The following is a 144,179-nucleotide window of genomic DNA, read 5'->3' as shown; positions in this document are numbered from 1 at the left end:
GGGAAAACTGAAGGAGACCATCTTTCTCTTTAATGATACAGCACGGTAAAAGTGGATTCCAGCTATTGAAACCCATGTCGACTAAATTCACTCAACTAGCCTACTACCCCATACGTTTTGGAGGGTGGGAGGAAAATGGAGGATGTGGGGAGAACCCATGCAGGTTAAGGGAAAAATTTCCAAATTCCTTACTGGATTGGAACCTGGGCCGCCGGCGCTGAAATAGCTAACCATGCCACCCCTGCGTCCGTCCTGAATCTGCGCATTCTCTCATCCTGTTTAAATAACAAGCGCTTCTCTTCACTTTCCTCAGGATTCAGCTTCTAACACAACTTGGTGTCATCTGCAAACTCGGATGCATTACATTCAATTCTCTTGACCAGGTCGTGAATATAAATCATGAATAACTGAGGTCCCAGAAATAATTCCTGCCTTGCTGGACCTGTTATTGCCTCCCCCTCAGAGAAAGTTTATTCCTGGTTTGTTGTTGCTCTGTACATTTCAGTGTCTCCTCCTCGATCCCACATGCTTTAATTCTGCACGCTAATTCTTTATGTGGAACCTGTCAAAAGCCTTCCTGAGGTCCAAATGCACCTCAGCCACTGGGTCTTTTAAAAGGATTTGGCAAGCATAATTTTCCTCTTTGCAAATCCATGTTGACTTATTCGATCATGTCAGACTTTCCCAAGTGATCTGCCGTTGTTCCTTTTATAACAGGCTCCACCACTTGCCTCACCAGTAGGATCAAGACAACTGATTTAACATTCCTTGTTTTCTCCCTCTCTTTTTTTTGTTTTACAACTAAATCAAGAGTTGAAAGAATGCTGGAAAATGTTCACCAACTCATCGAGCATTTTTAGGGACACTTGCTTATGTACTCTGCAATACATAATTTCAAATCCTTGGAAATGATTAGCAGTCAGGAAGAGGATGCCTTTTGCTTTGTGTATTGGGAAGCAATAACTCCCAGCACCGTCCAGAGGAGGGAAATGTTTCCGCACATCAGCTGTGGTCTGGCCTCAGCTCCAGAGGATGTCTAGCGCCTAGCAACAGCGATGTCACCAATCACCCAATCACATGGAGGAACTTTCCACAGACAGCAAAAAACATCAAAGGGCAAGCACAATTTTTATTTAAGGTTAAATCAAGAAAGGATGGGCTGGGTCTGACTGACCCAGAAGATACCCGCCTCATGTGGGAGGCCAGCCTCCAGAGGTTAGAATAAGTAGGCACAGCCCATACAGTTCACTGGTCTTTGAACTGCTAAGCCACTAAATCAAAGGACCATGTTGAGTCTTGCAGGGTTCTGGAGCAACTGCTTTACTGATTTCAAATCACATGCTTAAAAGGCCCATCTGGTCCCAAAGTCCTTAGCGCCCCAGAGGAACAGAAGTGACGTTAACTTCTGGGCCGCGACTTTGCCCCATTCTGAGCATCTCCACAGATGCAGCTGGCTGTGGACTTACCCGCCGGTTTGCTTGTCATGTGGGACAGCCGTGACATCTATAACCCCAAAAGACTGGAAGTTATATAAAACTGACAGGCTTTTATTAGCAATAGAATGGAGGCAAGTCCATGCTGGTTGACTGTCCCTGAACTGGGGAGGGGGCTGTGGGACAGTCACCTTTATTCAGGAGTCTGTGGGAGGAGCCACAGGTACAGTCGGCCAAAGGGCGTGTCTTTTCTTTGGCTTGGCTTCGCGGTCGAAGATTTATGGAGGGGTAATGCCCACGTCAGCTACAGGCTCGTTTGTGGCTGACAAGCCTGATGCGGGACAGGCAGCCATGGTTGCAGCGGTTGCAAGGGAAAATTGGTTGGTTGGGGTTGGGTGTTGGGTTTTTCCTCCTTTGTCTTTTGTCAGTGAGGTGGGCTCTGCGGTCTTCTTCAAAGGAGGTTGCTGCCCGCCGAACTGTGAGGCTCCAAGATGCACGGTTTGAGGCGAGATCAGCCCACTGGCGGTGGTCAATGTGGCAGGCACCAAGAGATTTCTTTAGGCAGTCCTTGTACCTCTTCTTTGGTGCACCTCTGTCTCGGTGGCCAGTGGAGAGCTCGCCATATAACACGATCTTGGGAAGGCGATGGTCCTCCATTCTGGAGACGTGACCTACCCAGTGCAGTTGGATCTTCAGCAGCGTGGATTCGATGCTGTCGGCCTCTGCCATCTCGAGTACTTCGATGTTGGAGATGAAGTCACTCCAATGAATGTTGTGTACAGACAGTTAAAAATACCACAGTCATGAATATCCCAGACCAGATGCAACTTCGCCAGCAAGAAGTTAAGGTGATGTTCCGACTTGTGGGTCATTGAGGTCCTGAGCAATGGATGGGACTCATACAGAGGGACCAAGTTCGGTCAGACAAAGACCTCCCCAACAACTTTTGAGAAGCATCTAGGCCAGCCATTCTCAACGGGGGCCACAGCACATTTAAGTAAAAGCCTCATTTTCTTTTCTCATCACGTAACATAAATATTTCAAATTTTTTAAAATGTAGTCGGTAGAAGAAACTGAAAGGTGACCGCTTCATCAGGAATGGGGTCCATATACTTTGAGCAAAGTCAAAAAAAATGTTTGGGAGTGGCTGATCTTGGCAAGCATTTGAATGGTCAGTGCATCAGAGGTTTCCTGAGACCAGGTCTACCCTATCAATACCTCTCATAACATTTTAAACCATTCAACCCTCAGCCTCTGATGCTGGCTGTCCCTTCCTAAAGTCCTTGGTTTAGGTGACATTGATTGTGAGATTGTTAGTTCACCTTTACTCATCGTCCCTTTTTATACAGCCAGCTACGGTGGAATCGTGAACAAATTTGTAAATGCTGTTGTACCAAGCCATGCAATCATAGGTGTATAGTGAGTAAATCAGGCAGCTATGTATTCAGCCCTGTGGTGTTCTCATGCTGATGGAGATTGTAGAGGAGATGTTCTTACCAATCCACACCGATTGGGGTCTAGTCATGATAAAATCCAGGCTCCGATAACACAAGGGGGTGTTGAGGCCCAAGTCTTTAAGTTTGCTGATCAGTTTTGAGGAAATGGTTGTGGTGGCTGTCGAACTGGAATCAATAAAGAGCACGTGTCTTTGCTGTCCAGATGTTCCAGAGCCAGTGTAGAGCCAGTGAGATGACATTCGTTATAGATCTGTTGCTGGGATAGGCAAATTGGAACAGATCCATGTCACTGCTCAGGCAGGAGCTGATTTGCTTCATCACTAGGCTCTCAAAACATTGAATCACTGTAAATTGTGGATCACAATACTTCAAGTGTGATCTCACCAATGACTTGTGCAGTTGCAGCATGAGATATTGACCTTTACAACTTTGACAGTGTAGCTTGGTACGACTATAACACCATCTACAAATTCACCTATGTTACCACGGTCGTGGGTTGTAGAAAGGAGGGGGATGGAGATTGGAAACTTGGCTGAATGGTGAACCAACGGCAACCTTGTCACCAAAACTAAGGCACTGATTGTTGACATCAGGAAGGGAAAGAATCCAACTCATCATTAGTGTGAGGTTGCGCACATTTAGATTATTGGGATCTTTCCTGGACCCAACACCCCAATGGCATCGTGAAGAAAGCATGTCAGTACCTCTACTTCCTCAGGAGTTGGCAGAGGTTTGGTAATGATACCAGAAACCCTGGTAAATTTTTAGAAGTGACATGAAAAGTGTGCTTGGCATCAGAGTGTAAAGCCAAGGACGTTACAGGCAAAACCCTCCCCACTACTGAGTATTGAATTTCATGACTTGTTCATGACAATAAATTCTGATTCTGCTACCCCTCCACGATCAGAGGACAAACTCAATCAATTAAGGACTCTAACGTGTTCTTCATTGATTTTCTTTTGTTCTCTCTTTATTGCATAGTCTTTGTTTGTTTACATGTTCATGCTGTGTACAGTTTATTTTTTTGCACTACCAATTAGTGGTAATTCTGCCATGCCCACAGGAAAAAGGAATTTCAGGGTTGTATGTGATGCCGTGTATGTACTCTGAACATAAATCTGATATTGTGCTCAGTTCTGGTCACCTCATAATAAGGATTCAGAAGGTTTAGAGAGGATACAGATGAGATTAACCAGGATGTTTCCTGGATTGGAGAGCGTGTGTCATGGTGCAAGGTTGATAAAGCTGAGAGTTTTCTCTTTAGAGTGACAGAGAATGAGAGGTGATTTAATGGAAGTATATAAGATAATGAGAGGCATAGATGGGGTGGGCAGCCAATACCTTTTACCAAGGCAACAATGGCCCATAACAGAGGACACCTGCTTCAGGTAAGTAAAGTTCAGGGGGGACATCAGAGGTATGTTTTTTACACAAAATGTAGTGGATACTATGCCAGGGATGGTGGTGGAGGCTGGTACAATCGGGACATTAAAAAGAGTTGGATAGGTCCAAGGATGTAAGAAAAATGGAGGGTTTATGGTTGTGAGGTTGGGAAGGTTTAGATTGATGTTGAAATATGTAGTAAAATCAAGGGATATGAGGAATATGAAGCTGAGGTCGATCAGATGAATGGTGATCGATGAATACTGATGAATGGAGAGCTGGCTTGAAGGCTGCAGGGAGAGCCCTTCCCGAGCTTTACCTAGCTCAGTGTCTCTGTTCCAATAGCATCTCATGCTAGCTGCCTGAAACTACAGCTTTCGTACATCTCGTGCCAACCGCGCTGCCTGGATATTGATTGCTACCCTGTAGTGCAGTCAGTCCAGTTGTGGTGTCGGAGCAATCTCCGATTAGTGTATCAAGGGAAAGTTCAAGAGCATGATAAGCTGCTGGAAACCGTTTTTGAACCTGGAGGTGCTGATTTTCAGGCTGCCTTATCTTCTACACAAAAGTACGAAAGGCATCTTCTACCATGAAGTAACTGAATGGTGCAGTAGGCCTGGGGGTTAGCAGGAGGTGGGGGGTGGTGTGTTAGTTCGTGATAATACAACTTCAGCTCATTGCAAGGAGGATTCCCTTCCACAACTGCACTTTTACCCTGGGAAATAGCTACAGTTTCCAGGCTTATGACACAAACGTGCAATCAACAATCAGTTGGAATCAGTCATTAATGGCAGGGAAGGGATGCGATTTGACCATTGTGGAAGGGAGACGTGGAGTACCATGTAGCTCATTATCAGGGATATGTGGTTGATCAACCAGTGGGGGGAGAATGATGAAGACAGCACAATGCACCTTTAGGCAGGGAACTCTTCCATTCCACATGACCCCTGGAACATGAGGCAGAGAACCTTGATCGAAGCCCCACTGGGGCCACTCTATTTGGGCTGGTCTTGTCCCAGGATGTGTTGACCTGGGGCTTCATGTTGCTGATTCACTGGGATTCCAAGGGACAGGAAATCAGCTTTTTCCTCAGGCTTGTGTTTGCTCTGACTGACTGGGCTTCATTCATTGGGTGTTTGAGTTCAGGAGTCATGAGGTAATGTTGCAACTCTATAAATCTCTGGTGAGAGATCACACCTAGAATATTATGTTCAGTTCTCATTCAGATGTCTTTCCGTTCAGTATGGGTGATCATGTCTCTTCATCCATCACGATCTCCAACCCTTTGAACTCTAGTTGTTGCCTCCCCTGTTCTCCTTCGGTGAAGGCTCCATCTTTGAGCTGAGACTTGAGTTGACATTGAGTTCATGATTATACAAGGGAAAAATTCTGAACTGGTTTCCTGTTGCCTTCTTCAGTTACAGTGTCCATACTGGATGGGCAACCCTGGCCATTGACCAGCAGATTCATCTGCCCAGCGTTTTTAGATTTACAACCATAAATTTCAATTTGTAGAATCTGCTTGCAAAAACCATCCACCACCTGCAATGCATGGTTTCATGTGACTCTGACTGGGAGGCTAAACAGGTACTGCACCTTGCCCAAGGGTGACCTGTAGGCTATCAGATGGAAGGAGTGCCTCACACCTCCTTTTGCTGAGCAATTGTACAGCATTGACATCAACATTCAGTTCTGATCACCTCTTTATAGGAAGGATGTGGAAGCCATGGAGAGGGTGTAGAGGGGATTTACCAAGATGTTGCCTGGATTGGAAAATCGACTTAAGAGTCAAGATTACCAGAGCTGGGAGTTTTCTCTTTGGAGTAAAGAAGGATGAGGGTGTCTTAATAGAGGTCTACAAGATTATGAGAGGTGTAAGGTGGACAGCCAGTGCCTGTTTTCCAAGGTGGGAGTAGCAAACACCAGAGGACACCTGTGCAAAGTGAAGGGAGGAAGGTTTAGGAAAGACATCAGGGACAAGTCTTTTTACACAGAGAGGTATGGGTTATATTGCCAGGGATGGTGGTGGAGCTGGAACAATAGTGGTTTTTACACAGCAATGTGGGAAAAATCTGGGAAAAATTTAACAAAAATTAACGTAGTTACTACCATGTGGTCGTTTACACTGTATGCCTTAAGTTCCTGTGCACGCTTGTCCTGGTGCTTTAACATGGAGTGACATAGCCAGACGTCAAATTCATGAAGTGGGTTTTGTGGTGTGATGTAGACTGCAGGCTTCCCCCGAGAAGTAGTAGGGGTCCTGCAGGATAAGTTGTGGTGCAGGAATTGATGAAAAATTCCTGCACTTTCCTTTTTAGACTGCCCATGTAGCGGCAAATTTCATTGCTTGTGCCGCTACATGCCTGGAGTCTCAAAGCCATAATTAGGGACATTTAAGAGATCCTTAGACAGGCACATGGGTGAAAGAAAAATAGAGGGTTTGAGGGTTTAGTTTTTTGTTGGTAGGTTGTGCTGTAATGTTCTTCGTTCAAAGAGAGTCAGTAACTTGCTCCAAAACAGAACACAGCAAATCAGTGCAAGTGCACTCAGCTTTGGAATCGATCAATACTAGAACATTTACCCCACAATATTTACTGTTCTCACAACCCTACCTACCAAAATCCATCAGACAAATTCTTGCATTCATGTCTCTGTAGTTTTGATTGTGAATTATTCACCTAAATTATCCTTCAATATTAATCTGGGTGGGGGGGTTGTCGAACATCAGCAATTATATTAGCACTTCTGCCACCTTGTGGCGATATTGAATCTTTGCAGCACCGATGTCACCGCACAGACCCAATTTTAACTGCAGACCATGAGCTTGCCATCGCATACATAGGCATCAAAATTCTTAGAGTGCAGTGAACAGGTACTTAAAAAAAGACTGCAATGCTCTGCATAATTTGAATGAAAAATGGTCAATATATACAAAAGATATAGATAATAAATATTTACAGTAATCCCAGTGTAAAAAAAATGACGGCAATTCCTTTGTGCTATCAGAGCAGTTCATGATCAATGTTAATTCAAATTTTAAATTAAATTTAGAGATATAGCATGGTAATAGGGCCCTTCCAGTCTTCGGGCCCATGCTACTCAAATATCCCAATTAACCTACATATCCCTCCCTACGTTTTTGGAGGGGTGGATGGGGCCTGGAGCACCCAGAGGATGACATGCAGCTGCCTTACAGACAGCGCTGGCTGTTTCCTTTTGTAACCAGAGGAGCGTCAAGGTCCTGATTGTTCTTGAACCTAGTTTGCTGGTCTTCAGGCCTCTGGGACCTTCTGCCCCAAGGTAAGAGCGAGAAGCTGTTGTGATTAGGGTGGCGGAAATCCTTTATGATTTTGGCTGCCTTCTGGAGGCAGCGCTTCACATAGATGTCATTAGTGGATGGGAGGTCAGTGCCTGTGATGGACTTGGCTATGTTTGCTACCTTCTACAGCCTTCTATGTTCCTGGTCACTGAAATGACCAAACCAGGCTGTGATGCAACCCTACTTTCCACAGTGCACCTGTAGAATTGGATAGAGTATTCGACAACACATTAAATCTCTATGGACGCCTTAGTGTTTTCTTTATAGTTGCCTCAGTGTTCTGGCTCCATGAAAAGTCTTCTGAAATATGGATGCCCAGGAACCTTGTTCTCATCTCTCCCTCTCTGTCCCGTCTGTGTAGTAAGGTGTGCGGTTCCTGAGCATCTCCTTCCTCAAATCAATAATGGGTTCTTTATTCCTGGTGATGTTGAGAGCAAGATTGCTGCTCTGGCACATCCAATTGATCTCTATTCTATGTGTTCAAATTTCAGATTTATTGTCAGAGTACATCATATACAACCCTAAGATTCATACCCTGTCTTTAGTTCTTAATTTGACTGCAAATTCTTTTATTGCTCTCTTTGGAATAAGTGGGCCATCTGGTTTAATTCTGAGTGCTTCACAATCCCCATAGTTGCCCCTGCCTCTCCTATCACCAGATGGGCTATCTTAATGAGATGGAAAGATGCTGTCCCTCCCACTCATACTCAATGGTTGTCCAATGTATAGCATGTCTGTCTTTGGACAAAATTAAATGTTCCACTACTGATATGAATCTTAATTTTTGTTTCCTTATGGGGTTCTTTGCTCAATTACTTTCAAAATTTGTAAGATTAACTATTTTTTGGTTTATGTCCCCATTGATTACATTTTTTTTATTTTCAATAGTGGTGTGTCCGTGTTAAGCCAGGGTCAGGGTAGACAAATAAAATAGTAGTGTAGTGTTTTTTAAAACTTCTTTTTAATGTTACATAGGCTACAATATTATCTGTATTATTCTATAAGATTTGTTAAGATTCTAATAAATTCTCATGTACATATGTAACATTTTTATCAGTGGTTCTCAACCTTTTCCTTTCCACTCACATACCACTTTAAGTATTCCCTATGCAATAGGTGCTCGGGATTGCTTAAGGTCATATGTGGGTAGGAAAAAAATGGTTTGAAAACCACTGTTTTAATCGTACCTAATTGACTCGTTATGTGCACAGTTTCATAACTCCAAAGGAAATGGCCCAATGAAAATTTTTTCCTAGCAAAATGTTTCAATAACAATTGGGTCTAGAGCAGTGATTCTCAACATTCCTTTCCCACTCACATAGCACCTTACTAGCAGAGAAGGGATCAGAAGGAGTCAACATGGATTTACAAAAGGTAAATCGTGCTTGACAAATCTATTGGAATTCTTTGAGATGGTGACAGGTAAAATAGATGGGGGAGAGCCAGTGGATGTGGTGCACCTGGACTTCCAAAAGGTCCCGCATAAACGACTGGCTTCCAAAATCAAGGCTCATGGGATTGGGGGCAAAGTATTGATGTGGATTGAGAACTGGCTGGCAGGTAGAAAACAGAGAGTTGGGATAAATGGCTCGTTTTCTGAGTGGCAGGTGGTGACCAGTGGGGTACCACAGGGATCTGTACTGGGACCCCAGCTGTTCACAATTTACATTAATGATCTGGATGAGGGGATTGGATGTAATATCTCCAAATTTGCAGATGACACTAAGCTAGGAGGGTTTGTGTGCACGGAAGAGGGGGTCAGGAAGCTCCAGTGTGATTTAGATAAATTGAAGGACTGGGCAGATACATGGCAAATGCACTACAATGTGGATAAATGTGAGGTTATCCACTTTGGTAATACAAACCGGAGGGCAGATTACTATTTGAATGGCAATAGATTAAGAGATGGGGAAGTGCAGAGAGACCTAGGGGTACTTGTACATCAGTCTCTGAAGGCGAGCATGCACGTACAGCAGGCAGTTAAAAAGGCAAATGGTATGTTGGCCTTCATATCAAGAGGGTTTGAGTATAGGAACAAGGATACCTTACTGCAGCTGTACAGGGCCTTGGTGAGACCCCACCTGGAGTATTGTGTGCAGTTTTGGTCACCTTATCTAAGGAAGGATGTTCTTGTAATGGAGGGAGTGCAGAGGCGATTCACCAGGCTGATACCTGGAATGGCAGGAATGACTTATGAGGAAAGATTGCGCAAATTGGGATTGTACTCGCTGGAGTTTAGAAGATTGAAAGGGGATCTCATAGAGACCTATAAAATTCTGGCAGGACTGGACAGAGTGGATGCAGATGGGACGTTTCCAATGATGGGAAAATCCAGAACCCGGGACTATGGTTTGAGGATAATAGGTAAACCATTTAGGACCGAGATGAGGAGGAATTTCTTGACCCAGAGGGTGGTGAATCTGTGGAATTCATTGCCACAGAGGGCAGTAGAGGCAGGTTCATTAAATCTATTTAAGAGGGAATTAGATCTATTTCTTCAGTATAAGGGTATTAAAGGTTACAGAGAGAAGGCGGGGACAGGGTACTGAACTTTAAGATCAGCCATGATCTCGTTGAATGGCGGAGCAGGCTCGAAGTGTCGAATGACCTACTCCTGCTCCTATTTTCTATGTTTCTATGTTTCTATGTTTAACAATCCCTTACTAATTGCAGAGCACTGATGGCAGAGGGATTACTTAAAGTGGGATGTGAGTGAAAAGAGGACCACTGATTTATATAAACAAATAAAAACATTGAAAAGAAGATTTCAGATTTATTGTCAAAGTATATACATGACATCACATAGAACGCTGAGGTTCTTTCTCCTGTTGCCGTGGCAGAATTACCACTAATTGGCATTGCAAAAAAATTAATTCTACACAGCATAAAAATGTTAACAAATAAAGATGTGTAAATCGATAACTAATGTAAACAAACTGACTGTACAATACAGAGAAAATAAAAAGAAAATCAATAAAGTGCACAAGTAAATGTCCTTAATGAGTCCCTGATTGAATTTGTTATTAAGGAGTCTGATGGTGGAGGGGCAGCAGCTGTTCCTGAACCTGGGGGTGTGAGTCTTGTGGTACCTACACCTCTTTTCTGATGGCAGCAGGAAGAACAAAGTGTGTGCTGGGTGGTAACAGTCTTTGATGATTGTTGCTGCTCTCTGATGGTAATGTTCCCTGTAGATGTACTCAATGGTAGCGAGGGTTTTGCCTGTGGTGTGCCGGGCTGTGTCCACTACCCTTTAGAGGGCTTTACACTCACGGGTATTGGTATTTCCACACCAGACCATGATGCAGCCGGTCAGCCCACTTTTCACAACATCTCTGTAGACATTTTCCAGGGTTTCTGGTGTCATACCAAACCTCTGCAAACTCCTGAGGGAGTAGAGGAGCTGACGTGCTTTCTTCACGATGCCATTGGTGTTTTGAGTCCAGGAAAGATCCACGAGAGAGTAACTCCCTAGAACCTAAATTTGCTCACCCTCTCCACCTCTGATCCCCCAATGATCACTGGATTTTATACCTCTGGCTTTCCTTACCTGAAGTCAACAATCAGCTTCTTAGCTTTGGTGACATTGAGTGCGAGGCTGTTGTAGGTTCACCATTCAGCCAGGTTTTCAATCTCCATTCTGTAAAATGACTCATCCCCATCCTTCTATAAAAATATTTTATTTTTGGTTTTTTTTTCCCATAAATATATATAGAAAACCCGCCGATGTTAAATATATTAATATATAAAACGTTGTCTTACCAAAAAAAAACCAAAGGAGTGATTTTGGTTTATGATGAAGTTTTAATGGGTTTTAATGGGTTCTACTTTTCTTCAGTAGCCCTTTAATTATAGAATGTGGTGTCTGCTGCAGCGGTGCCATTAAATCAATGCACCAGATACAGTAGTTAGTCAGCATAACTGTTTATTCAAACTTGCCTCTCTTTTTAAGTTACTTCCAGCCCAGACTCTTAGGACCAGAGGTGACGTTATCACATATGTGCGACTCACACGAAGACCGTGGGGCCTAAAGTGGAGATGATGGGAACCCTGCACCACCTTATGGATAAATTCCTAACAGCCCTATGTGCTGAGATTTGACTCGCAGCGTTGCATGGCCGTTCGGCCAGCTGCACCAGCAGCGATCAGGCCCATGATGTTGCATGGCCATTTGGCCAGCTGCACAGGGGGCAGTTCGACCTGCCAGGTTACATGCCACTCAGCCCGCTACACCATCAGCCCCCCAAGAATCATTGCCCAAAGGACATGAACTGGCTGTGTGCGCCTTAGGAGGATGCCCTCGTCTCCTGAGCTGTGGGTGGTCGGGTCCAAATGTGCTGGTTTGGGTTGGTCCATGGTAAACAGTTCAGAATGTCCCCCAATGTCTAAAGTGTACACAACCCCACCCCTTTATGTCAGAAAGGGCCATCTTATGGCCATTGCAATGGTGTTCATGGGGCTTGTCTATGCATGAAGACAAAACCAGTGTTGAGGAGGGCTGGAGGCACATGCTGTTTGGAGGGTCCATGACACTTGGCTAGAATCATCTTTCTCTTTGCCATTTCTCGTCATCCACAGAAATGATTTATGGTTCAGTTCTCTTGGTTCCAGGTGATGTTCACTTCTTGTCTGACTACTGCCCTTCCAACCTGGACATGCTTCCTTCGGGGCAGTAGACACTCCCAGCAGAACCCATGGCAATTCGTCTAGTTGGGCCCTGTGAGTCGGGCTTTGAGTGCGATCTTGAGTTGCCGGTGGAAACATTCCACAAGACCATTGAACTGCAGGTGGTATGCTGTGGTGTGATGCGGTTGTGTGCCACAAAAACATGCAAGGGAAGTCTATAACATGGAGATGTTTTCTACTGAGTAGGGCAAATTGTGGAACTTGACAAAATGAGCCATGCAGGTGACCCCTGAATGGCAGAGTTCATTATGTATGGCCTGCAGTTGGCTGGTGTGTGCAGAGCCACAGCATCCCCTGGACAAGGGATCTGCAGAGTCATTAAGGGCTCCTGGCCAGTAGGCGATGTTATAATTGTAGGTGGAGAGTTCGATCCTCCACCTAGCAATCTTGTCATTCTTGATTTTTCCCCTCTTGATATTGCTGAACATGAATGCAACCAAGCACTGGTCAGTGAGGAGCATAAATCTTCTACCAGCCAGGTAGTGCCACCAATGCTTCTATAATGGCCTGAGCTTATTTTTCCACTGACGGGTTCCAGAGCTTGTGGCCTTGTGATGTCCGTGAAAAAAAGGCCACTGCCCCGCCTGCCTGATTGAGGGTAGCGGCCAGTGCTATGTCCGAAGCATCACTTTCCACTTGGAAAGGTACATTCTCGTCCACAGTGTGCATAGCAGCTTTTGCAATGTAACTTCAAAGCTGCCTGGGCTTCAGCTGAAAGGGGGAAAGTGGTGGCCTTTAAGAGGGAACAAACTTTGTCAGTGCATTGATGGACCCACTGGATGTAATATGAGAAAAAACCCGAGGCATCTCCTCAAAGCCTTTGTGGTCCCAGAGAGGGGGAGCTGTAACAGGGGAGCATCCTATCGGGATTGGGGCCAATTATGCCATTCTCCACCATGTAGCCAAGGATAGCCAGTCGTGTAGTCCTGAATACACACTTGTCGGAATTATGTGAAATTCAAGGCTCTGGAGATTGACGTCATGGTCTTCCACAGATGACAACATTACCAAGGTAGGGGAAGGTAGCCTTCAACCCATACTCATCCACGATTCTGTCCACCTGCCGCTGGAAGATAGACACCCATTGGTAATGCCAAAAGGGACCCTCTGGAACTGATAGAGTCAACCGTTAGCCTCAAATGCCGTGTATGGGCAGTTCTCAGAATGGATTGGCAGCTGGTGATAGACAGCTTTAAGATTTTTTTTTTATTTTTAGTTTTCACACTATGAACCATATTAACCAAAATACACACAAACATTTTCCTCTTGAATATACACAATATAATTTTCTCCACTTTTTCTCCCTCTCTTCCCTCCCTCCTTCCCACCCCCCTCCCTACCCATTAAACGTTCAACATATACAATACAATAAACCCATTAAACAATGTCATCACACAATGAAAATAAAGAAGAAAATTGTGTCATCTACTTTTACACACTGGGTCAGTTCATTTCGTCTTCTCATTCTATCATTTTAGGGGGTGGAGGTCTGCGGTAGGCCCTCTCTGTTATATTTCATGTACAGTTCCCAAATTTGTTTGAATACTGTGACTTTATTTTTTAAATTATATGTTTTTTTTCCCAATGGAATACATTTATTCATTTCTATGAACCATTGCTGTACTCTCAGGCTCTCTTCTGATTTCCAGGTTGACATTATACATTTTTTTGCTACAGCTAAGGCTATCATAATAAATATTTTTTGTGCTTCATCCAATTTGAGGCTGAGTTTTTTACTTCTTATATTACTTAGAAGAACGATCTCTGGATTTTTTGGTATGTTGCTTTTTGTGAATTTATTTAATACCTGATTTAGATCTTCCCAAATCTTTTCCACTTTCTCACATGCCCAAATTGCATGTACAGTTGTTCCCATGTCCTTCTTAGAGCGAAAACATCTATCTGATAATGTTGGATCCCATTTATTTAACTTTTGGGGCGTGATATATAGCCTGTGTAACCAATTATATTCTATCATGCGTAACCTCATGTTTATTGTATTTCTCATAGTTCCGGAGCATAGCTTTTCCCATTTTTCATTTTTATCTTTATGTTTAGATCTTGTTCCCACTTTTGTTTGGGTTTACAGCTTATTTCATTGTTCTCTTTCACTTGCAGCTTGACGTACATGTTTGTTATAAATCTTTTAATTATCATTGTGTCTGTAATCACATATTCAAAGCTGGTTCCTTCTGGTAACCTCAGCCTGCTTCCCAATTTGTCCTTTTAGTAGGTTTTCAGTTGGTGGTATGCAAACATTGTACCATGAGTTATTCCATATTAGTACTTCATTTGTTCAAAAGATAATAAATTATTTTCCAAAAAACAATTTTCTATTCTTTTGATCCCTTTTCTCTCCCATTCTCTAAAGGAAAGGTTATCTATTGTGAAAGGGATTAGTTGATTTTGCGTCAATAATAATTTTGGAAGTTGGTAATTTGTTTTTTTTCCTTTCTACGTGAATCTTCTTCCAAATGTTGAGCAGATGGTGCAGTACTGGTGAACTTCTATATTGCACCATTTTTTCATCCCACTTATAAAATAAAGTTGATGCATTGGTGGTCATATACAAAAAATACTTTGGATTCTGGGCAGGTCCTGGCAGACTGGAAGACAGCAAATGTCATGCCACTTTTTAAGAAGGGATGTAGGCAGAAGACTGGAAATTATCAGCCAATTAGCTTGACGTCTGTAGTTGGAAAAATGCTTGAAGCTGTCATTAAAGATGAAATAGTGAAACTTTTGGAACGTAAGGGTTCAATCAGTCAGTGAGAGGCCCACAACTGTTCATCATTTACATTGATGACTTGGAGGAGGGGACAAAATGTGGTGTAGCCAAGTTTACAGATGACACCAAATTGAGTGGAAGAGCAAATTGTAATGAGGATGTGGAGAGTCTGCAGAGGGATATAGTTAAGCTGGATGAGTGGGTAAAGGTCTGGCAGATGGAGTACAATGTTTGTAAGTGTGAGGTTATCCACTTTGGAAAGAAAAATAAAAGAGCTGAATATTATTTAAAGGGTGAAAAACTACAGCATGCTGTTGTGCAGAGGGAATTGGGAGTGCTTGTGCATGAATCGCAAAAAGTTAGGTGGTAGGTGCAGCAGGTTATTAAGAAGGCAAATGGAATGTTGGCCTTCATCGCTAGAGGAATTGAATTCAGGAGTAGGGAGGTAATGTTGCAACTATATAAGGTACTGGTGAGACCGCACCTTGAGTACTGTGTCCAGTTCTGGTCTCCATATTTGAGGAAGGATATACTGGCTTTGGAGACGGTCCAGAGGAGGTTTACTAGGTTGATCCATGAGATGAAGGGGTTGACTTATGATGAAAGATTAAATCGTCTAAGATTGTATTCGCTCGAGTTCAGAAGAATGAGAGGAGATCTTATAGAAACTTATAGGATTATGAAGGGTATGGATAGGATAGATGTAGGAAGGTTTTTTGAGCTGGCCGGGGAAACTAAAACGAGAGGACACAGTCTCAAGATTTGGGGGAGTAGATTTAGGTCAGAGATGAGGAAAAATAGTTTTTCCCAGAGAGTAGTGAATGTTTGGAATTCTCTAAGCAGGGAAGTGGTTGAGGCTGCCTCATTAAACATATTTAAAATTTGGTTAGATAAATTTTTACATGATAGAGGAATTAGGGGATATGGGGAGAAGGCAGGTAGGTGGAGTTAGGTCATAAATTAGATTAGCCATGATCGTACTGAATGGCGGAGCAGGCTCGATGGGCCATTTTTGGCCTACTCCTGTTCCTACTTCCTATGTTCCTATATTCCTATATCACCCAGCCCTTCCATATTCAAGAGCTGCATGCCACGTTAATTCCAGGGAGTACTGGAGGAACTGCCAGAACCTGGTGTACTGGTTTTCTGCCAGGGGTGGCCCATAAATTCGCTCACCTTAACTTCTGTAACAGCATCCAGGGCCCCAATGATGTGCCAAAACTTTGTGTCTCCCATAGTTATGCCACAGAGGTGGAAATGGGTTTCACCGTGGTTGAGCCATACCCAAGGCTGGTGAGCCCAGAAAGGAGGCAGGTGAATGCCCACTGTGTTAACTGCAGCTGTGGGAGCAGCAGCAGCTGCTGGTGTTGAATCCATGTTAACTGTGGATTCAAGCTTCAACTGAATGTTACAGTTGGTGTCACCAAATGTGGTGTCTGCTGCAGCAGACACCACTAAATCAATGCACCAGGCACAATAATTAATCAGCAAAAACTGTTCATTCAATCTTGCCTCCCTTATCAAGTCACTTCTGGCCCAGACACTCGGGCCTTATGGGTAAGTACCCAAATGCCCTGTGCACTGCAATTCAGCTTGTAGCATCACATGGTCATTCAACTAGCTGCATGGGTGGCATTCAGGCCCACAGCGTTGCGCGGCTGTTCAGCCAGCTGCACGGGTGGCAGTTCGACTCACTAAGTTACGTGGCCACTTGGCCCGCTATAAGCAGTTGAAAGAGATTTTGGGAGGGTCTGGGTCTCCCCTGCTCTGTCCAATGCATCCATCATAAGAGACATCAATAAATCTTTAAATTGCATATAGAACTCTGGAGGAAACACATCCTCCTCTGGAGATTTGTTAGCTTGTAAAGTACCCAAAGCTTTCTCAATTTCTTCTCTTATAAAAGGGGAATCTAAATCAATTCATTGTCTATTTTCTAATTTTAAGTTCAACATTTGTTAAAAATACATCAATCTCATTTTCTGATTTTTATAGTTTCATATAAAATTGTCTAAAAATATTATTTATTTCACTTTGATTATATGTTATAATATCAGCCTCTGTTTATTTTGCATTTATCATTCTAGACAACTGTTCTGCCTTTAACTGCCAAGATAAAACTTTATGTGCCTGTTCTCCTAATTCATAATATTTTTGTTTAGTTTTTAATATAGATTTTTTTATTCTACACATTTGTAATGTGTTATATTTCAATTTTTTTTATTCTCGAACAGTCTATTTTTTTCTGTTCTCTGATATGCTTTCTCCAATTTCATTGTATCTTTCTCTAGACCATCCAGTTCTATAACATATTCTTGCTTAAGATTTTTGGTATACAAAATGATTTGTCCTCTTAGATAAGCTTTAAGTGTATCCCAAATTAAAAAGCTATTATAAGTAGAAAGAAGGTTAGTTTCACAAAATAGTTCTTTCTGTCTCTTAATAAACTCACAGATGTCCATCCTTTCCAACAGTGTGGGATTGAGACACCATCTATATACAGTTTCTTGTTTTTCCATTATTGCAATAGTTAAAGTTAATAGTGAATGATCTGATAGAAGTCTCACCAAACATTCCATTTTTACCACTCTACTTTTTAACTGGGCAGACATTAAAAACAAACCAATCCTTGTATGTGAATCATGTACCCTTGAGTAGAAGGAACAGTCTCCTTTGACAGGGTTAAGCTGCATCCATATGTCAATCAAATTTAAATCCTTCATAATGATAATGTCATTTTTTGCAGTTTTTGCCCTTGTCTCTGTTCTGGCTGATTGATCCAATATTGGATCTAGACAGAAATTGAAGTCTCCTCCAACCAGTATATTTTATCTTCCCTCTGCTGCTTTTAAAAAGATATCCTTCATAAAGGATTCATCATCATAATTTGGTGCATAGATGTTCATAAACATCCATGATTCTGCGTAACTTCTACAATGTGCCATTACAAATCTTCCAGCTTGTTCAGTCAGTGTCCCTTCTATTATTATTGGTTAATTGTTTTGTTAATTTTTATCGCTGCTTCCCTTACTTTTGTGCCAAATGAAGATGATATTAGTTGTCCCACCATCCTCTTTTTAATTTTGCATGTTCTGATTTGATAAGATGTGTTTTTTGAAGGAAGACCATTGTTACAGAGTCCAGAGGACCCCAAAAACTAGCAGCCATAGATATGAACTACAACACAGGGTTATTTAAACAAAAGTAGTTTATAATTATAATTGAACAAGAAAACAGAATTAAACTTTAACTTATTACTTAACCTACCTAACTACTTAATCTCCCCTCTAATACTAAGCACAGGTGTGTGTAATATACATTTAAGATTATTAAAGTTCTTTGGATTACAGTCCAATCTCATTGGTTGCAGGCAATTCTTGTTCTCTGCACAGAAGATAGCATTAACAAAGTTCACCAGTCTTTGATGCTTAACAGACAAATGGTTACCTCTCAGGAGGGTTCTTGCTGGTTTTCAGAGAGAGAAATTCCCTTTCCAGGACACCCATAACTGATTCCTTCTCAATCAGTCTTGCTAACGAAACTTGCCCCCTTCAGGATTCTCCAGATGATCCTCTTTCTTTCTGGTCACCTTTCAGACCACCAATCTCCTCCTTTGACCAGGTAGCCTTCAAAAGTTTGCCAGCTTGTCCTTCTGGAACTGATTTCTGTCTCCTCCCTCTCTCTGTTTCACACCCTCCCTCTCTGAGAGCAAAACTCTTCTCCTCTCTGAGAGCAAAGATCACATGCTCTCCCGGGCAAGCTGCTGTCGATACACAGTTGTCTCCTGCAAAAAGCATTCTGCAAAAGACCTGTAAATATTCTGTGTTTTAAAATGTGTGTATGTGTGCAAGCTGCTGTAACAATTCCTCCCAAACTACCTCTAAACATTCTGTCACACCATATCTACCTGTAATTATTTAAGGTGTGCTAAGACCCTCCTCCTCTTCACCACCCCATTTATCCCATTAATATTAAGACTAATAAATTTTAACATTCTGTTGTAATGATTATAACATTTTGGGACAATTTGGTAATATTTCTGGGAGAATTTGTATGATTTAGAGTAGTTCACATACATATACACATTTTAAAACAGATCATATTTGAAAGACTGAAGAAATACTGAAGATCTCTGGAAAATTTAAGCACCATGATGTCATAAAATGAATGGACTGGAGAGACACTCTGGCTGTTGGAAGCTCTTTTCAAGGGTTTTGACAGAGTGCATAGAAAGGTCACACCTGGGTTTTGTTGATCTAATAGATGGGAGCAGAAGAAAGAACAGTTGTTTGCTGGAAAGGGGGGGGGAGGGTTTACAAGTGAGTTACATGGGCTTTCTGGAAGCCAATTGGAGAGAGTTGGAGAGAGAGGGAGGGAGAGAAGAGAAGCTCTCTCAGTCTGTATGTGTGGGACGCTGAACAGTGCAATCCAGGAAGAACTGATGAAAAGTTCCAAAAGCAGTGGATGGCTGGAAGTGCTATCTGTCTGATGTTTCTCTTGGAATAAAGGAAAGAAAGAGGTTATCATCTAGAGAAGCCTAATGGGGCAAGTTTTATCAGCAAGACATTGAGGTGACTAATGGTGGTACCTCAGTTGTGGAAATCCTGGAACAACAAATCTCTCTCTGCAAACCCTACAAGAATCTTCCTGAGCGGTAAATATTTACCTTTCAAGCACCAAAACCTGTTGAACTTTATACATGTTAAATTCTGTGCACAGTATAAGAATTGTCTGCATCCAGAGAACTTGGAAGAAGAAGTGAGATTGAATTAGGAACCAAAGAACTTTTGTTAAATTTACACATATGTAAATATGTAAATACGTGTTCTTAGAATTAGAAGGGGGTTATTTTGGGTTAGTATTTGCCCTCAGACAGCTCCAAGAAAAGTGCAGAGAACAAAACAAAGGACTCTACATCACCTTTGTTGACCTCACCAAAGCCTTCGACACCGTGAGCAGGAAAGGGCTTTGGCAAATACTAGAGCGTATCGGATGTCCCCCAAAGTTCCTCAACATGATTATCCAACTGCACGAAAACCAACAAGGTCGGGTCAGATACAGCAATGAGCTCTCTGAACCCTTCTCCATTAACAATGGCGTGAAGCAAGGCTGTGATCTCGCACCAACCCTCTTTTCAATCTTCTTCAGCATGATGCTGAACCAAGCCATGAAAGAACCCAACAATGAAGACGCTGTTTACATCCGGTACCGCACGGATGGCAGTCTCTTCAATCTGAGGCGCCTGCAAGCTCACACCAAGACACAAGAGAAACTTGTCCGTGAACTACTCTTTGCAGATGATGCCGCTTTAGTTGCCCATTCAGAGCCAGCTCTTCAGCGCTTGACGTCCTGCTTTGCGGAAACTGCCAAAATGTTTGGCCTGGAAGTCAGCCTGAAGAAAACTGAGGTCCTCCATCAGCCAGCTCCCCACCATGACTACCAGCCCCCCCACATCTCCATCGGGCACACAAAACTCAAAACGGTCAACCAGTTTACCTATCTCGGCTGCACCATTTCATCAGATGCAAGGATCGACAATGAGATAGACAACAGACTCGCCAAGGCAAATAGCGCCTTTGGAAGACTACACAAAAGAGTCTGGAAAAACAACCAACTGAAAAACCTCACAAAGATAAGCGTATACAGAGCCGTTGTCATACCCACACTCCTGTTCGGCTCCGAATCATGTGTCCTCTACCGGCATCACCTACGGCTCCTAGAATGCTTCCACCAGCGTTGTCTCCGCTCCATCCTCAACATCCATTGGAGCGCTTTCATCCCTAATGTTGAAGTACTCGAGATGGCAGAGGTCGACAGCATCGAGTCCACGCTGCTGAAGATCCAGCTGCGCTGGATGGGTCACGTCTCCAGAATGGAGGACCATCGCCTTCCCAAGATCGTGTTATATGGCGAGCTCTCCACTGGCCACCGTGACAGAGGTGCACCAAAGAAAAGGTACAAGAACTGCCTAAAGAAATCTCTTGGTGCCTGCCACATTGACCACCGCCAGTGGGCTGATATCGCCTCAAACCGTGCATCTTGGCGCCTCACAGTTTGGCGGGCAGCAACCTCCTTTGAAGAAGACCACAGAGCCCACCTCACTGACAAAAGGCAAAGGAGGAAAAACCCAACACCCAACCCCAACCAACCAATTTTCCCTTGCAGCCGCTGCAACCGTGTCTGCCTGTCCCGCATCGGACTTGTCAGCCACAAACGAGCCTGCAGCTGATGTGGACTTTTACCCCCTCCATAAATCTTCGTCCGCGAAGCCAAGCCAAAGAAAAAAGAAAAGAATATACTTAAGTATAAAATTAAGTTAAAGTTGATTAAAAATAACTTTTGTTTTAAAAACCACTTGTCTTGGTGAATGTATTTTGCTGCTGGGTCCTTTGGGCTCGCAACACTGTCCAAATATTGTTTAACAATAAATCCTTTTCCCTGCCCTGAAGGTGATGTAAACAGGAAACCCCACAGGTCCATAATAATAGCCCACAGATCGCTTGAGGAAGAAGAACCCCTTCCTTTAGCACCATATTTTATAGATACTCCTCTCCAGGTGCCATTGTCCGCCTTGGAACAGAGTCTCCATCCTGCTACTACTTTTCCCAAGTTTTCTCTCTTTTCTGAGCTCTCCGTGAACATTTCAATAAAATTTACTTTTCAACAATAAATATGATAGTTTAAAAAAATACAACTTTTACTTAGTCCCGTTGTCAACATTCTTCACGATCTTCCTCTTTGGAAACCTTAGGCTTTTCCTAAAACTCGCAGGAAGTCTTCCATCTCGTTCTTAGTTTTGAAAAATCATCAATTACCTTCTGCTACTTCGACCCTCAGAATGACGGGGCGTATCATCGAATATTTCAAGTTTTTGGAACCCAGTTGTCTTTTTCTATCATCAAACTCCTTCCTTTGCTAATCAAAGTAAGACCAAAATCTTGGAAAAATAACTCATTTTCGTGGCCAACCTTGAGCGGACCTATTATTTTAATTTATTCATAAGCTGCTCCCAGAATTGTCTCCAGTTCCTGGAACTCAAAAGTCTTACCAAGAGCAGTTGTGGTCGCTGATCGCAGCTCTCCTGGGTCCAAGGGTACAGTTATCCCTTTCAAGATGCAATTTTTCTGTGAATTTGTCTTCTCTCAGCACTCGCGGGATCCATGTCTCGAAGAAGTTCACTGGATCTCTTCCATCGATTCCTTTTTTCAGTCCAATAATTTGGACATTATTTCGTCTGCTAAAATTCTCCATGTAGTCGATCTTGTTCAGCAGACCTTGTCTGTCCAACTCCCATTGCTTCATATCTTTCTCCAAAGCTTTTAACTTATCTTGTGTTTTTACTAAATCTACTTCTGTTTGGGTTATCCTTTCAATTAGGTCTTCACAATTTCTTTAATTTCAGTCATGTCCCTCATTACATTTTTGATGCCAGAAAATTGGTTGCTCATGTTTTCCATTTTTTACAGGATGATATTTAGTTCTTGTCCCGACTCCCCAGATCTGCAGGGGTCCACCAGTCCCGAGGCCACTCTTGTGCCGCTCCCTTTCAGGCTATCGCTTGATGTAGAAACTTCTTCAATTTTGGTTCACGGCTGCCTTGGACTTCTTAGTACTTATTTTGTCCATTTCTTAGTGAAAGGTATTCTTAATTTTAAAATTTTAACCATCTTTTCGACATTCTTCAGGGAGAGCTCGATAAGAAAATGTCCTTCGCATGAATTTGCCCCTCCCCCACTCAACACCTTCCTTTATATAACCCACTACTCTGGTTTCATTGGCAAATTTGTAGATGGTGTTATTGTCATTCTCTATCTCCGCTGTTGGGCTGGAACAGTTATTGGTTGGTCAAGGTCAAGGTTGCCAGTTTGAGGTGGTTGACCGTGAATACTTTCTGCCTACCTCCAATGTCCAAAAGCCACATAGTCTCATTGTGTTGTAACACCTCTTATGGACCCTCATATGGGCACTGAAGGGGCACCTAGTGCTCTCCTCTCCTTATGAAGACATATTCGCAGTCTTCAAGATCCTTTGGGACATAGGATGGAGCTGGACCATGGCATGACTTTCGTACGATGGCCAAGGTTCCAATCTTCTTGCGAAGTCGTGTTAGCAGGGCTGTAGGTGTTCCCTCCTGCCCATGAGCCACTGGCACAAACTCTCCTGGGACTGTTAGTGGGGCCCCATAGATGAACTCAATGAAGAACATGGCCAAATCCTCCTTTGACACTGTGAAGATGCCAATGGCATATGGTGAGGTAGAAGTAGAATGTACTGAACTTCTGCTCCAGGGGCCACAGGTTTCTGCTGAAGAAAGTGAGTCATCTCCAATGCCCATCAATCAGCTGCTCCAGGTTGCCGCTGACGGCCGTGTTGGATGCATCGACTGTGAGGGAGATGGGCACATCGACATGCGGATGCACTGGAAGGGTGGTGTTGGTCAGAGCGTCTTTGGCCTTGTCAAAAGCTTCTGTAGACTCTGCATCGCAGTTGAGTTCTATGGTCTGACTGGACGGCAGCTTAAAAAGAGATTACATGATCCTGGCAGCTGATGGTAGGAACCCATGGTAGAAGTTGACCATTCTAACAAACTCCTGTGAACCTTTGATCTTAGTTGGCTTGGCGAACTTACAAATGGCTTCAACCTTTTTTTTTTGAACTTTATTTAAAGATTTTATCACATGAATAAAACAGAAAAAATTGCATTTAAAGAAAAATGAAAAATAAAGTAATTATTACAACACCACATTAATAACCTAACTTAGATTAATCTAACCCCCTCCCCCCCATATATACGGCCACTAAAAAAAAATTAGATATAAAAAATAACATCCCTCCCCCCAAAATAAAGAGTGAAGAATTAATGAAGTTAATAATATTATGTATATAAAAAAAAACTCACAGACAAACAAAAAGAAAAATAACAAGTAAAAATACTAATAAAAAAAGTTATCAAATCTAAAATATCACACATAAAACATATTTAAGTCAAACTTAATTACATATACTTAACAAATAGAGTCCACTTCAGCTAAAAGACATCCTATCTTAAATTGAAAATAATATTTTTTCCATAATTAAACAAGACTTCATCTCTAAATACCACCTATCTAAGATTAGTATATTTCTATCTTTCCAAGTCAGCACTATACATTTCTTGGCCACCATTAAGGCTAAATAAATACAAGAAATCTAATAATCAATTAAACCTAAATCAATTAATGATTGCATTTTCCCTAATAAAAATATATCAGGATCTAATACAACATAAATATTATATAAACTATTAAAAATAGATTGAATACCTTTCCAAAACTGTTGCAATCAATCGCAAATCCAAACAGTATATATAAAAAAAAAGCAAGTTGATTATTATATAATGGCTTAATTACTCTTGAATACTTGTCCAATAGAGGTTCCAATGCCACATTTAAATCTCCCCCAACATCACATTAGAGTTCGATTGTCCAAATAACAAAGACATATCCACAACAAAAGCTGTATCCTCAACATTTGGAGCATAAACATCAAGCAAAGTCCAAGCCTCGTTAAAGATTCTACAATTCAGTTTTAATAATCTTCCACCATCTTTCTCTTCATTCTGTAACTGAAATAGTAGATTCTTGTACATCAAAATTGCCACTCCTTTTGCCTTTGAATTAAATGAAAAAATGGCTTCAGTCTTTGATGGAAGAGGGACCACCCCGTCTTGATAAATGCATCGATGGAAATCGATGGCCATCAGGCCGAACTGAAATTTCGCTGGGTTGACGTCTAGACCTTAGTCAGTCAATTGCTGTCAGAGCAGATGCAACTGTGTTAGGTGATCCTGTCACGAACGATTGGCGATGAGGGTGTCATCTAGGTTGATAAAAACAAAATCCAGGCCATGCCCTATCGAGTCCACGAGTCTCTCTGATAAATCTGCGCTGAGATTTTGAGGCTGAATGGCATGCGGAAGAACTCGAAAAGGCCAAACGGAGTGATAAGGGCTGTCTTAGGGTCATCACTGGGGTATACAGGGATCTAGTGGTACCTCCAGACCAGGTCAATTTTTTTAGTAGATCCTCACTTCGTGTAGATTTGCTGTGAAGTCCTGGATGTGGGGAACCAGGTACTAGTTGGCTGTCATGTCGTCGTTGAGCCAGCAGTGGTCCCCTCAAGGTCTCCATCCCCCAGAAGACTTTGGCACCATGGGTAGAGGAGAGGCCCATGGGCTGTCTGAGTGCCAAATGATTCCCATCTCTCCGTCTTCTGGAATTCTTCCTTAGTGAGCTGCAGCTTGTTGGGAGGAAGCCTATGCCCAGACATGTGGCAGCAGTGCCTGCGTAGAGATGTATTGCTGGATGTCATGTTTCGGTCTCATCATAGAGAATTGTGGCATCATAATGGCCAGGACTTGTTGCCCAATAAGGTTACAGAGTCGAGGTGAAAGGCTGGGAACATGGCTTCTCAAAGGGTGAAGGTCTGGAAGGTCCTGGAATTGATCAGATAATGCTCTTTCAGGTCCACCAAGAGGTAGTGGGCTTGAAGGAGGGCCTGAGACACATCAGCCAAAGTGAAGGTCCAGGTAAAATGGCAGGAGCCGAACATGAGCGGGATGGTATTGTTAGCGGAGGTGAGGGATGGTCCTGACTTCCCAGCACGGGTGTCTCAGTTCAGGGTTATGGGGGGAAGATGCTGACATCTGCCACTGTGTTCATAAGGAAACACTGCCCTGAGTGCCAGTCCCATAGATAAGGGAGGCTGTCTCGGTGGCCAACCGTAGTAGCCTTCAGTGATAGCCGGCCCTGACGTTTCCCGGTTGGGAGCAAGGAGGGGTCTAGACCCACATTTCTGATGGTAGGAACACTACCACTCCAAATTTGAGTCTCCACCTGCTGCAGCTGTCACCAGCCTCCTCGGTGGAGTGGGAGAGAGGTGAATCACAGGGCGTGACACAGAAAATTGGTCAATGGACACACTGCCACATTGCTTGGACATCCGCATGAGCTGCTAACCTGAGTGGGTCACTGAAGTCGTAGTCCGCGAGGAGTAAGTGGATGTCTTCTGGCATCTGTTCAAGAAATATCTGCTTGAACAATAAGCAGGGCCTGTGCGCATTCATTAATACCAGCATATCATTCATAAGGGCGGATGGCGTGCAGTCGCCCAGGCCATCCACAAGGACCGGCCGTGCTGTTCGTTCATGGTGGGAAAGACCGAAGGTGCTGATAAGGAGCACCTTAATTGTCTCATACCTGTTGGTGGTTGACAGCTGATGATTTGTCCGGCAGGCTCCTGGTCCAGTGAACTGACCATGTAGTAATATCTTGTGGAGTCTGCGGTGATCTGCCTGACCTGAAACTTGGCCTCAGCCTGTTCGAATCAGACTTGCGGCTGTGAGGTCCAAATGGTCAACAGCTTCAGCAAGACTGCGTTCTGCACTCATGTCATTCATCGTGGAGTCCAAAATGCCATTTTGGACCATTGGGGTCACCACTATGGTCGATGTGCTTTGCAGCAAAGAAAAGAAAAAAACCACACAGAAGCTGTGAGTGAGTTGAACCAACCAACTGACTTTACTGGAACTCTCCGAGAGCTTATCAGCACCACTCCCATGATCCTTCTTAACCCCTCCCACTAGGACCATTGTGATGTCAGCCCAGTGTGAGTCTGCACCTCCGTGACCCAGTTCGCTTGTGGATCAGTGCAGACGCCACCTTAATACCAATGGTTTATGCTTCCCAAATTCCCATCAGCTCCTCCCAGATTCTACCCATCTCCTATAAACAAGGGATAATTTACAGTGTTCAATTACCTTACCAACATGCTCGTCTTCGGGAAATTGGGAGAACCAGGATACCCAGAGGAAATCCATGTGGTCTGAGTGAAAATGTGCAAACTCAACATAGTTAGCCCTCGATGGTTGGCATTGAATCCGATATGGTCACAGGGACTGTGATGCAGTAAGTCTACCAAATGTGGTGTGCAAAAGCAACCTGCAGGTTCATACGATGTTGGCAGGTGAATATATTGGCCAGATTGTAGGCATATTCATCTACTGCTCTTTCAGGTAGTGTCATGAGTTATTTTATATTGTTGTGAGATTGAAAATAGGCTTTGATTTAATACTTTCTTTGAAAATATGTCATAGCAGCAGACCTTTGATTTTGTGGCAGAAAGCTAACCTGACTCAGTTTGGGGCTGTTACCACTTCTGGGACATTGTGAGGATGTGATGGAGTGTGGTGTTTATCATCTGGCAGAAATATATGCATCACTGACCAAGAATTTCCTGTTTTAATTTTAAGTTCCAGTCCTTGTAATTTTCCTGCAGTTTAAATGATGGGCAATCACATGATCTCCCAACAAAGCCGCAAATACCCTAGTATAGAAACTGTTACTTACTTCACAGTCATGTGATGATAATGAATGCAAAGAGTGGATGATTAAACACATCTGATCGGGCAGGGACGTTGCTTACTTTCACAAAGTGGCTTACTTTCACAACCCAAGTGTTCAGTGGCCAGGATATAAAGTGGGAGTATGTTGTCTTGCTTATTAATGGACTGCTTTTTCATTTGGAAAGACAGCTTCACTGAGTGTAATATTCATTGCATGTTCCCACTGGAACTGAAACAATCTTCATAGGCTTTTATCCTTCCAGATGTCAATCTAGTGCAGTAAACCTCTCAACACCAGACACCACAGGTGTAGGGATAGGGAAAAGGGAGTTCAATCTGGGGCCCCAGTGTTGAGTATCATGAACTCCCGTTTTAGTAAAATGTGATTATCACTGTAAGGGAGAGTATAGGCAGGAGGGACTGAATGGTACACAAGTACAACACTAGTCACAGCCCAGCGATAATTCATTACATTGGAAGAACTGAAGGAAGGTTTGTCACAGTCTGTACCAGATTGTGATTTTGCGAGGGAGAACCATTCTGACTGTTAAACAGGAAACAGCTCTTTGAAGCAGCTCTTGTGACCAGTCATTTCTGTGGAATTCAGAGCAAAACATTCTCTGTGAAGGACTGGGTCTTTTCGATGGATTGACCTGTGCCAGGAGACTCTTTTGGGAAGCAAAGTGCTTCATTTTGATGTGTGACTAACAGTGAAGTCATTTGGAGAGACCGGTGCCAGAGTCTTGGAAACTTTGTGGAGGCCACCCAGTTCGAGTCTTGCCTACCAAAGGACCAGGAGTGTTGTGGCCACAGCTCGTGTGGATGGACATTTCTTCAAAGGGCAACGCAAGAAGAATTTGAGTCTGGAGCAGCCACAATTCCAGTCTTTCCCATCAGTTCCACATTAATTCTGGGCACCAAATTTCGGAGGCCTATGCTTCAACACGGAATTTGAAAAACTGAACTTTGAGGTAACTTTCTAGATTTTGCCCTGGACTGTAATGGTCTGGGTATATCATACACACACATGCACACATACACTGGACACCTACTCATAGCTGGGGATAGATTTAGTGTTAAGGATAGTTTAAAAGTTAAGACTATAGTTTAAGAGTTAGAAATAAAATTAGTGTTTTAAAATTAAACCCTGTCTGGTACATTGTCTACTGCTGTTCGTTACAGGGTGGACTTCCAATACCTTCTTCCCATGATGACAATAACAAATGCCCAAGGCCATCTATTTAAGATGAGTGGAAGAAAGTTTCTTGCATCGAGTGCAATAGGTGTCAGGGTGACGATGGAGTCTGGTATAACAGGGATGTTTAAAAGACTCTTAGTTAGGCACATAGATGCAAGAAAAAAATGAGAAGGCTGTAGGTGTGTGGTTAGATTCCTATGGAGTAGGTTTACATTGGTCAGCATATTGTGGTCGAAAGGATGTCAAACCAAAACTCTGCTCTTGCATTAGTTCGGATGTTCCCCCATCACATTCATATTCTTGTTTCTATGTTGAAATTTCGTAAGCGCTATTATGGTGTCTGTTTCCACCACTCTCCTGGCTGCCCGTTCCAGGCATAGACCACTCTCTGTGTAAACTATTTGCCCTGTGCATATCCCTTAAACTTCCTCATCCTCACTTAAATGTACATCCTCTAGTGTGTGGCACTTTTATCCTGTGGAAAAGATTCAGACTGTCTACCCTTTCAATGACTCTCACGATTTTTGATGCCTCCGTCAGGCCACCCCTTCAACCTCCTGTGCTGAAGAGGAATCAACTCATTGCTTGAATTGAGGAAAACATAGAACAGTTCATGTCTGGTGGGGTAGGTGGCATTTGTGGGAGAGAAATGGAGTGAATGGGCTGAATCAATCAGGTCAGACTCACGACCCAGAATTAGCAACCCTTGTCTCTCTGATGCTGCAATGCCTATTGTCTCCCTACCTTTGGTCTCTCTAGATATGGAGACCTGTTTGCATTGGCCTGAATTATCCATGACACCATCAGTGCGGCCAGTGTAACAACACTTTCCCGGCACATTAAAAATGGCCGGCCCTTGAAAACTAATTTCAGGCAGTTCTTGGGAGTCACTATCTCGAAGGATCTTTCCTGGATCCCACACACTAATGGCACCGTGAAGAAAGCTCATTAGCACCTCTACTTCCTCAGGAGTTGGCAGAGGTTTGGTATGACATTAGAAACCCTGGCAAATTTCTACAGATGTGTGGTGGAAAATGTGCTGACTGGCTGCATCATGGTCTGGTATGGGGACACCAATACCCATGAGTGTAAAGCCCTGTAAAAGGTAGTGGACACAGCCCAGGACATTACAGGAAAAACCCTCCCCATCATTGGAGAACGTTTTCAGGGAACACTCCCATCGGATAGCAGCAGCAATCATCAATGATCTACACCAGTGGTTCTCAGCCTTTTTCTTTCCACTCACATCTCTTTGGCTTGGCTTCGCGGATGAAGATTTATGGAGAGGTAAATGTCCACGTCAGCTGTAGGCTCGTTTGTGGCTGACAAGTCCGATGCAGGACAGGCAGACACGGTTGCAGCGGTTGCAAGGGAAAATTGGTTGGGTGTTGGGTTTTTCCTCCTTTGTCTTTTGTCAATGAGGTGGGCTCTGTGGTCTTCTTCAAAGGAGGTTGCTGCCCGCCGAACTGTGAGGCGCCAAGATGCACGGTTTGAGGCGATATCAGCCCACTGGCGGTGGTCAATGTAGCAGGCACCAAGATATTTCTTTAGGCAGTCCTTATACCTCTTCTTTGGTGCACCTCTATTTCGGTGGCCAGTGGAGAGCTCGCCATATAACACGATCTTGGGAAGGCAATGGTCCTTCATTCTGGAGACGTGACCTACCCAGCGCAGTTGGATCTTCAGCAGCGTGGATTCGATGCTGTCGGCCTCTGCCATCTCGAGTACTTTGATGTTGGTGATGAAGTCGCTCCAATGAATGTTGAGGATGGAGCGGAGACAATGCTGGTGGAAGCGTTCTAGGAGCCGTAGGTGATGTGTGCACAAAAATAAGCCATACCTAATGGAAACTTACCCCTCATAACTGGGATAAGTGGCTTAAAAAGGGGAAGAAATATTGCTGCCGATCCATCCAGAGTTAAATCAAACAAAATGCTGGAAACACTCAGCAGTTCAGGCACCATACCTGCAAAGTCCATTCTAGGTCTGAGACCATGAGGATTGACACTAATTTTTCATTTCAAATTTGCAGCATCTGCCTATTTTTCATTGTGATCTGTCATGGGAATAAAGAGTTACTGTGGCACGAATAAAAGCTATCACGACTGGAGGGAGAACAAACGCTTTTATTAGCTTATAACTATGGGTAGGGTCTCACTGTGGTCTTCGGAAGGGTTCTGGGTTTAGGCGGGGAACAAGGGTTATATGTGAGGAGATGGGGGTGGAGCTGGGAGGAGGAGGCAGCCTTCAGCACAACTCACTACCAGTGAATCCCAGTTCACTGTAGTTACATAAGAACCTAAGAAATAAGAGCCGGAGTCGACCATCAACCCTGCTCTGCCATTCAATGTGATCATGGCTGATCTGATGATCGGCTCATCTCTATCTTCCTGCCTTTTCCCCATATCCCTTAATTCTCCTACTATATAAAAATCTGTCCAATCCTCTCTTAAATACTGCTTCTACTGCTTCAATGGTCAGCAAATTCCATAGATTTAACATCCTCTGGGAAAAAAAAAATATTCATCTCTGTGCTAAATCTACTGCCCTGCATCTTGAGGTTTTGTCCCCAAGTTCTAGTCTCTCCCATCAATGGAAAAAACTTACGTACCTACATCTATCTTATCCATGGGCTTCATGATTTTCTGCCTTTCTCTAAGATCCTCTCTTATTCTTCTAAATGCCAGTAAGTACAATCCCAGACAACTCAATCTCTGCTAATCCCCTCATCTCTGGGATTGACCTGGTGAGCTTCCTGTGCTCCGTTTCCCAAGCCAGTTCATCCTTCCTCAAGTCATATGACCAGAATTGTACGCATTATACCAGATGCGGCCTCACCAGCACAGTTGCAGCATAATCTCTGTGTTCCTAAATTCAATCCCTCTTGATAGCCTGCACCCTGCTGCACCTGCAAACCAACCTTCTGCGGTTCATGCACAAGCACTCCCAAGTCCTTCTGCACAGCAACATACTGCACTCACTCACCATTTAAATAATAATCTGATCTTCAATTTTTCTTTACAGTGGATAACCTCACAATTACCAACATTGTACTCCATCTGTCTGACCCTTGCCCATTCACTGATCCTATCTATATCTCTCTGCAGACTCTCCATATCCACTAAATTTAGTTGGATATTATCTGATTGATAGATGAAAGAGGAAATGAAGAGAGAGAGAGAGAGAGAGAAAAAGAGAGAGAGAGAGAGAGAGAGAGAGAGAGAGAGAGAGAGAGAGAGAGAGAGAGAGAGAGAGAGAGAGAATAAGCAAAGAATGGATTGCATTGAGTTGAGCTTCGGGCATTGGCTATCCTGATTTTTCTTGAGAGGGAGGTATGGGTTGCTTTCCTAAACTCCTCCAGTCTGTGTGACATTGGTACGCCAACAGTGATGTGATGTTGGCTGCTTTCAACCCAGCTGCAAGGATCGATAATATGGTTCCATGTCAGGGTGAAGAATGTGTGGAATGCTTTTGTTATGCCTTTCTCAACTATAATCACTTTTAGAATATCAAACATAGAACAGTACAGCAAAGTAGAAGCTCTGTTGAGCAGACCTATGTCATTAGTCTAACCCTTCCCAACTTTACAGCCCATAACCCTCTATTCCTTCTTTCATCCATGTGCCCATCTCAGAGTCATTTAAAGGTCCCTACCCTACCAGCGTCCACTGCCATCCCCAGTAATGCATTTCAGGCACCCACCACTCACTGTGTAAAAAAACACCTTTGATGTCTCACCTGAACTTTCCTCCACTCATCTTAAAATGGATATCCTCTGGTATTCGCCTGCCAGTAAGGTTAAGGATCATTTTAAATTTCTCTGACATTCAAAAGCAAGTAAAAATGATTAAAATGAAGAGATTTACTGAAATAGTTTAAGAGGTTGCTGCTCTGGGTAAATGTGCTGGCTTTCCATCATAACTATCCCCCTCATAGTCTCGCTCATCTCTGTAAGTTGCCTCTCATCTTCCCGTTGGTTCAAAGAGAAAAGTCATCACTTGGTCAACCTTTCAAAATGTCTGAACATCCGTAATTCTCCTGAAAGAGAATTCCAAAAGAAGATATGTCTCCTTTTCTCAATCTTGAATTGACTACCTTTTATCTTGAGACTAAGAACATAAAGAGCATAATTTCGGGACAGTCACTGAAAGAGGACGAATGAAAGACTCAGAAGAGCTGTGAATGTCAGGACCCAGTTGGAGGTGAGTGCAGTTTAAAAGGGAGAGGAGGGCAAGTTAAGGGTTAAACAGAATGGTGATTGGTGGGAGATGTCATAAAAAAAGGGGCAGAGACAAAAAGAGGGGTAGCTCAAGCGGAGCGGCCACTGGATTAGTGGCCCAGTGCAGGAGTGGGACTTTGGCTCACAAGCAGTAGCCTGTCTAGGGAAAATAGTGCCAATGGCAAACAAAGAAATTGTGCCCCCCGTTAAAACTTACTTACTTCAACCCTTCATCCCACAGCCATTCCTCACCACCGCCAAGCCATCTGCTTTGCCTTCCCTACCTGTCCTTGCTGCCTCAGCTCTCTGCGATGTGCTCCTCATCCTCTCGTTCCACCAATCCCACGTCTCGGGGGGTAGGGAGGGATACACAGTTTTGTAAAGTGATCTGCTCCATAGGCTATCATTGCAATAATCCTGTCACTTTGATGAACTCTGCAGCTGGGTCGTAACAGTTATCACCTGAAATTATTTTTATGCATCAGTTTTTCTCTCTATTCCTGACCTGTATTTCCAGTATCAACTTGATTATGATCCTTCAACTAACTTAGTTAAGGGTATCTATAAAGTAGTGACTTACTACAAATAAAAATATTAGCGGCGATATTAAACGAGCAGTACTGGTGTATACTGTACAACTCTTGGTTGTGCCATCTTCTATTTGCCCCGTTCAGATGTCCGCTGGCATTATTGAACCCAAATTGTTTTAAAAGTATTTCCTTTCGTTAGTCTGTACCTAGTAAGAATATCGGTGACTTCCTGCAGGAGCGGTTCTTTTCTCTGCTGTTAGAAGCACAATTCACAGTCGACACCTTTTCCCAAGTTATCTCCGAACATCATTATATGAATAAACACGCTTTATTTGGTGAAGTACACACTAAAATCCTCACCACGATTCCTGTGTATTTAATTTATTTAGACGGGGTGAATGTACCAACTCCCTACAGACAGCGCGGGATTCGAACCCAAGTCCCAATCACTGGCACTGATGTTAACCCTAGACCAACTGTGCTGCTTGACATACCCCTTTAAATTTCACAGGTTGAGTTGTAATTTATTGGAACTCACATTTTTATTTATAATTTTATTTATTTATTTATTATTTTTATTTAATATTTTATTTATTTTGATTTTTTACTGATCTGCTAAAATACAAAAAGTGACATGAGTTTACAAACCAGTTTGCATCTCCTTTTACATTCAACAATTCAAGTGTACTTTAGGCCTTGAATGATGGGGGAGGGGGTGGATGTAATGGACAGCCAGGGCTAGGATTGGTGGGTGAGGTGAGGACAGTGGCATCCCTCTTCAAGTAGTTCAACTCGTCAAGGTTGTCCTTTGTCGCCAGCCCTATTTGCATTGGTCATTGAGCAGTTAGCTCAGGCTATCAGGCAGAATGAGAATATTACAGGTGTAAGGATTGGACAGGATGAATAAAAGATTAATTTATTTGCTGATGATGTTTTGATTATATTTAACTAATCCGGATCAATCTTTAATTTATTTGCAAAATTGTTTCAAATTATATGGTAAATTATCTGGATGTAAAGTTAATTGAGATAAAAGTGAAATACTACCAATTTCTGAAGGAAATTACGATCAATCTAGATAAATTAGTAAATTTTGATGGACTGATAAAATTAAATACTTAGGGATAATGATTGATGTAAATTTTCATTCTTGTATAATTTAAATTATGTACCATTAATGAGAAAGATTAAAGTGGATTTGATTAAATGGAAAGATTTACCTTTAACTTTAAAAGTCAAGTAAATTGTATAAAGATGAATATTTTTCTGCGAATTCAGTATTGGTTTTAATCAATTCCTTGTTCTCTTCCAAAATCCTTTTTTCAAGATTTAAATAAAGTAGTTTGAGAATTTTTATGGAAAGGAAAATTAGCAACGGTAGTGATGCATAAATGGACCTGGCAGTATGCTTTGGGAGGTTTGTAATTACCGAATTTTTAAAATTATTATGAAGCAGCTCAATTAAGATTTATTAATCATATGTTAGATATTTCGAATCCTCCTAGTTGGGCTAGGGTGGAATTGGCTGCGATATTGGAACCCTGTCCCCATCAATTTGTATTTAAATGGAATACTGTCTTACTACAGAAATATAATGTACCCATTTTGAAACATTTATTAGAAATTTGGACTAAAAGGAATTTATTAATAGGATCAAAAGGTAGTATATCAATTCAAACCCCAATATATCAAAATAAATTGATTCCTTTTTCATTGAATAATAATTTTAGAAGATTGGTGGATTAAAGGAATAAAAAGATTGCAGGATTGTTTTGAAGAAGGAAATTTTTTATCATTCAATCAGCTTAAAGAGAAATTTGGGATTTTAAAGAATTCTCTGTTTATTATCAAATTAGGGCATTAGTGAAAGTTAATTTTGGAAGAGAAAGGAAAATTTCTAAGTTAACTAAATTTGAATTTATGGTTTCATATTTTTCAGAAAAAGGTTTCATATCAGAAATGTTTGCATTATTACAAGATACAATGGTTAAAAATTTAGGATTAAATGGGAGCATGATTTAAGTTGTGAGATTAGTTAGGTGGATTGGGAAAATATGTGTTATGATGGGTTGACTAAATTAATTAATGTAAGATAATAGTATGGTTAATATAATTTTTTGCACCAGTTATATTTAACCCCTGAAAAATTGTAAAACTATGGATTTAGTAATTCAGATTTGTGTTTTAGGTGTGGATTATGTGTTGGAACATTTATACATTCTGTTTGGTTTTGTGATAAAGTTCATCCTTTCTGGTTTAAAATTAGGGAATTTCTTCAAAATTTGTTTAAAATTCAATTTCCTTTAGATCCAAAAATTTTTGTTAGGTTATTTTACTCCGTTAGTGGACTTGGGATTGGATAAGTTTCAGAGAGTGTTTATTCGTCTAACACTGACAGTTGCTTGTAAATGTATTGATATGTCTTGGAAAGATGAAGCGGAGTTAAATGTAGTTCTGTGGCATAATGAGTTGAAGTCGTGTATCTCTATGGAGAAAATAACATATTATTTACATAATAATTATGATTTTTTTTGTTAAGATGTGGACACCATATATGAAGAATATGAATTTAGTAATATTGTAAATGACTGAATGTTTTTGTTTATTTTTAATGCTTCCCTTCAGGGATCTGTTGTGGGAGGGGGGAGGGGATGGGTTTGTTTTACTGTTTTATTATTAGACTACTTATTCTGTAAAATTCTGTTTATTTTCATTGAAAAAAATCTAAATAAAGTTAAAAAAATTAGGAAGAGTTCATGGAGACAGCTAGGGCAGTGGAATGCTCCAATTGCAGGATGTGGGATAGCACAATTGTTCCTGATGACTACTCTTGCAAGAGGTGCATCCAGTTGCAGCTCCTGGGAGACTGAGTTAGGGAACTGGAGATGGAGCTGGATGAACTCCAGATCACTGGGGAGGCAGAGGGTGTTAGAGAAGAGCTTCAGGAAGACAATTATCCCCAAACGTCAGGAGGCAGGTAACTGGGTGACTGTTAAGAGAGGGAAGTGGAATAAGTAGACAGTGTAGAGCACCCTTGTGCTGTTCTTCTCAATAATAAGTATACTGCTTTGGATACTGTTGATGCCTCGGCTCAGAAAGGAAGGGGAGGGGGGGAGAAGAGTGATGGTGATTGGGGACTCGTTGGTTAGACGAGTGGATAGGAGGTTCTGTGAATGGGATCAAGGCTCCTGGATAGTATGTTGCCTCCCAAATGCCAGGGTAAGAGATGTCTATGAATGAGTTCACAGCGTTTTAGAAGGGAGGGTGAGCAACCGGATCACATAATTAGGAATAGGGATGAGGTCCTGAAGAGGGAATATAGGGAGTTAGGTAAGAAGTTAAAAAGGAGGACCTCAGGGGTGGTAATCTCAGGATTGGTGCCTGTGCCACATGCCAGAGAGGGTAGGAACAGGAAGTTGTGGAAGATGAATATGTGGCTGAAGAGTTGGTGCAGGGGGCAGGGGTTCAGATTTGTGAATCATTGGGATCTCTTCTGGGGAAGGTCGGACCTGTACAAAAAGGACAGGTTGCACATGAACTGGAAAGGGATCAATGTCCTGGCTGCCAGGTCTGTTGGGGAGGGTTTAAATTAGTTTGGCAGGGGGTGGGAGGTTGGGAACCAGGATGTGAGTGCAGAGAATAGGGCACAAGGTCAAAAACATGATGTTCTGAATTTGTGATGAAGGACAGGCAGGGGACTAAACATAAATGTAGTGAGATAGAGGGGTTGAAATGTGTCTTTTTCAATTCGAGGAGTATTGGGAATAAAGGGGATGAACTTAGATCATGGGTCAGAACGTGGAACTATGATGTTGTGCCCATTACAGAGACTTGGCCGGAGGAAGAGCAGGATTGGCTGATGCAAGTTCAGAGGTTGAGGTGTTTTAAAAACAATAGGATGGGAAGTAAGAGAGTGCAGAGAGTAGAAGTATTACTGGTCAGAGATAGTATCATGGCTACAGAAAGGGAGGACACTGTAGAGGGAGTGTCCACTGAGTTAGTGTGGGTGGAAGTCAGAAATGGGAAGGAAGCTAACACTCTGCTGGGTGTAGTCTATAGGCCCCCAAATAGCCCTCGGGACACCGAGGAGCAGATAAGCAGGCAGATTTTGGAATGGTGCAGGAAATTCAGGTTTGTAGTTATGGGTGATTTTAACTGCCCTAACATTGACTGGCACTTCCTGACTGCATGAGGATAGATGGGACTGAATTTGTCAGGTGTGTTCATGAAGGATTCTTGACATAGTATATGGACCAGGTTATGAGAGAAGAGGCCATACTGGATCTAGATCTGGGGAATGAACCTGGTCAGGTGTCAGACCTCTCAGTGGGGGAACATTTTGGTGAGAGTGACCATATCTCCCTGGTCTTTAGCATAGATAGGGATAAGGTTAAAAGCAGACAAAATGGGAAACTGTTTAATTGGGGAAGTGCCAATTAGGATGGGATGAGGCTGAAACTAGCCAGAGTAAATTGGAAACAGATGTTCAAGGGAGAAAGCACAGAACTAATATGGAGGAAATTTAGGGACCACTTGTGCTGGGTTCAGGATTGATTTGTCCCACTGGGACACAGATAAAAATGGTAGGTAAAGGGAACCGTGGATGATGAAACAGGTGAGGCAGCTGGTCTAGAGGAAGAAGGATGCATATATTAGATATAGGAAACAGGAAACAGGAAGGGCTCATGAGAAATAAATGGTTGCCAGGAAGAAGCTTGAAAAAGGACATAGGAGAGGTCAAAGGGGGCATGAGAAGGCCTTGGCATGAGGGATTAAGGAGAATCCCAAAGCCCTCCATGTGTTTGTGAAGAACAGAAGGATGATGAGAATGAAAGTGGGGCTACTAAAGGATAAAGGAGACAATGTGCGCCTGGAGAAAGAAGAGGTTGAGGAGGTCCTAAATGAATACTTAACTTCAGTATTCACAAGAGAAAAGGACCTTGATCAGGGTGAGGGTCGGTATAGAACAGGATTGTATGCTGGACAGTGTTGAGATTAAGAAAGAGAAAGTGTTGAATCTTCTTAAAGCATCAAGATTGATGTCCCTGAGGCTGGTCGTGATATACCACAGGTTGCTGTGGGAAGTGAGGGAAGAGATAGCTGGGGCAACAGCTATGATCTTTGAATCTTCTTTGGTCGCAGGGGAGGTGTCAGAGGATTGGAGAACGGCAAATGTAGTCCCCTTGTTTAAAAAAGGTAATAGGGAGAACCCTGTGAATTATAGACCAGTAAGTCTTATGTCAGTGGTGTGCAAACTATTGGACAGGATTCTTAAGGATGGGATCTATAAGCATTTGGAGAAGTACAGTCTACTCAAGGATAGTCAGCGTGGCTTTGTGAAGGGAAGGTCATTGAGATTTTTGAGGAGGTAACAAAAGAAATTGATGAGGGTAGGGATGATACACGGATTTTCTTATGGCATTTGACAAGGTCCCCTACAAGCGACTCGTTCAGAAAGTCATGAGATATGGGATCCATTGGACCTTGGCTGTGTGGATAAAAATTGGCTTGCAGGAGGAAAGCAGAGAGTAGTCGTGGATGGAAAGTATTCTGCCTGGAAGTCAGTAACTAGTGGAATATCACAAGGGTCTGTTCTGGACCCCTGCCCTTTGTGATTTTAAAAATTACCTGGATGAAGAGGCAGAAGGATGGGTCAGTAAGATTGCAGATGATATGAAGGTTGGAGGAGTTGTGGATGAAGCTGAAGGTTGTTGATGGTTACAAGAGAATATAGACAGGATGCAGAGTTGGGGGGAAAAGTAGCAGATCGAGTTCAATCTTGATAAATGTTACATGATGCATTTTAGAAGGAATAACTAGAAGACTGTTAATGTTCAATTACTTAAGAGTGTGGTTGAACAGAGGGAACTTGGGGTCCAAATCTATACATGATAGGCTAGTTAAGAAGGCCTATGGGATGCTGGGCTTCATTAATGGGGGATTGAGTTCAAGAGTAGAGAGGTCATGCTGCAAATTTCTGTTGAGACCACACAGAGTATTGTGTTCATTTCTGGTCACCTCATTATAGGAAGGATGTGGGCGCAGAGGAGATTTACCAGGATGTTAACTGGATTGGGAAATAAGTCTTATGAGGCAAGGTTAGCAGAGCTGGGACATTTTTCTTTGGAATGTAGAAGGATAAATGGAGACTTAGTAGAGGTCTACAAAATTATGAGAGGAGTAGATAGGGTGGACAGCCAGTGCTAGTTTCCCAGGGCAGGAATAGCAAACACCAGAGGATATTTGTACAAAGTTAAGTTTAGGGGAGACATCAGGCATAAGTTTATTTATGCAGAGTTGTGGGTGCCTGGAATGCCTTGCCAGGGATGGTGGTGGAGCCTGAAATATTGGGGGCATTTAAGAGACTTTTAGACAGACATACGGATGAAAGAAAAATAGAGGGTTATGAGGTAGTGTGGGTTTAGTACATATTTTAAGGAATATATAGGTGGGCATACCATTGAGGGGCAAAGGGCCCATACTGTGCTGTAGTGTTCTATATTCTATGCTCTATCAGAAATAGGAATGGAAGTAGGTCATCTGGTCTATTGAGAGAGCTCTGCTATTCAATAAGATCATTCCAGATATGGCCTTGGACTCAACTTGACCAACCTGCCTTTTTCCCCAAAACTATTAATTGGCCTACTATGCAAAAATCTATATCACTCAGTCTCAAATGTATTTGATGAGGTAGTCTCTACTACTTCCTTGGGCAGAGAATACTGTAGATTCATTCATCTCTACAAAAAGCAGATCCTCCTCATCACAGTTTAAAATCTAGTCCCTTAGTTCTAGTCTCACTGACTAGTGGCAACAATTTTCCTCCCCTTTTCATAATTTTAAATCAGTTTTATAGATTCCAGATGAGGCATCTTATCATTTTCCCTATCAATACCCTTGAGAATCTTGGTCAGTTCGTTTGTCGCCTCACTTTCTTCTGAACTCTCAGCAATACACCAGCTTCCATTGAGATCTAGTCACCGTGGTTGAGTGCAGCAGTTGATTTACAATTGGCTCTCGTCATCTCGGCTGTGGAGGCATAGAGTCATCCAGTCATCCACAGAAAAATAAACACCCTTTGGCCCTCTTACTCTGTTCAGCAGGATATCAGAGTGATTACGTGGTTGACACAAAGTTCATGTGAGTGAAACCTTGGGTGTGTAAAGAGCAAAATATTTACCTACAGAGATGCATTAAACAGATCCTTTAATCAAATGCATCAGAGAGGAATTTCATTCAAAATCATTACTATGTCCTTAAACCAATATTGGACATTATCAATGGATTAATTCCAATCCATCAGCATTAACCTTGCCTCAGTGGTAGCATTCATGTCTGAATAAAAAAAGGTTTCAAAGCACAAAGGTGTTGGAGAAACTCAGCAGGTCATGCAACATCCATAGGAACCAAAGTTCAAAGGGTAACTAAAGCTCCCCTACCCTTTTACTCAGGTGCCTGCCTATTTTGGAGAGCTCAGGCCCAAAAAGTTTAGTTTTTTTACTTCCTTTGGATGCTGACCTTCTCCAGCATGTTTGCGTAAGGAACTTAACCCCAGCTTTTGCAGACTTTCCTTTTTAACCCTTGAATCAAAAACTTATTGGTTCAAAGAGCAAGAAGACCAAACCGCAGGTGCTGAAGGAGAGCTGCCTGATAGAGGTGCCATCTTTCTGACGAGTGGATGATCTGAGATCCCTCCTGCTCTTTCAGACAAATACACGCATTGGGGTTAGTGCAGGAAAGTGGCAGTGAGGTGAAAGATTGATCGCCCACAACCTGATTGAGCAAGTATGAGGCACAGATGGTGACTGCTGCTCCTACGTCTTGTATTCTTTTTGGCAGGGCAGAGGAAATGGTCTTGCTCCCTCACCTAATCCTTATCCCAACACCACTGGTATTAAAACAAGTGACAAGAGCAATGTCACAATCCTTTATACATTCAGTGTGGTCTTATAACCATATAACAATGACAGGATCGAAACAGGTCATCTCAGCCCTTCTAGTCCACACGGATTTAAGTGAACTCCACTAGTCCCACCTACCTGCTCCCTGTCCATAACCCTCCAATCCCCTCAGATCCGTCCACTCATCCAACCTTCTCTTAAATATCCTAATGTGAGGCCCTTCGGCCAGCTTTACGTCATTTTTTTTTGGAACAAATTACAGGAAATGCTTTTCTGCAAAGTCCTGACTTATTCTTATTCAGAAATATTGAAGGTACAAGAAGTAAATTAAAACTATAAATTTACCAATTAGAATTTGTTAAATTAGCATTAGCGGTAGCAAGGAAATGTATTGCAATCACTTGGAAATCAGATACATCTTTACCTCTGCCAAAGTGGCATGCTGAAATTCAAAGTTGTATCCCTTTAGAAAAAAAATCACATAATTTAAGGATATGTACCCTATGTTTTTACAAATTTGGCACCCAAAGAATGGAATTAAATTTGTAATGATATCATTCTTATGCCTCTAGACCTGCAGGATCCTCCCCTGCATGTTTATGTTAGATCTGGTAATTTGTACTGGACTGACATATTTCTCTGTAACCCAAAGATTTCCTTTTTCTCTTTCTTTCTATTTTTATACCTATTAAGTTATACTTTTCCATCTTGTGCATTGTTTCTTTGGGGGAGGGAGGGGCTTTTTGGGCTAGGGTGAAAACCATCATGCATGTAATCAATTTTTTGATATCTGTATTATTATGAAAATTATATTTACTGCATACATGGAATTTTAAATAAAATATTCAAAACAACAATGATGTCACAGTTGCGTGGCACAATTCGTGCAGTGGTTAGCGCAATGCTATTACAGCGCCAGTGACCCAGGTTCGAACCCGGCACTATCTATAAAGAGCTTCTATGTTCTCCCCTTGTCTGCATGGGTTTTCTTCCACCTGTCAGGGGTTGTATCAATGTTCCCTCTAATTTTTAGCAGTAGGTGTGAGCAAAAATCTGATGTGTAATTTTTTTTCCTGTGACAAACGTGTGTGCGCACTGAATGCTTGTGCAAATGTAAACTTGAAATTGTTTCAAGATCATTTTTGCACAGCCCATTTCTCATGGCTAATAAAACTATATTGGCAAGTTTTCAAAGAATACAAGTATTGTTTAACCGACTAACTAGTTAACAAACTCTTAGCTAAGAGATTTTTTTCAATAAATAAACAGGTAGTCCCTGACTTATGATGGTAATGGGGATTGAAGAATCAGTCATATCTCGGCATGGATGTAAGTCAGAATTGTACCCGTGTGCAAAGAGTACTGAAGTCTTAAAGCAATCTTTTTAATTAAATCTTTTTTTCATCGTACATTTGACAATAATAACTTAAAGCTTCCTGAATTTGTTGATCTAACTTGGTGAATCTTTCCACATTCTAGTCCATGTTTATCTTGTTACTCAAGGTTCAAGGGTCCCAGGTCTGGGTGCAGCCATCTTGATTCCTGTGTGCATGCGCGAGTCTTCGGTTGGTGCATTGCGAGCCTTCGGTGGGTTCATGTATTGGAGTTTGTTTGGTGCATGCACGAGAGTTAAGCACCCTGTGGATATTGAAATCCGTAACTCTTGTGCAACTGAACTCCAATACACGAACCCACTGCGCCTGCGTAGTAGGTTCCCATATTGGAGTTGGGTCAGTGCAGGCACGAGAGTTAAGTGCACTTACAATATTGAACTTCCGTCCCTAACTCTCGCGCATATGCCAACCCAACTCCAATACATGAACCCACCTCACATCATGTGCCTACCAAAGACTCACGCATTCACACAGGAATCAAGATGGCTGCGCCCATCCCCCTGGGACACCGCCTAATAAGGTAAGTTTGCACATTTTGGCTCTTACATGCCCTGTATCCCTGTTGTAGTGTGTTAAATACAAAATAAACAGTGTAAATTTTATCTATCTATCTCTCTCTCTCTCCCTCTCTCTCTGGATTTAAAAAAAAATTGGTAATCTATGTGGATGGTCGTAAGTTGCACAGGTTACAAGTCAGGGACTACCTGTAATTATTAATTATAGGTATGAGATTATTTTAGGGTAACTAACCTTTTGTGTGCACATTAATTTGTGCGCTGGTTGCAAAATGTACGCAAGCGCACGGGCACAGCTTAGCGGAAAGAGTGGTTGTAAGTTCATTGGTATATTTGGGTGGCACGGGGTTGTGCACCAGAAGGGCCTGTTACCCTGTTGTATGTCTAAATGAAAAACAAACAATGTTGCAAAGAAACAGGTCCTTTGGCCCATCTCATCCATGCTAACCAAGAAAATTTTCTAAACAAGTTCCATTTGCCTGCATTTGGCCCACATTCCTCTAAATATTTCTTATCCATGTACCTGACAAATAACTTTTAAACATTGGTAATTTCACTCACCTTTACCAGTTCCTCTGCTGAGTGGTCCTCATATCCACCATGCTCTGTGTGGAAAAACTGCCTCTCAGGTTCCCTGTTTTGTTTCTCCTTTCCCCTCAAACCTGTTTTTATTTAGACACTCCTTCACTGGGAATAAAGTTAGTGACAATCCATCTCATCTGTGCCCCTCAGCCTTCTATGGTTCAGGGAAAATTCCTGGCTGATTCAGGTTCTATATCTCAAACCCTCCAGTCCGGGCGATGTTCTTGTGAAACTTTTCTTCACTCCCATAGCTTAATTTCATTATCGTTATGTCAGCCAGAACTACACACAGCATCTCAGATGCAGTCCCACCAACACATTGTGAAGCCATAACGACCATCCCAATGCTTGTTATTCAATGCCCTGATCGATACAATCTTCACCATCTTGTCTACCTGTGCTGCCATTTTCACAGAACCATGCTCTTGTACCCCAAGGTCTGTTCCACACACTCCAGGGGCCTATCTTTCACTGTGTATGTGCTGTCTTGGTTTAATTTCCCAAAATATGTCCTGTCCAGATTTAACTTTCCAAATTCTGCACAAATTGTTTTCTGTGGTTCTGAGAACACACTTCATTGGCTGAACCGTCCTGAGGTGTGAGAGGTTCTCCAGAAGTGGACGGTATTACAAACCTAAATATTTAGCCACATGCTAACGTGCTGGAGAAACTTAGCTGTGCATTCCTGACGAAGGGCCCAGTGCCGAAACCTTAGTTACCCTTTACTTCCCAAGGATGCTGCGCCACCTGCTGAGTTTCTCCAGCACATTTATGGAGTGGACTTGACCCCAGCATCTGTAGACTTTCTTGCTGAAATCAGAGTTCACCATGGCCAGCCGTTATTTTCAAGCAGTTCTGACTTATTTGATGCCGCTCCCAGATTTCAGTAGCTGAAGCCACTGGTTCATCAGGAATTCCATCCGTTTTCCAGGATAAACCAGCAGAGGGAGACAGACTTCAGAAAGTGCACCGCAGCTTCCAATGTTTACATTATACAGGATGGCCCTCTGACGTAACTGTGGTTAGGGGTCATAGCTATGTTAACCAACAGATCTCTTTCCCACGTTTTGTATACGTAAACGCACATTTATAAATTGTCCTTCCACACATTTCTCACATCACCCAAAAGTGTTGATGACAATACTTTCTCCCAAAAGCCTTCCCTCCACATATGAATTTTGGGGCACGGGAGCCTGTAGGCAACATATCCATAGCAACGTCACCTCTGAAAGCTTCTACAGGATGACTGCTATCTCAATGAGAAAGCATGGGTTCGCACAAACACGTGGGTTATGCAGAAACTCCAGCGCTGTGCTAACCTCTCGGAGATGTCATCTTTCTGATTAACCATCTTCCCTCATCTCACAGGGCAATGGGGAAAATCCCTTCCCGCATCTCCTTTATTGAGGATGGATAAGGGAGAGGTGTGGATGTTGTTGATTTGGATTTTCAAAAGGCCTTTGAAAGGTGCTGCATCAGATGCTCCTTTAATAAGGTCAGAGCCCATGGAATTTCGGGAAAGATACTAGATTGGATGGAGCATTGGCTGATAAGCAGGAAGCAAAGGGAGGGAATATTGTGTTCTGGATGGTTGCTGGTAATTAGTGGTGTTCCGCAGGGGTCGGTGTTGGGGGCGCTTCTTTTTATAATGTATATCAATGATTTAGATTATGGATTAAATGGTTTTGTGGCTAAGTTTGCAGATGACACCAAGATAGGTGGTGAAGTAGGTCGCAGAGAGACTTGGACAGCTGAGGAAAGTGGGTAAAGAAATGACGATGAGATATAATGTTGATAAATGTACAGTTATACATTTTTGAAGAGGAAATAAACAGGAACATTATTACTTGGATGGGGAGAAAATTCAATATTCGGGACTTGGTGTGGGGGAGGCTCCCTCATGCAGGATAACCTGAAGGTTAACCACCAGGTTGGATCAGCAGTGAAGAAAGGAATGCTATGTTGGCATTCATTTCAAAAGGAATAGTGTATTAGAGTAAAGAGGTGTTGATGAGGCTCTATGGGACACTGGTGAGACCTCATTTGGAGAACTGTGTGCAGTTCTGGGCCCCTTATCTTAGAAGGGATGTAATGATGTTGGAGAGAGTACAGAGAAAATTTACTAGGATGATTCCTGGAATGCAAGGGCTAACATATGAGGAACATTTATCGGCTCTTGTGTGTCGACTGGTCAGAGATGGAGAATCAGGGCTTTATGTAACAGGGGAGAGGAGTGCTGCAAAGCACAGTGATACATTCACCTTACAAAGGAAAGCTCATTGGGTGATGGCCTCAGTCTCGATGGATGATCCGCATGGTCTTCCTGTTGTTTCCACATATGGCAAAGGTGCTGACTGAATGGTTGATGGCAGAGAGCTGTGTTCTGTATTATTTTCCTTTTGGCACAAAGGCTACACTTTGCAGCAATAGTTCTCCCACCTTAGGCTTCTTTTCCCTGGAGCATCAGTGGCTGAAGTATTTATAAAGGTATATAAAGGTCTATAAAGGGGTAAAGGTCTATAAAGTCAGTGGGGGGGGGGGGGTGGGTAAAGATAAGGAGAACACTCAGAGTTCAATTTCCCCTAGGAAGGGAGTCGAAACCAGAAGGCATAGGTTTAAGGTGAGAGGAGAACATTTTCAGGGACAACTATTTCTACACAGAGAATGCATTTATATGGAACAAGCTGGTAGAGGAAGTGATGTGGGGGGGGGGGGGGTGCAATTATAATGGTTAAAAGATACTTAGACAGTTACACAGATCAGAAAAGTTCAGAAGGAGATGGGCCAAAATCTGGTGAGGGTGACTAGCTTTGGCAGATAACTTGCTGGGCTTGGACAAGTTGGGCAGGAGGTTCATTTCCATTCTGCAAGCTTCATGACACTATCTCCACTTCAAAAAGTTAAAATCTTCCAAATCTAGAATGCCGAAGGTGATGTGAATCTGAAATAGAAAAACACAAAATGTTGAAATACCTAGCCTCTGCAGAGAAAGGAACAGATTTAATGTTTTGGTTCATTGGTCTGTCAACAGGTTGTTGACACGAAATGTTTACTCATCTCCGTGTCCTATAGCTGGAGTGATGCACGTTTGGTTTTAAATGACATTAAAAAAGATTAGATATGCAGCTCAGTAAAAGGCCCTTCTCACGCATGAGCCCATGCCACCCAATTACACCATTTAATCTTTAATCCTTGTAGGTTTTGAAGGGTGGGAAGAAATCGGGCACCCGGAGGAAACTCACTCAGACATGGGGCAAACGTACCAACTCCTTACAAAGAGCGCTGGATTCAAAGCTGGGTCGCTGGCGCTGTAATAGCGTTGTGCTAACCACTGGCACTGTTGGTGTGGAGTTTGCATGTCCTCCATGTATCTGTGTGATTCACCCAGGTCATCAAGTTAAAGGGACATACATTATATAAGCAAGACCCCCAGTCCACCATGTCTATATTGACGATTCTTTTTATCCTTTTATACTATTCCCACTTGCCTGGATTAGGACCATTCCTTGCCAAGTTATGTGGCTATCTATCTCCAAAACATAGTCATTATTTCTGACTCCACCACCTCGTGCAGTGGGTTTCAGATAGGGGGCATTCTACCCCTTAAATCCCATTTAAAAATCTTCCCTCTCACTCCCAAACCTGTGCCTCTTTGAGGATGATGCCTCTACCATTGGAAAAATCATTCTATCTACACTTTGTATAATTTTGTACAGCTCTGTAAGGTCTCCCTCCACACCAAGGAAAACAAACGCAGCCTCAAAACTGAAGTCCTCCAATGTAGGCAACATCTTGGTTAATTTCCTCTCCACTCTCTCCAGTGCAACTTATTCATTCTATAGCATGACCATCAGAATTGCACACAGAACTTCAAGTATGGACGAGCTAGTGGTATCTAAAGTAGCAACATGCTATCCCAACTCTTACCCTCTGTGCCCCAATCTATGAAAGCAAGCCTGCTATAGGCCTTCTTCATCGCCCTACCTACCTGTGTTGTGACTTTTGAACTAAAGGCATGGTCCCTCAAGGTCCTTCTGTTCATCAATACCTCATATATATGCCCTGTATAGGTTATCTGAGTTCCTCCCTCATGCAGGCTTGGAGGCTAAATGACCACCATATTTCGACTGAAGTGTTCATGGCCAGAGGAAGAACTGCGAGGTACTAATGGATATTTGTGAAAAAAATGTGGGAAAATGTGATTTATGGGATTCTTCTAAGAGCTTGCTTTATCCTATTTGGTGAGATTGGTTTGGGGGTGGGGGCACATGGATAGGTGTGGGTGGGGGGGGGGAGAGCTGGCAGTGGGGATAGTCTCCAAAGTTTCTCCTTTCATGGATGCTACCCAACCTCACATTTTGATGCTTGATACTGCACAGCGCCTTGAGGAATGGAAGTACTCAATTACAGAATGTTGCTGGAATGGTTTCAGCTTTATGGGCTGAATGGTCTTCTTCTGTTTTGTAACCATCCTGTAATCTTGTCAGAATTTAAAATTCTGCTTAAGATCAATGGGAAGAATGAAATTCAGAAAGCTGGAAAACACAGTCAGAAGTGACAAAATAAATGCAGTTCCACCTGACCTCGAACTCCTACTTCAGCCCCAATAATTAATCTTGCTTTCCCTGAGATCTGCGCTGTAAAAGCTGGGGATTTCCCTTCTCCTTCTGCCATAAGTGACGGGTTATATGAGATAGTGGCTGTTCAATTTAAGCCTAGAGCAAGAATCATTCTGATTTACAGAGATGGATGGTCTTACACCTGGTTCATCGCTGTTGCTCTCTTCGGCCTTCCAAGAAGAGGGTGTTGGGAAGGATTTCATGTCATGACTCAGCTGTTCCAAAAGTTTCCAAAAGTATTTTTCTCCTCCCTCATATCTTCTGTCCAGAATCAGAATCAGAATTTATTGCCATGAATATGTCACAAGATTCATTGTTTTGCAGCAGGCTTTCAGTGCAAAAATTGCTACAAATTACATTTTAAAATAAATAAATTAATGAAAAAATAGGTGAGAGTGAGTTAATATCTGTGCTTTATTGTCTATTCAGAAATCTAATGGCAGGGGCGTGGTGCATTGAGGTAGCAGCAAGCAGGCACAAACTCAAAAGATTGTACAACAGGCTTTATTCCAGTAAAAGTCTGAACACCAGTTCATGTCCGTGTGACTGGCTCAGGAGGTGCTGGCTATCAGGTGGAGTCAGTCCCGTAGGTGGTCTATTCAGGCTGGCTGATTGACAGCCAGCCAGGTGGAGTCAGCCTACAGGTATAGAGATCACCCCCTGCAGGAGTCTAGTGGTCATATCACCACAAGAGGGGAAGAAGCTGTCCTCGTGCCGCTGGGTGTTCGTCTTCAGGCTCTTGTACCTCTTTCCCGATGGTAGCAGAATGAAAAGGGCATGGCCTGGATAGAGAGGATCCTTGGAGGATAGACGTTTAATTGAATAAATGGAGGATGGTAGCACGTTACTGGATGACTAATCCAGATTTGGATTAATGATTCAGAGACAGTTTAGTTCTTAAATTAATATTAGTATCAATGAGAATGATTGTAAAAGGACCATATTGTTTTGGAATCTCATGTGGGTTTGCTTCCTTTACCTAAGACAAGGTACATGTGACTATAGATCCAGGCAATGTTTGATCTTTAGTTGTTTTCCAAATTAGGTTTGGTAAGCTTCTAACTTTAAGGGTAATTGGAGTCAGGTAAAGCAGGCTAACCCAGCCAGAGGAACATGCATAAATTGGCCATATTTACAATTGTATGCAATTAAAGAATCTAAATGGAAATGTATTTTGTTTTTAATTATTAACAATACAGCAGAATATAAGGCCCGTCCGGCCCATGAAACCCACGTTGCCCAATTACATCCATTTAATTTACCAACCCCATACATTTTAGAGGGTTGGAGGAAACAGGAACACCTGGATAAAAAAAAAACCATGCAGGTTATAGGGAGAATGTACTAACTTCTTTCAGAGAAGCCTTAGTCACTGGCCCTGTAATAGCATTACGCTAACCGCGTCGGCCTGCTGCCACACTAACCTTTATCACTCCTTTGTGAAGCATTCCAATATATCTCACAAATAAAGAAATGCTTTGAGAATAATTGGACCATTGTCAAGTTCATTTGGAATTTTTTTCTGGTAGTGTAATTGAAGGAAGGGCCTTGACCCAGAGCACCAGATCATGGAAGTGATGGGCATGGCCTCAGTTTGGTGTCTCCTCTAAGCAATGGTGTGTCTATTGATGCAGCGCATTCTTAGCTGAAGCGTTAACTTTTGATTTGAGCCTTGTTCACTGAACTGAGGCTTGTTGAAAACATGCCCTGGTAATTGAAATTTGAAGATGATTATTGGCAATGTATTACTCAATCAGGGAAAAAGCTGGTCAATATTTTAATGGTAATATTTGGACTTGTTGATTTCCTCAAGGCAGAAGCAGCAACTCAAATTGAAAATCAACAGCAGCATTTTATTCTGATTGGTTTTGTAAGTCCGGACCACACAAATATGAGCTTGGTTTTTAATTTCCTGTTAATCCCTGAAATTTCTGAAGAGCTTGTATGGGAAAGGTCATCTTATATCGTGATCTGTCTATAGCTGTAAGACATGTGTAAGTGGCTGGAATATATCCAACCAGGCTGTCACAGTAAATAACATCTTCGAACTGGCACACTGTGTGACACAGCAAACATCAGTTAATAGATGAAAGGGGATGGATAGACTAACAATTTATCACAGTTGGTGGCATGATGTACTCAGTACACCTTAGAGGAATGCCACTTTCACTGGACAACAAAGATTTTTCTTCCTGAACACTTTTTATTTTATGGATTTTTGGGCTGCTGGTTACAAAAATCACCTTAAGATTTTTCAAGCACATATTGTTTTTAGAAACAACGTTTTGGTGATTTCCTGTCATATTTCAAGTCTGCTTCAAGCATACAAAACCACGAAGAGCACCGTATCATAAAAAAATTCATTTTCTGCATTCGCATTTGGACTTCCTCCCTGCTGATCTTGGTGCAGTCAGTGACGAACTGGGTAAAGGGTTTGACCAGGACAATGCGACTTTGGAAAAGTGGTATCGGGCAATTGGAATCCATCATTGCTGGCCGACTGTTGTTGGACCCTGACACGATGCTGAGTGCAAATGACAACCGGCACCGAAACATTTTTAGATCAGTTGAACTGACACATTATTGTGATTAAACAGGCTAAGTTCAATAAAAGTTAATGTTTCTCCAACGTACTAATTGACACAGAAAATCTGAAATTATCTTTGTGTCATCTCAAAGTTGTAGATCACAATCCCCATTTTTTTTTCAGGGAATATACCTATTGAAAAAAATTGCTATCGCACAAAAAGGGTCTCTGACCTTCTCAAGATGGAGACCACCAGGCACTCAAACACAAAAGCCCACCTCGTTTTGAAGGGAAATCTACTGTCATTACCTTCTCTGGCCTGTATGTGACATCAGATCCAAAACAAACAGCAAATCTAGAATGAAAATATAAAGGGATAGATATTGGCAACCAGTAGCCAACATCAACTTGAGGCCAATATCAATAATGGCCAACTTGGAGCCAGCATGAATCCTCTTCAAACTCATGGTGATGCCACTTGCGCAGGTCTTGACTGAAGATGAATGCTGACATTCCTTTTCAAGAGTGGGAGGTGGAAAAGCAGACAGCATTCCTCTGGAAGTTTAAGCATTGCTATTCCAAACAGTCTTTTAACATGCTGGTATTAAGATAAATGTGCGGGGGTTGTAAGTCAATTGGGTGTAATTAAGCGGCAAGGTCTCGTGGGCTGGAAGGGCCTGAAATCATGCTTGATGTCTTAATTAAAAAAAAAACAACCTCTCAGCAAGACCACTCTGGCAGCAGTTTCTAAATCCTCAATCTCCTCCCCAGTGAGTTGAACTTGTACGCTCCCATCGACCACGGAGCCGGCTTGGATACAACGTGCGTGTGAATTAGTACAAATGATGTCGCACCCATGTGCACTGCGGCTGAGGGCAGGGTGGCCTTCTGCCAGAGGAAGCCACAGAAAGTGATCCTCCAGTCCTCTAGGATTCTTCTGTCACTAGTAAAGGTGCAAAAAAAATCTGCATCTCTTAATTTCCCTCTTTCAACCACCAGGGATGTATTCCATCAGCCCCAGGAGGCCGCCATAATAATGCTCTTCCAAAGATACACTGTAGAGCTCGTCGAAAGAACCAAAGACTTGTTGATCCAAACCAAGGCTTTTATTAGCAAAAGACAGGAGCTCTTCACAGGTGGCTGACCAGTCCGGAATGATCCGACCTGGCTAGAGACACAACCCTTTAAGGCCCAGACAGTAGGCGTGGCTAAGCTCTCAGCCAATCGCTGTAAGCACAGTCTAGATACTGTAAATATATACACTATATACATTGGTGATATGTCTGTACTATCACATACACCACCACCTGTTTCTTGATCGCAAGATGCCCAAACATATGAGCATTCTCCACATCATGTTCCTTATCACTATCTACGTCCATCTCCTTGGTAAATACCAATGCAACCACTAATTTAGTGCCTCGCACGTTTCTTCTCTCATTTCCCTTGCCATTTTCTTGTTTGGAATTTTCTTCAGTCCTGCTCACAAAAGAGCTTGAGCTCTTTCCTAAAATCTTTATATTCCTCTGGGGTCCCATCTGATCTTCCTGCGACTGAAGGTTCTGGGCTGAAAATTGCAGCTGCGCCCTCGAAGGGTAGAAGACGCCGGCGAAGCAGTGGACTGGGGCAGGGTACCAGTAACAGGGAGAACACACCCCACCCCCAGTTGAGAAGGAGAAGCAAAGGAAGCGGCCCCACAAGACAGTGACCAGCGAGGGAGCTCTTCAGCTGAAAAACACCACACAGGCAGTGGGCTGCTGGTGACTGATGGACGAGGAACCCACACAAGCTGCAGGTGCTAGCGACTTGAGGTCAAAGGATTCACAGTAGGCTGAGGGCTGCTGGACGCTGGCTCACGAGCACCATGTACCATAAACAGGATTGAAGAGGATGCTGAGACTAAGAGGGTTCCTGAAAGTCCCTATGCACCGAAGGTTTCCTCATTGTGCTGGAGGTTCGGATATGGGCTCGGGTTGCCGATGGTTTGAACTAAACTGGAGTCTTGTGCGACTGCAAAGACTGTTGGAGTGCTGGAGGCTTTTGGTTTGCTTCTGACTGTAAGAACCACTGTGCAATACTAATGCTAATGGTGAATCTTTCTTTCCCTTATGGCAGATGAAAGGCAATTTTGTGTAATATTACATTTCTGTTTTATTACATGACAACATAATAGAGATAATGAGAGGCAGACAGCCGGGACCTTTATCCTGGTCTGTCAATAGCAAGGAGCAGAGGATATCTGTTTAAGGAGAGTGAAGGAAGGTTTAGGGGAGATAGGTTTTCTACACTGAGAGTGGTGGATGCCTGGAATGCATTGCTAGGGGTGGTGGTGGAGGCTGGTGCGATAGGGACTTTAAAAAGACTTTTAGATAGGCAGATGGATGAAAGAAAAGGGTTGAATTGTCAATGAGTAGATTTATAATAGGTTGACACCACATCATGGGCTGAAGGACTTGCTCTGTGCTGTAATGCTCCATGCCCAATGTATTCTGTCTGCATCCAAATATCCATTGATGACTTTCCCACTAAGCACACCCTTATCTTTTAGAATATTTTATTTTTGATTTTCCAAGGCTCACACAAATCCAAAAGAACAGTACAACCTTCTCAACAATGAACTTTTACATTAAATTCAGGGCCTTTCCCCCTCCTTTCCCTAATACCACCAGGGAAAGATTATGTGATTTAAACAAACTCAAATAACCAAAAATCTCTCTGACCCTTAAAGGAACCAAATATAAACCCAGAGTAACAAAATAAAATGAAAAAGAGAATGTCACCTGTGCCATAACCGGAGCACCCAGAGGAAACCCATGGGGTCACGGGAGAACATACAAATGCCTTACAGCCAGCTGCGGGTTTGCTGGTGCTGGAATAGCTTTGTGCTAAATGTGCCACCATCTTGGGGGGGGATTGGGCAGAGAAGTACTTTCCTGAAGGAGAAAAATGTGAGGCAGAAAGATTTAATTGTGGGGGTCGGGGGGGGGGGGGGGGGTGGAGGAGGAATTCTGAAGCTCCAGCCCCCAGCAGTTGAAGTTAAAGATGCAGAAGTTGAAATTCAGAAAGCCCAGGAAATTGGATCTGATGGTGTCATATACATCACAGAAAGGGGTCATAGGCCCACAATGTCCATTCTGACCTTTTTGCTGTCAGCACCAATCTCACAGCTCTGCATCCTTCTTCACTTTTCCCATTTAAGTGCCTTTCTGTATGTCTTTTGAACAAAGCCCCCTTATTTGACTCCACCACCACCTCTGGCAGCAAGCCTCAGATATCAACCTCTCTCTGTGGGAAGATCTTTCCACTAAAATCCCCTTAAAAACTCCTTCCTCTCACTCTAAACCCATGCCCTTTAGTTTTTGATAGACCAACAATGAAAAAAAAATCCTGATTGGTTATCATACCTGTGCCCCGAACTTCAAAGCATTCCAGGGATACAGGAAGCTCCCGTGTTAAGGTGGGTAGAGCAGTAGAACGATTTAAGGTGTGAAGTGTTGATAGGTTCGGATCCAAAGTAAGCCAGCAAACTCATGCAATGATTATCATATTAGAAGCGTGAATAGACCATGTGGCCTCTTGCGACTGCCCTACCATTCAGTGAGATCATGTTTGACCTTTAATGGCAGAATCGCTATTCTGAATTTATCCCCGATTCCCTTAATATCTAAAAATCTATCAACTTGTCCTTAATTTCTGAATGACTGACTCGGTAACTTATCCTCTACTGATGTTAAGCTTATCCTCACAGCCTTTTATAACTAAAATGACCCATCATTAGCTGCTATCCACTCTTCCAGTACCTCACCCATGCCTAATGAGGCATCTACCTCTACCAGGGTTCCTGCAACTTCTTCCCCAGTTTACCACAAATACTAGGATGCACTCAGACGGCTTGGGGATTTAAAATTTTACATTTAGACATACAGCACGGTATCAGGCCATTTCAGCCCATGAGTCCATATTGCACAATTTACACACAATTAACCTACACCCCTGGTATGTTTCGAACGATGGAAGGAAACCGGAACCATCAGGAAAACCCACGCAGATGCGGGGAGAATGTACGGACTTCTTATGGACAGCGCGAGATTTGAACCCCAATCCTGATCGCTGGTGCCGTAACGGCATTGCGCTAACCACTACCTTACTGTGTTTTAAGACCCCGAAATGTGGACTCAATATTCACTTCCCCTCGTTCTCTAGTCTCCAAGGTAAATACAGATGAGAAATATTTATTAAGGACCTGGCTCCCCACATAGACAAGTTTGGTGATTTTTAAGGGACCCTTATTGTTTTTTTACTAATTATTCTTTTTCCTTTAATATTCTTGTGGAATCTCTTGGGATTCTCCTTAACTGCCTGAGCCATCTCATCCCCTCCTTGTGGTCCTTATTTCTATCTTAAGTGAACTCGTTCATCATCTATACCACTCAAATCGTTGACTTGATTTCAACTTCCCATAACTGACATATGTCTCCTTTTTCTTAACCAGGTCCTCAATATCTCTAATAAAACAAGAATTCTGGAGGAACTCAGCCAATCTCGCAGAGGTAAAGATATATAACCGACTTTTCAGGCCTGAGGGCTTCCTTAATATCTCTGCTCACCTACAGTTGCTGAATTGTTCAAGTTCAAGTGACAGCAATACATATACACAGAACCCATATACATATATTAAAATAAATATTACTAACTAGTAGTAGGATCACAGTGAGTTGTTTTAGCAGTTCTACAGTCGTTCAGCAGGTCTCATTCCCCGTGGGAAGATACTGTTCCTCAGCCTGGAGGTTCTGGCTCTAATACTTCTCTATCTCTTCCCTGACGGGAGTAAATCACAAACTTCTGTAGACACCGTGGTTGAAGTGTGGTGAACGGCTGAATTGTGCTGTATTCCTGATTACCTGGCTCCGCCCCATCCTGTGACTGCACCTGTGGCCACTCCCTCTTTTGACCTTGTATAAAGCCTCCATCACCCTGATCCTTCCCCAGAAAGCCCAGGTGACGACACAGGATGAAGCCCTTGTCCATTGTGAATAAAATCCTGCAGATCAGTCTCAGCCTCTCAAGTTATTTACTGTTCATCGTGAAGTAAAAAACAAAATGTGTTTTATGTAGCAAAGGTAAAGATACATAAGTGGCATTTTGGGCTTGAGCCCTTCATCAAGGTATGAGAAATGGCAGCAAGTGGTGGAACAAAAGACTGGGGGGGGGGGTGAAGGGGGAATGGCAAAGGCAGAAGATGATAGATGGAGAAAGGAGGGAGGGGACAGCAGCAGTGAGGGAGGGGGGAATGGCAGGGCTGTGTGGGTGAAAGATCCAGAAAGACAGGAAAAGGGGGGGAGAGGAAAAGAAGGGCAAACAGATTTAATGGAGAGCAGTAAAGTCAATGTTCATGCCATCTGATTGGAGGGTACCCAGACGGAAAATAAGATGTTGTTTCTCCAGTCTGTGGGACAGTACATAAGGTTATGGACCGACATGTGAGCACAGGAGTGTGACCCAGAATTCAGATGGTTGGCCACTGGGAGGTCGCTGTGGTTGCGAACTGAGTGGAGGTGCTGAGCGAAGTGATCTCCCAGTCTGTGACCGGTCTCTCCGATGTAGAGAAGGCCACAAAAGGTGCACCAGATGCAGAAAGTAAGTCCTCTGGATGTACAAGTGAAGTGTTGCTTCATGAAAAAGGCCACTTGAGAGGGAGTAGGCGTGGGCGCAATTGTTGCACCTCCTGTAGGCACAGGGGTAGGTGCCAGGGGTGTGATAGGTGGGGAGGGATGAGTGCATGACGGAATCGTGGAGGGAGTGGTCCCTGTGGAAGTCCGAGAGGGGAAGAGAAGGAACAATGTGTCTGGTGGTGGGATCCTCTAGTAAATGCCAGAAATTCCAGTGGATGATGTTTTGGATGTGGAGGCTGGTGGGGTGGTAGGTGAGGATGAAGGGGATTCTATGTTCTTTGTGTCTAGGGGCAGAGTGGGCCAAGGCAGGTGAGTGGGAAATAGAGGAGTTGCGAGTAAGGGTTGAGTTGATAGTGGTGGAGGGGAAGTCACGTTTGTGAAAGAAGGCAGACATTTCAGAAGCTCTGGACTGGAAGACCCCATCTTGGGAACAGATGCGGCAGAGACAGAGAAATTGAGAGAAAGGAGATGGATGCACTCGCGATGAACTTGTCAACTTCATCCACTTCGCGTTTAACTTCCACCCCAATCTCATACTCACCTGGTCCATCTCCAATAACACTCTCCCCTTCCTGGATCTCTCTGTCTCCATCTCAAGAAACAAACTTTCCACTGACATCTATTACAACCCTCCACCTCCCACAACTACATGGACTAAACTTCCTCACACCCTGCCCCCTGCAAGGATTTAACCCCCTTCTCTCAATTTCTCCATTTTTGCTGCATCTGTTCCCAAGATGAGGTTTTCCAGTCCAGATCTTCCGAAAAGTGGGATGGAACTATCACAATCTCTCTTTTAAAGGCCTCCCACTTCCCAGTCCCTCCTCTTCCTAATATTTAAAAAGAACCATGGAGCCCCAGGCCACTGCAGCACCGAAACAGATGCTTCAGAACATCTAGTCTGTGTCAAGCTATCTTTCCACATAGGCCCCGCTATCTGCACCAGGACTGCAGCTCTCTGTATACTTAACCAAATTTATTTTAAATGTTGAAATCGAAGCAGGATCCAGCACCTCGCTGTCATCTCATCCCCCCCCCCCACCCCACACCGCTGAGTGAAGAAATTCCCCCTAATGTTCCTCTTGAACATTTTACCTTTCACTCTCAACCCATGTCCTCTCGTTCTTGTCTCACCCATCCTCGGTGGTGAAAGCCTGCATGCATTTATCCTATCTATACCTCTCATTCATCACTCCCACCCATACAGTCTCAATTGACGACCCCTCTAGCCTTGACATTTCCCCTAACTAGCAATGCCATGCCTCCCCCTTTCATCCTTCCCTCCCCCTGTTCTATTGCATCTGAAGCAATGTAAGCCTGGAACATTGAGCTGCCAGTCCTGCCCCTCCTGCAGCCAAGTGTCACTAATGTCCACAATGTTATAACTCCATGTGCTGATCCATGCTCTCTTCTCTGTCTTTCCTACCATACACCTTGCACTGAAACAGTTACAACTCAGAACATTATTCCCACCATGCTCAACCTTTCTATATTGGTGTATTGTTGCAGGTTGAATGACTCCTTTTCTCACAATCACTTCACTACTTGCTGTGGGGCTCTGATTGTAATTATAAAACGCAGAAATCAGAGCTCTCGTGGACGAAGTGTCTGACGCAGAAAATATCATAATGGTGTGAACAGAAAACAAATTGAAAGACAGTTTCACATTGGGAATGCAAAAGCAAAAGCTGCCATCAATTTAAATTTAGACATACAGCATGCTAACAGGTCCTTTCGGCCCACAAGCCCATGCCGTCCAATTATACCCAATAAACCTACAAACCTGCTATGTTTTGGAGGAAACCCACGCAGACAGATGGACAGTTCCAGATTTGAACTCTGGTGGCCGGGGCTATAACTCTATTGCACTAACCGCTTCACTAACCGTGCTGCCATCTTACAATTTTCTTTGGGTAGAAGGTGTGGTGAGAAGGTGTGGGTGGAAGATGAGAAGGTGTGGGTAGAAGGTGTGCTTACTGCAGGGATTAATCTCTGTACCTGCAGGAAGACAGGTACAGCTGTCCAGCTGTCAATCAGCCAACCTGAATAGACCTTCTAGGGTTTTGACTCCACCTGGCTGGCTGTCAATCTGCTGACCCAAATATAGACCTGAGCCAGCCCCTCCTGAGCCAGTCACACAAGAGCCCCCGAAGTATGAACTGGTGTTCAGATTTTTACCTGAATAACGCCTGTTGTAGTCTTTTGAGTATTGTGCTTGCTTGCTGTTACCTCAGTGCACCATAGAAAGCTTCGTTTAAGTAACTTCTCATGCAAACTTGAGAGTTTGAAAACTTCTCAAACATTGAATAACTGGTAAAGTGTCTATGATTTTAATGTTAATGAATGATTCAATAAGATCTTTCCAGTTGAGATGGTGTGAGATTTAAAGCTCAAAAATATAATTTGCTAATTCTTTCCAGATGTTCTATTGTTGATTGGGTTCAGTGCATGCAATTATATATGTGTACAAGGCATTTCATATTAAGGAAATGACCAGGCTCAGCCAAGAGGTAAAGATCATGGAAAGAATGACCTGCAGACTCACTCTGAATTTTCACCTCTCTCCACTTATTTCTCTTTGTGTGTGCGGTTATCTTCATGTGGACACACTTATGTTGAGTCCATGTGTCCTTGCATATGTCTACATACATGAGAACATCCTTCCCAGCTATGTGTCCATTTTTATTATTTTATTTGCTTCTACCCATGGTGATAATATGGTGAATTACAGATCAAAACAGTCCGTCATTTCTTCCCTTTTAGGGGGGTAAACATGACTTTTGGTGGCGTCTGCTCCAGAAATATATTTCACTGAATATGCTGAGATCTTTTGCGTTATTAAAGGGTTTTTTGATAACTGCAATTTGCTCGTGGTATGAGCAGCACATTCCTGAAGACCATACGATGGAGTCCTGCTTTTCTCACCTTCCCTGTTGAGGGAGGGTTATCCCCCTTCTCATTTCCCTTAGAAGTATGCTCCCAAAGTCAGATCACTGGTGAAATAACCAAACAAGCTAGTTCATTAATCTCTCAGGATTTAGTACTCTAGAGGTGCGTATGAAAAATAAATGTGCAAAAAAAACATTTCAGCTGAACTGAATTTTTGTGTTTGCAAAGCAAGAGAGCTCATGTTCAGGTCCGAATGGTTTAACACTGGCCGAGGATAGGGCAGATCATCTTGCAGGACACCAAGAAGGAGTCAGGCCTGGAACACGGACTTGGATCCATGACAATTAGGAAAATGGCGGCAATAAATTGTTTGACAGCTATTCTAATTCGTTGTTTTTTTTTGAGGATTTTTACAAGCTTAGGACCTTAATCTATGTGTGAAAACTGAGTAGGTGCTCGACACCATGACTGACAGGGATAATGTGGACTACAGATATAAAATCGTAATCGTCTGAATCTTCCAACACTCTCTATTACATGGTTTAATCCCATTTTAACATTACAAGTCCTGCCAAACAATTTATCCCCTTTCACTGGTAGAACATACAAATCTTTTCATTCCAAAAGGAGAGATCATGCAAATTGTTCACTGTGGTTTATTTTTTTAAGACATTCGGAAAATAACCAAAATATAATTTAACATCAGTTAATGGTTTTTGATGACTTACAAAACAGCAGACAGAATAACAATACCATTTGAGGCGTTTGTTTACAGAGTGTACATCCGTCTGTCTATATCGTCAATGGGTTTCTGATCATTTCCTCAGCATTCAGGTTAGATCAAAACTGCGTCCGTTCTGAGGAAGACTACACAAAAAGGAATCTTTCCAATGAACTTACGATGAAGTGACATGTGGTGACCGGAGGAAGTTATTGCCCCTCTCCCCACAACCTATATTGTAGAAACTCAATAAACAAGGAACCAGGATAATGACTGAACACATGGTTATATTCTTTTTTTTCCGAATAATACTTAAAGCCCAAAAATACCTGCTTGTAAACATTAAAACAATACAACGTGAAACCTCACATCCAGCTTTATTGAGTTTGTAGAGGTCAGGGGATGAATTTATTCATATCTATGTTGGTTTAAAATTGTAAGAGTCTAATATTACTAATTTACAGTTACATCAAAATGAAGCAATGTCCAACTTATGCAACATATTGTGACATAGTTGCTTCTAACCCATTGTTGGATTGCATTTATTGTTCCCCCCACTGTACCTTGACCAGAAAGCAATGACTGAGCTTTATAAACTTGATGGTGCTTCTTCTCTTCAATATGAGTAGAAGAGGAAGATTTGGATCAGAGTTCTCTGCAGCAGATGCAATTTTAACTCTTTTTGAATTAGGTTCTGGATGGCCCCAGCAGATGGAATGGCTTTGATAATACTGAGTGTTTCCAATATTATTTAGGTGTCCTTTAAGTTTCTCCTATTTATCTTTGATGGACAACTGACTTCCAAAAGTCGTCAGGATGATATTAACATAATTCACTCAAACCTCGTTAGAACGCGATTCGTTAATCCGCGGAATTGCTTATAGCGTGGGTGTCTGTGGACCCTAAAAGCTGCTTTCAGGTGAAATCGCCTGGAGAGTGCAGCTCTGGAGCCGGCTGTGGGTGTCTGTGAAGGACGCTCAGGTGGCAGCGCTGAAGGCGGTGTTCTGCCACCTGAAAGGTCCGCAGCGGGGAGAGGTGCCGCAGAGAAACCGCCGGTTCCTGAGTCGGGGCAGGGGCAGCCGCCTGACAGCCACTCTCCCTGCTGCCGACAGCCACCCTCCCTGCTGCTGACAGCCACCTTTCCCTGCTGCTTGACAGATGCCAGCGTGGGACGTCAGGGCTGGGGTGACTGGCGCGGGACTTCGGGCTCCTGGCATCCTGTGCCTTCCGCTCCAGCCCCGTAGTCCACGACTCACCTGTAATACGGTATGAAATCTTGGACCCAACTACCGTGTTCTAACAAGATTTTGCTGTATTTCCCATTTTCTACAACATCAATGGAGGCTATTTGGTTCATTTAATCACTTTTTCACGTGCCCATTAAACCCCACCCTCACCTCTTCCCACCTCCACCCTTTGTCCTTCCACACCAAGCGGTAATTCACATTGGCCAATTAACTGACTGACCAGCATGCCCATGGGATGTGGATGGAAGCTGTAGGTCTGGAAGAAATCCATAAGACCATAAGACATAGGAGCAAAAATAGGTTGTTCATCCCTTCGAATCTCCCCGGCCATTCAATCATGAGCTGATCCATTTTCCCACTCAGTCCCACTGTCTGGCCATAACTTGCGATTCCTTAGCTAATCAAGAAATTATCAATCTTTGCTTTAAATACACCCAATGTCTTGGTCTCTCTACATCTGCCTGTAGCGACAAATTCTATAGGTTTACCACACTCTGGCTGAAGAAATTCCTACACATCTCTGTTCTAAGTGGACACCTTTCATCCTGAAGTTGTGCCTTCTTGTCCTAGACCTCACATTCCACTCACATACCACTTTAAGTAATCCTTTTCCAACCATAGAGCTCCTATGGCAAATGCTGTGGATGCTGTGTGTTACTTAAGGTAGTCCTTGTACCTCTTCTTTGGTGCACCTCTGTCTCAGTGGCCAGTGGAGAGCTCGCCATATAACACGATCTTGGGAAGGCGATAGTCCTCCATTCTGGAGATGTGACCTACCCAGCACAGTTGGATCTTCAGCAGCATGGATTCGATGCTGTCGGCCTCTGCCATCTCGAGTACTTCGATGTTGGAGATGAAGTCGCCCCAATGAATGTTGAGGATGGAGCCTAAAGAAATCTCTTGGTGCCTGCCACATTGACCACCGCCAGTGGGCTGATATCACCTCAAACCGTGCATCTTGGCACCTCACAGTTTGGCGGGCAGCAACCTCCTTTGAAGAAGACCGCAGAGCCCACCTCACTGACAAAAGACAAAGGAGGAAAAATCCAACACCCAACCCCAACCAACCAATTTTCCCTTGCAACTGCTGCAACCATGTCTGCCTGTCTCGCATCGGACTTGTCAGCCACAAACGAGCCTGCAGCTGACGTGGACATTACCCCTCCATAAATCTTCATCCGCGAAGCCAAGCCAAAGAGAGAAGAAGACTTAAGGTAGTATGTGAGTAAATATAAAAGGTTGAGAACCAATGTCCTAGAGTACTGGAGATGTAGGTTAATTGGGTGGCACAGACTCATGGACAGAAATGGCCTGTTAAAAAATTAAATGGTTGCCCACCCCTGTCCTAGATTCTCCCACCATGGAAAACAACCTTTTTCCATGTATCCTGCCCATGCCATTCAACATTGAATACACAGGAAAAACATGCAAACTCCATGGAGAGAGCACTGGAGGTCAGGATTGAAGCTAAATTACTGGAGCTGAAGGCAGCAGCTCTGATTGATGCACTTCTGAGCACTGGCATGGGGAACAGATCCCCTTGATCCACTTCTGCGTGGAACTCTTCCCAGGAGTGAGCACTCCCAGTGACTGGGGAGTGTGGGGCATCAGGTTTGTATCATTGGGGCCAATTAATGCAAGCCTCTCCAACGATACTCTCAACTGATACCTGATGCTTGCGATGATGGCTGACTGTCAACAGCCCAGAAGGTTGTCGGGCTGCATTGTCCCAGATGGAGGAGATGCCAAATGAGCATTTCCTCATGTGACCTAAAGTGAAGCCATCTGACAAGCTACGATGATTGTGCAACTGAACAGTCTGTGTAGCCCAGTGGGACACAAAGACAATTTTGTATACAAAATGATGTGGGTTACAGAGAGAGTAATGCAAGCAGGCTTTTACAACTGAGGTTGAGTGAAGGGTGAAACATTGAAAGGAAACATTGGGGAACTTCTTCACGCAGAGAGTGGTGAAAGAGTGGACTGAGCCGCCAGGTAAATGATGAATGTGGGCTCAATTTTGACAGTGGTAAGGAAAGTATGGATAGGTACATGGATGGAAGGGGTATGGAGGGCTATGGTCCGGATGCAAGTCAATGTGACTAGGCAGAATAATAGCTCAGCACAGGCTAGATGTAGTGTTCAATAGCTCTATGGTTCTAACAGCCCTTTGGAGGGGATCATATTGAACACTGAAGAGGTGCCCCAAAGTGGTGTGGAAGGGGAAATGAATAGGAAACGAAATCCTCTCTTTCACAGTTGACTAGATAGGGTTGGCTTCGTCCTGACTTTCCAGCCTTATCCCCCAAAGACCTCCCCCCACCCAGCTGGAAATGAAATTTCAGGCCCCTCTCATTGACCACTAATATCACACAGCTTGACGTCTGGGCTAAAGAATCATAAAACACAATGCTGGAGAACCTCAGTGAGTCAAACAGTGGACTTTATAGAGCTAAGATAAAGATACAGAACCGATGTTTTGGGCTTGAGCCCTTCGTCAAAGTATGAGGAAAATGTGAGGAGTTGCCTGAAGAAAATGGTGTGGAGAGGAAACAGGGGAAGAGCACAGGCCCACAGGCAGGAGGTGGAAATGGGAGCATGAGGGGAGAGGGATAGCTCTGTGAATGGAGATCGAAGGGGTTAGAGAGCTGGAGGGAAGAAGGATGGAGAAGAGAGAGAAAGAAGGGGAGTAGACTAACAGAATCAAGAGGTTGACATTAATGCCATCTGGCTAGACAGTGATGAGACAGATAATTAAGTTTTGCACCTCCAATTTATGGGTGGTCTTGGTTTGATGGTACGAGGCCACGGACAGACATGTCAGCATGAGAGTGGGTCACAGAAATAAAATTGTTGCCTACTGAGTGATCCCTATCACTGATGTGGACAGAGCAAAGTTATCAGCGAAGCATTCTCCCCCATCTGCGTCCAGTCTCTCCGATGTAGAGAAGGCAACAAAGGGAGCACCGGATGCAGTAGATGACTCCTGCAGATTCACAAGGGAAGTGTTGCTTCACTTGAAAAGACTCTTTGGGACCCCAAATGGTGGTGGGGGGGAGGAGGTGTGGGCACAAGTGTAGCACCTCCTGCGATCACAGGGGAAGATGCCAAGGGGGCGATAAGTAGGAAGGGATGAGTGGATGAAGGAGTCATGGAGGAAGTGGCCCCTAAGGAAGGCGGAGAGGGTGGGAGAGGGGAAGATCCGTGTGGTAGTGGGATCATGTTGTAGCTGACGGAAATTTTTAATCATTTTTACAATTTTCTCTTTTCATTTTCAGAACTGTTTCCATTTTGGATTAATAACCACAGATTCGGAAGAGGCAAACATGAACTTCCAACCCAGAGATGTTCCTCCAGTGTTGCATTCACAGAGCCACCCTCTTGCTGATCCTCTACTTGAGCCGCAATGCATAAGTGAGAGAAAGCTTTAGATGAAGATTAGGAGCAGGCACGATCAGGAGAAATGGAAGGCAACTCAAAGGGTGAGGAGAAAGAAATGGTGGGGACTAGGGGTGGTATGTCAACACTGGGAGCATGAGGAAGAAAATCAGGGGAATGTGTCTAGGTAGAATACTCAAGTGGTGGGAGGGGGAGAAATGACTGGGAGATATTCCAAGGAGCACACATTGGCAGTGAGGGGAAAGATGGGATTTAATCTATGAAGGGGCATGTTGTGGGGGGAGGGAAAGGCTGGAGGATCCTTCATGCTTAAGGCAGCATGGTCAGTGTAGCAGTTAGTGCAACGCAGTTATGACACCAGCATCCTGGGTTCGAATCCAGGAGTTCTCCCCGTGTCTGTGTGAGTTTCCTGTGAGAGCTCCAACTTCCTCCCACCCTTCAAAACATATTTGGTTTATATGTTAATAGGGTGTAATTGGATGACATGGGCTTGTGAGCTGGAAGGGCCTGTTATTGTGCTATATGTCTGAAAAAACACTTGAGAGACAGGGTGTGGAATATGGTTGAGGAACCGTCACAGGGTATGGTGTAATTGAGATGGCTGGGGAACACTCGAGGGGAGATGGCAGGGGATGGTGTGGGGCAGAAAAGATGGGAGACCCCTTCAAGGACCGCAAGAGGAAATTATGACTAACCATCAAGAGACTAGTTTGGGTTGGATTTGATCCTTTGAAGAACATGTTTAAATTTATTCCAGGACTTCCTTAATAATTACCTGCCCTCCAGGTGTTCGACTAATTCCAAGGAGAACATGAATGGAAGAAAATGGAAATTCCCAGAGGAATATATTTAAAGATGATTGGGAGAATCCAGAGAAGATGGAACAATTAGGGACTGGTGGTAAAACAAATGGGGTGATGGGACATCTCAAGAAGAAAATGTTTGAAGTGAATGGGATATCCCTGGAGGAACATGACGTGATGTTTGGGAATGGTTGGGGGTGATGGGCGTTCCCCTGGGAATTTGAATGGGACAGATTGGATGTTTTCTGAAGGAACCTGGGAGGAAGCATGTGTGACAGAAGTCTGAAGGACCTGGAGAACCCCTGAAGAATTTCCCAGAATGTAATTTTTTAAAAACCCTTGATCCATTTTCAAGTCAAAATAGGGAATGCGGAAACAACAACAATCCATCAACAAGCACATTTACAGAACATGCATCTCACTCCAACAACCCAGCAGGCTTCACCTTAAATATCCGTCTCTTTCAGTCCAAAAGAATCAGCAACCTCGTATATTTGATAAGCGGCTTGCTCTTTGATGTCTTGGCACACCCCGATGGAGATGGACTCCACTGGAATACCTTCCACCTTAGTGATGGCTGACGCACAGGGTTGGTGCTGTCCCACCCTGATTTTGTTGGAGAGGTTGTTCATCTTCTCTCTGAGTTGGAAGGGTGATTTGGACAAGGAGGGGAAGAGTCTCCAGCTACGCTGGTTGAGTGGCCGGTTAGCATCTCCACTTCCACTAGCTCGCCGGCTGCTCCCCCACTGCTCACGGCTCAGCAAGGTAGAACTGTTTATTGACAGCGACTCCTGGCTCACGACAGACCTGGTCATTGTGTCCCCATTGAAGCCACGCTCCGAGCTGTTGATGGAGGCCTGCCAGTCTCGGTGGCCGTACAGGTGCCAGGGAGGGTACCGCCTCCTTCGGCACTGGCACTTCAGCAGCCGGGTGAAGGCTCGCTTAAACTCCTTGCTGGAGCAGGGGTAGATGATGGGGTTTATGCAGCTGTTGAAGTAACCCAGCCAGAAGATTATCTTGAAAACTACATCCGAGGGCTTGATAGATGGGAAGAAAGCACCTGGAAAATATTCAAGGGAAAGAAAGATGAAAGCATGAGAGAGAATCTCATCATCTCCTGGAAGTGAAAAAGGTGGTGAGCACAGCCCAGTACATCTTAAGCAAAACTCTCCCCACCATCGAGAAAATCTACATGGAACGCTCCCGTCAGAGAGCAGCAGCCATCATCAAGGATCCACACTACACAGAGCATGCTCCATTCTCGCTGCTGCCAAGAAGAAAGAGGTATAGGTGCCATAACACTCACACTACCAGGTTCAGGAACAGCTGGTGCCCCTCCACCATTAGACTCCTCAACAACGAACTCATTCAGAGACTCATTTAAGGACTTTTATTTTACACAGTATTTATCACAGAATATTTATTTTTCTCTATATTAGCACTCACTTTGCTTACATTTCTTTTTTATTTACAATTCTCTCTTTTGTATATGTATATTTTTCATGAGTAAAGGAATCTCAGAGTTGTATGTGAGAAATGCACCATCAAGGCCTCCAGAAGATTTAAGTTAAGCAAACTGATGGGCTTTTATTTGCTATAGAACAAAGACACTTCTGAGCTGCTCAACTGTCCTGCACTGGGGAGGGGGCTGAGGGACAGTCACCTTTATTCAGGAGCCTGTGGGAGGAGCCACAGGTACAGTCGGCCAATGGGTGTTCCCCAGACATACAGTAGCTTACCACAATGAGCATGTGATGTCAATAAATTTGAACTTGATCGGAGCTACAGCCCAAATTGACCATGAACTTCTCTGAAACAAGACCAGATAACGCTGGATGTTCCGTGGAGAGAAAACCGTCTCAAGTTAATGACCTTTCATTACCGCTGAGGGAAGGGAGCTCTTTCAGATGAGAACATTGAACAATTCAGCACACAATACAGGCCCTTGGGCCCTTGAAGTTCAACTGTCTGTTCTCTTGAGTGAGTGTAAAAGGCCCCAAAGTATTTTAGCTTCACGTTTGGCTGACAGGATCTCCATGAATCAAATGGCCTCTTGTGCTGTACACTTCCAAGTCTCTGACTTATTCCCAGAAAGAGTCGCTCCTGTAACTTACGGTTCAATCCACATTAATAAACAAATATCAGCTCACTGCTACGCTGGGGTGGCGCGATTAGTGTAGCAGTTAGCGCAACACTGTTATGGTGTGAATCCACCGCTGTCTGCAAGGAGTCACAATCCTTCTGACCCCATGGGTTTCTTCCAGATCCTCTGGTTTCTACAAACAATGGGGTTAGTCACGTGGGTGTAATTGGGTGATGCTGGCCTGTGGGTTGGAAGGTCTGTTACTGTGTTCTATTTCTAAATTTCATTGAAAAACAGGCAGTTGAATCCTGTGCAGGCCCTCAAGCAAGCCAATAGGACCCTCCAGAGGACCACTGACAGACTACCTGCTCCACGCTCTCCTGGGTCCTCACCAGTGGCAATGCTGCCATTACAGCAGCTCTAGCACTGACCCCCATCAATGAGAGCGAGAGACACTCAAGAGCTGAAATGGTATCATAGCTTCAAGGATGCAACCGGCTTTAGGAGCTACTTAATAAGACAAGTAGAGTTGGATCCCTTCCCTTTTACTTGTCCTGGAATAATAGAGCAGAGAAACAGGTCCTTTAGCCCAAAGTGTCCATTCCACCACTGCACCAAATTCCACTCATTCCATTTGAATTTAAATTGAAATTTAGACAGAGAGCATGGTAACAGGCCTTTTCAGCCCATGAGCTCATGCTGTCCAAATACACTCTACAAATCAATCTACAAACCCAGCATGTTTTGAAGGGTTAGTGGAAAATGGAGCACCCGGAGGAAATCCGCACAGAAACGGGGAGAATGTACAGACCCCTTAGAGACAGTGTGGGATTTGAATCATGGTCCCGATTGGTGGCACTCTAGCAGCAGTGCGCTAATCACTAGGCCCAACGTGCTAGTTTAGCTGCATTAGGTCTGTTGCCTTTCATGCCTTAGGTAGGAACCCCTAACATTCTATGCCTTCGATGCTTGATTGCAGGCATTTGGCCTGCAGTTAGCCATGAATGGGCAAAGGGGCAAGATGAAACCTGAACACAGAAGTGACAATCCGTCCGCCTGGAATTCAAGCGCAGTTGCTGGAGCATCCCAAGTTCAGTCTCAAAACCCTACGACCTGAACTTAGACAATTTAGCAACTGAGATCCATCATCTTGCTGTGTGAAATGGACCCTTGGCACGGAGGTCAAAAGGTCCTTTGTCTTTCATTCTTTCACTTCCATGCTCATAGTGGTGGACCATGCATTGAGAAGTTGGAATGATTGAAGTGAGTAGGTACTCACTTAATGGACATTTATTGCAAAGTAGGGCTATGTCAGCACCTGAAGTGAAATTCATCTCTGGCCACTGCATTTAATGGACTCTACATATTGATCACCAGAGAGAGGGACCTTGTTCTATGAGAGGTCAGTATAGAACAGGCTTGTGTGCAAGAGCCCATTGCGGTTAAGAAAGAGGAAATGTATAGCCATATAACAATTACAGCACGGAAACAGGCCATTTTGGCCCTTATAGTCCACACTGAACTAAGTACTCTCCTCTAGTCCCACCTACCTGCGCCCTGCCCATAACCCTCCATTCCTCTCCCATCCATATACTTATCCAATTTTCCTTAGATGACAAAATTGAGCCTGCTGCCACTACTTCTTCTGGAAGCTCATTCCACAAAACCACCATTCTCTGAGTAAAGAAGTTCCCCCTCGTGTTACTTCTAAACTTTTGCCCCTTAACTCTTAACCCATGACTTCTTGTATCCATCTCTCCTACTCTCAATGGAAAAAGCCTATCCACATCATCTCTATCTATCCCTCTCATAATCTTAAATATCTCCATCAAATCCCCTCTCAACCTTCTATGCTCCAAAAATAAAGACCTAATTTGCTCAATTTTTCTTTGTAATCTAGATTCTGAAACCCAGGTTACATTCCTATAATTTGGTGACCATAACTGCACACAGTACTCTAAATTTGGCCTCAACAATGTCTTGAAAGGTCTCAACATCACTTCCCAACTCCTATATTCTATGCTTTAATTTATAAAGGCCAACATACCAAAAGCCTTCTTTATCACCCTTTCCACATGAGATTCTACCTTCAGGGAATGATGCACCTTTATTCCTTGATCTTTCTGCTCCACTGTATTCCTCAATGCCCTCCCATTTATTATGTATGTCCTGTTCTAATTATTTCTACCATAATGAAGCACTCCACACTTATCAATATTAAACTCCACCTGCCATCTTTCAGCTCACTCTTCTAAACAGACCAAATCCCTCTGGAATCTTTGAAAACCTTCTTCATTATCCACAATTCCACCTATTTTAGTATCATCTGCATATTTACTAATCCAATTTACCACCCCATCATCCAGATCATTAATGTATATGACAAAGAGCAAAGGATCTCCTTAAAACATTCGGATGATAAGTTCTCGGGACAGGCTGAAATATATTCCAGGTTACTGCAGGAAGTGAGGGAAAGGATTGCTGGGTTTTAGTAATGAATTTTTCATCCTCCCTAGCTGCTGTGGGGAATGGAGAATGGAAAATTTAGTCCTCTTGGTTATAAACGGTAATAGGGGGATTCCAGGGAATTATAGACCAGCAAGTCTAACATCAGTGGTTGGCAAACTATTGTAGACATTTCTTAAAGACTGGATTTAAGAGCATTTCAAAAAGCATCATTTTCTCAGGGATGAGAGGTGACTTAATAGAGGTCTACAAGATTATGAGAGTCAAAGATAGATTGGACAGCAAGCACATTTTCACCTGGGCAACAGGAGCAAATATCAGAGGATATCTGTTTAAGGTGTTCAGAAGAAAGTTTAGGGGAGGCATCCGGGTAAGATTTTTACACAAAGTGTCATGTTGCCTGGAATGCATCGCCAGGTGTGTTGGTCAAGGCTGGGACATTTAAAATTTAAATAGGGACATTTAAAATACTCTTAGACAGGCACATGGATGCATGAAACATTGAGGGCTAGGGGTGTGAGGTCAGCAAAGTTCAAATGGTTGAGTAGTAACTTTATATAGATTGGCACAACATCGTGGGCTGAAGGGCCTCTACTGTGCTATAATATTCTATGTTCTATTGTGCTTAGTTCCTGAGGATAAATATCACTATTGAAATGAACTATTAGAGGGTATTGCAAAAGACTAATACGGCAATGAGGTTCTGTGCGGAGGGAGTACCGCATTTTAAGGGAAATCATTGTGGATGAAGTTAAATAAGACTTAGCCAGGCATAAAATACCACATACTTATCATTGACCTAGAAACACTGTTGTTTTCTTGGCCAACATTCTTTGGCAATGATTACATTGCAAAAATTGTTTACCGTTTTGAAGTATTTTGGTGTATCGTGATATGAGGGAAGAAAATCTAATGCAGATTTCTTTCTTTCTTCAAGAAGAAATTGGCTACAATTGTGAGTCCATGTATTATTATGGCACATAGAAGTGCTAGAGGAATTTGGCAGGTCATCCAGCAATCAGCAAAACCCATCGGTGGATTATGGAATGGGTGCATGTCAGGGGGACTGGAGGAATGATGTTTTGGCACAGACTAGAAGGGCTGAATGGCCTTTTTTGTGCTGTAGTTTTCTATGGTACCATCTGCAGACTTCTTGTTTAACCTAAATTATTATCATGTTAAAACACAATGCTGGAGAAACTCAGCAGGCCCAACAGTATTTTATATGGCAAAGATAAATAGCCAATGTTTTGGCTTGAGATCTTTATCAAGGTTTTACTTTTCATGTTGTTTTCTGAACTAACAGCTTGGACACTGAGGCAGGAGCCCATTTGAAAACATAGAATCGCACTCCTCACCCCTCCCCACCCCTCAATCCTTGTGGGTCATAAAGTTCATAATTCCACATTCCCTGACATGATAGGAAGTGTTTCAATCGACCTATTTTCTCATCGATTTCCCCTGTAACCCATCCATCAGCCACTTGCATTATACACTGAGCAATAAACAGAGATTAACCTGCACTTTATCGGGATGCGGGAGGAAACACAGACAGCACCTGAGGTCGGGAATGACGTGACAGTGAAATGAGCAACCTGTGTAGCAGAGAAAGAGCAAGGATTCCAGCTTGCCTTTCTTTAGTTTACGACTGTGGTCGATGTGCTGTGCAGCGAACGAAAGGAAAACCACACAGAAGCTGTGAATGAGTTGAACCAACCAACTGACTTTACTGGAATTCGCCGAAAGCTTATCAGCAGGACCCCATGATCCTTTGCAACCCCCCTTCTCCCCCCCACCCCAACACAGGGACCATTGTGATGTCAGCAAGTGTAAGCCTGCTCTTCGATGACCTGGTTCGTTTGCCGATCAGTGCAGCCTGCTACAGCAGTTTAAATTAAAAAATTAAATTTAGATATACTGCACGGTAATGGGTGCCTCTGGTTCACGAGCCCGTGGTGCCCGATTACACCCCAATACTGTCCCTTTACGTTTTGAAGGGTGGGACAAAACCTGACCACCTGGAGGAAAACCACACAGACGCAGGGATAGAGTACAAACTCCTTACAGACAACACCAGATTTGAACTCCGGTCACTGGCACTGTAACAGCACTGTGCTAACTGCTACGCCATACTGTGTCGCAATCTGAAAACATTATAGTTATGTGAACTTTAAGTTAGCAACCAAGTTGTAGAGATGAGAAACATGGTGATTGGAGCAACTTGTTGCTGATGTACTGCACACATCAGAATTTTGGGCAAGATTATTTGCTTAATTCATCAAATGGCTTACAATGAGCTGCACACCAAGGTGGCCTGATAGGAAATGTCCCACACACTTGCTGTAAAGAATTCATCAGTAAACATGTATCAAGCTTCAAATTCCACTTTATAGAGTTGCATTAACTGCAGGTGACACTTTCCATTCTTTTGTATTTCCCAATTTCAAAACATGTCACCTTTACAGAAACATAAGTGACGGTATTCCAAATTACTATCTTATCAATCCAATAAATCAAACTTCGTAAGTGCAGCTGTAAGTAGCTTTAATTCGTTGATAAAGATTAAACATTTTGCATAACTTTGCATCAAGATTTTCATAACTTGAATAAACAAAGCATACTGTATAATGATAATAATATTCTTCTTTAAACAAATATAAAAGAAATAAACAAAATAAGATGAATTAAAAAAAAGTATTTAGATGCTTACGTCTCCTCCATGGTTCTTCAAAGAATGAAAGGAAGCTCCCCGTATGCCCAGATATTACAACATATGACATCATAGTAACTATGGTAACACTACAAACAACAAACTTTCTTAAAGTGATAGTCATAAAATTAACTAAGAAGTAAAAACACAAAGTTTTAATCTTTATATTCCAGCCCCGAATTATTATAATAGAGATTAATGACTAATACATAATAATTACTAATACAGATGCAAAAGTAAATATGGTAAGTATAAAATTAGAAATCAAAACTTTCTGCTTTTTGTAAAAGACAGATTTTAATAATAGGTTGATTTAAGTAACCATTAATCCACAACTTCCGAACAAAACCTTTCATGTCCGGAACTGTTTCCATGATTCCCCCCAGCAACCAAGAATTTCTTGGTGCAGAATTGTCAATAATAATTACAATGTCTGCATGCAAAATTGCATTTAGCTTTAGACCAATTTCTTGTAATAATAAAAGATTTTCTTTACCCCATCTTTTCCAAAATAAATCCGCAATAAACTGCACTTGTTTCCATCTGCATCTTGCATAAATATCTTCTTTCTGAAATTGACCCGGAGGCATTAAAAATTTAGATTTAAGAAGTAAGAGATGGTTCAGTGTTAAAAGTGCCTTGATGTCATTTGAATTTTTGTTATTGGACAACTATTTAAAATAGCTTTGATTTCACACAATACTGTCTGAAGATTGTCATCATTCAGTATTCGATCATTCAAAATGGAATTGAGAATTTTCTTGATTGATCTAATTATTTTTTCCCACATACCACCATTATGTGATCCTGTGGATGGGTTAAAATCTAATTAATTTCTCTCTGAAGTAATGCATCATGAATTTGATTCCAATTTTGAATTGCTTTTTGTAACACTAGTTGAGCTCCTGTAAAGTTAGATCCATTATCAGAATGTAATTCTTTTATTTGACCACGTCTGGCAATAAAACGTCGAAGAACATTGATAAAAGAGTTGGTATCAAGTGATGACTCTACTTCAATATGAATCGCTCTTATAGTCAAACAGGTAAAAATAGCTCTGTATCATTTTTCAACACTTCTTCCACGCTTTACTTGCAAAGGACCAAAATAATCAACTCCCATATATGTAAGTGGGAGTTCATCAGGCGAAACTCTGTCTTGTGGCAAATTGGCCAATTGTTGTTTAGGTTTAGCAAAGTACGCTGACAATTTCTTTTGATCGATGTCAAACCAGCAAGTATCCAATATTTCTGGCACAATTCTGACAACACGTGATTACAACCACCATGACCTGTTTTCTCATGTATTTGTCGAACAATCAAATCAAAAATATGACATTCCTTCGCTCATATCATTGGATGTTTCACATCTTCTGGCATTATTGCTTTTTTCAATCTTCCTCCTACTCTCAATACATCAGTTAGAAGAGTAGGATTTAGTTTGTAAACACAACTTGTTTTTGTAACATTCAGATTCCTCTTCAATTTTGATATCTCATTATCAAGCATATTTCTCTGACAAAAATGAATTATCTCCATTTTAGCATTCACCAATTCATCAACTGTGAGGTAACAAACTCTTGAGACTTCAGAATTTCTTTCTTGATATGATGTAAAAACATAGTTTTTAATCTAAGAATCCATGCTACTGCCTTTTTCAAATGAAACCATGAAGAATAATAGCAAATTAATTGAATAATACAATCATTCTCTTAGATATTTGAATAGTATTCACATTAGTGTTTTGGATTTTTGGATCCTCCGTTGAAACTTCTTTTAACTCTTCTGGATTTTGAGGCCAATCTTCTTGAGATTGCAAAAGAAATTGAGGACCAAACACCCAAGTGTTGGCTTTTTCAGAAATGATTGTACCATTGATCCCAGTGAAGCCATGTCAGCTGAATTAGCCACTGTTTTAACGTATCTCCATTGATTAATGTGAAAATGTTTCGAACTCATTAATTCTGATAGCCACAATGGTATGAAACCTCATGGTTTTGTTATTGATGTAGTTAAGTACTGATGTGCTATCCGTCCAAAACATAGCATCTACTAACTCCATCTGTAATTCTCTTATTAACAATGTCCATTTTGCTCACCATAGTAGCTGTAGTCAATTCCATACGAGGTATGGTGACTGGCTTTAAAGGAGTCACTCTGGATTTTCCCATTATAAATCCACAATGTCCTTGCTCTTGGTTATTTTGCAGTACTAAATAACTGACAGAACCAAAACCACTTTCACTTGCCTCAGCAAAATGGTGTAACTGAGCAAATGTGGAAATTCCAAAGTCTGTTGGTTTAAAACCTTTGTTAACTTCAAAACTTTCTAACATTTTAAGACTCTCAATCCAATTCATCCAGTGTTGTGCAATGGAATCTGGTATAACTTCGTCCTATCCAACCTTTCTTCTGTACAATTCTTGCAGAATTTTCTTGGCTATTAATACTACTGGTGCCAATATTCCCAAAGGATCGTATATTGAGCTTACGATTGAAAGAATACATCTTGTTAAAGGCTGTTCTTTCAAAACAATTTTGAATTTGAAAACATCAGATCGAACACACCATTGCACCCCTAGAATTCTTTCAATAGGTAGAACATCACAAACCAAGTCAAGATGTTTTATCTCTTTTGCTCTTTCTGTCTCAGGAATAACAGCCAACACATCTCGACTGTTGCTAATCCATGTCATAAGGAAGAAACCCCTTTATTACAGATCTCTTTTAACTCATGATAAAGATCTATTGCTTCTTTTTCTGAAACTACTGAAGTGAGACAATCATCAACACAGAAATTATTCCTGATGATGTTTGTAGCTGGAGAATGAAATTGTTTTTCATTCTCTTCAGCACATTCCCTGAGAGCAAAATTTGCACAACTCAGTGACGAAGTTGCTCCAAATAAATGAATTGTCATTCTGTATTCAATGTCTTTACTGTAATTGCTATTAGGCCACCATAACAATCATAGAAAATCACAATTTTCTGATGGTACTTTCACGACAAAACATCACTTCAATTACAATATCATATCAGAATGCCTATCAAAGTATTGGTTAAGTCTGGACCTTGTAAAAGTTGAGAATTCAATAAAACTCCTTGAAATGATGCTCCACAATCAAATACTACACGTAGTTTCTCCTTTTGTGGATGTATCAATCCATGATGAGGTAAATACCATTTTCTACGTACTTGTGGGCCAAAATTAACCTACACCCCCGGAACGTACTTGTGGGCCAAAATTAACCTACGCCCCTGGTACGTACTTGTGGGCCAAAATTAACCTACACCCCCAGTACGTACTTGTGAGCCAAAATTAACCTAAACCTCTGGTACGTACTTGTGGGCCAAAATGCCTGTTACTGTGCTGAATGTCTAAATAAAAAATAAAAAAAATTAAAAGGTTGGCCATCCCTGAAATTCTATAGTTATATAGACAATAGACAATAGACAATAGGAGCTGGAGTAGGCCCTTCGGCCCGTTGAGCCAGCACCGCCATTTTACAGATCATGGCTGATCACTACCATCAGTATCCCTTTCCAGCCTTATCCCCATAACCCTTAACTCCTTTGCCCACTAGAGTCTTATCTAACTCTCTTTTGAACATAATCAGCAAATCTGCCTCTACCACCCTCTGTGGCAGAGCATTCCACAGAAGAATACCCTCAGTTGGTCAACCTCCAAGACCAGTAATAATGTGATGTTTGAGTTATTTGGATAGAGAAACAATACTTCGACTTACAGTACAAAATGTGAGACAACGACAAACGTCATTATTGATTCAGAATAGCAGAATAACCTCTGCTATATCTGTATTTATTTTCAATTTCTGTTAGCATATCCACTCAATAAGCAAATGATTAGCTAGTTGTATTAATTAGACAAGGGAGACCGTCAACCCCTTCAGAGACTATGTGGTCCATCAAAGACTCCCAGGCATGAATCCCCATGCTGAACAAGGTGGGGTGGAAGGGCTGGTGGGGCCTGGACTGGCTGGGTGGGGGGGGGAACAGGATGGAGGGAATGCTGGATGGCGGTGGGCTGGACGTGGTGGGGGTGCTGAATGGAGGGGCACTGGGTAGGGTGGCCAGACATCTGGTTTTAGGCCGGACAGTCTGGCTTTTGAGCCCTCTGTCCCCTGTCTGTCACCACCTCGATGTAGGCCTGACACCCCCAAAATGGAGGACAAATTAAGGGGAAGAAAGAGCACTTACCTGCTAAATGCAGCATACTGGGGTCCATAGGCCGTGGGGCGGGGTTGGGGGGATTGTGGGGGAGTGTTGGGGGGACTGTGGTGCGCTATTTTAAATTGACCCCTCCACCCCGGTGTTATTAACCTGCTTTTGATCCCCTGGTATTTATCGACCCCTCTGGATGGGTCTATCTACACCTGGTGGTCAATATCGACCTCAAAATCAGATAATTTTGGTGAATTGGAAGTTTATAGGTTGATTTGTATGATTTATGGTTAAAACCTATTTAATTTGGACTGATTTAATATCCACGATGACCTTGAACATCCATTTCCGCACTGAAATGGCCACAAAGAGAAACGCATAAACATTCAGAATTTGCCAAATGACCACATTTAGCCGGTCGCCGTTCAATTAATTGGCAACATTAATGCTTTTAATTCAACTGATGTCATGAAGTTTTCAAATGGACAATGATGCTGACGAACACCTTTCACAGAAAGTGATTTAAGAAAAAACGCAACCTGCAGGAGGAACAGCAGATAGAGCAGTAGCAGTGGAAGAGAAGACCCGGCCAATGTTTTGGACTGGAACCCTTAATCAAAACTGAAACGTCAACTATTCTTTCTCTACCACTGATGCAGTTCAGCCTGCTGAGTTCTTCCTGCAGGTTGTGTATTGCTCCAGATTCCAGCATCTGCTGCCTATTGCGCGACTCCTTCATTAGTTAAGTGCTTTCAACTGCTCTGTTATTTTAATTACTGATAAGCAGCAGTCACCACATCCAGGTCAGGGGCCAGTTATGGAACCTACTATGCTTGAAACCAAAAGATATCGACGTATTTGCATATAGGTCATGTGGTCAGAGGGTGCAGTGGCATCAGGGGTGGTCAAAGCTTTTTGGTTATGGTCCACCTCTAGGAAAATATAAAGAGCTACGGGCCAAACAATATTACACTGCAAGAAAAATAGTGTTTTTTAGATGAGAAAACCCCTGTGCCATTGAAAATTATATTCTTATTAAAATAACTATATGACCCGACTAAACTGTCGAAATTGCGATAGTTTATTGATGTGCTCCTGTGTTTCTGTATCTGCTCCTCTTAAATTTAATCTAAATGAATACAATAAAACTCTTTAAAACTAAGCAGTGCAAAATAAAAAGCTGAGTGAAATGTAAGAATGGAAGAAAAGATCAAGAAAGGGACAAAGCAGTCTCCAACCTTCCTGCTCAACTCTCAATGAATACAATCCATGGCCCAAGGGTCCACCTTAATGATTCAGATGCAATGTGTAACTCTGTAGATAGGCTATTAAAGGTTAGCTTGTAGCAGTACGCTGGGATGGGGGTGGGAGTGGGCAGAACCAGCTCCAAATTCACGATAGCTAGACACCACAGGCTCCTATTTACCGGCAACTAGCTACAGCATGTCAAGAGGCATAGTGACTCAACAGCACCCGTAGGTCTCCGGAGAAGCCTTGGTCTACTCAAGGTGAATGTCATGAGGTAGTATGCAATCCAGATGCCATGGCGCCTGGTCACCTGTTGTTTGTCTATATCAAGCCTGACAGCACGTCAATAAATACTTTTGCTCTTCTCTGGCTGAAACCTGAGGTGTGGTCTTGTTATTCATCCTATTTCAACATGATGGCATATGGCCATAACTTACATCTGCCACAAGCTATTAAATTGAACAGATTCCTTGAAAATCAAGTCACCACACTTCTGTGAAAAAGTATTCATTTTCTCACGGTGACTGAAATTTTCAGCACTCCCTTGCTAAATTCTGACTTTTCAATTCCACCATATTTATTCAACAGAGGTAAATGTAATTTTTAAAAACTGAGGTAAACTTTTTTTTTAACTGAGATAAACGTTTTCATTAACATTGCATCAGTCGGTCTAGTAGTTGTTTGAAATGTCAGTGACCTCTAGTTTTGAAACTAAGAAGTGCAATATACATACAGTGCAATTTATTGTCATAGACAATGTTCCAACAGACTATATTCCAATATAATTTTAAAATTCACCCAGCCCCACTGCAAAATGGTCACTGGGCCAGGAGCCATGGTTTGGCTTCCCCTGTCACAGAGATTCATTGAGTTGTGCAGTGCTGCAATGGGACCATGCCAATTTCTTTGCCCATCTACTCTATTCCCATTTCCCCACACTATCCATTACCTCTTCTTGAATTATAGTATCACAGAAAATAGGAGCAGGAGAAGGCCATTCAGCCTTTGTGCATGCTCCACCATTCATCACGATCATGGGTGATCATGCAATGTCACTACCCTATTCCTCCTTTCACCCTACAACGATTGATCCATTTAGCTGTATATCCCATAGGATGATGATGGTTCCTTTCAGTCAGTTTGTGGGGTTTGACATGAGGATGCCCCACTCTTCAGAAAGGAACAGCATGTACGTGAATGGATTTCAGTGAGAAAGGGGTTGCACGGTCTGGACCCACCCTCTCAACATTCCCTCCCAGATCCAGTGGCATGGTGAGGTCCAAGACAGCTAGAGAGGTTCTGTTGCAGTGAATGGCCAGACCAAGCTTTGGAGCAAGGGATGCCCTTTCCGCATTTCATGGCACGTGTTTGCTAGATGACCATTGACCATATGAGAGGGCTCGTCCTTCCTTTGACAGGTCTTGTATTTCATCCTGCAGGGTGTCTAGTCACCCTCCTCACCAGGCAAGCCTGATGGGGGAGCCGGTTTAGTCACTGACCACTCGAATATATGACAGGTAGCATTAGGTTACATGGTGCCAGTAACACTCCAACAACTGACCTGATATCTAGTGATAAAGGCCACATCCAATTCACTTTCAACCACATATAATGAACTGATTTCTAAAGCAATCTGTGGTAGGAAGTTCCAAAAGTTCAAATCTCTCTGAGTGAACCATTTTCTCCACATTATCCATACATTGTGACCTGTTGTTCTGGACTTCCCCAACATTTGGAACATTCTTGCTGCATCTGTCCTGTCTAGTCCTGTAAGAAATTTATATATCTCAGTGAGATCCACTCACATCCTTCAACGTTTATCCAGTCTTTTCTCCTAAGAGAGCTCCATGTCTCCCTGATAACTGGACCCCCTGCAATTCGCGTACGAGGTGAGGAGAACCCTATCCAATGTGAACCCACACAAATTGGCAGGACCAGACCACCTTGGACTGAACAGACTAATTGGCAGAGGTCTGCATGGACATCTTCAACACCTCACTGCAGCAGTCCATTGTTCCTGTAGAGTTCAAGTCAGCCTCCATCATCCCAAAACCCAAGAAGGAGACAATATCAGGCCTCACTGACTGAGGCTACCAATGCTACCAATGTAGCACTGTCCTCCACCATTATGAAATGCTTTGAACATCTGGTGATGGAACACATCAAAGCACACCTCCCAGAGACTCTGGAAGTATTTAAATTTGCTTATAAAAGAAACCATTTTCACAGATGATGCTACAGCTTTGTCACTTCACTCTGTCCTGGCTCACCTGGAGAATTATTCCTCATACTCCAGGCTGCTGTTCATTGACTTCAGCTCGGCATTTAATACGATCATTCCACAAAGGCTGGCGAAGATGCTGCCCTCTCTATGACACAACATCTCTCCATGTAATTGGATCCAGGACTTCCTAACAGAAAGGCCACAGTCTGTCCAGGCTGTCACGCTGAACACTGATGCACCTCATGGCTGTGTGCTCAGCCCATTCCTGTTCACTCTACTGACCCACATTTGCATTGCCAGAACCACCTCCAACAGTGTACAGTCATCAGCCTCATCAGCAACAATGATGAGTCGCACTACAGAGAAGAGGTGAAAAATCTCTTGATATAGTGGAAGAGTAACAACCTGAGTCTCAACATGGACAGGACAAAGGAGATGATTGATGATTTTAGGAGGACCAGGAATTACCACCCTCCATTACACATCTGTAGTGAAGAGAGTGGACAGCATCAAATTCCTTGGCGTTTACCTAACTACTGGCCTATCATGGACCGTCAACATCTCCTCACTTGTCAGGAAGGCACAACAGTGACTGCACTTCCTGAGAAGACCAAAGTGGGAAAGGCTACAAGCCACCATCATGTCAACCTTCTATAGGAGCCCCGTCAAGAGCATCCTGGCTGGTTGCATCACAGGGTGGTACAGTTGCTGCAGAGAAATAGATCCAGAGTTCAATCCACAAGGCCATAAGTGTGGTAGAGAGGATCACTGGAGTCTCCCTTTCCCCCATCGACATGATCTGCAGGGATTGTTGTCTGAAGAGGGTGCACAAGAGTACCACTTCCACCCTGCACTAAGCATCTATCAGCTGCTCTTGTCAGGGAAGAGATACAGGAGTATCAGATCCAGCACCATCAGGTTGAGGAACAGCTTCTTCCCACAGGCAGAGAAAATGCTGAACAACCAAAGGAACTGCTCAATGTACATAACAATATTTATTTATTTTTATAGATAAAATACACATCCTGCATCATATTATTTGTCTCTATGTGTGTAATGTCTGGTGTGTGTCTGCATGTTTTGAACCAAAGACTGGAGAGTGCTGTTTTGTCTAGTTGCACTTATGCTTCTCCTTGGATTGTCACCTTGTCGTGGTGGAGAAGTTTGTGTGGTCTGAGATTCTGAGAGTAATGACGTCTGGAGGTACGCTCCTAGTAGGTTCATCCTTGGTGGTAAGGTCAGGGGTGAGTTCCCTGACAAAGGACAATCCAACCAAGACCTCAATGGTGGAACAGGCAGACAAAGTTACTTCAAACTCAATGGCTGTGAAGGCGAACGAAGGCTGCCACAAATCCATCATCTCCAATCATCGTGGTTTTCATGCCATTGGAATTAGTTGGATGATGTGTGAAGCATTGTGTGCTTCTTAGAGTGCCACATTAAGTACACGTTAAACAAACACACGCAGATTCGTCTTCGGTCTGTGATAAATGGAACAAAGTCCACTATCCTTGACCTCGAGGGATAGCCACAACCGACCGACTTGTATAATCAGATGACTTGACTATCTCAGTCCTGCCATCCCAAGAATCACTCCTTCAATTGCAAGAATGTCCTTCCTTAGATGAGAAGACCAAAACTGCACACAATACGTGCTCAAGATGTAGCCCACTAAGGCCCTATAGATGTAAGGCCCAATAACATTCTTTAATTTTTCCTAGCAGTGTCTTGTGCTGGACTTCACCTTACCCTGTTAAATTACCTGTCTTTTAAATGTTGTGATTGTATTCAATCCACCTCTTCTTCTGTCAGGGAGTTCCATGTCCAAAAATTCTTTCCATTTAAATTCCCTTACAAATTCTATCCTCTCAGCTTGAATCTATTCCCCCTTATTTTCAATGCCCCCTACCACGGGGAAAAAATGCTACCTGCCTCTCTAATGATCAAATATCAAGTAATGTTAACAATGAGGCAGAAAACAGAAATGAGATTAAAAATATGGTTGCACTTGCCAAGACAACAATCTGTTTCAACTTCGATCGAATGAAGGAGAGGATAATTGACTTTAGGAAAGGAGGCAGAGACTGCACCTCGTTCCACATTTTAATTTTTTTATTTTTGAGATGCAGCACGATAACAGGCCCTTCCAGGCAATGAACCTGTGCCACCCAAATACACCAATTATCCTACAAATCCTGTAAGTTTTGGGGGCGGTGGGAAGTAACTGGAGCACCTGGAGGAGACCCACACAGTCACAGAGAGAACAAACAAACTCCATACAGACTGTGCCGGATTGATAACTCAGGGTACTGGCACTGTAACATGAATGCGCCAACCCACTACATCAAATATGTTACCCTGAAAATGGTTGCGAGGTGGAAATATGTTACCCTGAAAATGGTTGCGAGGTGGAAAGGGTAATTCTTTAGAGCAAGCATTTCAATGATCTGGCCTGGACCAACCATATTGATGCCTATATTTCTTAGAAGATTAAGGAAGATTGGGAATACTGCTCTCCCCACCCCCTACCCCCACCATCCATCCCCCATTATTCTCAACAATTTGTAGAGGTGCACCATGAAAGCACACTTGCTGGGTGTACCACATCATGGTAAGGGAGTTTCCCTGAAGGTAGTGAAACTCGAGATGGCAGAGGTCGACAGCATCGAGTCCACGCTGCTGAAGATCCAGCTGCGCCGGGTGGGTCACGTCTCCAGAATGGAGGACCATCGCCTTCCCAAGATCGTGTTCTATGGCGAGCTCTCCACTGGCCACCGTGACAGAGGTGCACCAAAGAAGAGGTACAAGGACTGCCTAAAGAAAGCTCTTGGTGCTTGCCACATTGACCACCGCCAGTGGGCTGATCTCGCCTCAAACCGTGCATCTTGGCGCCTCACAGTTTGGCGGGCAGCAACCTCCTTTGAAGAAGACCGCAGAGCCCACCTCACTGACAAAAGGCAAAGGAGGAAAACCCAACACCCAACCCCAACCAACCATTTTTACCCTGCAGCCGCTGCAACCGTGTCTGCCTGTCCCGCATCAGACTTGTCAGCCACAAACGAGCCTGCAGCTGACGTGGACTTTTACCCCCTCCATAAATCTTCGTCCGCGAAGCCAAGCCAAAGAGTGAATGCAGCTCGGAATATCACACAAATCTCCTTTGGAAAGTCATGGGCGCACTCTCTTTTTCCATTGGAGAGAAACCTCAAGAATGGGAAATTGCACATTAACAGACAGATTCTTCCCAGCAGCTACCAGGCTCCTGAATGAACCCCTCAACAGGGCTCTCCTGCTGTCCCTGGTTTGTACTAATGATTTTATTTTTTCATTACACCTCTAATCTTTGTAATTTTAATCTTGTTCTTTCACCTTGTATAGCTGTTTGAATGTTAGAGTGATACTGTTAGCAAGCATCTTGAAGGACACTTGCCACTGTTCCAATGTGATAAATAAACTTAAAACTTAAACCTTGATCATAATCCTCTTTTGTTCCAGGCATCATTTTTAAAAATATTTTATTTAATAATTTTAAACCACATCCATGTATACATATTAAATAAAACTACCATAAAAAAACTATACATGTGATGTATATATAAACCCTCATCCCTCCGTCCCTTCCCCCCACCAACCCTCCCCTAAGATATGTCAAAGAAAGAAAAAGAAAGAAAATAAAGGAATAAAGAAAGAGTTTGGAGAATGTCAAGAAGAAATATAAAATCTCAAGAATAATAATAATGGAACTAATACCAAATAGGATGGACTTTCAGAGAGTCCTTCAGATTTCCAAGCCCATGTATTATAAGTATGGGCATGATATTTTATTTTTAAAATTAACACTTATTATGTAAATTATGTTATTTTCTCAAGTGGAATACAAATACACAATTCAGCATCCATCTCTCAACCCCTAAATCCGTATCCGAGTTCCAAGTAATGGCTATGCCCTTCCTAGAAACAGCTAAAGCTAGTTGTAAAAATTCAATTTGATACAAAGTTAACCTTAATTTTTTACTCTCAGACACTTCCAAGTAGAATGCAAAAATGAATCAACTTCCTGACCACATCTAAAACATAAACCTGATAATATTGGATTAAATTTTTAAAATTATTTTGAGGAGTTAAGCATAATTAATGCAAAAAATTATATTGAACCAATCTATACCTAACATTAATAATTTTTGTCATATTTTCTTTACATAATTGCATCCAATCATTTTCATCTATTAAATCAACCTCCCATCTTAATCTCAATTTATAAATTCCTAATTTAGGAGCTTCTTTTTGAAGTAATTTAAACATTACCGAAATAAACTTATTCAAGCCACTTATTCTAATTCAAGCCACTTCAAGCCACTTATTCTAATTCATTCTGTCTAGGTAATATCAAATTAGGGCCTAACTTATCAACCAACAAAGCCTTAACCTGATATTAACAGAGAAAAGTATTATTTTGGACATTGAATTTTTCCTTCATTCATTCAAAAGTAAATACCAGCTTCAAAACAGTCTTCTATTTTGTTAATTTTTACTGGCTTTGGAGACGGTCCAGAGGAGGTTTACTAGGTTGATCCCTGGGATGAAGGGGTTGACTTATGATGAAAGATTAAATCATCTAGGGTTGTATTCGCTCGAGTTCAGAAGAATGAGAGATCTTATAGAAACATATAGGATTATGAAGGGTATGGATAGGATAGATGTAGGAAGGTTTTTTGAGCTGGCCGGAGAAACTAAAACGAGAGGACACAGTCTCAAGATTCGGGGGAGTAGATTTAGAACAGAGATGAGGAAAAATAGTTTTTCCCAGAGAGTAGTGAATGTTTGGAATTTTCTAACCAGGCAAGTGGTTGAGGCTGCCTCATTAAACATATTTAAAATTCGGTTAGATAAATGTTTACATGATAGAGGAATTAGGGGATATGGGGAGAAGGCAGGTAGGTGGAGTTAGGTCATAAATTAGATCAGCCATGATCGTATTGAATGGCGGAGCAGGCTCGATGGGCCATTTTTGGCCTACTCCTGTTCCTACTTCCTATGTTCCTATGTTCCTATTTGACTCCAAATCCTCATAAAATGATTATCCATTGAAGAAGGAAGGAGACAATTTTGATATAAAGGCATTTTTCGAGAAATCAATCCTTTTCCACTCATTTCATAATCTACTTTATTCCATAGTTCAATTAAATGTTGTTCCAGGCAACTTAAATATCCTCATATGTTTATAAGCATGTTGCTAAGCACCACATGCAGGGTGCTTATTGTTGTTAGAATAACGTTTATTGCAGCAGTATTCAAGATTAGGATAGAGGGTGAGAAAATTTAAGTTCTTGGGAGTCACTATCTCAGAGGATCTTTCCTAGAACCAAAATAATAATGGCACCATGAAGAGCACGCAACAACACCTCTATTTCCTCAGGAGTTTGTGGAGATTTGACATCAGAAACGCTGGCAAATTTCTACAGATGTTTGGTGGAAAATGTGCTGATTGGCTGCATCATAATCTGGTATGGGGACACCAATGCCCCTGAGTGAAAAGCCTTGCAAAAGGTGGTGGACACAGCCCAAAAGATCACAGGCAAAACCCTTTCCACCATCGAGATAATCTGCAGGCAATGTTGCCATCAGAGAGGGTTTCAAGAATCCTCGCCATCCAGCTCTGTTCTTGCTGCTGCCATCAGGAAAGAGATCTAGGTGCCACAGGACTTGCATCACCAGGTTCAGGAACAGCTGCTACCCCTCCACCATCAGACTCTTCAATGACAAACTTAATCAGGGACTCAATTAAGGATTCTTACTTTTGCACTTTATTGATTTATTTTTTTCTCTTTGTATTGCATAATTAGTCTATTTACATTTCTTTACTTGTTTATATGTGTATGTTGTGTACAGTATTTTTCTTGTACTGCCAATAAGTGGTAATTCTGCCTCGCCCGCAGAAAAAAACGACTCTCAGGGTTGTATGTGATGTCATGCATGTACTCTGACAATAAATCTGAAATTTTAATCTGAAACCTGATCTGATAGAATTGTCAACAAGGTTTTTTGTATTTTTCTGCAGTGGAAATGCAATGGGGGTGGAGAAGATCTTCGTGATTGCACCAACATGGAGGCTCCAACACAGATCCTCGGAGATGTTGACACCCAGGAATTTGAAGTTCTTGACCCTCTCCACTACTGAGCCCTCAAAGAAGACTGGGTCATGTTCCCCTGCCTCCCTCCTAAAGTCCACAATAATCTCCTTGGTTTTGATAATGTTGAGTGCAAGGTTGTTGATGTGACACAACTCCAAGAGCTGATCTATCTCCCTCCTGTACGCTTCCTCATTGCCCTTTGTAGATGTATCATGAATAGAGCAATGGTCTTCTGTGCTAAAATATTGTTCAGGAAGAACTGAGTTTATTGTTTACTGTTATACACATTGTACAATGTACAAATGCATTGTAATTCTTTGGGAGCAGATGAGCGGGAGCTTGTAAATATGAAATATAATAGTAAACTAATAGGATTAAACTGAAAGAAATAAGAAAAGATAGATGTATTCACAATAATCCCAATGACTAGTAATTGTGAAAACAGTCCCTTCATGATATCTGAGTAGACTATGACTTGCGACCCCAGGGTTCAGGAGTCTGATAGCTGTTGGAAGGAAATTGATCTAGAGGTGCTCATTTTCAGACTTCTGTACCTTCTACATCAAGTTAGCAACGAGAAGTGGTTGTGACCAGGGTAAAGGAGTCCTTTGTGCTGTTGGCTGCATTCTTGAAACAATGCCTCACATAGCTGTATTCAATAGTCGGAGCCTGTGATGGAGAGTGCCAGAACCTTCAGTTTCCTGAAAGTCCATAATCTTATCAAAGTCTCCACGTCCTTCATCCAGTGTGATGATCAGAAATACACACAATACTCCAAATATGGCCAAACTAAAATTTTAAATGACTCAAATTTTTATACTCAACGCCCTGGCCAATAAAGAAAACATGTTATATGACTTTCTTAACCACTGAATCACTGAGTGTTGCCACTCACAGGGAACTATGTACTTGAACATTAAGATCCCTCTGTACATCAATATTCCTGACAGTCTTACCATTTAATTTCTACTTTCCTTTCACCTTTGACCTCCTAAAATGTAATGCCTCACACCTCTGGATTAATCTCCATCGACCATTTCTTTACCCTTAGTTCCAATTGATCTATATCCTGATATATCCTTTGACAGACCTTGCTATCCACAACTTTCACACGTGGCTTCCCCTCCTCCACTATTAACTCGGGCCTCACCTGCATCTCCTTCATTCCCCACTCATCTGCCTTAGCAGCCCCCGCCCCTAGAAACAATAAACACAGAATCAACCTCATCCTCACCTCCCACCCCAACCAGCCTCCGTAACCAACACATTATACACCAAAGTTTCCAGCACTTACTACAGGACCCCACCACCAGACACATTTATTTTCCTTCTCCTCCCATCTCAGCCTTCCATATGGACAGCTCCCTCCGTGACTCCCTTGTGGTCTCTTCCCTCCCCACCCATCTCTGCCACCCCCCAGCATCTTCTACTGTGGTCGTAGGAGATGTAATACCTGCACCCACACCTCCTCCCTCACCATGGTCTGAGGCCCCAAACAGGCCTTTCAGGTGATGCAACACTTCACACGTACCTCCAAAGAACTTATTTACTGCATCCGGTGCACCCTCTGTGGCCTTCTCTATATCAGATAGACAGTCGCAGATTAGGAGATCGCTTCATCCAGCACCTCCTCTCTGTCCACAACAAAAACGACCTCCCCGTAGCCAACCATTTCAATTCTGAGTCACACTTTCAAGCTCACACTACCCCACCCTGATCACCCCTGAACAACACCTCATTTGTTGACTGAGCAGTCTCCAACCCCAGGACATGAACATTGAGTTAACTCACTGCATTCCACTAATCAGCTTGCTTTTTCCCCCCTTTAACTAGTTATTCCAGTTCCTACTTCCTTTCTTCCCCCCCTTCCTGCAGTCCTCCCTCCACCTCTCATCTCCCACCCTCACCTTCCCCTCCCCTTCCCCCTTTTTTTCAGACATCTCTCATGTTCCCCCACACCTTGATGGAGGGCTCCAGCCCGAAACGTTGGTGATGTATCTTCACCGTTGCTACATAAAGGTACTGTTTGACCTGCTGAGTTTCTCCAGCATTTGTGTGTTTTTTCACCTAACTACAGTGTCAACAGAATCCTGTGTTTTACCACCAATTTTTGTGTCAATCTGCAATCATCAAAATCAGACCACCTACATTTTCATCCGATCAGATAGATGTGTGTGTGTGTGTGTGTGTGTGTGTGTGAAATATACACACAAACGGATCACAAACAACAGAGGTTCCAAAACAGATCCTTAAGGAATTCCATTGCTCTCAGATCTGTAGTAATAAGAAGACCTCTCCACCAATATACTTTGTCTTCCATGACCAAGCCAATTTTGTATCCAACTTACCAACTCAATGTGAATCCATTGTGGCTTAATTTTCTGGACCAGCCTACCATGAGAAAACTTATCAAACATTTTACTAAAGTCCATGAAGGCAATATCCATAGATTCAGGGATAGTTTTTTCTTGCTATTCAGACTATTGAATGAACCTCTCATGAGTAAAAAGATGCTTCCCTTGCCCTGTTTAATCTGAATTAACACTAAACTCTGCAAATTGGTTTTATTTTGCACTACCTGTTGTACTTAATTTGGGTTAACTGGCCTGGATTGCACACAAATCAAAGTTTGTCACAGTATCTCAGTAGAAGCATAGAACACAACAGCACAGAAAACAGGCCAATTGGCCCTTCTAGTCCATGCCAAAATATCATTTTGCTAGTCCCATAGACCTGCATAGACCTAAACCTTTCCCCTTTCACCCTAAAGCCATGTCCTCTTGTATTTATCTTGCATAGACCTAAACCTTTCCCCTTTCACCCTAAAGCCATGTCCTCTTGTATTTATCTTGCATAGACCTAAACCTTTCCCCTTTCACCCTAAAGCCATGTCCTCTTGTATTTATCTTGCATAGACCTAAACCTTTCCCCTTTCACCCTAAAGCCATGTCCTTTTGCATTTATCTCACCTAATCTAAGTGGAAAGAGCCTATTCACATTTACTCTGTCTATTCCCCTCATAATTTTGTAACCCTCTATCAAATCTCCCTTCATTCTTCTACATGCCAAGGAATAAAGTCCTAACCTGTTTAATTTTTTCCTGTAACTCAACTCCTGAAGACCAGGCAACATCCTAGTAAATCCTATCTGCACTTTTTCCAATCCTACTAATATCCTTCCTGGTTAGGTGACCAGAACTGCACACAATATTCCAAATTTGGCCTCACCATTGTCTTATACAACCTCACCATAACATCCCAACTCCTGTACTCAATATTTTGATTTATGAAGGTCAAGATGCCTAAAGCTTTATTTACAATCTTGTCCACCTGTGGCGCCACTTCAGTTCCTACTTTCTTTGTTCCTCTGCAGTCTGTCTTTCCATTTATTGTGCATTTTCTACCTTGGTTTGTCCTTCCAAAATGCAACACCTCACACTTTTCTGCATTAAATTCCATCTGCCATTTTCTTGCCCATTTTTCCAGTTGGTCCAGATCACCCTGCAAGCTTTGAAAGCCTTTCTCGCTGTCCACAACTCCTTCAATTTTAATGTAATCAACAAACTTTCTGATCCAATTTACCATCCAGATTATTGATATAGACAACAAACAACAATGATGCCAGCACAGATCCTTGAGGCACCCCACCAGTCACAGGCCTCCTCTGAGAAGCAATCATCCACTACCACTCTCTGACTTCTCCCATACAACCGATTTTGTATCCAATTTACCATCTCTCCATTGGTACATAATGTCTGATTCTTCTGAATGAACCTCCCATGAGGGACCTTTACTAAAGTCCATGTAGTCAACATCCACAGCCTTTCCATCATCTACTTTCTTGGTCACCTCCTCAAAAAGCTCTTGAAGATTTCTTAAACATGACCTACCCCACACAAAGCCACGCTGACTATCCTTAATCATCCCTAGCCTGTCCAAATACTCCTATATCTGATTTCTCAGAATACCTTCTAATAATTTACCTACTACTCATGTCTGGCTCACTGGTAATTTAGTTTTGGAGCCTTTTTTAAACAACGGAACAATATGAGTTGCCTTCCAATCCTCTGGCACCTCACCGTGGCTGAGAACATCTTAAATATTTCTGACGGGGCCTCTGAAATTTCTACACTAAACTCCCTCAAGGTCCAAGGGAATATCATGTCAGTCCCGAGGGATTTATCTACCTTTATTCACTATAAGGAAGCAAGAACCTCCTCCTCTTCAATCTCTATATGTTCCATGCCACTACTGCTTGTTTCCCTTCTTTCCCTATACACTACGCCAGTTTCATGAGTAAATACTGATGCAAAAAAACTGTTTAAGATCTCCTTCATCTCGTGAGCTCCACATAGAACTTTTCTTTCTATGGAGCTCCTCTAAAAGGTGTCCTGCAGAGCATATGGAGGTGGGGCGAATGCTGCCATAGCACTGCTCTTTGCCATGAGGTCTAACATATGTGCCAAGCGGTTCCAGGTACATGGGGGGATTATGGGTAACAAAGATGGGCCATTGATTATTCTTCCAGCTCTTCTGCCTGGTTCTGTCCCTCCAGCTCTTCGCTCCCCTCTTGCATACATTGGACTCCCAAGTTCTGCTTCTCCATCTCCACTCCTCAGCATCTGTCCTCCTTCCTCCTGGACCGTGAAGCTAAGCACCCGGGTTCCTTTGCCCTCTGGCCCTGGTGGCTCGGCGGCTCTGACTCTCCTTGTCTTTGCTGGGCCTCTGGCTCTCTCTGGCTCCTCGCTGCCCTCTTGCTTCTTGGGCTCGACAGCCTTGATGAAGGAGCGAGGGACGGAGAGGGAATAGGAAGAGGACATTTCCAGTTGGCAGGAGGGAGCACTAACCCCAGCACCAATCACCGTGGGAGCACTGGTGGTAGCTCCTGGGTCACGAGCTGATGGCGTCATCGTGATGTCTTCAGCCCGCCCCAAGCTAGCCACTTGCAGTGGCAGTACATTTATGATATGTGGCAGCATGCTTGCTCCACCTCTGACACAAGGTTGAAGAGAGATTGGAGTCGGCGCCTTGGAGCTGCTCACGGAGCATTTATGATGTTAAGTTCTGCAACGTAAGGGTGGAGAATCTCTGCCTTTATGGTCACATTATTTCACTCTATAAAAGGGCCTTAAGACAACCACTCTGATCATAAAAGGGACCATTTTATCCCTTACTACCCTTTTACTCTTAATATACTTTTAGAAACTCTTTGGGTTTACCTTCACATTATCTGCCAAAGCAACCTCATGTCTTTTTTAGCTTTCCTGATTTCTTTCTGAAGATTTTATTTTGCATCAAGTACATCATTTGCTACATGTTGCCTATACCTGTTATACACCTCTCTCTTCTTCCGAACCAGATCCCCAATATCCCTCATATATCAAGGTTCCCAAACCTTCTAACTTTGCCCTTTGATCCTAACTGGAACTCTGTGCTCTCAAAATTTCTCATTTGAAGGTCCTTCACTTACCTCACATATCCTTGCCAGAAAACAACTTCTCCCAATACATGCATTTCTCATTTCCTCAAAATTGGCCTTTCTCCAATTTAGAATCACAACACGAGGCCCAGATCTATCCTTCTCCATAATTAACTTGGAACTAATGTACATAGATAAATAAACAATTAAATTCCAAGGAATTTAATTAAATTTTACCTGTCTCACTCACTTTAATAAGAGCCACATTTATCATTTTATCAGTAGGAACTTCATCCGAATTGAATATTGTCAATTTGGCAGCAGACTGGCAGAGATACAGGAATAGTTGAAATTAATCTTTTGCCAGGATTATGATAACTCCAAGGAGGTTCTGATGTATTAATGACTTATCAAACTTAGTTGAGCACAGCAAAAGCCCAATTGGGCAGGACCTGGCACATTTCTTGTACCCACCACTGTCTTCCCAACCAAACCCCACTTGTCTCTCTGGCAGATGCTGGCAGAGAGGGGATGGTGTCTTGTTGAGAATCCTGTGAAAATCTGAGGGCTCCAAGTACTGAGAAAGCCAAAGGCTCTGAGGCACTGGACCAGATGGCTGCTGGCACCTTGGCCTTTGTTAAAGAAAGAAAAAATATTCCAGAAGTGTTATAACTTTTCTCATAGGCAGGGACACTTGAAAACCAGTGCAAAATAGATTTCTATAATTTAAAAAAAAAGAGAAGTAATAATCAAACATAATTGACTAAGCAGCCTCTATACAGTGAGTGAGTGGCCTGGTGAAGGAGTGGGGCTTCGAGGCTTTGGCTCGTGAAACTTTGGCAAGCTGAGGACGAGCATATCTAAAATGAGGTAAGATGGTCACATTTAGTTTAATATATATCTTTTTATATTTATACTGGGAAGGTACAAAGAGAAGGAGGAAGGATGAGTGTAAGAGCAGTTTTCTGTCCCCTTTGTCACATGTGGGAAATCATGGAGTCTTCTAACCTCCTGGATGTCCACGTGTGCACTAAGAGTGCTGAGCTAAGGGACCGAGTCAGGGACCTTGAGCTGCACCTCGTTGACCTCGCTTTGGTCAGGGAGTTATAGTCAGGTGGTCACACCTGGCCCACAGGAGGAGGGGCAGTGGGTTACTGTTAGGAAGAATAAAAAGAAAGGTCAGGCTCCAAAGAGAGCATCTGAGCTTAAACTCCTCAGAAATCGCTACTCCTCCTTGAGTACTGAGGAAAGGGATAGTCGGGTTAAGGTAGGCAGAGGTGTAGGGTCAGCCTCTGTAGCCCAGAAAGGAAGTAATAGGAAGAATAGGGCAATAGTTATAGGGGACTCGATGGTGAGGTGGACGGACAGAGGATTTTGTGAATGAGGTAAAGAAAACCAGATGGTGGTTTGCCTCCCTGGTGCCAGGGTCCAGGATGTGGCTACATGAGTTCAAAACATCCTAAAGTGGGAAGGGAAAGAGCTTGAGGTTATGATTCGCTTCAGTACCAACGACATTGGTAGGATGGAAGAAGTGATCCTGCAAAATAAATATAAGGAGATAGGCAGGGAGCTCAGAAGAAGGACCACTAAGGGTGTAATCTCTGGATCACTTTCTGTACCACGCGATGAGGGGAAAAATAGAGTCAGTTAGAGACTGAATGTGTGGCTGAAGGGGTGGAGTAAAAGATGGTTTTTTGGGGACCGTTTCTGGGGGAGATGGGACCAATACTATAAGGATGGGTTACATCTAAATCCCAGAGGTACCAGTCTCCTGGCAGGTGCGTTTGCTAGGGCTTTAAACTAGTAAGGTTGGGGACAAGGGTTCATGTCAGGGTGGATAACATGAATAGAGTCTTTAGGCAAAGAAAGGCTTTTTCACACAATCTGGAGGTGGAACAGCAGCAGGTAATAAATAGTGGCTATAGTAACAATTGTAGAGAGGGTGAGAGGCAGAAAGTTGAAGGTGGAAGATCTCTGAGATGCATTTATTTCAATCCAAGGAGTGTGGTAAACAAGGTGGATGAACTAATGGTGTGGATTGACACGTGGCGTTATGATGTGATAGCAATTTGTGAGACATGGTTGAAGGAAGGTTGTGACTGGCAGCTAAATATTCCAGGATTTTGCTGCTTGAGACGTGACAGAATTGGCGGGGTATGAGGGGGAGGTGTGGCGTTGCTTGTCAGGGAAGATATTACAGCGGTGCTGAGGCAAGATAGACTGGAGGACTCATCGTGCGAGGCTCTGTGGGTTGAATTAAAAAGATAAGAAAGGTGAGGCTACAAATATAGGAGTATATTATAGATGGGCAAAAGAGGATGGGGAACTGGAAGAGCAAATGTCCAGGGAAATAACTGAGATGTGTGGTAGAAACAGGGTTGTGATAGTTGGGGATTTCAATTTTTCTAACATTGATTGGGAAACACCATCAGTGAGAGGGCAAGATTGCTTAGATGTGTGCAGGATTGCTTTTTACAGCAGTATTCTGAAGTGCTTAACAGAGGGGAGGCAGTGTTAGATCTATTGTTAGGGAACGGAATAGGAAAAGTGACGAAAGTGTGCATTGGTGAGAACTTTGGATCCAGTGATCATGGGTCCATTAGCTTCAACTTAAATATGGAAAGGGATAGGTCAGGTCCAAGGGGAAGGCTAGATTGGAAGAAATGAGAAGGGATTTTCAGAAAATTATATGGGCTGATCTTTTTTCTGGAAAGGATGCAGAGGAGATTTGGAGGGTATTTAAAGAAGAGATATTGAGAGTACAGGATTTTTGCGTGCCAGTCAGATCGAAAGGCAAGGCCAAAAGCTTAAGGGAACCGTGGTTTTCTGGAAAAATAAGGAAGTTGATTCAGGATAAGAGGGTGGCATTTATTAAATTTAAGAAGCAAAAAATGTATAAGATGTATTATTACATAGATTGCAGAAAAAACCTGAAGAAATAAATTAGAAAGGCAAAAATAAGGTATAGCTGATAAAGTAAAAGAGAATCCAAAGGGTTTTTACAGATATGTGAATAGCAAAAGGAGGATTAAGGAATAGGACCACTGGAAAATGAGAACGGTGAACTGTGCGAGGAACTGTATCAGATGGGAGAGATATTAAACAATTTTTTTCTCATCTGTGTTCACGAAGGAAAAAGACATTGGACTATGTGAGATAAGTGAGGCAAATGGCTTAGTTATGGAAAAGATAAGGATTAGTAAAGAGAGGGTTATGGAGCTGCTAGGGTCAGTAAAAGTGGATAAGTTTCCAGGTCCTGATGGGATTTTCCCCAGCACATTAAGGGAGGTCAGGGAGCAAAGAGCGGAGGCACTGTCAGTGATTTTTCAAAGATCACTGGAGAAGGGTGTGGTGCCGCGGGATTGGAGAGTTGCTAATGTAGTTCCATTGTTTAAAAAAGCCACAAGGTGTTGGCCAAGTAATTATAGGCCTGTAAGCTTGACTTTGGTGGTAGGGAAAGTTATGAAGGGTATTCTTAGAGATGGTGTGCATGTATATCTAGATAAGCAGGGATTGATCAGGAGCACCCAGCATGGGTTTGTGAAGGGGAAGTCATGTTTTGCAAACCTTGTTGAGTTTTTCAAGGAAGTGAAAAGAAAGGTGGATAAAGGTAGGGCAGTTGATCTACTCTATCTGGATTTTAGCAAAGCTTTTGATAAAGTTCCACATAAAAGATTAATAAGGAAGGTTCAGTCACTAGGGATTAATAGGGAAATAGTAAGATGGGTTCAGAGGTGGCTGGAGGATAGACAGCAGAGGGTCATGGTGGACAACTGTCTGTCAGGATGGAAGCCTGTGATGAGCGGTGTGCCTCAAGGATCAGTGCTAGGTCCCCTGTTGTTCATAATTTATATTAATTATTTGGATGACGGGGTGGTTAACTGGGTAAGTAAATACGCAGATGATACAAAAATGGGGGGTGTGGTGGATAGTGAGGAAGGTTTTCAGGGATTATAGAGGGATTTGGTTTGTCTGGAGAGTTGGGCTGAAAGATGGCAGATGGAACTTAATGTAGAGAAGTGTGAGGTTCTTCATTTCTGTAAAAATAATCAAAATAGGACATATGTAGTAAAGGGGAAGGACATTGGGGAATGCACAAGTACAAAGAGATCTTGGAATTATGGTGCAGTGTTCCTTAAAGATGGATTCCCATGTTGACAGGGTGGTGAATAAGGCATTTGGTATGATAGCCTTCATAAATCATAGCATAGAGTATAGGAGGTGAAACGTGATGCTGCGACAGTTTTAGGTGTTGGTGAGACTAGGTTTGGAGTATTGTGTTCAGTTCTGGTCTCAAATTATAGAAAGGATATAGATAAGGTGGAGAGTGTGCAGAGAAGATTTACAAAGATTTTGCCTGGCTTAAAATACCTTGAGAATCTTTCTCAAGAAGTTAGGACTTTATTCATTGGAATGTAAATGGTTAAGAGGGGATTTGATAGTGTTTAAAATTATGAAGGGAATAGATAGACTAGATGCAAGTAGACTCTTCTTCCTGAGAGCAGGGAGGTTGAAGCATGTGGACACAAGTTGAGAGTAAGGGGGAAAAATTTTAGGAGAAACATTAGAGGATATTTCTTCACTCAGAGAGTGGTGGCTGAATGGAATAATCTTCCGGAGGAAATAGTTGAGGCAGAGTCAATTTTTTCATTTAAGAGGAGGCTGGATATATACATGGATAAGAGAGGGTTGGAGGGCTATGGTTGGAGAATAGGAGGGGGGATCTAGCGGAATTGTTTGAGTGAACCGACGTGGACTTGAAGGGCCGAGATATTTCCATACCATAAACCTTTATATGGTTATATGATTATTTGCCGGTGTTAGTGACTTTATTTGAAAGACTAGTTAAGTCTTCCTCAGTGAAGAGTAGTCATGAAAGGCATTCAGAATCCCACTACATCATATCACTTCCCTGTCCCTGTGATCAATGAATCCAGTGAAACATGAAAGTCTGCAGATGCTGTGATTGTAGTAAAAACACAGAAATACTGGAGGAACTCAGCTGGTCTCGCAGCACCCATAGGAGGTAAAGATGTAATAATACCGATGTTTCAGGCCTGAGCCTTTCCTCGAGGTAAAGAAACACAGCATCTAAATTAAAGGCTGAGGAAAGAAAAAGAGATGACTGGGAGGGGGAAGAGTCCAGACAAACAGACAAAAGGTGCTAATTGGTACAATATTTGTACCATCTGCAAACTTGTTGATCCAATTTACCACATGATCACCCAGATTATTCCAGTATGCTTCCAACTTATAGACAAACACTGAGCCATTTTGAATGTCACTCATTGCACAATACTCAGACATCTCCTGCTCTGTAGCCATGGTATTCGTTAAGCTGGTCCAGTTATGTCTTGGTTCAAAAGCAATTCCCCAAAGCCATTTACCTCATAACATGATAATGCCATTGAATAGTGGCTAGACTACATTCTCTCTTGAGGGTGTTGGTTAAAGCTGGACACCAGTAGGGCAATTTTATTTATTTAGAAATACAGCACAGTAACAGGCCTTTTCAGTCCATGAGCTGGTGCCACCCAAATACCCCAATTAACCTACATTCCTCATGTGTTTTGAATTTCTTTATCATTTATTGGTCCTCACTTAAATGGTCCCATTTCAATGGAGAAATGAAGACTTTGTCTTGTGACGAGATTACAAGTTGTACTGAAATACTTAGTATTTAAGCAAAAAAAACCCAATATTTATTACTTACGCAGGAGGTTCCTGAGCCATACTGTATCTTGTCCTGAATCCATCCTATTTTGGATAGTGTAAGTGTCACGCTACTCAATCATGGCCATCCTTTGCGTAGGAATGGGCTTTGACTCCACAAGGAGGTGACACTGGACACCCCTCCCAATATCCTTAAAGACAGTCATATCTTCTATCAGTGATGACAAGATCAAGCTGAATTTATCAGTTGATGGGTTCTCTCACCACCCTCTTTGGGGCTGTTCAGGCACCTTTCTTGATCGTTCGATTGGTCAAGATAGAACAAGTCTGTATCTCACAAACCAATTGTTCCATGATAAAATGATGAACTAAACAGTACTTTACAGAAATGAAATCAGAAACTTATTTTATTTTCAAATTTAAACATTAAATCGGAGGAATGCAGAAACTCAGAAGTTTTTGAATTTGGAGGTGAGGAAAGGCTTTGCTGTGGAAGGATTTGAAAACAAAATGAGAATTTTAAATTTTAAATTTTTGCTCATTGTTAAATGTGAATGAAAAGCTTTTGTTTTGCATTTTATACAGCAATTCCTTCCACACATAAGAAAGGTAGATTAAAACAATGTAGATTGTAGAGTTAAGAGTGAGAGATCAGTTCTGCCAAGGTTAAGGCAACATTATTTTATCTGTGTGAGGTAAAGCCTGTTTATGTTTGTGACACATTCTACATCTGCGTCATTAGCTCTTGCACCATAAATTTGCCTGTTAACCCTTTTGGTTTCTTTTAAATTTCACAAGTAGTGTACCCATCCAGCAATCAATAGGCGATTGTTACAGGGGGAAGTAGTCATGCCATCATAGATGTTGATTTATCATGAAACAAGCTTCAAAAATGGACAAACTTGACACAATTCCAATTCGATACACATAAACATGCTGTAGAAGCTCAGCAAGCCACACAACATTCATGGGAATAAAGGGTAACCAATGTTTCAGGCCTTGGCTCTTCATCAGGTACAATACAACCCCTGTTATCTGGAATTCAATCAATCTGCAACCTCAAGCTGAAAATAAATAGGTAAAAAATACGGAAGTTTAAAATTGGCATATCTCACCTGTAGTTCACGGATCCACGCAACATGCATTCTCACTTATCCTGCATCTACCAATCCCCATACCAGAGGTTTTACTGCATAAGCAAAAACAGGCAGGTGCCTGAATAAAAAGTTGGGGGGAGGGGGGAGGGCATGGGGAGAGGAGATGCCATGGACAGACATGTTGGTGTGGGAATGGGGTGTGGAATTGAAATGGTTGGCCAGGGGGATGATCTTACAGTCGCAGTAGATCGAGCAAAGGTGCACAGCAAAACGATTCCACAGTCTGTGTCTAGTCTCACCGATGTGGAGCGTGGGAGATTGTTTCATTGGACACCTTCTCTCTGTCCGCTGCAACAGCAAGGACCTCCTACTTGCCAACTATTTCAATTCACACACCATTCCTACACCGACCTGTTCTCATACACTGCCAAACTGATGCTACCCGCACATTGGAGGAACACCACCAAATATTCCATCCAGCCCTCTCCAACCAGACGGCATTCACATTTACTCCTCCAGTTTCCCTTATCCCTACCCCCCCCGAATCTCTCTCTCTCTCTCTCTCTGCCTCTCTCTCTCTCTCTCTCCCTCTCCCTCTCCCTCTCTCTCTCTCTTTCTCTCTCTCTACTTAACCGTCTGTCACCTTCGGCTCGCCAGCTCCTTCCCTTCCCTTTCCTTTCAGAGAGCTACCATCTTCCCCTGCCATTTCTCATCTCTATTTTCTTCTGCCCTCACACCTGTATCACACCTCTTACCTTTTATCCTGCACTCCTCCCTCTGCCCTTCCTCCCTCTTCTCCTCTCCCCACCTTTTTTAATTCAGGTGCCTGTCTGTTTTTGCTTATACCTGACAATGGCTCAGGCCCGAAATGTTGGTTAATCTTTACTTCCTATAGATGCTGGGTGACCTGCTGAGTTTCTCCAGCAATTTTGTGCATTACCCACAACCCCAGAATCCGCAGACTTTCTTGTTTAACAACAATTGCAATTTGCAATGCTGGCTGGTCTATTCTAAATACTTGGCTTGCAACCACAGTGCATAGATAAATCATGTTCATATTTAATTTCAGTGGTTGAGTTATCATTTGTTCTGCCAAGTATTCACACAATTTAATGAAGTTAAATAACTATTCTAAACTGATTCAAGAAAGAAAAGCTTGCGACATGACACAACTTTGTAGTCATAGAATTATTATATCGCTGGTATAATGTGGAAAATGCATCTGCCAAATGAATGGCAAAAGTCTTTTGTTAGATTAGAGAGTGAGAGAGAGAGACAGAGACAGAGAGGGAGGGAGCGAGAAAGGAAGAGGTGGGGATTGCAAGGAAGTGTAAGAGCTTGGGGGGGAAAAGGGAAGGAAGGAAGAATGATGCTGGGAGTGGGCTGTGAGGTCAGGGGAGGGTTTGGGGGGTCTCAGGCACTGGGCAGTGAGAGTGGTACTAGGGAGGAAGGAGAGAAAGAGCCAACACGGTGTGGGGAGCAGGGTTGAGGGGGAAAGGGGAAGAACAATAGAATGGACAGCCAGAAAGTGGGGAGATCCAGACGGAGGAACAGGAGCCATTTGTTGGGCTAGAGCTCGAGTACACTGCTGCAGAGCATTGGGAGTTGAGAGTATGGTGAGTTTCTGATCCTTCATAGTGGTCAGGAACAGAAAAAAATGTTGGTTGAAGGAATAGATCTAGTGGAGGGCAAAATAAAATTGCCTGACCTTCCGGTGCAACACCAATTCACTTGCACCTTTTCCAATCTTGTGCATTGCATCAATATTCACAAAGTGTGGTCCTTTACACTGGAGAACTAAACACAGGTTGAGCAATCACCTTGCAGAGTACCTGTGCTCAGTCCTGTGGCGATGATCCTGGGTTTCCAGTTGTCTGCTACTTTTAATTTTTTCATTTAACTCCCGTTATGATCTTGCCATTTGAGGTCTTCTGTTCGTTACACTACTAGCTTGAAGAACAGTTCATCATCTCTAGTTGGACACGTTGCACTATTCTGGACCCCCATATCAAATTCTCCCCACTCAGTAAAGCTGTTCTATTTCTTTTTGTGTCAGCGAGTGATTTTGATTCATTTTTCATACTGTTAATGTGGTCTAATCTGTCTGGCAAGCCCCAGAACCTTGTTTTTAGCAACACGGAACCTTATCTTTGATAAGGTACTCTCTTGAACTATCCATTTAACCCTACTTTCTCTGCTACTAAATACCATTCCTCCCTTCCTCCTTCTCTTTCTTCCTTCCTCCCTTTCCTATTTCCTACCTTCCCTCCTTCCTTCTTTCCTTCCTTCCTTCTTTCTCACACCCTTCTCACATTCCTTCCTTCCTCCTTCCCTTCCTTCCTCCCTTCTCCCTCCCTCCCTTCCTTCCCTCTCATCTTCCCTTCCTTCCTTCTCCTTCCCTCCCTACCCCCTCCCTCCTTCCATCCCGAGTATCTCTTTTCACAGACACTACCCGTCCTGCTGCGTGTTTCTGGCATTTTCTGTGTTTACTTGATGCAGAGTTCAGATTACCATTTCAACTGAAGAGCTATATCTCACACTATATTTAGACTTTTCTTATTTTTGTACCAGTATCATTACCCAAAGGAAAACAATCTAGTTAATTCCAGATGAACAGTTGCCAGCATAATGGAAACATTAACGTGTTGAATTGACATGTGGGAGTTGTTTAAAGGCCAGCTGTTCAACACCCTTGACCAACATGTCTTTGTGAGAAAGGGTGGCAAAACTTGGGAAAATTGGATGATGAGAGGTTGCAAATTTAGTTAAAAGGAAAGTGGAAGCACGTGCAAGGTTGAGGAGGTTAAAATGGGACAGAGCCTTTGAGGAATATAAAGGAAGCAGAAGGCAACTCATGCAGGGAATTAAGAGGATGAAAAGGAAATATGAAATTGTGGTGGCAAGCCATTAGGCAGGCAAATTGGCCCCGCATGTCCTGCACGTGGCGGGGCAGCCAGCCAAAATGGCGCTGTCAGCAGTTTCTTCCTGACCTCGGCACCAGGCTTAGAAGCCTGCGGCCCACGTGATGCCCTGATGACATCCGGAACTATGACGCAGTTCTCAGCCAGGTCTGGGCTGGGAGAATAAGAACAGCCAGGCAGACCTCAATAAACCAGTTTTGCTCACTGAACTCAACCCGTTTGGTTGTGGAGTTATTCAGTAAGCAGAGTAGCCGTTGCTTCATTGGTGACCCTGAGAGGTTCAAATGCCTTTGAACCCAATATGAGTGACTGCTCAATCAATGCTATATCCATCAAGCTTCCTGACTTCTGGGCACAGGAGCCTGAGACCTGGTTCAGCCACGCAGAGGCTCAGTTTCATCTCCGCCAGATTTCATCAGATGCGACTAAGTTTTATCATGTGGTCGCCGCCTTGGACAAGGCCACCACCAAACAAGTGCTGCACCTCATCCAGCACCCTCCCATGGAAGACAAGTACGGGACCATCAAGCGGGTGCTCACCAGCTCCCTTGGCCTCTCCAGGCGCCAGTGTGCTGCTCAGAAGCTTCACCTCGATGCCTTGCAAGACAGAACTCCAATTGCATTGATGGATGAGATGCTCACGTTCATGGGTGATCACATCACCTGCCCACTCTTCGAGCGCATCTTCCTTGACCATATGCCCGAAGAGATCTGGCCGTTACTGTCTCAGGAGAGCTTTGATGATCCCAGGAAGGTCACTCAGAAAGCTCTGGAGCTATGGCTTGAACGATTCCCGGAGGCCTCAGCAGTCCATGCCAAGCCTTCCATTGCGGAGGAACACTCGGCCCCTGCAAGGGCCTCAAAGAGCATAGCCAGAAGCAAGCCATCCACTTCAGGCCTTTGCTTCTTCCACCAGCGCTGGGGATCCAAGGCTCGGAAGTGCCGTCAGCCCTGCTCATTCCAGGGAAATGACCAGGCCGGTTGCTGTTAATGCTGCGGTGGCTGGCCAAGAACACAGCCTCCTCTACCTGTGAGATGCAATCAGAGGCCTACGCTTCCTCGTCAACACTGGGGCCCAGATCAGCATCATCCTGGCCACAGCCATCGAGTCCTGGATCCGGCCTCCATTCCGTGCAGCCAACTCGACGGAGATCTGAGCACATAGTACTGAGATCGTCGACTTCCAGGTCAGCCAGCGGAATTTCTCGTGGAGATTCACCATTTTGTCTGTCCGAACCTCCATCCTGGGTGTTGACTTCCTCCTCACCCACAGGATCCTGGTTGACCCCCGAGGTAGGTGACTCATCAATGCCCATACATTCCAATCCATTTGTTTCAACGCCTCCCGCACAAAGCAGCCACAGATGGCCACGGTCAGCGTGCTGAAGGACGAGTTCCAGTGCATCCTGGATGAGTTCCCATTCCTCCTAAAGCTGCAGTTCTCCGCTGCCTCACCACGCCATGGGGTGTTCCATCATATCCCCACCCAGCCCCGCCAGTCCATGCCAAGGCACACCGGCTCCAGCCGGATAAGCTCCAGATAGCGAAAGAGGAGTTCTCACATCTGCAGGAGCTAGGGATCATTCGACACTCTGACAGTCCTTTGGCCTAGCTGTTCCACATGGTCCCAAATGCTTCTGGTGGCTGGCGCCCCTGTGGAGATTATCGACGGCTTAACAACGCGACAGTACCTGACCATTACCTAATCCCTCACATTCAGGACTTTATAGCCAACCTGCATGGTGCGAGGGTGTTCTCCAAGGTCGACCTGGTGAGTGGGTATCATCAAATCCTGGTGCACCCCGAGGACATCCCCAAAACAGCCATCATCACCCCCTTCAGCTTGTTCAAATTTCTACGAATGCCTTTCAGGCTCCAGAACAACGCTAAGACCTTCCAGCGCCTCATGGATATGGTGGGCAGAGATTTGAACTTTGTATTCTTTTATCTGGACGACATTCTCATCACCAGCAGAGACCGGGCACAACACAAGTCTTACCTGCGCACCCTTTTCTCCCAGATGGCTGACTTTGGCCTAACAATCATTATGGCCAAATGCCGATTCGGGAAAGAATCCATACAGTTCCTGGGCCATACTATCACAGCTGAAGGAGCTACACCAGCTACTATGAAGATCGCCGCAATCATGGAGTTCTTGTGCCCGGACAACCTCAAGGGGCGACAAGAGTTAGCGGGTATGGTTAACTTGTACAACTGATTTATTCCAGGCACTGCACGCATCATGCAGCCGCTCTTCACCTTCATCGCGGCCAAGGACAAGACACTCGCCTGGACTCCAGAGGCCAGCAGGTCATTTGAAGCCATGAAAGATGCCCTAGCGAAGGCTACCCTCCTCATCCACCCACGCACCAACCTTTATACGGCGCTCTCCATCGATCCTTCCACCACCGCTGTCGGTTCTGTCCTAGAGCAGCAGGTTGACAGTGGAAACCACTGGTATTCTTCAGCCGACTTCTTCATCCACCAGAGCGCAAGTATAACGCTTTTGACCGTGAGTTGCTGGACATGAACCTCAATGTGAGATATTTTTGCTATTTCTTGGAGGGGAGGCCTTTCACCATTTTTACCAGAAGTCCAACGAAGAGACGCAGACCTTCAGGACAGCCATCACAGGCCTGCGGTTCCAGGACCTCCCGACTCCTCTCTGTGATGATATCATCCTGTACGATGTCTCCATGGGCACCCCGTGACCAGTGGTTCCCCAGCAGTGGCGCAGGCAAGTCTTCCACCATATCCATGACCTTTCCCACCCTTCCATCGGGTCCACGGTTCGTATGGTGGCAGAAAACTTCGTCTGACAAGGGCTACGAAAGCAGATTACAGACTGGGCCATGACCTGCACCCATTGCCAGCTTTCCAAGGTACATAAGCACACCAGAGCGCCCATGCAGGCCTTCGAACATGTCTGAGAATGGTTCAGCCACATACATGTGGACATTGTTGACCCTTTACCCGTTTTTCGAGGTAACTGCTACCTTTTCATGGTGGTAGACCGCACCATTCGCTGGCCCAAGGCGATTTCGATGCCAGATGTCTCTGTGTACCACATCACCAGAGATCGAGGCGCGCAGTTCACCTCCGCGCTCTGGGCACAGCTTGCCAACAGACTGGGAATCACACGACGGCCTATCACCTACAGTCCAATGGACTGGTCGAGCGATTGCACCACCACCTTAAGTCGGCACTTATGGCCTGCCTCACTGGCCTCGACTGAGTGGATGAGTTGCCTTGGGTACTCCTGGGCATCTGCTCAACACCCAAAGAAGACCTGGAGGCCCTGCCCGGTGAGTTTATCAATGCACCTCACAGCCTCAACAGTCACCGCACAGTTTACTTCCCCATCTCCTGGCCCAGTTGGACTCCTTCACACCCCCACCACTGTCCAGATGGCACAATGGTCTCCTACGTCCCCGGCAAGCTGTATTCTGCAAATATGTCTTTGTCAGGTGAGGCCAGTCCACAGCACCCCTTCAAAGACCGTATGAAGGGCTGTACAGAGACATCCAGTGTTCAGGATCCACCTTCACACTGGATATCAGTGGTAAGAGGGAACTGATTACTGTGGACAGATTAAAGCCAGCACTCCTCGACCTCAATGAGCCAATGGTTGTGGCCCAGCCCAAGAAGCGAGGCCGCCTGGCAAAGAAGGACATTGGCACCGGTTCTGGGGGGGGGGGGGGGCTGTGTGGTGGCACACCATTAGGCAGGCGAACCGGCCCCACAGGTCATGCATGCAGCGGGACAATGGTGTCATTGGGGGTTTCGTCCCGACCTCGGCACCAGGCTTAGAAGCTCGTGCTCTGTGGCCCATGTGTCGCCCTCATGACGTCTGGACCCATGGCACGGTTCTCAGCCAGGTCCAGGCTAGGAGAATAAGAACAGCCAGACAGACCTCAATAAACCAGTTTTGCTCACTGAACTCAACCCATTTGGTTGTAGAGTTATTCAGTAAGCAGAGTAGCCATCGCTACACAATGTCCTTGGTTTAAAGAAAACCCCATACACACTCTCGGTATACATGTCAGACAGTTGTTCGTTGACTACAAGGGGAATAGGAGCAGGAGTCGGCCATCTGGCCTGTCAAGCCTGTGATCATGGCTGATCTGATGATCGGCTCATCTCCACCTACCTGCATTTTCCCTTTTCCCTTAATTCCCTGATTATATAAATATCTATTCAAACTTGTTCTAAGTATATTTACTGAGGTCACTTCCATTGCTCCAATGGGCAATGTATTCACCACCCTCTGGGAAAAGCAGTTCCTCCGTCCTAAATATACTATCCTAAATCTTGAGGCTTATGTGGCTCCAGTTCAGGTTTCCCCCACCTACCGCTATCTTATAACTTTCGTCATTTTACTCCTCTCGGCACTTAACACCATCATACCAGAAAACTAATGATCAAACTCACTCGATCCTGTTTGACATCCAATTGGATGCTAGATTTCCTCATCAGTCAGTGCGGGTCAGCCACATCACTTCCTCCTCACTGACCATCAACGTAGACACCTCAAGTCTGTGTGTGAGTTCCCTGGCCCTAATACTTCTAGAGATTCATGATTATGCAGTGTGGATTTGACTCCACCTCATCTACAGTTTCACGGAGGATGTCAGCATTGTTGTCTGAATAACAGGAAATTATGTCAGAAATTGGAATGGAGATTGAGAATTTCTATAGGTGCATCAGATTTCAAAGCTGCCAGTTATCAATATTGGGTCTTCTTCGAGGAGTCAGAACTGCAAAAATCAGTCTGCTGGAGGAACTCAGCAGGACAGGGCAGCACCTCTTTGAGGGAAAAAAAACCATGGCCACCATGAAGGGTTCTGGCCCAAAATGTCGACAATTGCTTCTCCTCGACTGATGCAGCTCAGCCCACTGACGTCCTCCAGCAGATTGATTGTTTGCTCCAGATTTCAGCATGAGCAGATTCCTGTTTCTCCAGGAAACAGGAATGTGCCACCACAGAGGCATCTGATCCAAATGGCAGAAATGAGATGTGAGAGGAACAGATGAGGAAGAAAGTCTATGGAATTAAATAGCAGAAAACGAACAATACTCTCTTTTTTGCTCTTCTCCCTACCACTCCCACATTTAACATGGCGATTGTCCTTCCCCTCCACAAATGGTTCCACCTGTTCCTTATCCCTCCCTTCCCTGATTTCACCTTTCTATTATCCCTCCCTTCCCCAGTTCCACCTGTCCATTATCCCTCCCTTCCCCGGTTCCACCTGTCCATTATCCATCCCTTTCCCAATTTCACTTATCCCTTCCTTCCCCAGTTCCACCTGTCCATTATCCCTCCCTTCCCCAGTTCCACCTGACCATTATCCCTCCCTTCCCCAGTTCCACCTGTCCATTATCCATCCCTTTCCCAATTTCACTTATCCCTCCCTTCCCCAGTTCCACCTGTCCATTATCCCTCCCTTCCCCAGTTCCACCTGTCCATTATCCCTCCCTTTCCCAGTTCCACCTGTCCATTATCCCTCCCTTCCCCAGTTCCACCTGACCATTATCCATCCCTTTCCCAATTTCACTTATCCCTTCCTTCCCCAGTTCCACCTGTCCATTAACCCTCCCTTCCCCAGTTCCACCTGTCCATTATCCCTCCCTTCCCCAGTTCCACCTGTCCATTATCCATCCCTTTCCCAATTTCACTTATCCCTTCCTTCCCCAGTTCCACTTGTCCATTATCCCTCCCTTCCCCAGTTCCACCTGCCCATTATCCCTCCCTTCCCCAGTTCCACCTGTCCATTATCCCTCCCTTCCCCAGTTCCACCTGTCCATTATCCCTCCCTTCCCTGATTCTACTCATCACTTTGCTAACTTTTCAGATTCCAGCCTCCGATTCTCTACTTATCACATTCCAGCTTCATTTCCTGCATCCATACTCCTCTCCCCTCATCCCAACTAGTTCCATCTGCTCTTTTTTTGTCTCCTTATCTGTTTCCACCTATCTCCCACCTACCTTTGACTCCAGCCCCATCCCTCCCTCTCCTTCATCTGGTTCCATCTGAACATCATCTTCCTCCCTCACCTGGTTCCATCCACGTGACAGCTTCTGCCTTTCCCCTCATTCTCACCTTTTAACACTGGCTATCTCCCTTCTACATTCTTATTCCTCATACAGGGTCTCCACCTCAATTTTCGACCATCCCTCTGCCTCCATGGATGCCACGTGGCCTACTGCGTTCCTCCAGAAGTTGTTTCTTAGTTTTGAAATTGATTCTGTTGAATGCTAATAAGTGAATACTTCTGGACTTTGACACACCAAGAGCTGGCTTAGTATAGAGAAAGCAAACATGGACAGATTCAAAAAAACATTCTGATGAAAAGTGACTGACACAATGGGTACAAATGAGTTAAATCAGCAAGGTCAATTGTTCCAGCAAGAAATTTAACTTGCACTCACACTTGCTGTACAGATTCAATGGACCTTGATGTTGAGTTCCATAAAAGACTTGAAATTAAATGATTATGTTTTTGTATATAGGGCCATCATATTCATACCAGTTTAGAAAAATCAGTGTATCCTATTGCGAAGCAAATTAGCAGAATCATTTTAAAGAAATGCATTCATTCTTTTGCTACAATAAGACACAGAAGAGTTTAAATGGAATCTACTGGGCAGAAGGTATTAACCATATAACCATTTACGGAGCGGAAACAGGCCATGTTTCGAGTCCGCACTGGTTCACTAGAAAATATAGATCATCCACGATTAAAAAAAAAATCTTGAAGGTGCATTACTTTGCTACTTTTCCAATGTCCACTTCATAATCTTTTAACTATTTATATGTTAGTCTTCCTCAACTTAATCTCCACCTCTAAAACTCCATGACAATAGAGTGGTATGGTGCTCAAGTCATGCGACTCACAGCTGTAGTTCAGGGTCATCAATCCAGAGACATCCATTTGAATCCCGCCATGGCAGCTAGAATTCAAACTCAAGTCAGCAGGTGCATTTGTAAAATATGGGAAGGTTAATAATGAAATTACTGGATGGTTTGCAGAGCCACAATTCCTTTCTGAATGTCCTCTAGAGAAGTTAATGTGGGTCTTAATTTATATAGGTATATTCCAGAGCAGGGTAGCACCAGTTCTGATCTACCTGTTAATCTGGACCCATCAATATGGGAAAGTCAAGAAATATTGCTTGAAAGCTGGAAGACAGTGGATGCCTCCTGAATCACTCTCAATCGTAAAACAATGCTGCCTTCACTCTGCATCATGTGACCCCTCTCTGCAACCGTAAACCTCTGTATCTTAATTATTGCACTATGTCTGAGATGTCTTCTATTACTGCATCTTGGTTTGTGATAATAAATGCAAGCTTGAATTTGAATTTGTTGCTTTTTCCACACTGTTCTGGGACCCCCTGCTCTTTGTGATTTTTTTCTAAATGATGTGGATGAAGAAGTGGAAGGATAGGTCAGTAAGTTTGTGGATAATTTGTGGAGAAGTTGTAGATAGGGTTAATGAATGTTGTAGGTTACAAAAGAATATAGATGGAACGCAGAGATGGGCAGAAAAGTGGCAGATGAAGTTCAATCCAGGAAAGTTTGAGGTGATGCATTTTGAAAGGTCAAACCTGAATGCTGAGTACAGGGTCAATGGTTGGATGTGCGGAAGAACAGAGGAACCTTGGGGTCCAAATCCATATATCTCTCAAGGTTTCCCCACAGGTTGATAAGATTGTTAAGAAAGCCTATGGTATGCTGGGCTTCATTGGTTGTGAGATTGTAGCTCTAGTGAGTCTACACTTAGAATATTATCTCTATTTCTGGTCACCTGATTGTAGGAAGGATGTGGAAGCTATGGAGAGAGTGCAGAGGAGATTTATCAGGATGTTGCCTGGATTGGAAAATAAGTCTTATGAGGCAAGGTTAGCAGAGCTGGGACCTTTCTCTTCGGAGCATAATGAGAAGTGACAATAGAATGCCTTGCCAGGGTGATGGAGGAGGCTGGAACAATAGAGGCAGTTAAGAGACTCTTAGGCACGTGAATAAAAGCAAAATAAAAGGGTTACGGGGTAGAAAGGGCTTAGTTTTTTTGATAGAAATATACAAGTCGGCACAACAATGAGAGGTGAAGGGCAGCACTGTGCTTATGTGTTTTATGTTGTAAATCAGGAGGATGCCCTCAATTATATCTTAAACACAGCGATTTCAGAATGGGTACTAAATGCTGGTATTGGTATCCACATTTTGTAAATGAATAAAAAAAAGTGCATTTAGTTCCTCTCATGTTGTCAGTTCTAAACAAACAAGCTGAATTTTCAGTTCTGGTTTTGATATGTTTTTTGTTTATTTAATGATGACATAGAAGAGACAATTGATCTCCAGAGCAAGCCCACTACACCTCCATCTTTTTCGCTGTACCCTGCAATGTACATTCCCATCAACTCCACGCGGCCAAGATTCCATGGTGGCCAATTAACTGACCAACAAGTCTTTGGGATGTGGGAGAAACCTCACAGGGCCTTGGAGAGAAAATGCAAGGTTCTCACAGCCGCAGAGGATGCAATTGAACCCAGGTCGCTGGAGGTTCTAAACACTGCGTCACCATTTTCTGTTGCTTCACTGCTGGGGAATGTGTGAAAGGATCACTGTAGGGGGGTAGCCCTGAATGTCAAATGTTGCAGCTGTAGAAAACTCTGGTGAGGCCACATCTGGAGTTTTGTGTTCAGTACCAGGGATAGAAGGCATGGACAATTTTCTCTACAGTGTGGGACTCAGGTTGAGGGGCAATCTTATTATATTAAATAATAAGATGCATAAGGTGGAGTGACAGCCTTTATATCAAGTGCCACAGGACACAGTTTTAAGGTGAGTGGGAGGAGATGACATGACATTTGTCTGCACGTTTTTCTTTTTAGCAAATTAGTAGGTGATTCGAACTTGCGGTCCATGGGTGTTGGAAACAGACACGATCGCCACGTTTAAGAGGCATTTAGAAACCTAATCATACAGAGAATTGAAGGAGCTCGACCACATCCAGGCAGATGGGAGTCGTAACCCGATGGGTTCCTGCGCCGTCCGATCCTCCAATCTATCTGATCAACGGGCTGATGGCAGCAGTTAAGCACGGAAGCGCCTTGTTAACTGGCTAATTTACAGAAAGGCGGATAATAGCCGCAGAGAAATTGTCCTGATGGAGTGCAGAGAGACAAGAGGGCATTCCCACTCTTTAACGCGCACAAAGCCACTCATTAACTTGTGGGGGAAAGTAGAGCAAGGATGAGAGGACTGGTGCAAGTTGGAAGGCGAGTGGGTTGAGAGGGAATTTTTATCGCCCGTCTGAGAACTGCCTTAACCTAAATCGGCAATGCTGGGTCCAGTCCATCCAATTACACAGCTTCAACGTAAAATGTTTCCAACCATATTTGGACCCCAAAGTGTGGACGTGGTCTGGGCAGAATAGCAGGGACGAGGGAATAAGAATAGCGAGGGGAATGTGACAGGTGGGGACACACCTGGTTGGAAAGTTCCCATGTATTCTCACTTTGTTTTGTACTAGTTTGCTGCCAAAGTTAACAAAAACACATGCCTCACAAGAAGGACTTGAACCTACGGCCAGAAGAAAGGTGGTGGTGGGTGGGGGGGGGGGCTGCAATATTCAAAGTATAGTAAGAAGGTAAGGGGTTCAGATCCGGACATAACGCGATGGCTCCCTTCCCACCGTGACAGAGGCGACGTGGATTAACTCTTCCCTAGTCAGAGCTTAGGGGGGAACATGAGGGGCAACTTCTTCACAAAGAGAGTAATGTGGAAGGAACTGCAAGCTGAAGCGATGGCTCAATCTAAGACAAATTTGGAGGGTTATGGAGTGAGTCAGACGGACTGGGGCCGGTGAATGTCACAGGTTATGGAGTGAGTCAGAGGGACTGGGGCCGGTGAATGCCACAGGTTATGGAGTGAGTCAGAGGGACTGGGGCCGGTGAATGCCACAGGTTATGGAGTGAGTCAGAGGGACTGGGGCCGGTGAATGTCACAGGTTATGGAGTGAGTCAGAGGGACTGGGGCCGGTGAATGCCACAGGCTATGGAGTGAGTCAGAGGGACTGGGGCCGGTGAATGCCACAGGTTATGGAGTGAGTCAGAGGGACTGGGGCCGGTGAATGCCACAGGTTATGGAGTGAGTCAGAGGGACTGGGGCCGGTGAATGTCACAGGTGCTCTGTAAGGTATTAATTAAAGTGGGATGAGAGTGGGAGGAAAAGGGGTTGGGACCCACTTGACTAGGCAGAATAATTGTTCGGCACAGACTAGAGGGCCATGTTCTACGGCTTTAGGAGGGATTAACTAAGCAGAACTCCCGACGTTGCATCCACAAGGATGAAACCGGTGCGGCCGCATAGCGCGGCTTTTAACAGTGATTCTAAGTCGGTCTACTTACCCAGCGGCAAGATGGTGAAAAAGGGGAGCCAGCAGAGGATGAAGACCCCGACCACGATGCCCAGAGTTTGAGCTGCTTTCTTCTCCCGAGAAAACTTGAGGAGGCGCATGGAGAGGGAGCTGCGCAAATGGTGTCCCTTGTTCTTAAAGTTGGAGGTGGAATCGTCCAACACACTCTTACAGTGAATTCGCAGGACCACCTCCATGGTTTTACTCCGCTCCTTCTTCACCCCGGCCTCTAGGCTCTTGGTGGTTCTCCTGGCGACCACGTAGATTCGGAAATACATGATCAGGATCACCATGAGCGGGAGGTAGAAGGAAAAGAGCGAGGAGAACAAGGCGTAACCCGGCTCCTCGGTAATACTGCACACGGTCTCATCGTCCGGGGCAGCCTCCTTCCACCCCAACAGAGGCCCCACCGACACGACGATGGAGGTGACCCAGAGGATGATCAGGATCCACACCGCTTTCATCTCGGTCATAATGGTGGGGTAGCGCAATGAGTAGCGCACGCCAATGTAGCGGTCAATGGATATGATACAGAGACTCATGATGGAAGCCGTGCAACACAAGACGTCGACAGCGGCCCAAACATCGCAAAAGATTCTTCCAAAAGCCCAATAGCCAAAGATCTCCAGGCTGGCCGAGAAGGGCAAGATGATGGTGCTCAGCAGGAGGTCGGCGATGGCGAGGTTAATGATGAAATAGTTAGTCACTGTCTGCAGGTGTCGGTTGCAAGCCACCGACAGGATGACCATAATATTGCCCACAATAGCGAACAGGATGAAGGCACCAAGAATGACCCCCAGGGCCACCGCCTGGTTGACATCCAACTCCTCCGGGGGGACCGACCTGTTGGTGCTGAGGGAATCATCCAGGGACTGGCCAGGGAGAAGAAGGGCGGACGCGTTCGAATAGTTCCCCTTGAGGCTCTCATTAGTGAACTCAGAAAAAGTCATCTTAGAAGAGCTGGCGTCTCCATGTGAGTGAGTTTGCCAACTTCAGCCTCTTCGAGCCCTTGCTTCGTGCCAGTGGGTCAACAGGATTCCCATGCAGCGCCTCGGATCCTTCCGGAGCCCATCCCGGGGACATTCAGACTCCATGGCCACGTCTGGCCGGGTGGTTGGGCAAGTTCCCGTCTCCTTCGCATTGTGTCCTTGATTGAAGCCCCGTGAAGCTCCCCGTGTCTGGCGACATCCCTTTCCTTTACCGACTCCTGTTCAATCGTGGCTGCAACTTTTCCCGCACAGTTTCAAAGCCCAGCATCTGCACAGCCCCAGAATAATATATTCCCATCACCCACACGCAGACACCCCCAGCCCCCCCACACACATTCATGCACTAGTGAGAAGTGTAGCTGAAGCTGACCACTACTGAAAATCTGTTCAAGCAGTTGGGTGCTGAAGCTTCAGAATCACTTTTCAATCACTTGGAAACCTCGCCTCCTCAGGATGGTCCTCGCGTCACGGATTCCACGCTCCTGCCGCCGGTACCATCAGAGGGCAGCAGAGACCCGACCGTGGAGAGAGACCACCGGACAACCAACCACCATGCGAAAGTGGGGGGGGGGGGGGGGGGGAGACCCAAATCAGGATGGAAGGTGTTCTTATTTACAAAAATAAATCCCATTGAGTGTTAAAATAAGCTGTAACTAACCTATTGGACAGGACTGCTGGCCAATACAAATCACCGTTAAGTTGGACCACTTCTGGACCCTGAAATCTGAACACCCTCTGCCCCAAAATCCCAACATTATTTTTTTTTAATTTCGGTTTTGATCTCCCTTCCCCGTTATTTTTTTCTCTGCCTTTCAATAACTTGGTCCATGGAATCTCCCCAAGATCCCGTCACCTGGCGTCATCCTAATAGTATTTCTTCTTCTCGGGATGTTGCATTGACCCCCTCCCCATCCCCCGCCGAAGTTCAGTGGAGGTTTTGCTAACTCGCCTCTTCTCTATTTCGCGGTTTATCAGCGCATCGCTTCCACTTGTTCCCCGTAACCCAACCGCTCAATGCTCCCCTGTTTGATACTGAAGTGGGGGGAGGGGGGTGGGGGTGGGGGAGGGGGGTGGGGGTGGGGGAGGGGGGTGGGGGTGGGGGGTGGGGGTGGAATCTTGTTTAAAGAAATAACTAAATACATCCAAAATTGGCGGGTGCACAATATTTTATTTTTAAAAATATCTTATCACTGGAGTTTTGGCGACCTGAAGTGACGCATGTTTAACACGAAATATTCCAATCACGTTTAACATAGATGGCACTGGGCTGTTCAAAAGATGCCCTGGCCATAACACCAATAATAAATGCACTTTGGGCAATGTGAAACGTGTGAAAAGCACGACCACTAATTGTTAATCAGAACTTTATATTGTTTGAAATCTTATACGTGTGCTTTGAATTAAGCTAACATTAAACGATAAAGGTGCCCATTTCTGATACAAATAGATGTATCGTGGCTGATTTGGTAGCCACTCTCTGCGTATCGCCATCATCTTTTCATCTTATCTCTTTCCTTATATTCTTTCTCGAACTCCACAGCTTAACTCCGCAGACTTTTCGCTTTTCTTTCTCTCATTTCTACACTTTCCGTGTTCCAGCCTCAGTCCCACCATTGACAATCTGCTCCCCATCTCTCCCCCCCCCCCACCCACTCTCTCTCTCCCGTCCCTTCCAACACTCTCTGATATTTTAAAATTTCTTATCCTTCTTTCACTCTCTCTCTCCGGGATTTTCAGAATTTGAGCCATTCTGAATATTTTGACTCCTGGCACTTTTTGTTTTGGTTCCCTTTTCCCTCTCTCCTCGTTTTGAGTTTACAGCTCTGTCTTCTAACCCCGTGCTCTGTTTTCAAGTCACTTTCTGATTCCCACTGCTCCATCCCCTCTGGAGCAGCTGTTTGCACCTCCGTATCTTTCTTTTCGGGTTTAAGATTACGTTCCACATCTGCAGGTTATAATATGGATGTTTGCACAAAACACCGAATTTCCTGACTTGTTCGTGAGAAGAGAGGGGGCTGGAGGGGGGGATAGGGAGAGAGAGAGAGAGAGAGAGGGGGGGGACGAAGAGAGAGAGAGAGAGAGAGAGAGGGGACGAAGAGAGAGAGATTTTCCGTATCTACACATTATAATGACGATTGATCTTCATCGATAAAATTGAGGCATCTCGAAGCATGAATATACAATGCCCAACCTGGGTGCTGAACGAAGTGGTGCGGAGGTTCAAAAAAACCTTGCGTAGTTAATGGAAGATTGAATTTAGACGAACTTGGGAACAAGGGAAGCAACACAACTAATCGATCGCCCTGGAGTTCGTTTGACTGATCATCTGTGCGGTTCCTGGGTCGATATTAATCAACGGGCATCTAGAAATATTGGGGAAGATGCATTCAACGAATATGGATCAGTTTTCATATCTTGGTGTTACCTTTCAGTTGAGGTCGATATTAACGATCACATTCACCACTACAGGATGGCTTGTACCAGTTGAAGAAATGGGTGTTTCAAGACCCCATGATTAAATGGGCAGCGGAGCTTCTGAGATCAGGGCTATTCAGGGAACTGGAAATCTACCATCAAATGTCATCTCTGGAAAAATCCTCCAAGCTCACTGGTAAGATGAATGAACCAAATTTGATGTCCTCTCCCATGCCAGTGTTAGAAATTAAAGTACCTTTAAAGAAATTGCTCGAGACAAAAATTGAGAACAAAGAACATTTATTACTACAACAATGCAAAGTTGGGTGCTTCCCCTTACCCTGGGAATACACACACATACTGGGGCTCACCCAACTTTTATACAGTCAATTTCAGTATCAGAATGCCCTCCCCCTTACATTCTTCTGCCCCCTGGATGGGTTTGGCATAGGCAATCCTTCCTGCCTACGTGCAGTTTCAGTACACTTGGAGGACCAGGGGGTATCCTGTGGGTGCCCCATCATGTCATTGTCCTTATTCACACCTTCCTGATTCTCTGGGCTACAGTCTCTTGATATGCAGAGTTGACTCATTCTATCTAGGGTTGGCTAATTTCATATGTATAAATCTGTGTATGGTTAGCTAATTAGAAATGTATGACTTGGTACTTCTGTCCAGGGCTAGGAGACCCTTATCTGATCCAGACTACCTCAACTTCCTACATTCTATTGTACCTTACCATTCCTTATCTTAGTCTTATGGTCTTGTCACAAAGACTAGAAGATTCTTATGTTAATCGTGCTGACTCTGCTTTCCTGCATCCTAAGCCCCAAGCTTATCCTGTTTGAACTGGTTACAGCCATTTTACTGATGAACTTTAGTTTCTTCCATGTTCATAATTTTAGATCAATTTTCCCATCTCTCACACCAGTGATTCTTGATCCAATGTTCTAAGCATATTCAGTCAGCTAGAACCATAGACCATTATAGCACAAAAACAGGCCTCTTTGGTTGTTCTAGTCTGTGCAAATACACTATTTTTGCCTAGTCCCACTGGCCTGCACCCAGTCCAAAGCCCTTCATATCTCTCCCATCTATGTACTTGTCCAAATTCTTCTTAAATGTTAAAATTGAGCCCACATTCACCACTTTAGCTGACAGCTCTTTCCATACACCCACCACTCTGTGTGAAGAAATTCCCCTGAAACTTTTCCCCTTTCACTCAATGCATGTTCTTTGATTTGTGCCTCACCTACCCTCAGTGGAAAAAGCCTATCCATACCCCTCATAATTTTAAACATCTCTATCAAATCTCCCCTCATTCACTTATGCTTAAGGGAATAAAGTCCTAACCTGTTTAACCTTTCCCTGTAACTCAGTTCCTGAAGACTGGGCAACAGTCTAGAAAATCTTCTTACAGCACAGAACAGGCCAGTTCGGCCCTACTTCTCTGCACTCTTTCCATCTTATTGTTATCTTTCCTGTAGGTAGGTGACCAAAACTGCACACAATACTCCAAATTTGGCCTCACTGGTGTTTTATACAACTTTCACATAACATCCCAATCAAGACTTTGATTTATGAAGGCCAATATGCCAAAAGTTTTCTTTACAACCCTATACACCCGTGACACCACTTATAGGGAATTATATATCTGTATTCCCAGATCCCTCTGTTCGACTGCACCCCATTTACTGTGTATGCCCTTTCTTGGTTTGTCCTTCCAAAATGCAACACCTCACACTTGACTGTATTAAATTCCATCTGCATTTTTCAGCCCATTTTTCCAGTTGGTCCAGATCCCTCTGCAAGCTTTGAAACCCTTCTTTATTGTCCACAATACCTCCAATCTTAGTGTCATCTGCAAATTTGTTAATCCAAATTACCACGTTATAATCCAGATCATCCAGATATGGTTGGCGTAGCAGTTAGCTCAAGGTCTTTACAGTGCTAGCGATCGGGACCGGATCTGGGTTTGAACTCTGCGCTGTCTTTAAGCGCATGGAGTTCTCCTGTGTCTGCGTGGGTTTTCTCTGGGGGTTCTGGTTTATTCCCACCCTTCAAAAATGTACTGGGGCATAGGTTCATGGGGTGTAATTTGGGCAGTACAGACTCCTATGGCTGATGGCCTGTTACAGTGCGGTATGTCTAATTTAAATTTAAATTTAACTCATTGATATAGATGACAAACAACAATGTCAATTAGGCCATATGATTCATGCAAGTTACCCTTGAACCAATGTAACCACTTCAGAAAAAGATCTTTCAAAAATCAAAAGATGTCACATGACCCACATCTAATCTTTCAACTACTTCTTTAAAGCATGACTTAATATTTTGCAATTATTTTTGGCTTTTCTTTTTAATATATTTTCTACCTTTCACTTTCTTGGGTATCAATTTCAATACCTTTATTATCACTAATAATTGAAAATTTCAGTTCCAAATCTTGTCTAAACCCTTTTTTTTTGATGTGTAAAGGACATTTTTTTTTAATAATCGACCACTCTCCACGATGGCAACACTTAGCATCAGAACCTCCACAGCTTACCTTCCTAGAGAATTCACTACCCTCAGCATGAGGACATTTCTTCCCTTCTTTACTTTAAAGATTGTGACCCCCTAGATTGGACACAATAGCCAGCAGGAACATGATCTTTCATCTATCCAGTGAAACCCTGAAAGCATCTTGTATGTTTCAGTGTGATCACCTCTCATTCTAAATTCTGAAGGGCATTAGTTCCATCTGAGAAATGCACAATCTCACAAATCAGTCTGCTGAAACTTCGTGGTATTATCTATATCGATCATAAGGGCAGGAGACCAAGCCTCCACATAACATTCCAGGAGTGGTTTCCACAGGGCCTATACAATAGGAGCAAGCCTCCTTTGAATGAAACTTTTATACCATTTGCCTTCCTAATTGCAAGTTAAACTTAAATGTTAACTTTCAATTATATATTTAATTGGTCCATCTGAACACCAACTCTGTGTGAAGAAGAAATCTCTCAGTATTTCCAAATACACACTTTTCTATATATATTTTTTGAAAGCATCATATTTTATCACTTTATTCCATTTGCCAAGTCCTTCTCCATTCACTTCACCTGTTTATGTCCCCTGAAACCTAACTACATCCTCTTCACAGCCCTCACTGCTGTCTAGCTTTGTGTCATTTGCAAACTTAGATCTATTACAATGGAGTCTTTAATCCGAATGATAGATTGTAAATACCTGGGGACCCAGCATCAATCTTTGTGGTAGTCTGTGAGTCACAATCCTCCAAGCTGAAAATCAATGTGCATTAACCATTCTTTAAACATAGAAATATATTAACATCCCTATCCCTGTCACAATTTAGCATGAGCTAAAGTTATTTCATAATTTGGAGTAAAACACCATGGTTAAAGTAAAAACACAACACTGGAGAAACTCAGCATATATATATAGCAAAGATAATCAACATTTCAGGCTTGAGCCCTTCATCAAGGTATGAAAAAATCTAGGCAGGAGCCCCAAACAAAATGGTGGGGGTTAGAGGCAAGGGGAGGAACACAGTCCCAAAGGCAGCAGGTAATAATAAACATGAGGACACTCAGCAAACAGGGGGAGGAGGATGGCTCTGTGAATGGAGAGGGAAGGGGTTGGAGAGCTGGAGGAAAGGAGACAAAGTCTGTTCATGGCTTCATGTACCATCCCACCAAGACCACCTGTAAACTGGAGGAGCAACACTTAATTTTCCATCTTGGCACTCTCCAAGTGGATGGCATTAATATCAAATTCTCTGGTTTCTGCTAGTTCACTGTCCTCCTTCCCTCCCCTCTCCTTTTGTCTTCTTCCCTCCAGCTATCCACCCCTTTCCCTCTCCATTCCTCTTGCCCCTGCCTGCTGGTGTGCCCTCCCTCCCTTATCCATCTTTTACCTCCTGCCTTTGGGACTATGATCTTCCCTTGCCCCTCCCCGCCACCATTTGGTTTGGGCACCTGCCTACCTTTTGTCACACCTTGACGAAGGGCTCAAGCCCGAAACATTGGTTATGTACCTTTATCTTTGTTATATAGAGTACACTGTTTGGTCTGCTGAGTTTTTCCAGCATTGCATTCTTATTTCATAATTTCTTGTATGGCACCTCATCAAAGACCTTCTGCATGTCCAAATACTCAATATAACTTATCTAGTCTGCTGTTATTATTATCCAAATTGAAGTTTCGTACAGGAGAAGATTTAAGGGGGCTGTCAAAGCCTGCTTGAAAAATCCACATTGCCTTGGTTCAGTCCTATTTTTACACAGGGCATGGCAGGATCTTTTGGAGCACATGGATCTCAAGTAGATAGGGTCATAAAGAAGGCACATGATATCGTTGCTTTATAAGCATTGGAGGCCGAGAGGTGACCTGATAGAAGTGTGTAAAGTTGCCAAATATTAGAGGACGTAAGATTAAGGTGAGACGAGAAATTTTTAAAGATTTGTGGGGTTTATTTTGTACATAGTGCCTGAAATGTGCTGTTAGGTGAAGTGGTGAAATCAGATGGTGGTAATATTTCAGATGTATCACATGAACAGGCAGGGAATCGTGGGATTCACTCAATGTACAGGAAAGAGGGATTCATTTAAATTGGCATCATGGTTAGCACAGACATGATGGGCTGAAGGCCTTATGATGTACTGTTTTACACTTGACTTCCTGAACAATAAATACCACCATTTTCCCTGAAGATGATCTTATGCTAACTGGTTTTTAGAGAAACATAAAAGTAGCAGGTACTGACTCTTGAGCTGACAAAGAGAAGGAACTCAGCAGGTCAGACATTCATGGGTAGAAAAGGTCAGTCAATGTTTTGTGTCTGAACCCTTAATCGAGACAAAGATAGAATAGGTGAAATGACATTTACAAAGGGTGAAAGGAAATGTGGTTATAGGTTATAGGGTATGGTATAGGCCAGAAGGCCTGGGAGGTGCTGAGAGAGAGAGAGAGAAAAACTATTTGGAATGTGGTGGGGGAAGAAAGAAAATATGTACAGGAGTAGGAGAGCGAAGCTTTCATTATGTTCTGAGCTGCCTTCACTACCTTCTGCAGCTTCTTCTGATCTTCAGCAGGGCAACTCCCATACCATACATGAAGCATCCAAGAACTATGCAACCTATAAAAGTTGTTGAGGGTCAGGTGGGACATGCCAAACTTTGTTAGTCCTCTGATAAAGTAAAGGCATTGGTGAACGTTGATGTCCGTCACCTCAGTGTCATTGGAGATGGTTATTCCTAAGAACTTGAAGCTGTCTGCTCTTTCAATTTTCGTGGCATTAACATGGACAGTGGTGTGGTTTCTGTCCCCTCTAATGAAGTCAATGACCATTTCCTTAATCTTATTGATGTTCTCCTGTGAGTTTGTGAGGGTGGTTGAAACATCTGCTAATCTTATTTCATTCCCATTGCTTATTTTCCAGAAGTTTTTTTTTGTTTAATGACATGGAATTCCATCGTGTTGGGGTAATCGAGGGCCAAAGATCTGACTACAATATTGTAACAACACATATTTATTTACATTAACTGCAGGTGACAATACTTAATTATACTTTATCTAATTTTAAAATTTAATTTTGAGATGGAGCAAGAAAACAGGCCCATCCTGCCCATGAGCACGCATCACCCCATTACACCCATGTGACCAATTAACATGTGTGTCTTTGAACTTGGGAGGAAACTGAAGCACCCAGAGGAAATATTTTTTTTCCTCTCATGCATTAGTTTAAATTTATACAATGATTATTAGGGTATTTTACTTATCTGTTAACAGGAAGAATTTCAGTGTATTTGTTCATTGTATAGCAATAAACTCATCTTTTAATGGTGTAATTGAGTTTCCTTGGGTTCCATATCAATCATTTCATCCTTTCCAGTCATGTCCTTTAGCTCTTTCCTTCTCTCCTGTATTTAGTCATCATTTCTGTTTTTTTCTCTCTCGACTGGGGATGACTCCAGTTCTGTGAGATTACTGATGATTCTGTGGTCGAGGTGGGACATGCACATCCTTCCAAAGATGGGCCAGATACTTTAGTAGTTGATAGGCTGTTGCGGCCCTTCAACCATTAACACTGGGTTTCGATCATCTCCTGATGCCTGCATTTGTGGTTCTCATGCCATCTAGCACGCTCCTTCCCAAGTTGCAGACTCCAGTGAAGCAGAGGACTGGCACTAGACATCAGGAAATGGGGAGAACACCCACCTTTTGAGAAGGAGAAGCAGAGGAAATGACTATGGTAGCAGGCCAGTGAGGGGATCTGTGGTTGGGTTGGGGGGGGGGGGGGGTTTCCCAGGGGCCTTGAGTGCTGAAGGCTTCCTGATCATGTTGGAGGTTTGGATCTGGAGCTTGGGTTGCCAGTGGTGGCAGAAGCTATGGGGACGTTTGAGGCAAATCCACAGAGATTCAGTGACTTTGAAGGGGCTTCTCTCTTACTGTGAGGGGTGCTGGGTAATTTATACTGATGGCAAATCTTTATCAGCCTTATGACAGACTAAATAGAATTTTGTGTAATACCACATCTGTTTCAGTCAAGTTAAATCAAGTTTATTGTCATCTGATTGCACAAGTAAAAGCCGATGAAACAGTTGAGCTTCTCCAGCATTTTGTGTTTTTACAAACAGTGTTCTCCAGTCCTCTGTGAAAAACACACATACACACAACCATGTTATTGCATGACAATAAGACATTCTTGAAAAAGGTTTGAGTGATCATGGACCCAGGATGATAATGAGTGGGTGGGGATATTACCCTTTTTCAAGGAGGCGCAGAGAACATCTTTGAATCTTGTCCTCTGTCTACCTTGAAATCTCATGCTACGATCAAGTTGAATCTGGTGAGTCTGAGGTCAGGCATTCAAAGGAATGGTTGGCTAGTTTGTGGGGTGGGGGGGGGGGGTGTGGATGCACTGGAGCCTCAATGCTGCGAAGGTTAGCTTGGAAAAGGAAGCCGATCTGATGGTCTGGAAAACAGGGGCGCAATTTGGCGTGAAGTATCAGGAGTCTCTTTTGGCTCGAGTTAATCACCTCGGCCTGAGACTGGATGATTGCCTCCAGATGTGCTTCCAGATCTCAAAGCGTGCTGGGGCATCCGGGTGTTGGGTGTCAATTTCCAGACTCCGATGATGAGGAACTTCTTCATGGTCTTTAAATTTTAAGAGGATTAAATTGTGGTGCGCTGGGGTGCAGCAAGCAGACAGAAAAGACAGGAAAGACTGTACTACAGGTGTTAATCCAGTTAAACTCTGTTCTACACCAGTAGTAGTCTTGAAGGCTCCACGTGTGACTGGCCCAGGAGGAACCGGATCAAGTCTATATACAAGTCAATGATTGACAGTCAGTCAGGTGGAGTCAGCCTCCCAGGTGGTCTTCTTGCAGGTATAGAGGTCACCACCTGCAGTAGGCTGGTGGGCATGCAGCCCAGTGCTGTGTTTGTATCACCACAGGTGGTACGGTTGGCAGAGCAGTTAACGCAATGCCTTTACAGCGCCAGTGATCCTGACTGGGGTTCGAATCTCGTGCTATCTGTAAGGAGTTTGTTGGTTCTCCCCATGTCTGTGTGGGTTTTCCCTGGGGGCTCTGGTTTTGCTCCCTGTGTTCAAAACATACTGGGGGTTGTAGGCCATTTGGTTGTAATTGGGTGGCACAGACCTGTGGGCCAAAATGGTCTGTTACTGCGCTCTATGTCTAAATTAACCCGATGAAACTGTATTCTCCAGTCCTTGGTGCAAAACATGTAGACATATATCTAGACACAACACATGTACAGACAAACAATACATACGGAGAACAAGTATTTCTTCTATACAAATAAATAGATATTGTTTTGCATCCTTGGCATTTGTTGGCAAGACCGTGTCTCCAACCTGGAGGTCTTGTGTCATGCGAAATCCACCAGCACTGATAGTCCCTGATCATCAGAGCCCAGATCACTGGCCAGCTGCTCTATAGTGAACTGATGACCTCAAGGTCCTCCACGCCTGCCCTATAAAGGTGGTGTAAAAGAAACCCTACGCTACTGTGACATCCAGCCAAGAGAACTAGAAGCTATGGCTGCTGATGGATCCCATTGAGGACCCCAGCATTCATTCTGAATCATAAAGCCAACAAAGAGTTGCTGCCAAAAACTGATGGAACACTGCGAATGGTGCCACAAAGCAGCAGTCACGATTATTGCAAAAACGACTTCCAGTGCCCCCATTGTGCTAATCTCTTCCCTTCCCGACTGGGACTGTAAAGCCAGCTTCCTGATCAAAGATTGTAGGGTGAATAAAAGCTCTAAAGGCGGGAGGGAGAACAAAAGCTTTTATTAGCTTATAACTCAGGGTAGGGTCTCACAGTGGTCTTCAGAAGGGTTCTGGGTTGAGGCGGGTGGGGGTGGAGCCAGCCATCAGCACAAGACACTACCAGTGAATCTCAGAGCACTGCACAGATGAACTGCACAACAATGTCATCTTGCCCCAACCGAAGTCCGGCCAATAATAATATTGAGGTCAGGACCGATACTACTCTTCTCGTTCCTGATTGGGCTTGATAGTGGGGGGTAGGTCAGATGGGAGACGACCATGCCAATTCACACATTTTCCATCTAATCTTGTCCATAAATCACTGCCCACTCATTAGATTTCGCCCACTGCTCTGCTGTACTTATAACACGAACACTTTTAATGTTTCCATCAGAAGGTAGTTTCTCTCTCTCAGTTTTCACATGCCACACTTCCAATTCCCCCCGGGGAGACGGTGGGTGCGAAGAGACAAGTACACACACATAAACCAATGCCGAAAGTCACGCATGGTCTATTGTTTCTCCCGTTAAATTTAATCCAGTGCTTACTTCGATGTCTCAGATTCAATATGTTTGGGAAAAAAAGTGTTCTTACTTTAATTCACACCGTTCAGAAAAGAGTGTGAAAGTTACGAGTTACTTTCCGTCACCGAGTCCACAGTCGAGCTGGTGAAGGGAAGACGGGGTGGGAGAATGCCACAGGATGGGGTTGGGGAGCGGAGACGGGGTTGGGGAGTGGAGACGGGGTTGGGGAGCGGAGACGGGGTGGGAGAGTGTCACTGGACGGGGTTGGGGCTCATTGATCATGAGCCTGTGTTAAGGGGAGGCGCAGGTGGGAGCCGGGCTGTTCCTCTGGGGAAGGGGAAGGGAGAACATGACCTTGGACACCTTTGACAGCCAGCGAATCGGCTAGATTTGTCCATGTGTCGACTTTCTGGGAGAGCTATCTACCTGCAGAGGGGTTGGAAACCCACTTGGGTAGAAGTTGTGTTAAAGAGCACGTTCAGTGTTAAACTCCCGTCGGGAGTTTGCAGGTACTCCCGATCCTGAGGTCAAACATCTCCCAAATAAACAAGAGGCTGCAGATGCTGAAATCTGGAGGAAAACCGAAACAATCTGCTTGGGGAACACAGCGGATCTCCCACTGATGCTGCTGGCCATGGGAGTTCCTCCAGTCACACACAAAATGCATCTTCAGCAGCTCTCATTTACCACGAGGTCCCCCTACTTTTCCCAACCACAGAAACTTGGTATTATCAGCAAGTTTTAAAGGGGAAAGGGTTTTTTTTTCATGTAGTAGAATGAAGCGAGTCTATTATGAGCCAAAGTTGTGCTCTAGTTATTGTCTGAGCTGTAGAATTGTTTGTGAGCCTTGGACTTATTATTGTGAAACCTTTGGCCAGAACTGGAGGAAAAACACACAGAAATGCTGAAGGAATTCAGACGGTCTGACCCAATGGTCCCCAACCCTTTTCTTTCCACTCACCTCCCACTTTAACTATTCCCTATGTCTTTGGTCCTCTGTGATGAGTAAGGGATTGCTTAAGGTGGTATGTGGGTGGGAAGGGAAGGTTTAGAATCACTGCTCTGGACACAATTTGCTTGAAAGATTTTGCTTGAGAAAAATTGTCATTGGCCCATTTCATTTGGAGTTCTGAAACCGTGCACATAACGAGTCAATTACGTATGATTAAAGCAGTGGGTTTCAACCTTTTTCTTTCTGCCAACATACCATCTTAAGCAATCCCTTACTAATCACGGAGCACCAATGGCATAAGGAATATTTAAAGTGCTATTGAGGTGTAGTAAACTGCTGTTATATTGTGATTGGCTACTGCCGGCTGGACACACCTCCCGAGACCGATCCTACCTATTAACTCTTTGCATGCTCCCCATTCTTCCTGCCATGACCAGTCGATGAGGTTGGTTGCAGCTGAGAGTCAATGAAAACATATCAGTTTCACCACCTCTGTCTTTTATGGTAATTGATCAATTTTATCGACTATAATTTTTCAAGAAAAATGTCCCGAACATGTTTGAACTCTGGCTGCGTTGCTTTGAGAACTTCCTGACAGTGACTGCAAATGATATTGACACTGATGAAGTTCCTCAAGTTGAACCCCTGGTCTTCCCAATGATCTATGACACCAAATCATATGTGGAAACTATGGATATACCAAAGGTCTAGTTACTCAGAAGGGTGAATGAGGTCCATGCGAGACACCTCGAGGCCACCAGGAAGCAGCAACCTAATAAGTTGAGCACCTCTGTAGGGTGTGCAACTGCAAAGCCATTATGGGCACCCACAACAATGAGGACTTCATCTGGGATGTCTATGTGCCCAGCATCTGATCTGGATACGTAAGACAGTGACTCCTGGAGCAGAAGGTACTTGACCTTCAGGGGGCAGTTGAACTAACAGAGATGCTGGAGGTGGCCATCCAAAACTCAGATGACTACTCAGCTGCTTCTTGGCCACCATGGGTGGTGCTAACTTGGGAAGGGGAATTACCCTGCGCCGTGAATGATTGGTCGCAGGCATCATCACACTCCTCTATCAATCTGACCTCGGCCGCTGTGGTGGGTGATCACCCCAAATGCTAATTTTGTGGTTAGGGCAAGCTCCCGAAGAGACACTGCCCTGCCAAGGAAGCGGATTGTGGTTGGTGCGGAAAAGAGGATATTAAACAAAAGTCTTCCAGTCTAAACCATCCATGAAACCTAGCAGCACCGGATGCAGACAGCCGCCACCTCAGACAGCACGATCTGTGTCATCTGCTGTGCAGACTAACGACGCCACATGAAACTCATGGAGGCTGCCATTTTGGACTGTTCAGCCAGTGTCATTTTCTCAGGCCTGCACCACCACGGGGGAAACAGCAAAATCGGCCATCTTGGGAACTCGGGCCCTCATCGGACTGATGGCCCTCATCGGACTGATGGCCTCCATCACCCTGAAAGAGAGGGATCATACAAATTCACCAGGTCCATGATGGACATCCTGGTAAATGGGTGCATAATGAACTCTTTGTTTGATAGCAGGAGTACGGAAAGCTTTATTCACCCCAATACCATTAAGCGCCTATCCCTTGAAGTATGGCCAATCATCTATAAGATATCACTCACAGCCAAATCCCATCCATTGTGTATGGTCATGGAGGCTCAGTTTATAAACACTTCATGCTCCTCATCATGCCACAGTTCTGCACTCTCTTGCTGCTGGGGTGGGACATCTAGTGCCAACTTAAAAGTCTTACATTAGAGTTCAATGGGCACATCTCCCACTCATAATTTGCAACGAACAGTTCCTAGACGGCCCTCTGCACACGACCAATGGGCCTTGACCCTCAAAGTCACCCCTCCACTGCTGTTTGCGAACCTTACCCCTGACTGCAAGCCAGTGGCCACCAGGATCAGGTGATACTGCGCAAGCATTCATGAAGTTAGAGGTTCAGTGTTTGTTGGACGAGGACACACCTGGAGGGCCCAGGTGGTCATAGTAAAGAGTGAAGAAAGGAACAGAATAATCATAGATTATAGCCAGACTATCAACCGGTACACGCAGGTTGATGTGTACTCCCTTCCCTGCATATCTGATTTGGTTAATCAGATTGCATAATATTGTGTTCTCCACAATCAACTTCAAGTCGCCCTATCACCAGCTCCCGATCCACCTGGAGGACTGCCAGTATATCGCATTTGAGGCAGATGTTTGTCTCTACCGCTTCCTCCGGGTGCCCTTCAGCATCACAAACGTGTTCTCTGTTTTCCAGCAAGAGATGGACCGCATGGGTGGACCACTACAAACTGCAGGCCACTTTTCCAAACCTTGATAATGTAACCATCTGCGGCCACAACCTGCAGAACCATGATGCCAACCTTTGAAAATTCCTCCGGGCTGTGAAGCTCCTGAACTTTACTTATTACAGGGAGAAATGTGTGTTCCAGACAACCCAACTAGCTATTCTTGGCTGCATGGTCGAAAACGGTGTCATTGGCCCTGACCCTCACCGCATACACCCCCTATTGGAGCTGCCTCACCCCCACACCCTCAGAGCCTTGAAGAGATGCCTGGTTTTCTTCTATACTACCCTCAAAGGGTCCCCAACTTTGTAGACAAGGCTCACCCACTGGTCAAAGCCACCTCTTTTCCCCTGTCAGCAGAGGCCCAAGTGGCTTTCGGCCGTATCAAGAACGACATCCGAATGTTTGACTTGCTTTTCTCCCCCCTTGCTAACCTGCCATTCAATATTTAGTGATTGATCCATTTGTCCTCTAAAATCCTTTTAAACCTTTGTCCCACCCACCCACACCTTCATCATCCTTCAAAATATGCTAACCTGCATTTATCTGCATTGAACAGAATTTGCTAATTATTTGCCCAATTTGGAAGTTTATTCTCAGTGGAGTTAGTAGTGTTGGTGTCACCCAGTGCGGTAACATATAGTGACCTCTTCCCCCCACCCCCACCCCCTCACCCCCCCGGACCTCTTGTACTCTCATAACAGACAACCAGACCATACGGAATCCTTAGTAATGGTTTTTGTACTAAATGCTACTCATTAATCATAATTCCCGTATATCACAATATAATGGCAATGGTAACTAGCAAAATTAAAATAAATAGGCTCATAAATACTAATTACCACAATATTGCAGTTAAAACACCAGAATATTTGACAAAAGCAGCAACTATAAAAAGACCAAGCAGCAACAAAAACAACAGCATGTGCTTGTAGCGCATGCAAATGAAACCACATGATTCAAAGCAATATTGGAATGTGCTCTGACTGGAGCACATTAGAAGGTTCAAAAAGTAAATTAGTATCGAGTTTTAGCCTTGTAGGTATATTGATATATGTAAGATGGGCTTACGAAAGATGTTTTTCAAGATTCAATATTCAATTTATTGTCAAGTAATAAAACATATCATATTAAATGAAATTGATTTCATTTGCTGTTAAGGCAGACGGATTCACTCATCAGGCGCAAACTGCCTGAGGCGCCTCTTACAGTCAGAGAAGAGAAGCAAAAGAGTCACCGATTCGCCTCCAGCGCTGCCGCAGCTTCCTCAGCCGTACAGAGTCCAGGCCAAACCACCAGCAACCCGAGCTCCAAATCTGAACCTCTGAACCTCAGACGTGATCAGGAACCCTTCAGCGCATTTGGCACCCCCTCACATCGCGGTTCCGATACCTGGTACCCCTTTAGCCATTTTCGAGCCTGCCTGCAGCAGTCTCCAGCAGCTCACAACCTCCGTGGGTTCCTTATTTTGAATCTCCAGCAGCCTGCTTGGGTCTTGCAGCTGCAGAGCCCCCTCACTGGTCCTCTGCTGTGGTGACCAGCCCGTGGGTCATCTCCTCTGCCTCTCCTTCTCAGATAGGGGGTGATCTCCCCATTTTTTGGTGCCCTGAGCCAGTCCTCTGTTCCCCTGGAGTCTGCAACCACTCGTGGCTGCTGCCAATCAGAGGCGCCGCCATCTTGGGCGCAGACCCCGCAGTTGCAGGATTTTAAATAATTCTGCTTTCAGCTCCTTTAAAGGGCCATTCAAAGCCTATATAGAGCTGACGGGAGTTGACTGGGTGGTTGGACCCCACACTCACCGTGGGTCCGCACCAGCAGCAGTGCTGCCATTCTAGTGGCTCCGGCAGTGCCACTATTAAGGGGTTAAAAAGGTTTTAGAATTAACTATAGAGGTATTTTTTATAAAAATAATAAATTTCTGCTGAAACGCTGTACAAAAATGTTATAGACATTTTATTGTCACCCCTCTCTGAAGGTGTCACCCGGCGCGGTCCGTATCCACCACCCCCCCCTGCACCCACCTAGTGACGCCAGTGTTTATTCGTGTCCTCCTGCATGTAAGCTGCAGCTCCACCTCTCACTACCAACCAACGCCTGTAGCCCAGTTTGGTAGCATATGCAAATTTAAAATAGTATTTTTGATCGCAAATTCTTAATTGTCAATAACTTCATGGGTGAGTACACATTACAATTGAAATGTTGTACAGCTGAACTGTAGTGAAGACATGAAGTTGGCTAATTTCCAGGTTATACACAGCACTTGTCTTTTCTATAATCTGCTGTGCATTGAAAGAACCCTATTTTAATTCAAATTTTTGTGTTGACTCAGAACAAAATGTTACTGGAAAAAAAAATCATCTAATAAGGAGCAGAATAATCCATTCAAACCCTGCACCCAATTTCACTGTTCAGCAAGAACATGGCCTTTCTCCAGTTTGATATGACTTTTCCATACAATCTCAGAATTCAAGCTCACTGGCAGGTTTGCAGTTTTTAGCTTCCAAGTCCACAGAGACTACTCTGCAATTTTAAGTATTTGGAAAGATCACATCAATACATCCACAGCAGCTATTTTTAAAAACAATCATGAATGTCATCAGAACTCACAGATTTGTCTGTTTTAATCCACTTAATTTCTTCAGAATGGTTATATTAATTATGTTGTTCCCACTTTTTATTTGTATCTTCGATTGTGAATTTAATAGACTCCTAGATAGGCACATGGATGGAAGAAAAATAGAGGGTTATGCCGGTAGGGAGGGTTTGGTACATTTTTTAAGGAATATATGGGTCGGCACAACATTGAGGGCCAAAGGGCCTGTTTCATGCTGAAGTGTTCTATGTTCTATAGAAACAAAATATCAATTTATGGTTCTACCTTATGGTTTTCTCTATCTCTGTCTGTGATGAACCCACATTTACTTTCACCAATCTCTTCCTCTTTGCCTGCTTTGAAATAATTATTCTGTTCTTGAGTTAATTTCATGGTGTATTTTCCTATTTATCATTTTCTTGGTTGCCCTTTACCTAATGTTGATCTCCTGAATCAATAAGTTATGTGCATTCTCCTGTTCCCGAATCCCAGACCACTGATAATGTAGACATCTCAATGATTCTTTGTGCATTGGTATTTCATGCACAAATATCAACACCCAAGTCAAGCTAGGGATATTTAGAATTCTAAGCCCACCAAACCATCCTGCTCCTCTCTCCTAACTTTGTCAATTAAATATTTTCCTGACAGTTGTTAATGGGCTGGCTTGTTCTCAGTGAACCAGAGCTGAAAAAGATGAACTCATCAGGTGATCCCATCAAGGCAGAATGTCCGATCCAGGCATAATGCACCCATTAGCTAGATCTCCTGGGTTTGGAACACAGGGGACCACATGATGGTACATCCATGATGGACTTGTTTGGAAGTATGGAGTTATGTGAATTATGAAGGGGCCATGCACCACCATGATGGAACTCTCTGTTAAAGATTATATATGACTTCTGATAGGGGTCTTCAACTTTGAGTCGAAATCCTGATTCTAAGCATTGGTTCTGACAGGGCAGGATACCAGGCTAACCATACACATTTGAAAGTCTTGACCATAGAAGTTTATGTTTTTTTTCAGCTAGATATCCTGTAAAGTGGGGGGTGGGGGGGTGGCAAGATGGCGTGGAGGACAGACGTGCGATCTCACCCTTCCTCAGCTAGTTTTTTAAGTACCCATTTTTAAAGTTTATAAAAGTGATTAAAAATTGTATTTTTACTCTTTGGAACATTAGTGGGTTATAATGGCTACTAATGTAAAAAAAAATGAAAACTCAATTGCAGAAGAAATGAAAAGAATAGACTCAGTGGAATTTCTGGTGTATTTTTATTGAATGACAACATTGTCTGACTGGTTTAATGTATCCTAGATTTTGTACCTTAAATGGACGGGAGGGGGGAGGTAGGGAGGGTGGGATGGGAGGAGGGGGGGGGGGGTGAGAAAATGGCACTGTATATGTGTGAAAAGGAAAAAGTGTGTATCATGGTTAATGTGATTTATGGTGTGAAAAATAAAAAAATTTAAAAAAAATAGGAAAAAAAAAGAGTGCTGAAGAATTGAGCCCTACCTGCCTAATTGAAGCTACAGAGTCGACTTCGGGAATTCCCAAGGCCCAGAGGACCCCCACCAGGCTAAGTATGATGCCAGTGCCGATCCTGCCCCCGCAAGATGGCTCCAGCTTGACGACGAGCTCGGTTGGTGACAAACCGCGTGCCCGGTGACCCGGCCGAGAGAGGTGCCTGTGAGTCCACGCTGCTGTCGGGTGGGCCAGGGACGCGCAGAGTGGCATCGGAATATGCACCTGCGCAGTCCCTGGCCTTACCGGGCATGCACTGTGCCTCCAGGGTTTGGGAGCTGTTTGATCGGGTGTGGACTGTGGGGGGGCCGTCGTCGGTTGTTCAGACCCAGAGCCGCAACTGAAAGGGACTGATGACATTTGAAGAGGAAGAAGACTTACCTCTACTGGGCAGCACGCAAGAGCAACTGGAAGTGGAGACTAGAGAAGGTACACCTCAAAAAGAGACACTGGAATCTGGAAATGGAGTCTATGTGTGCAGTTTTGGAAGGGATTGCTTATCAAATGGATAAACAAATGACTTGAGGATTTTTGGAAGTGACAACTAAAATGAATACTATGTATGAAGATATGACTGCAGTTAAGAGTGATGTTAATAAATGTATCAAATCAGTAGATACAGTGCAAGAAAATAAAAAAAAATGAAACAGCTTTTCTTGAATGTAAAAATCAAGTTGAACATAATAGGGAAAAAATGGAGAAAGTGGAAGATTCTTTTGTGGATTGGGGAATTCAGAAGAAGGAATTATTGAAAAAAATTGATTCACTTGAAAATCAAAGTCGGAGAAATAATGTGAAGATTGTGGGTCTTCCAGAAGGTATTGAAGGTTCTGATCCAATGAAAATTTTTAAGAACTGGATTCCCGAGATGTTGGGCAAGGAGTTTTTTTTGGAAGGCCTAGAATTGGACCAGGCATATAGAGCGTTGCAGAGGAAACTGCTTCCGGGACAACCGCCACGGGCGGTCTTAATCCGTTGTCTGAAATACCAGGACAGAGAAATTATATTACGGTTGGTGGTGCAGAAGGCTCGACAAAGTCAAACTCCGATGATGACTCAAAATAACAGAGTATTTTTTAACGCAGATTTGAGTCTGGAGATTATTAGGTGACATCAAGAATTCAATTTGGCTAAAGCAGTGTTGTGGCAGAAGGGTTACAAATTTGCTTTTCGTTACCCTGCAGTGTTAAAAGTCTTTTATGGTAATTTTCAATCCCAATTTTTTGAAAATGACCATGATGCATTATTTTTTGCTAATTCACTACTAGAGTTGAAAGGAAATGGTCGATTCTTACCGCTGTCACCTAAAAAGAAGGTAAATGGAAGTGGAAATGGCAATGGGAATGGGAAGAATGGGAGAAATGGGAAGAATGGAAAGAAAGAAGTGTTAACTCAAAGTCTTATTGACATTGAAGACCAGGAACAATCATTGGGATTGGAGTCAATGGGTTGAATATATTTACTGTATTTGATTGTGTTGATGTGAACAATGTATTTCTGGCTTGGTGGGGGGGATCTGCCCCTAGTGGGGTTTACCACACCCAGTTTTTTTTAGGGCGCTACTACCTTTGGGTAGTTTGTTTTTGAGATTAATTAAAAAAATTAAAAAAAATATTTAGGGGAGGGATAGTGATTTCAAGATATTATAAGGGGAGCGATATTTTGCAGTGAGAGATTATTTTGTTAATTTGTAGGGATGTCTAATCTGAAATTTGCAACTTTTAATGTTCAGGGGTTAAATAACCTGATTAATTCTGGCTTATATTAAGAAAATGAAAATTGATATTGCTTTTTTGCAAGAAACACATTTGGCCAAAAAAGAATATCTCAAATTGAAGAGAGATTGGGTTGGACATGTGTTTTCTTCTTCATTTAATTCCAAGGCAAGAGGTGTAGCAATTTTAATTCATAAGAATTTGCCCTTTGAATTACAATCTATGGAAGGAAATGTTGGGAGGGTATTAAGGGTGAATTGTAAAATTTTGCTGAATCTTGGACTTTGCTTAATGATGATGAGCATTTTATTTCTGATGCCTTTTTGTTGTTAAACAAATATTTTAGTTGGGGGAGATTTCAATTGTGTTCTGGATCCTTTATTAGATAGACTTCCAAAAAGTATAAAGAAATCAAAGATGGTGATACAAATTGGGGCCTTGATTAAATAGTAGTGTTAAAATTGACAATTTACCTTTTGATCCTAAAATCTTATTTCTTTTAGTCCACACCTTTAATAGATGCTTTAATATCGGCATATTATATTCCCGCAACAAATTTATATTCCATTGATATATAAATTAATGCACCTCAATTTCAGAAATGCAAGCCATCTAAACTTTCACCCAACTTGGAGGTTGGTCCAAATCCATCAATCTACTAATAAATTTCATCTGGGCTGCTTCATAATAATTTTGAAAATGAGATAATTGAAGCCCACCTAACGCATACTTCCAAGTAAGTTTATATAATGCAACCCGCGATAATTTACCTTTCCATAAAAATTCTCTCACGGCTTTATTTAAATCCTGAAAATATTCCTTTGAAAGAGAACACAGTATTGATTGAAATAAATATTGAATTTGAGGAAAAATATTCATCTTAATACAATTAACTTGACCAATTAAAATTAATGGGAGATCTTTCCATTTAATTAAATCTGCTTTAATCTTTTTTAGGAAAGGAACATAATTTAACTTATATAAAGATTGATAATCAGCACTTACAATTATTCCTAAATATTTAATTTTATCAGACCATTTCAATTTTATAATATCTTAATATTCTGAATAATCTCCTTCTCCAACTGGCAAAATGTCATTCTTATCTCAATTAACCTTACATCCAGATAATGTTCCATATTGCAATAAATATTCCTGCAGATGCGGCAATGATTGCTCTGGGTCTGTCAAATATATCAAAACATCATCTGCAAATAGGTTCATCTTATACTCTTTATCCATAACTCTCATCCCTCTTATCTGTTCATTCTGTCTTATTGTTTAAGCTAATGGTTCAATAGCCAGTGCAAACAAGGCTGGTGACAATGGACACCCCACGGAGAAGGATTTTTCCTTTTATTCGTCTTGACATGATTAATTTTCCAGAATAGATTTTTTTTAGTATCGGCACATTTACAAGGAAGAGTATTACAGGCTGAATATAAAAGTAGGGTTATATCAGACCATTCTTTCTTATTTTTCTCTTGTGTAATTTCTCCATCTTATAGATGGAGATTTAACACAATGCTGTTGAAAAAAACAGAATTTGTTACCTTTATTAAAGAACAGATTATTTTGTTATTGACTGATATTGGAATATAAATTTATTGCGGGAATATAATATGCCAATATTGAAGCATCTATTAAAGGTGTGGACTGAAAGAAATAAGATTTTAGGATCAAAAGGTAAAATGTCAATTTTAACCCCACTATATAATAATCAGCTTATTTATTTTTCAATATTTAATAATTACTTAAAGAGTTGGGATTTTAAGGGTATGAAGACATTGAAGGATTGTTTTGTAGAAGGACAGTTTCTTTCCTTTAATCAATTGAGGGAATGTTTTTATATTGCCGAAAATTCTTTGTTGTTTATTATCAACTTCGAGCTTTGGTGAAAGATATGTATGGTAGAGAGATGATTTTACATGTATTGACGGAATTTGAATCTTTGATTTCTTCTATACCAAGAAAGGGTTATATTTCTGTTATGTATCAAGTGTTACAAGACAATATGAATAAACCGGAATGGGAGAAGTCTAAGATTAAACGGGAAAATGATTTAGCTTCTTTTTTTATAACTGTTATTATGAACGATAATAAAAATTCATAAAAAAAGAGAAAAAAAAGAAAAGAAAAGAAAAGGAAAATGATTTAGCTTTTGTTTTTCCTGACGATTATTGAGCAGATATGTGTTACGACAGTGTAACTAAATTGACGAATGTTCAATATGGAATGGTTAATTATAATTTTTTACATAAGTTATATTTAATTCCAGAGAAATTGAAAAAATATGGTTTTAGTAACTCGGATTCTTGTTTTTGATGTGGTGTATGTACTGGTACTTTTTTTACATGCTGTTTGGTCTTGTGTTTATGTACAACCATTTTGGGAAGAAATTAGGTTAATTTTGAAAAAATTATATAACATTAAGTTACCATTAGATCCATCTATTTTTTAATGGTTTACATGGTTCCTTTAAAGGGAATAGGTCTGGATAAATTTCAAATTGCATTTGTACATTTAGTACTGTCTGTAGCTCGAAAATGTGTAGCAAGTACATGGAAAGATAACACAGTGATTAATATAACGCGATGCCATAATGAATTGAAAGATTGTATTGTTATGGAAAAAATACATATAATTTGCATGAGAACTATTCTTTTTTCATCAGTATGTGGTTTCCGTATTTGGAATATATGCATTTAGATGTACTTTGATGCATTATATATTTTTCCTTTTTTTAGCTCTCCTTAAGAAAGCTGGCTAATAGGGTGGGAGGGGTTTTTCTTTTTTTTGTTCTTCTTTCTGTGTTTATGCTTTTAATTTTCTTTTTTATATTCAATTATATAAGATTACTTAATTTGGATTGTATACTGATTTTCTATTAATGATTTTTTAAATAAATAAAGTTTTCAACAAAAAAAAAGATATCCTGTAAAGGTTAACCTCCAGGTTGTGTCAGTGGTAAAGAAGGCGCATGCAATATTGGCATTCATTTCTAGACGAATAGATACAATATCAGGGATGTAATGTTGAGACTCTCTAAAGCACTGGTGAGACCACACTTGGAGTCCTGTGTACAGTTTTGGGTGCCTTATTTGAGAAAAGACATGCTGGCACTGGAGAGGGTTCAAAGAAGATTTACTAGAATGGTACCCAGAATGAAAGGGTTAGTATAGAGCAACGACTGTACTCTTGGACTGTTTGGAAGGATGAGGGAGACCTCAAAGTAGCATTTTGAATGCTGAAAGGACTGGCCAGATTTGATACGGCAAGAATGTTTCCCATAGTATGGAATTCTAGGACATAGTTTCAGGATAAAAGGGCGTCAATTTAAAACAGAAATGCGGAAAAAAATTCTTTAGGCAGAGGGTCGTGAGTCTGTGGAAGTTGTTGCCTCAGGCAGTGGTGGAAGCGAGGTCATTGTGTGAATTTAAGGCAGAGAGTGACAGGTATTTGATTAGTCAGGGGAGAAAGCTGGAGAGTGGGGCTGAGTGGGAGGATGGATCAGTTCATGGTTACAATGGCGGAGCAGACTTGATGGGCCAATGGCTCTACTTCTGCCCTTACGATCTTATGCCTTTGATTCCAGTATCATTTTGATCATGGAGTCATGGACAGATGTAGCATAGAAACAGATTCTTCACTCCAAGGAGTCCACACTGATCATCAATCAGCCATTTTACACGGATCCTACATTTTGTATTCTTCCCAGATTCTCCCGAAACTCTCCAGATTCTCTCATTCACGTACATGCCAGAAGCAATTTACAAGGCCATTTAATCTTCCTAACTGTTTGTCTTTGGAATGCGGAAGGAAACTGGAACATGCAGAAACAAGCCTGTGTGATCAGAAGGAAAAGGTTAAAATTCCATACAGACAACGCCAGAGACAGCCACTCACCTTCTGTTCTACTGTGCTGCACTTCCTGTTTCCTGTCGTGCACTTAATGGTGTTAGCTCTGTTGCATGATACAATGGCATGGCCAGTCTCTTCATCTTTATCTCTGATGACTCTGCGAGACGGGCTGAGTTCCTCCAGCATTTCTGCATGAGTTTGCTCAAGGCTCCAATGTCCAGGGTTCAATGAAATTTGCTAATTCTTCCTGTGACTACATGGGTTTCTCTCTGGTGCTCTGGGTTCATCCCACATCAGAAAGATGCATTTGGTTGGCAGGCTGCCTAGTCAGTGTAAATCGGTGGGAGAATCAGGGTGGAGTTGATAAGGCAATGAGAGATAATAGGTTACAAGGATTTAAGTGGGTGATGAAATCACTCTGAAAGCTGCCATTGACCCAATGGGTTGAATGGCCACCATCTATCTTGCAAGGAAACATCAGAAATATGCAATGACCTTCAAGTCTCCACTTATCTGGGTTCTATAATTCTCCACATTTGGTCTGCTACCTCTCCGCAATGTATGGCCATTCATTCCTTGTGGTGGCAGTGCCTGCACGGACCAAAGCCCTGGACTTTGCTCTGTCCCGCTCATCCTCTGTGTCTTCCTTCAGAGTCTGCCTCCATGACCAGCTGTTCTAACATCGTCTTGTGTGGCTTCATTCAATAAGCAGAGAATGCCTTGGGATATCTTAATGCTTTATGAGCCAGACATAAATCAAGGCATTGCTGCTCAGTACAATTTATAGAACAAGGCTGCATTTCACCTGGTTCAAATGACAGAAGAGGATTGAAGGAGGAACAACAGCTCATTTATTCTCAAGCAGCACTTTATTAAATATTTAATCACATTTGATTTTATTATTTTGTTATATTCTAATCTCAAGAAGGCCTTCTATTACACTATTGGCTCCCATGTGTATGTACATGTCAAAATTTGGACTGTGTAACTCTGGTTCGGTAACATGAAAACTAATTTGGTAATAACTACTAAACAGCAATGGAGACACTGGTCACTTCAAGCACAAGCATTATCTGTTCAAGGAATAAGGAGTTGATGCAGGAAAGTGGTTCCGAGCTGAAGGAATATCAGGCATGAGATGCCAAGTGGACCCCTTCGACTTTTGTTCTTTTGCTCAGGTTTTTTTCTCTCTCAGCATGTCTGAAAGTAATGTGAGAAGCAGAACAATCGAGTGCACAGATAAAATATTTGGGTAAAAATCAAATTTTCATACCGATGGCCTCAGTCATCCAAAATCAAAATGCAGCTGATGCTAGAACAGAAATAACTGTGAATAAGCAATGAAATATTCATCAAAGGATGTTAAGAAACACCACCTAAAATTTTTGGTCTCTGTGATTAACTCCCTCAGTACTTCTAGCATTCTCTCTTTTCACTGAAGACTCCAACAACATTGGGTGAGAAAGTGCTGCAGTTTTAAGGGGAGATCAGTGACACGACCGTCGAGCTGTCGCCTCACTGTTCCAGTGACCCCTGTGCAATCCTGATCTCTGCTGTTGTCTGTGCGAAGTTTGCACTTTCTCCCTGTAGCTTTCGATCGGGTGCTCTGGTTTCCTCCCACATCCTGAAGGTTATATTGATGATAGGATGATAGGTTAATTGGCCACTCTAAATTACCCTTGGAATGTGTGGGGGAACTACTTTACAGCTGTTAGCATTGTCTGTATGAATGTACCATATGGGCTGGCCCACTCCTGTATCTATGACTCCTCCCCTCAGGATGCCCATAAAGGCTATTATGCCCAAACCCCTCCCTCAGTATTTGCCATGGAACCAGGCACAGCACAGCTGATGGTGGAGGTCTTCTCTTCTGGAAAAGCGACCGCTATACGGGGAACATGGGTGCCTCCAGCTTGGGACACGGGGCCCCAAGTCACTGCCGCTGCCATCAAGCACCTGAAGTGCTACTTCTGTGGCCGTAAGAGCTGCCCGGCATGAAACGCGACATGTTATGCCTGCGGGGAGAAGGAACGCTATCGGAAGGTATGTAGGTCCAACCTTCCTCCAGTAGCGCCATGTGCGGCTGGCAGCCGCCGCCACCTTGGACTGTGTCATTTCTGGCACCTCTTCCAGTTGTGGGGAACGGCTTGACAGCATCATGGGTATAGCGAACCGGGGTGACATCACTTCTGGCAGCGAGGAGCAGCACCACACGCACAGTATGGGGGCAGCCATCTTGGGGGGATGCTTCCAAACCAGTACAACAGCAGTGAATTGGACAGTGACCAGACGTTGGCCTTGATCAGTGTGGACCAGGTCAGCCCACATCAACTAGCCAGGGCCATGATGGACATTGAGGTAAACGGTCGCATCACAAACTGGAAGCACAGGAAGCTTCATTCACTCGGGCACAGTGCAGTGCTACTCTCTTATAGTGACTCTGGCTAAGCGCAAAGTCACTCTGACCTCCACCTCCCACTCAGCCAAGATCCACCAGAGCTGCACCATGTCATTGACAGTGCATGGCACTAAGTGTAAGAACTTTATGCCACAGCTCTGGGACTGGACTTTTACTGCCAACTCAAGAGCGTCCAATTGGAATAAGACAAACCTCACCCCCCCCAACCCCCAAACGGTACATAACTACCAATTTTTAAACCACCTGGCCTCCCTCTGAAAATGACTTGCAGCCTGTCCATCCTCTGGGTCCCACCATCACCCCCGTACAAGAACCTCTCCCCTGACTGTAAGCCTGTCACCATCAAGATCAGGCAATACAGCCCCGGGGATAGAGCCTTCATTAAAGCAGATATTAAACGACTTCTGACTGAAGGGATCATAGAACCCAGCACCACCCTTTGGAGGGTAGTGGTTAAGAGCGGAGAGAAACACCGCATGGTCATAGACTACAGTCAGATCATAATCCAATTTACCCAGCTGGATGCCTACCCCCCTGCCTCACATTGCCAACTTGGTGAGTTCGCCCAGCACTGGGTCTTCTCACCCATCGATCTTAAGTTGGCATACTCACACTTCCCATTCACTATCCTCTGCCCAGACATGACCATGGCCACAGTCATAAAGTCACTATGCAACCTGTTCACTCTGTTTGGATACCCCTGCTATATAATATCCACAGTGACCGTGGATCTTCGTTTATGAGTGAGGAGTTACACCAGTACCTGCTGACCAAGGGCATAGCCACGAGCAGGACCATTAGCTATAATGCCCAAGGGAATGGCCAGGTAGAAAGGGAGAGCTCCACTATTTGGAAGAGAATTCGCCTAGCTATCAGATTGAAAGGCCTGCCCGTTTACCAGTGACAAGAGGTCCTCCCCAAAGCACTCCTTGCTACCAGATCCCGCCTCTGCACCGCTACTAATACTACCCTGCATAAAAGGCTGTTTTGTTTTTTTTTAAACTTTATTTATTTGTTCAAAAAAACAAATAATATATGACATATACAGCAATTAAACATGAACATGAACATATTTTTATATATAAAGAAAAAAAAGAAAAGAAAAGATCCCCCCCTTCAGCCAACTCTCCTAAGGAGAGCCATAAAAAAAGAAAAAAAAGAAAGAATATTAAAAAAAGGTTAAATATACATATTAAAATCTAATCAATATAAATTGAAATGTAAATATTCTGAGTATAACAGCCACTTATTTATAAAAAATTATAGTTATCATGCGAAACATACATAATTTTTTCCATTATTAAACAATATTTCATCTCATTATGCCGTCTATTAATATCAATCATATTTGTATCTTTCCACGTACTAGCAATACATTTTTTTGCTACGGATAAAGCTAAATATACAAAAGCAAGCTGAAACTTATCTAATCCCAAGCCTTTCAGAGGTTGCAAACTACCCAATAAAAATACTGTTGGATCTAAAACTATTTTAATCTTATGCAGATATTCTAAAAACGATTGAATTTTCTTCCAAAAAGATTGTATGTGTACATGACCAAGCACCATGAAAAAAAGTTCCAACCGTATCACCACATCTAAAACACAAATCTGATTCATTAAAACCATATTTTTCAAATTTTTCAGGTGTCAATCTACCGGTTTACTATATAGAGCCCTAATCCAACCAATAAAAGAAGGACCAAACTTAAATTTCTCCAAAACTTTAAACAAAAAATTCCATTCAACTCTATCAAATGCCGTTTTCTGCATCTAAGGATATCTCCATCGGATGATCCAAAGATTGTCGAAATCTATTAATCAAACTAATCACACATAAATTGTTATCTGAAGCATACCTATTCTTTATAAAACCTATTTGATCAATATGAATCAACTTTGGTAAAAAATTAGCTAATCTATTTGTTAATATTTTAGCTATTATTTGATAATCTACATTTAACAACGAAATTGGTCTATTGTTAACATTTTTAAAATTTGTTTTGTGTGTTCACATTTACATACACTAAAACGTGAAGAGCGAATAAGATAACACTATATATTCTATAACAGAAGTCTTTAAATTTGCTCAATGAGTCTCTTAGGTGGACTCACTTCTCTTGACAATCTCCTGATTGATTGTCCTCGAATCTGAGTTGTTGTCTCAGACAATGTCTTCTCAGCTGTGTATTCAGGTTGTTCAACAGTAACTGTCTTTCCATCTATTGTGGCTGGTACCATTTGAAGGTCTCGATGATTTCTTCGCAGAACAACTCCTTCATCTGTTTGAATGGTGAATGATCTTCACTAAGGACTGTTCCCTTCTGAGTCTAGAAGTTTGTTTTGTCTTTTAACCTTACTTGGTTACCAGTAGGATCTGGTAGGTTTTTTGTTCCTCTTTCTGTTGTTCTTTGAACTTCTTCACTTTTTCCCCCTCTTTTGTGTTTAGAAGGTTCTCCTGAATGGGTAGGTTTGATCTTAGTCTACGTCCCATAAGGAGTTGTGCTGGTGACATACCACACTCGAGCAGCGTTGTGCGGTATATACTAACATGCTCTGTTCCACTGTCTTTTGCCTTGTTCATCAGTCTTTTCACTAGACCATTGGACTGTGGAAAATGAGGACTTGGAGTGGTGTGTACAAAGTCCCACTCTTTGGCAAACTGTCGGAACTTTAAATTGCAAAACTGGGGTCCATTGTCTGTGAAGACCTCACTTGCCATGTCTGGAGAATATGGATTTCACACCTGTTAATATAACACCTGCAGTGGTGGTGTTCAGTCTACACATCTTTGGATACAAGAGAGTCCTTTCCCTGACATTAGAATAGGTCAGCACCTACCTTCTGGTAGGTCTGTGTGGTGCTGGGTGTGGCTTTAGTGGCTCTGCAGGATTTCTTGCTTGATATTTCTGACATATTGTACAGTTTGATACTTCATTGGTTATATCATTGTTGATTCTTGCCAGTACATCACCCCTCGTGCATTTTTCTTACACTTTTCAATTCCGAGATGTCCTCCATGTATCCTTTTTAGCATCTTTTCTCAGACTCTTTGGGATAAGGATTTTACTTCCTTTGTAGATGAAGTCTTCAACCACTGATAGTTCCACCCTGCAGTTCCAGTACTCTGCCACATCAGGTAAGCAGTCCTGCTTAATATTGGGCCATCCATCCAAGATGCTTTTTCTCAGTTGTCTTAGAGTTGCACCTTTGTCTCCCACTTTATGAGCTCCAGTTTTGTATCTGATATGCGCAGTGCTCTTGTGATCATGTCCACAAAGGCGCTTCATCCATTTTGTGTCAACAGCTCTAAACAATATGTCTGCTGTGTACATTAGCTAACCCAGGGTGGATGCCACATTCAGTGTGTAACGTTGCAGCCTAATCATCATTCTTTGTATTCTAAGTGGACATTCATTAAATGGCTTTTGAAACAATGCAATCAAGGGCTTACGGTCAGTTGCTGCACTGATTGGTTGCCCTGCCACAAACTGATGAAATCTTAGGAGTATGTGATGCTGAGCAGGTCCTTTTCAATTTGAGTGTATCGCATCTCCGCGTCTATCATTGAGCATAATGCATACATAATGGGTTGCCAGTCATCATATTTTTTGCAGAAGAACTGGACCGATCCCACTATGTGATCCGTCTGATGATATCTTGATGGGTCTCGCTGGGTCGTAAAACCTCAGAACTGGTTCCCCTGTGAGCAGTTTCTTTAGTTCATTCCATGACTTTTCATGTTCATGATTCCACTCCCATTCAATGTTCTTTTCTGTTCGTCTTCTCAATGGAGCCATCTTTTCTGAGATATGAATTTACCCATATAGTTGACCATTCCATTAAACCTCTGTGTGTCATTTTTGCTTTGTGGTCTTGGCATATTCCCAATGGTGGACACCTTTCTGGGATCTGGTCTGATGCCCTCCCTGCCAATAATATCTCCTACAAATGTTAGTTCTGTCACCCCGAGCTAGCATTTCTCTCTATTCAGCTTCAGGTTTGCTTTCTTGTTGTTTCCAGCACTTTCCTTAGTCTCTCATCATGCTCCATTCTCGTGGTTCCCCAAACTATGATGTCATCCATTGATGTATCAACTCCGTCTACTTGCTCATTGACCATTTGGATAGTTTTGTGATCCACTTTAGGAGCTGAGGCAATTCCGAATAGTCACCTTAGAATCTGATTCTGCCAAATGGACTATTGAATGTGCTCAGTCTTGAACTTGCTTCATCCAATTTCAACTGCAAAAATCGTGTTGATTCATCTAACTTGCTGAAAAACTTTGCATTTGCAAACTGTGACATGATTTCTTCATGCGTCGGAAGCTTAAAATGTTCTCTCTTTATTGCTCGGTTTAGATCTCTTGGATCCAGGCAAATT

General features: G+C 43.1%; 1 protein-coding gene across 5 annotated transcripts; it reads right to left on the bottom strand.

The window, feature by feature from the left end:
• Positions 1-40,641: 40,641 nt before the first annotated feature.
• Positions 40,642-113,563, bottom strand: LOC138757000 (alpha-1A adrenergic receptor-like). Of its 5 annotated transcripts, none has more exons than XM_069923555.1 (3): positions 112,168-113,543; positions 66,047-66,661; positions 40,642-46,665 (listed from the first exon to the last, which is right to left on the bottom strand). In XM_069923555.1, the coding sequence occupies exons 1-2, from the start codon at positions 113,123-113,125 to the stop codon at positions 66,048-66,050; spliced, it is 1,572 nt and encodes a 523-aa protein (XP_069779656.1). In that variant the 5' UTR covers positions 113,126-113,543; the 3' UTR covers positions 40,642-46,665; position 66,047. The 5 variants fall into 5 exon arrangements, 4 of the variants coding, with proteins under 4 accessions (XP_069779656.1, XP_069779657.1, XP_069779655.1 ...); XM_069923556.1 differs by lacking the exon at positions 40,642-46,665 and adding an exon at positions 59,375-59,535; XM_069923557.1 differs by lacking the exon at positions 40,642-46,665 and adding an exon at positions 73,357-73,429 and having other exon boundaries at positions 66,446-66,661; positions 112,168-113,563.
• Positions 113,564-144,179: the final 30,616 nt, after the last annotated feature.

This window comes from Narcine bancroftii, chromosome 3 (assembly GCF_036971445.1).
Source record: "Narcine bancroftii isolate sNarBan1 chromosome 3, sNarBan1.hap1, whole genome shotgun sequence".
Taxonomy (NCBI): Eukaryota; Metazoa; Chordata; class Chondrichthyes; order Torpediniformes; family Narcinidae; genus Narcine; species Narcine bancroftii.
Note: the sequence above shows the minus strand (reverse complement) of the source record. Positions and strands in the feature narration are given on the sequence as shown.

Bases quoted from the DNA above. Each gene is read 5' to 3' on its own strand.
- LOC138757000 (XM_069923555.1), bottom strand. From the start codon at position 113,125: ATGACTTTTTCTGAGTTCACTAATGAGAGCCTCAAGGGGAACTATTCG. The intron at 66,662-112,167 runs GTAAGTAGACCG...AATATTTTCCAG, and splicing joins TTTCACCATCTTGCCGCTGG to GTGCTTTCTTCCCATCTATC.